The 124,953-nt window shown below is 40.0% G+C and overlaps 5 protein-coding genes and 1 pseudogene across 14 annotated transcripts; 5 read left to right on the top strand and 1 right to left on the bottom strand.

The window, feature by feature from the left end:
* On the top strand, window positions 5,546-24,681 carry LOC109819618 (sucrose nonfermenting 4-like protein). The gene is made up of 13 exons (XM_020385394.1): window positions 5,546-6,171; window positions 9,291-9,378; window positions 10,463-10,648; window positions 11,860-11,994; window positions 12,106-12,165; window positions 16,599-16,688; window positions 16,915-17,049; window positions 18,537-18,681; window positions 18,767-18,940; window positions 20,300-20,363; window positions 20,453-20,522; window positions 23,346-23,463; window positions 24,043-24,681. The coding sequence occupies exons 1-13, from the start codon at window positions 6,056-6,058 to the stop codon at window positions 24,138-24,140; spliced, it is 1,479 nt and encodes a 492-aa protein (XP_020240983.1). The 5' UTR covers window positions 5,546-6,055; the 3' UTR covers window positions 24,141-24,681.
* On the top strand, window positions 26,897-30,409 carry LOC109819919 (zinc finger CCCH domain-containing protein 6-like). Its single transcript, XM_020385902.1, has 7 exons — window positions 26,897-27,038; window positions 27,121-27,263; window positions 27,792-27,878; window positions 28,641-28,760; window positions 28,838-29,011; window positions 29,341-29,493; window positions 30,114-30,409. The coding sequence occupies exons 1-7, from the start codon at window positions 27,014-27,016 to the stop codon at window positions 30,156-30,158; spliced, it is 747 nt and encodes a 248-aa protein (XP_020241491.1). The 5' UTR covers window positions 26,897-27,013; the 3' UTR covers window positions 30,159-30,409.
* LOC109819917 (protein Rf1, mitochondrial-like) lies at window positions 31,877-53,629 on the top strand. Of its 10 annotated transcripts, none has more exons than XM_020385893.1 (6): window positions 31,878-32,594; window positions 32,660-34,862; window positions 40,027-40,080; window positions 51,545-51,627; window positions 52,837-52,928; window positions 53,038-53,629. In XM_020385893.1, the coding sequence occupies exons 1-2, from the start codon at window positions 32,225-32,227 to the stop codon at window positions 34,828-34,830; spliced, it is 2,541 nt and encodes an 846-aa protein (XP_020241482.1). In that variant the 5' UTR covers window positions 31,878-32,224; the 3' UTR covers window positions 34,831-34,862; window positions 40,027-40,080; window positions 51,545-51,627; window positions 52,837-52,928; window positions 53,038-53,629. The 10 variants fall into 10 exon arrangements, with proteins under 10 accessions (XP_020241490.1, XP_020241482.1, XP_020241485.1 ...); XM_020385892.1 differs by lacking the exon at window positions 40,027-40,080 and having other exon boundaries at window positions 32,052-32,137; window positions 32,218-32,594; XM_020385897.1 differs by lacking the exon at window positions 40,027-40,080 and having other exon boundaries at window positions 31,879-32,594; window positions 52,873-52,928; window positions 53,042-53,629.
* Window positions 55,923-56,342, top strand: LOC109821814 (protein FAR-RED ELONGATED HYPOCOTYL 3-like). Its single transcript, XM_020387969.1, has one exon. The coding sequence runs from the start codon at window positions 55,923-55,925 to the stop codon at window positions 56,340-56,342; it is 420 nt and encodes a 139-aa protein (XP_020243558.1).
* On the top strand, window positions 80,506-81,120 carry LOC109821813 (annotated as a pseudogene).
* Window positions 118,562-121,720, bottom strand: LOC109821812 (CASP-like protein 1E2). The gene is made up of 3 exons (XM_020387967.1): window positions 121,392-121,720; window positions 120,250-120,356; window positions 118,562-119,060 (listed from the first exon to the last, which is right to left on the bottom strand). Exons 1-3 carry the CDS (start codon window positions 121,559-121,561, stop codon window positions 118,717-118,719), a joined length of 621 nt encoding a protein of 206 aa, XP_020243556.1. The 5' UTR covers window positions 121,562-121,720; the 3' UTR covers window positions 118,562-118,716.

Genomic DNA, 124,953 nt, shown 5'->3' with positions numbered 1-124,953 from the left:
AAGATTTTTGTGAGCTCATTCTCTATTTACTGAGTTGGTACAATACAATAGGCTTAAACACAAGAAAAATAATATAAAAAGGCTAAGGTCACATTTACTTTTAAAATTTAAGGTATCAACATAATTCTTCTTATTAATTAAGAAGCATATTAAAAGCTTTCTAAATTAACTATAAAGTTGTTCATATTAAACTCTAAGTTCTATCATATTTTTATATTAGTACAGGATGTTTGTATTATTGTTATTATTATTATTGCTCCATTAATCTATTCTTGTAAAATAATATAATGTGGAATATGTATTTCCAATTATTTATAAATATTTACATAAATACTATAGTTGTATGCGATATCACAATAAAACTATATCAATTAATAATATATGGATTCAGAGAAAATTGTGTCAAGGCCCCAATTTTTAGAACCTCATGTGACCAACCACTTCAATCTTTTTCCCATGTGACTCAACTCTCAAAATCTAAATCTTTGTGATTCAACCCTTAGTTAGTCATTATTCCCTGACAACTAAGCACATGGAGAAAAAGAAAAACAAAAATTCCCAAAGTGTTATTATCTACTTCATTCTTTTCTCTCCAGATCTAATGGTCATGGCTCCTCCTCTCTTTCTCTCTCCTAACACATCTCCTTTCTCCTCTCTCCATCTTCCTCCTTGTTCTCTCAGACACCGATATTCCCCTCCGTCACCATCGAACTTAGATGCACGCTCCGGCCATATGTTAATCTAGGGGTTATATTACTTAGAAAAACTCAATATTATTTGCTCTTTTAATGTCTAGAACTCTTGAGAGTTGACTAGGTCTTTCTTTCCCCTAAGGTTAAGAGACAACTGTGAGAGCCTTGAGTTTATTCCTGATAAGGTGCCAAGGGCTTGTTGGGGATACCTAGGTCTTACATGACGCCTAGGTCTTTAGCCATAGTGAAGCCTTGATCCCTACGAGATCAGAGTTAATTCATATTGAATAACATTTTATCAGTTCTGTATTTTACATTATCATGAAAAATATCTTTTGCAGGCATTTGATGCTCAAAGGGGGTTGAACCACTTGTGATCTTGCTTTGGCTCTGCTTCATAGGCAATTTTGTAGTGGATGAGGCTGCCAGTATAGAACCTCTTTTAGTTGGATTTTACTTGCTTTCATAGCGGACGACTTGTTGATAAACGAAGATGAGTCAAAACTCTATTTGCCATCTCATCAGCCAAGGTTCCTTTTGAGTCTGAATATTCAGTAAGGCATTAGAGGCGGAAGGTTGGCATGCCGACTTTTGGCAAAAGGAACTACCCAGACGCCATAAATCATATTGAATAGCATTCTCCAGGTCGGGTTCACAAGGGTTGGGGCACGACCAGAAGCTACATGGTACCTTTTGTAGTGGAAACTCTCTTGGAGAGAGACCCCCCCAGCCGGTATTGTACTCCCCAAAAATGACAAACCATGGCGGTTTTCTTAAAGGAGCTTCGGGAGTACTAGGGACTGGACCATGTTGTGAATGGAGAACTCTTCCTTATGGGGATCATGCATGTCACATGCTTCGACCATCAGAGCTTAGGCAACTTTAGTGGTGAAGACGTTGGTTGAAGGGTCAAGATCATTCTTCCTGAGAATAACCAGCTGACAGGCCCTAAGTTTTTCCCGCAATCCACCCCTGGTATAGGAGAGTTTCCTTTTCGAAGAGTCCTCATGGTCCCAGGCGCCTATCATAGACTTAATCACTGCTCCTATGCTCATATGAGCTATCAGCTGTTGGAGCTTCAGTGATATTTGGCCTCATCAAATCCTATGTTCCGGCCAGATTCATCCTGTGATGGTGATTAGAAGCCAAAGCCACTTTTTAAGAAAAACAACTACCCTTATGGTAGGTCTTATACTGGAGGATTTTCTAGGGGGATTGAAGATTGCTCTACCATCTAATTGATGGTGTGCTTAGCAAACATTCCCCAGATAAGTTGCTGAGACTTTTGAGGATTACACCTATGTTGGTTCCTCTTAGCCAAAGCTAACATTCTTTAGCTTGAATGATGCAACTTCTGACTTTATTTAGCTTAGATGATGTAACTCCGATGTTGTTCTTTAGGGTGAGTAGAATCAGACCCTTGATCAGAACTTGGTATGTCTTCTTGAAAAAGAAGAGTAGCCCCACGGTGGGCGCCAAACTATTGATGCTTAATATCAAATAATAATCTAGATAGGATGGTTGCGGGATGATGAAGGATGATAGAGGGCCCGCTCTCTTTCTTCGACTTTTATGCCTGGTTCTTGAACGAGGGCTTGGTGTCCACGCTGCACATACAAGAAAAACCCGTGAGAGGGCGGGGACCGATTCCCCAGTGGTTCTTCCGATGGTCAAGTTAGTGAAATTCAAGTAGGGAAGGGGAAGGTCTAGAACCGATTTGGTTCTTAAGGTGGCAATATGCATTAGAGATGATCCTCCCCCTTTTTTGGTCAGGAGGAGGAAGTCTTTACCTCTCTTCTTCTTGGTCTTTTTTCCCCTCTTCTGGTTGGGATCAGATAGATCATCTATATCCCAGCCTTGGGAAGCAGTGTTGGAGTGCGGGCTAAGAGTCGAGTCACCCCTCGCTTTACAGGTATCGGCTGACGACTGGAGGGAAAATTATTTCATTATGGGAGAGTGTGTCTCCATATTTTTTTAGGAAGTGATTGAGAGTGTGGCAGAAGGCATACTGGCATGTTGAATCATCCCTCGCCTTACAGGTGTCGGTTGGCAACTTGAGGGAAAGTTACTTCACTATGGGAGAGTGTGTCTCCGTATTTTCTGGGAAGTGATTGAGCTAACAAGTCATGGAGACCTATCAGGCCAAAATCTAGATAAGGCTTGTCCGAGGTGGACTGAGATGTTGACATATGCTCTAGGATAGAGGCTTGGGGCTGGGACCGAGTTCTCAACTTAATCGTTAGCAGGGAATGTCCCTCCAGTCATTTCTCAGAAATACCCAGTGAGTGGTCGAGTGCCCTAAGTAGGATCGACCGACACCGCCTTTCGTGTCGACTCAGGAGTGTCGGCCTGTCCGACTGGTTGGAATATCGTCTCGTCTCAACTAATAACCATCTTTCGAGTTGATATAAAGATGTCAACTTGTTTGGGAGGTCAGGATATCTTGTGCCGACCAATATCGCCTTTGGTGTCGACACCAGAGAGTCAGCTTGATAAGTCGGTGGGGCCGAGGCCTCTGTGATTGTGCCTTTGGATTTATCCCTAATAAGGTACTAAGGTCTTGTAATTAGCATGATGGTCGAGTTGCACTAAAGGATTCGACCATATGTTGTGCCTTGAGCTTCCCTTGATAAAGAGCCAATGACTTGTTAGTAGACTGAGGAGTCGAATGTCTAGAACTCTTTAGAGTTGACTATGTCTTTCCTTCCCCTAAGGCCGAGAGACGACTGTGGGAGTCAGCCAAAGGGTTGCGTTTGTTTTGCTAGGACTCTTATCGTATCGTTTTGTAAATATCTGTATCTCGAGTGAGTGAAAACCATAACAAGTTAATTGCAAGTTGTTACATATTAAGTCCAAAGCATTCTATGTTAAGTCTAAATTCTAGTATGTTACCTTTAAGTCATTACATGTTAAGTCTAAAGTATGCTATGTTAAGTCTAATTTGTGTGTTGTCAAGTCTAAATCTATTCAATATTAACTCAAATTAGACTTAACATGTAACAAATTACATATAATATTAAATAAATTAGACTTATTATTCAGCCCAATAGACTTAACATACAATTTTTGATGTTAAGTTCAAGTCCGAGGTGGAATATTAACTCTAATGAGTTGGAAGTGAAGTCTAATGGCTTTTATGTTAAGTCTATTAGGTTAAATAATAAGTCCAATAGCTTGTATATTAAGTCTATTGGGTTGAATAACAAGTCTAATTTGTTTAATATTATGTGTATTTTGTTACATATTAAGTCTAATTTGAGTTAACATTGAACATCTTTAGACTTGACAACACACAAATTAAACATAACATACCACGTTTTAGACTTAACATGTAACGACTTGAAGTTAACATACTACAAATTAGATTTAACATACCACACTTTAGACTTAACATGTAATGACTTGCAGTTAACATATTACAAATTAGAGTTAGCATACAACGCTTTGGACTTAACATGTAATGATTTGCAGTTAATTACAAATTAGAGTTAACGTACAACACTTTAGACTTAACATGTAATGACTTGCAATTAAGATATTATAAATTAGAGTTAACATACACATGTTTGGATTTAACATGTAACGACTTGCAGTTAACATACTAGAAATTGGACTTAACATAGAACGCTTTAGACTTAACATGTTCCCATTTGCAGTTAACATACTAGAAATGAGACGTAACATATAATCAATTGCAATTAAGATTCTACCTTTAGGCTTATTATTCAACCCAAAATGACTTAACATAAAATCCCTAGATTTAAGCTGCAACTCATTAGACTTAACGTCATAAACATTGAACTTCACATCATAAAATCTGAAAACTTACTTGGACTTGAACTTAACATAAAAAATTATAAAAAATAATATATTTAGCCGATATTTCTTTAAATTTTATCTTTTCACGATGTTCAAACAGAAATTATAAATTTCTTTAAAAAAACAAATAACTTAGAGTTCTTATAGAACTTGCGACGACATCGACCTCCTCTTCGTCCTCCTCCAGCACCGCCTCCTCCGCCACATCTTCACATTTAGTGTCAGAGACTGATTTGTTGTTTGACGGATCCTTCGATGAGAACTTCGATGAATTCGAGGGTTTCACTATTACCATTGCCGGCCAAATTTGGGTTTTTTAGTTTTGAGGGGAAAAGAAAAAGAGAGTGGGGAAAATAGGTAGGAGAAAAAAAGCGAATAATATTGAGTTTTTCTAAATAATATTATTCTTAGATTAACAATATGGCCGGAGCGTACACTTAAGTTCGATGGTGACAGAGGGGGATGTTGTTGTCTGCGAGAATAAGGAGGAAGAGGGAGAGAGAGGAGGAAGGAGATGAGTTAGGAGAGAGGAGGAGAGGAGGAGTCATAATCATTAGATCTGGAGAAAAAAGAATAGAGAAGATAAAATTATTTTGAGATTTTTTGTTTTTCTTTCTCTTTCTGTGCTTAGTTGGCACAGAATAATGACCAAGGGGGTGAATCACATATATTTAAATTTTAAGGGCCGAATCACATGAGAAAAATATTAAAGGGATAATCACAGGAGATTCTAAAATTTGAGGCATTGACATAATTTTCCCATGGATTAATCTACAATAAAAATATCGAACATTTAATTTTCAATGATTAAACTCTCTGGAGATAAGCCACAAATAAAGTTAAGCATAAAGGTCTTGAAGTTTTGGATAAATCAAACCAATTTAAAATAGTAAAAAAGTCTGAAACTCTCAGGATTAAAGTGCACTTTATCCACCAAACAATTTGTTGCACGTGCATAACACGTGCCAAGACTTGAGTCGATATATAATCAAAGAATGGACCCAATTATTTGTCTTTCCCCTTTTTTTAAAAAAATTCTCTTTTTATTTAATCTCTCGTCTACTCCTATTTCCTTCGTTTATTTGCGATCCAAAAAATACCAATCGCTCAGAAAACGGCGCGCTTCCGGCGAGAAAATTTTGGTCAGTTTTATGCTGTTTTGGCGTCGAATTAGGGTATCTCATTTTCGATTTTGCAAAAGGAAATTTTAATTTTGGGGGAATTGCGGAAGTTAGCGTTTGGGCCGAGATCTATAAGAATTTGAGCTGGTTTGGGCGGAAAACTGGATTCTTAGGTTGGATTCTTGAAATTGGATGTGAATTAGGGTTTGTTTAATCTTCTGAGATTGGAATGAGCGATCAGTGAGGGAACCTCTGGTGGAAGAGGATCCCGTTGCCCGAGGAAGCTCAAATTAGGGTTAGGGTTCCTTTTGACTGCAATGGGACTTTCTGTTTTCGTTCTTCCATGAGTTATTGTGTTGAACTGAAGAATTGGGGTAGAAACTGGCTGTTTGAGTCCAAGGGTAAGTTAGAAATCTGAAAGAAATGTTTTTTCCGGGGTCGAATAATTCACAAGACACGAGTGGAGTTGTGCTAGTCCCTACGCGGTTTGTATGGCCTTACGGAGGGCGAAGAGTTTTCGTCTCTGGCACTTTTACAAGGTTGGTGTCTGATTTAGCTTCAGATATAATTTCTTTTTTTATTTCTTTTGCATTGTTCTTTTTGTGTTTTCCATTTTTTACAGCTTGAAAGTAAGAAATGTGCAGTTGCATTTGTTTGCTGCATGGGTTAGGTGGAATTGACATGGTATTTTATGCATTGTTCTATTTGAGCTTTTTAAGGTGTAGTCATGGCAGCTTTGACACACACACACACACACAGATGTGTCAATGCAACTAATCGGATTAGCAACCCTTAGTTGAATTTCACTGATTGCATTGAACATGTGCAATGCAATGTTACTCTTCAGTGATTGCTTATTTTGAAATGTTGTCCCTGTATTGTCCAATTTGCACTTCAATATGTATTCTATTATGTCAAAAATAACCTTCTCTTTTTCTCCGTTAAATATTTCACCTAACCTAGTTTTCGTGTGGTGTCTATAGTACAATCATTGTCGCGCTACCATAACTTTACATTGTTTTTTTTATTATGGAATACCATCTTACATGATAAATAATCTCCTTAAAAGCGAAGAGCTCTTGAGTTAGTTTTTCTTCAAATTTAACTAAAGGAGCATCATAAATATTTTACTTTTCAATATGCCACTGTTTTGTATTATATAATATATTAATACATGTCAACATTATATTGTACGATGCAAGTGGCTGTAAGATAACACCTCCTTAAACTGCATAATATTGTGTACTGTATCTTATTTCTTTATATACTAGTAGTTATCATAAATATCATCTACACTAGTTTTATCATCTAACCTCTTCATTTATATTAAAAGTTATCATTTAACCTCTTAATCTAGACTGGTTTTCTTCTTGAGTGGATTTAGAGGTTTGCTCATTAGATGTAAGAGCTGCTGTAAAAATCTAACCTCTTCATTTATATTAAAAGTTATCCTTTAACCTCTTAATCTAGACTGGCTCTCTTCTCGAGAGGATTTAGAGGTTTGCTCATTAGATGTAAGAGCTGTTGTAAAAATCTGACCTCAAAAGTTATCATTTAACCTCTTAATCTAGACTGGCTCTCTTCTCGGGAGGATTTAGAGGTTTGCTCATTAGACGTAAGAGCTGCTGTAAAAAAAGCTAAACAAAGACTATCCATTATCTCTGTTGTCTGTTAAGATCTTGTTGAGATTCCTCGATTGTAAAGGATTTACTTGGCGGAAGTTCAACAAGAAGTCGTAAATGGTTGAGATCATATTTGTAGGGAGTTGTAACATTTGATTAAATACATTTTGGATGGATGATGATTCGTGCTCCATAATCAATCCTTTTTGACATGAAAAGCCCTTACATGTGATTTTATCAGTTGCATATGGATGCATGTACTTCATGTCAAATCGAATATCCTGCCTTAGTCGCCTTTATGTACACTTACGCCTTGTTTGGTACGCTGGAATGAAGTCAAGTGAGAATGGAAAGAAGGTAGGAATGGAATGGAATAGACGTGGGAATGGAATGCACATTCTCATTCTCATGTTTGGATGCGTTTAGATAATGAAACGGGAATGACAATCTTATTCTTATTCTCACGTTTGGTATCATTTGTTCACAAGTGAGAATAAAATTTAGTTTTCTAATAATGCCCTTACCAAAACACAAAATTTTAAAAAAAATTAAAAATATTTTAAAAATGACTAAATAATTTATTTTTTTAGAAAAATAAGTTTTATAGAAACGATATTTTTTCCTTAGAGAAATAAATTTTCATGTAATAGTTATATTTTGGCACACCGTTTCGGCAACAATTTCGGACTATTGGCTTACAAATTAAAAAATAATTTTCATAGAAAATATTTTTAATTATAAATAATTATAATTTCACTTTTCTAACTTCTAGTGCTACATGTCTATTATTTGTACGAGCAGCTAATGTTACTAACTTTATTGTACGTTAGTGAAGAGAAGAATACCTAATAAGAGATATTGTATATAATTGGGCACTCTTCACAACATCTCCTGATAAAAGAAAATTTGAGATTTCATGTTCGGGGGGAAAAATAAAGGGAAATAAGTGCAATTTATCATCCATATGTCAAAATTAATATAAACGATAGTATCTATAGTTTAAAATTTTATATGCATAAACTATCACATTCGACAAATTATTAGAAATATCCAAATTCTAATCAAAATATGCATAAAATAGTACAAGCAAAATAATTGGACAACCATCAAAGTATCAAAATATTAAGTTTTAAAATTGCAAAATGATAAACTAGTTTGTCACTCCAAAGTATATATAGTTTATTAAAAGATATTGGAACTAAGGCAAGGTCCGCGTTAATATACTTCTTAGGAATGAATGAACGGTATCAAAGATTTGTTAAAAAATAATATCACAATATATTGGAACTACGGCAAGGTCAGTGATATAAATTTACTTAGGAACGATGTTTGTATATTGGAACTTGGGCAAGTTATATTCATGCTTATATTTTATTTATATATTTGTACTAGTAGCTTAAGATAAGTTAATTTTTTATAAAAATAATTTTCATATAGGAATTTATATCTAGTTGTATCTTTTAAGGAGGGTATAATTGGAATTTATTTGATTATTTTTATTTCCACTTAAGTGGGAATATCAATTCCTTGTTAAATGGTTGGGAATGACAATTCCCACATAAAGTGGGAATTGATAAAAAGTGAGAATTTCAATTCTAACATCTAAAAATACATCGTGTTTGGTACGCGGGAAAAAAGAGTTGGAATTGCATTCCATTCTCACTTATTCCCGCGTACCAAACGAGCCCTTAGGCCCTTCCTTATTTGTCAATCACTTACAAGGAAGTTGCTCGCTCATATATTCTCATCCAACTTGTAATTGATATTGTTTTCATATAATCATATCGGTATAGCATTCTTGTTGGGTGAACTATGTGCAATAGTTACCTCATACTGTCCAGAATGTCAGGAGTTCTGAAGACGTATTTGTATGTCGTAAATTTTCCACAAGTAATACCCATAAGGAAGTACATTAATGTATATTATTTCCAACAAATCAAACTTGTTCAACCATCTTGTCTATTTTTATTTATGTTTTTCTTGTACTTTAACATAAATTAAAATTCTAAGTTGATATGTCACATGCTTGCTTTTAGGTGGTCTGAACCTGTATTGATGTCGCCTGTGGAGGGTTGCCCTAACGTTTTTCAGGCTATATGTGGCGTGACTCCCGGTTTTCACCAGGTAAGAATATAGGTTTACTCTTAGGGCATGTTTGGCAACTGGAAAGTAAATGGAAAGTAAAATTTAATTGGAAGTTCTTTCTTGTGAAGGTACTTTCTCCTTTCTATTTGCAAGAATTTGTTTGGAGAATTGAAAGTGAAAGAATGGAAAGTTGAGGTGATGGCTGACATGACATCCACTTTCTCTATATTTATTTATTGAAATTTAAAATTTATGTTGATTTTCTTTTTCCAGGCTTTTTTTTTGGTGGAACGGCTACTAACCATTCTGAATCATAGCACAACCAGTAATCAACATAGAATAGCTTAAAAGCATGTTATACATATGTTTTGTGTCATAATTGTCTACAATCTATTGTTGAAAAGTTAAGACCAAATAAATGGGAGTAATAAACATGCTCACAAAACAGAATACTTGCACAAATTAAACTTTGAACACAATCAACCTGAAGTCTATGGCATGCTTAACTTGGCTCAAAGGTAAAAAGTTGAGTGGTGGTCACTCTGTGATTTCATCCTTGACTTTGATAATATGTTAAAAGGTGTTAGATTCTTGATTAGTGCAACTTGATTCAATTGTTTATTATGCCTTTATTGGGGTAAAGCCGAATTATAATCTTGCCAAGACTCTTGTGTCCGAAACAGCTGAAATAGGTGGGAAGTGGCCACGAGAGTCAAAATAAATAGATAAAACCAATGGATTTGGAAAATGGAGAGGATTTTAAAAATAATTAAAAGTTAATTTCTCTCTCCTCTCTCTTCATTTTCTATCCACTTTCTCAGAAATTTTTTTGAGAAGTGAAAGAGACTAAAAAGCTTCACTTTCCAAATACTTTCCAGTCATTTTCCAAGCGCCAAACATTTAGAAAAAAAAGAAACTGGTGTAACTTTCCAATTTATGTGCCCCTTTCTGTTTACTTACCATTGCCAGACATTATTGCTTCTTTTGTGACACTTTTTAACTTTGAATACTTTGTTTGTTTTTGTTTTTTTTGCTTTGGACATTTTAAATGTTTGAAAGATGCTTAAAAATTCCGTAAAACTTTTTTCTTATGGGTCCTTTTCTATCTTGCCAACTCGTGCAGTACAAGTTCTATGTTGACGGTGAGTGGAGGCATGATGAGCGTCAACCCCATGTGACCGGAAATTATGGAATAGTGAACACTTTGCTCCTAACCAGAGAGCTAGACCCTGTTCCACCAAGTTTGGGCACCGATACACATGAAAATAGGATGAACATGGATGTAGAAAATGACGTCTTTCAGTGTGCGGTAAGATAATATACATAATCTTATGTTTGTTGCTTTACTACTCCTTAAACTTGTGTGCATTACGCTAAGACTTCTGTAAATATGTGATGTGTGTTTATGTGCTTTATATATTTGGAAAAAATATATACATAATGCCTACATTTTGATTTATATTTATCTACATTTATTTTGAATTTTAATGTGGATACATGATTTGTGCTCAAGTTATTGTCAAAAAATATTAGTTAACCATAGAAGTTGGGAATGTGATACGCTATAGCGAATCACGAGCTGGGTTCAATCGTCCCAGATTCGCATGGAACAAGACCTAATTTACTCCAGCGACCCGATTTAGAATTCATACCAGTAAATTTTTTAAGAAGAATAAGTCTTTTTAAAAGAATAAAGTCAAAAAACAACAAAACGTGGGAAATTAAGCAAATAAAGTATGCATATCTTAATTGCAGTATGATTTTGAAGGTTCTTTTACCATGACTGATATCAACTAGCATTTAAGAACCAAACCTAAAGCATACCGCGTTCCCTTGTGTACCGTATAAGCCTATCCCCCTCGTACCCAATTCCTAATGAGATGCGTACCATGTTCAAGTACCCATCTAGTGAACCGGAATGAACCATGTTCCATTAACTATGAGTTAAACATCATAAGGTTTTCTCTGCTCGTTTTATGACTTTTATAATGCCTTTTTATGCTTATCCTTTAGTTTGACAGTCTATTAGTTAAATGAAAGATCTGCAGGTAAGGTGTGATGGTGAAAGAAAGAGGAATAAGTGTACGTTGTACTGTTTGGGTCTTGGGATCTATAAGAAGTAGGTTCCTTTTTCCCTTGATATTGGTCCCTCAAGTCTTTCATAACTTGATATTACTCCCTCAAATCATTGAATTGCTGCTAGGTCCCTTAACTCATATGAGTCTTGCAATTTTGTCCCTTTTGTAGTTTCTAGTGACATATCAGTCACTAAAATATCCCCAGTTAACATTCACTCCCTAAAATCCCAAAGAACCTCCATTCTCAAACAAAGATAATGTTATACAGAGCAGAAGAATTACGGGTATACTTGGATACATGGTTTTTAATGAGGAAGTCAGCAGTGGTATTTGGGTCGTCTCTATGGATAGTTTAGTTGAAGCAACTTGATTCCTTTCTTTTTGTTTGCTTTATTTATTGAATAACTATTGGCTTTTCATAGAGTTTTTTTTGTATGAACAGGTGGCATTGTCAGGTGGTGCCACACAGGAGGCAACTATGGCGATTTCAGAGGCTGATGTAGAGATCTCTTGCCACCGTATATCTGAGTTTTTGTCAACATACACTGCATATGAGTTGCTTCCAGATTCAGGAAAGGTAACAGCATTTTCTCTTAGTAGTTTTTTTTTGTCATTGTATTCTGGAGAATGTTGTGAAATTGCCATATTTTGGTTGATTCAGCTTAGCTTTATGGCTGTATGATTTTAGGTCATTGCTCTTGATGTAAATTTACCTGTGAAGCAAGCTTTTCATATCCTATATGAGCAGGTACGTATATATTCAAGGTGACAATTTCTCTGCTGAAGTTTATTTCTCATATTTAGAATGATCTACTTTGTATGTGCATTTTTTTTTCCTTTTGAGCAACATGCTGGTTCTTGTATATTGAAAGTTTTTCTTTTTTTAGTTTTTTTAATGAGTTTGAAGTGTATATATATAGCGTCCTTTGTTCGTGAACTTCAAATACTTCTTAGAATTTAGGTTAGCGCCATCTTATCTCACAACACTTGTAGACAATGGAACGCTAGCACAGTGAGGGGAAAATCCAGAGAAACTTTGCCTCCACCAAACTGCCTAGTAGAGCGTAAGAGTGCAGCACGATATTTGCTTCTACTAAAGCAAACCTATTGCAGTTATCACCTCGAGCCAGCTCTTGACCATCTTGCATAAATTGGCTTTTAGGACAAACGGGTCCTGTAACTGGTTTTCTTTGTCTGCTTTTCTAGAATGTAATCACCCAAGATACTTAAGCAATTTTTTCCTTATATAATTATTTCAGAATGCATGTTATTTGGTTTTTGCACTTACTTTGTGCTTTTTTATTAGGGGTGAGCATAGTTCGGTTCAAACCGAACAAACCGACCGAACCGGCCGAAATTTAACGGTTCGGTTCGGTTTTTATTAGAGTTCGGTTCGTGTTGGGTTGAAATTTTTTCAACCCGAACTGACCAAACCTATCGAATTGTATTACCCATTCTAATTGCTATTTACATCCGCTTAAACCCGACCCATTGTAGTTCATAGAGTTACTTCTCTGCAGCTTGATATATTTTTCTCTCACGCAACCTGATAGCGATAAAATACCCCAACAATAGTGTCCTCTTCAATTCTAGGGCTTTTCATTATCTCTAGTTCTCTATCCCTTTCTATTACATATTCGCTTCTTCTACTTTGGACCAATCCACTTTGGAGGTAAGAAACTTAAATCATAATGTTGATTCTAACATTTTCTTGATTTTTCTCCTTGATTGATACATTTTTGGATCAAACTTATAATTTTATAGAAACTATACCTAACATCCAAGTTATTAACATATTTTTATTTATTTTGTCTATCAGATTGAGATCACTTTAATTCTTTATGTAAGTTTTCTCTAAAAAAATATATGTAATCTTTGGTAGGAATAAGATTTTGATTTCTACATGTAATATTCAGTAACATTTAATAGTTTATGAATTTCAATAAATTGAAGTGTAAGAGACTTCTTTCTTCGTCAACAAATTAGAGGTGAAATTGAATTTGGACATAACATTTGTACCTAAGTGAAAACCGAACAAACCGACCCGAACCAAACCGAACCGACTTGAATCGGTTCGCTTTGGTTTTGAATGATAGGCAGTTCGGTTCGGTTTGGCCAAATTTGACCAAAAACCGAATCGACTGACCGATTGCACAACCCTACTTTTTATGTGTATTTGGGTGGGGGGATCTATGGGATACTCTGTGTTGTAGCAAATTATATCGTCTCCACGTACTGTCATTATAGGCTAGGGGGATTTAGAGGATTTTGATTGTTGTACTCAAAAGCTTATGTGACTGAAAAGGTACATGTACCTGTCTTACAGCTTCCTTTCTGGTTTCTATGGCCTTCTCTGCTTTGGTCACCAATTTTAGGAGTCTACACCAGTAAAGACTACTTTCTTGATCCAGTTTCCTCTTTGTTTTCTCATTATGAAGTTTAAATTGTACACACTCTGAAGTTTAAGTTAAATTCCCCAGAAACTTGCTTAGATACCTGTCTCTACTTGATATAACACTAACTCAATGCCCAACAGCTTTACTTCCACTTAGAGGGTATTTGGGAGAGCTTAATTTTTTGAACCTTATAAGCTATGCTAGCTTTTGGCTTTTTATGATAAAATTTTTATAAAATTTGTATGGGTAGAAATGTTATTTACTCGGACAAACTAGTTTATTTATAGATAAGCTTGTAAGCTAGTTTTTCAAAACTCGAGGAACCCCATCTGTTTTAAATTGGGCTGAAAAGCTAGCTTGTGATATGTCACCAAACATGCAAATATGCAAAAGCAATTTTGACCAACAAATAAGCTTTCCTCAAACACCTTCTTAATCTACCTAATACTTATATAGGCTTGACCCTTTTTTACGTTCAGCTGACTTGGTTCTGGTAAATCCTGCTTCCATCTTTATGAAGAGTCAGTGTTATGTTGCACGGACACGGGTGTGGGTGCGGACACGAATGCTGGTGCGAATACAGGGCACGGCAACTTTGTAAAATGTATGATACAAGGATATGGCTATATATGTACTTATTGAAAATAAAAATTTATATGAGATCGATATTATTTTTCTTATTACATGTATTGAGAACTAAAATCCCTATAACATTTTTATGTTTTTTTATTGAGTAGATTATAATTGAAAAACCGTTTATTTTTTAACTAGATATCCAAATCACCATTTAAAATCATACTTATGAACATGGTATGGGCTGAAACGAACCCGATCCGAGTCTAATGAGTTGCAGAAATTTGAGATGAAGTGAAAGCTATGCGTGTCTATGGAGTGTCCGACACAAATCCAGACACAGGAAGTGTCGGATACGGATACGGGAGCCAGGATGAAGTGTTTGGGTAACCTAAGTCAGTGCACTTGGATTAGTCTATCTTCTCTGCACTTGGATTAGTCTCTCTATCTTTGCTTGACTGACTGTCACAGAATTATTCATGCATTTGATGCTAACTTATAGTAAACCGGCAGGCATGCTTAATTATAACCATCCACCAAATCAAGGGATCACATTTCCTTTGGCATATATTGTTAACTGTTCTGAGATGAATGCAATTTCATGCATGATACAACAAACTGTCCTATTTCCAATTTCTTTACACTCGTAAAACAATGTTCTATGCTATATGTCATGTTGAATGGAAGTTGCAAGACAAAGCAGTGGAGTTCAATCACTGATCAACTGACTTTCAAGGGTCTATGGCAGGACCACTTTTTCCTGATAGGTGCTTTTGCTTGGAAACATTATATCACTGGTTGATGTCATGTTGGTGGCCCAGTACAAAATGGTTTGGGCCTTCTCAATTTAGAGTTGCTCCATAAGCAAAGTTATTTGGATGAACAGCCTGCTAGTTTAATGCATCTTACAGTATGCAATATGTAGCAGTATGTGAATTTGCTGACACATTAATCTTTACACTCAATATACTGCACATGTGCTGCTGCATGTTTTACCTGTGTCACATTGAAGTATCAGAAAAAGGACAAGCGTAATGAGGCCGACTGACAGATATCTTTGGAAGGTCTAAACACTGATAAATGAGTGTGCCATGCGAAAGAAATGATAAATGATTATAGAGGACCACTTGAAGTAAGTAAAACCATAATGAATGTCTATCCAATTAGCAACTAGGAAAATAAAACAAAAAAAATTTATCAAGTTTTCTTGTAAATATCATGTAAGCACACTAAATGAGCAAGTTAATATGCAAACAAGTGAATAACTCAAGTGTTAAATTAGAATCCTAAATTTGACATGACATGGTGATATCCATAAACCAATCCATTAGCAAACATACACACGATAATTACTAGGTAATGCAAGAAATGGATATGGGATTAAAGACTAGTAGGAAATTAATTGTCGAAGTATTTGCAGATATTCATTGTACCTAAATTGTGCATAAACACTAAGACATTGACAAATATCATATGTAAAACATAACACAAAGTATTCAAAATCAAAGAACATATTTTACATTAAACAGTTCAAGTATAGAGGCAAGAGAGAAAGGCAATGGGAACAGGAATCTAGAATAAGAGAAGAGAGATAAATATATATAACATTTCCCTAAATGGAAGAGGTGTTGGGTCAAAACTCATACCACATAGTCACCGCTGAAGGAAATGGGAAGACGAAACTAGAATAAGGAAAGAGAGAAGGAATTGGGAAGAAATAACTAGAATAAGGAAAGAGAGAGAACTATATATAGCAGTCGTGAAAGGGAATAGTTATTGAGTTGAAAGTCATACCATCAATAGTCGCCACTCTTTATGGGCCTGCATATGCAGGCACATAATGATTTTGCGACCACATATTTAATGTGTTCATTGCTAATATTTTTGATTTCATAATGTCAGTAAACAGTATGCATCCAATTTTCTGCCACATAGGCACATTGGGTCATGTATGCTGCTGTATAAATCACATTTTTGAACATTGGCTTAAACCGCTGCAGATTTTTTGGCCACTTGAGTGAATTTGTCTAGTTCTTTCCTAACATAGTTTAATTAATTCTGTTTATGTCCATCACCTTGCTTTTTTACATGCTATATGTTTGAAGCACATGGTGATTTCGTGGAATTAAACTTTGCAAGGGACTAGCTATTTGTACCTATGTTATTTTTCCTAGTACATTTTAAGCTCATTCTGAAACTGATATTTTTACAGGGAATTCCTGTGGCTCCTTTGTGGGACTCTTACAAGAAACAATTTGTTGGAGTACTCAGTCCGTTGGACTTCATATTAATTTTGAGGGAGGTAAAAAGTTTGCATCTTGTTTTTATTTATGTGAAAGCATTTTATGTTTTGACATTGATAAGATTTCTAATGAATGTTTTATATTTTAGAACACATGTTATTTTTCTATGATTGGTGTGTGTGTGGGGCGTAGAGGAGTGTGTGGGTTTAGAGGGATGTTAGTGAGTCCACATGTTGGTGTGATGGGTGCTTGATGTATAACTTAGCCAAGTTTTACCAATTGCAGCTTGGAAACCATGGATCAAATCTGACACAAGAAGAACTCGAGACGCACACAATATCTGCTTGGAAAGAAGGAAGACAACTACTTTATGGACAAGTTGACGAACACGGAAGACCAATTGAAAAGCGTCTAGTTCACGTAAGTGGTTTTGGATGATGCAGCTATGCTTCGTTAATTTGTTTATGTGCAGTTTTAAGCTTCACATTTAATCTGCAATTTACAGGTTAGATGAAAAATTACGACATCTTATGTCATAATTTATGTAGGTTGATAAAGTTTGGTGCTTGAAGTTTACATTCCCTTTTCCCCTCTTGTCATATATCAGCTTATTGTGAGTTGCTAATTTATCAGAGTGCCAGCACATGGCATGTTTGGTGGAAGCATATAAAAAATTCTATTTCTACTTAACATACGACTGAAAACTAGCGTCCTGGCCATCAAGCATGTAGGCGACACATACAGGTCCAGGCTAATTGCGAGTCCTGTCTAGGACATATGACTGAAACTGGAGCCATTTCATTTCTCAATTCTCAATCCTCAACCAGAGACATTGATCACTATTTCTGGATTGCATAGGGAAATCCCACATTTGCTGAGGGTGTTCGATCGCAAGTAGCATATATCAGATGATATGACCCCATAGGCCCCATACTGAAGGGGACCTGGTAAATAGATGAAAAAGAAACCTCTGGTACTTATATTCTGCACAAACATTTTGGTACTTAGTTAATACTCAGATATTTTTTTCCTACAAGTAAGAGCTTCTACTATGAATCTATGATCGAAACTGTTCAGATATTGTTTGTATCCACCTTTTTCTTGGACCTTCTGTACTAATTTTCTTTTTTTTTTCCATCCTGTACTTTGGCCTTTCTTTTTGTCTGGTCGTTACTCAGTTTACTGTCAAAGATCTTGTAATTGATACTCATGACACATGACACATGACACATGACAAGTAACTTTGTGGTAAATTATTTGCTCCCTGCTTTGTGTCATTTTCTTGAGCTATCTTGATAGCCTTGACTCAATATCTTCTACGCGTCTTACTATCCTCTATGTAATCATAGAGATTGTATGATTGTTTTCAAAACAGAACTTCTATTGCTATCCAAACTGTTTAGATGTTATTCTTATCCACTTTTTTATTCTCTGTAATCTAGAATTTGCCGATTATTATTGTCCTTTTTTTTGCCATCCTGCATGTAGGCCTTAAAAAAAAGTCATGACTCTATATTGTTGTCGAAGGACTTCTATATTTACACATGTTATATGCGCTGACTATGATTGCATCATATAATCCATATTAGTTAGATGAATAATTAGCTAACTACTCATTTTTCATAACTACTTGTACATAACAACATGAACTATAGGAATGAAAAACAGTACTGTCTATTAGCGCTAAAGTTGGTCAATGACATGAAGAACATTATTTAGGCAACTATCAACGAATATAACATGATTGTAAGCGCAATGATATGTAAAAAGGCTAATGCACTCCTGCATTTCTATACCTTCTTTCTTCTTTATCTTGTAAATCCATATATTAGACATGTTATCTATGTTTTATGAATCTTGAGGTGGCCGTCATATAATAGTGGCACTGAAGCTGTTATTTTCTTTAGGCTGGTGCCTATGATTCATTGAAAGATGTAGCTGTAAAGATATTGCAGAATGGTGTGGCCACAGTTCCCATTATCCATTCTCCTTTTCGAGATGGATCTTTTCCACAGCTACTCCATATTGCATCCCTCTCAGGAATACTGACATGTAAGTAATACTTGATTTGCTCCAGTTCAATTTAATTGTTAGCCATGGCCTAGAACATTTCTTCAGTCCTATTTATTTATTTCAGGTATTTGCAGGCACTTTAGACACACTTCTAATTCTTTGCCTATTCTACAACAACCAATATGCACAATCCCCTTAGGGACGTGGGTTCCTAGACTTGGGGAAACAAATGGTCGCCCACTGGCAATGTTGAGGCCGAATGCATCACTCGGGTCCGCTTTAGCTTTGCTAGTTCAAGGTGGATTCTCTGCTTTATGCTGAATGCTATAGATTCACATTATACGACTCATAATCAGTAACAATCAGCTCTGACATTTCTTTTGCTTAGCATTTTGTCTTGATGCCTGAATATTATTTTCCTCTGCAACTGTCTTTTTGACCTCAGCCACCCCATTGTGAAAATAAATACTTTAGTTGCCGATTTGCTTTTTCTTTATGAAAAAATATGCATGCGGAGTGTTTTAGAGTCTTTAGAGCTTGTTTTTTTTCCATATTTTTCTCTGCTCTCTTTTTTTGTTTGCATCGTTTGGATCTCCCTTAACTTGCTAGTCAGAGGTCGAATTCTGCTTTTGAGAAACGCTGTAAACGCTAGTGGTTCAGCTCATAATTGTTTGTTTAGCATTTAATTTATAGATAGATGTTGGAACATTACTTTTTTTGTTCATCTGTCTAATTAATCTTTCATGAAAATAGAAACTTAGCTGCTGATGGTTTCTTTTATATTTTGAGAAGTATTTATCTATGGCTGTTCTTAAATTTTTTTTCTGAACCATTCATATTAGTATCTACCTGTGCATGTTGAGGACTTGAAACATGCACGTTGAGCATGTATAAGCAGTAACCTTTGAAAGTGATGTTAAACATTGGAATGATTGTTATAGATATTTTAGATGTGTTTGTGGAGAGGGAGGGAGTGAGTCTGTGTCATGTGCATGCCTCTCTTAATACCTTAAAATGAATGATCAACTTGATTTCTTTGCTCTACTGTTTCATTCTGGGAGGTGAAGTGATTTGATTGTTCCGTAGGGGTGTTTGATCCTTTTACCCGATATTTGTCGGTTGGCAAGAGGGCTAGAATTCCCATCTGTTCTCTCCAAGCAACTACAGGATCTGTGTGCCTCATTCCATTACTTTCTCAAAATTATTGGGTATATCTTTGTTTTGCCCACATACTTAATTTTCATGTTGATTAACAGGAGAGTTTAATTTAATTCTCGATTTTGACAATGTTCCTTGCGTTTTAGATAGTGTAGGAGAATTGTTGGGATGCTGGTTTGATCTCTGAAAGAGGTGTGCTTAAGATCATTTTTCCTTGCAGTTAAAGGGACATGTTCTTTATAATGCGCGAGATAAATATTTCCTAAATTTCTACTTTCTCCTTGATTATTGCAAACTTTTTATGTACTTGTGGCAGTTATAAATTTCTTTACTATTGTTCCTGTTCATCTTCCATAATCCATTGTGAATGACAAAGATACTGATTCTTTCATAAATCTTTCCTTTTGTTGCATTTAACAGTAGATATGCTTTTTCTAATTTTATTGTGTTTTTAATTTCATTTTCTTGGCACTGATGCCATCTTTGATTACCATAACAGCTCAGGTTAGTTCGATACCAATTGTTGATGATAATGATTCTTTGCTGGATACATATTCTAGAAGGTATCTTTTTTCTTTTTGTCAACTTTCTTTCACCGATCATATTGTTGTTTTTTATTGGCGATAAGGAAGTTAATTTTCTCAATGTACAGTGACATCACAGCCTTGGCAAAAGATAGAGTGTACGCACAGATCCGCCTTGATGAGATGAGTGTCCATCAGGTAGAAAGCATTCTTCTTGCTATTATTTTGTAAAATGCCAAATACACGGTCTTGTTGCTTTTGATGATTAATAAAGGCGATCTTGTATCTTAAGGCAGTTTTTTTATGCGTATAGACTCACTAACACAGCATTGCAAAAACCTGCAAGCATGTGTGAGTGTGTATGTGTATGTGTGCATGTATGCATATGAGTACACATTATTATTGGTTAGTATTTGTGGTCTTGAAGGAGTGTGGAATCCATTTCCCTAGGCAGTGGTGCTATGTCCAGTTTTACAAGGGTGGGTAGACATCCTTAGGTGATATCATAGAAGTTTTCCTAACTTGTTATAGTTCTGGCAGTTTTAAAATGAAAAATATTTTTAGAAATTTTCATGGAACTGAACCTAAAAGTGAATGAGAGGATTCTGGAAAGAACTTCTAAGTTACTATATTTTGTGATTTATTTATTTTATAAAATTAATATTTATGATATCACCTTACTAACATTTGAATTTGATTAATAAAATGTTGTCTTTAAACTTTTTGAAACAAATAAAAATAGTGTTGATATGTTTGTAATACATCAGTGAAAACCCAGCATATGTCATTACAAAAAGTAGTCGGCACACCGTCTGTGGACAATATCAGAAAAATCCCAAAACCATCTATGAACATAAAGAAATGTTCCCAACGCTGGTCAAATCATCATCACCATCGTCATCATCATGATCAGTGCAAGGATTAAATTGAATCAACAGGGTTAAGTTTTGATTTGCATACATAATTAGACTTACTAACATTTAAATCATGCCCTGGAGCCTAGATTTCTTCCATCTTTTGGTGGAACAAGGCCATGGGCCTGACAACCGACAGTAGCTGCTAAGCTTTCAAATACCATTATAATTGGAGATTGTTTATCCGAAAGACTGAAACAGAATACACAATTATCTATCATTATAGATACATAATACCTTAGCATCTAGACCTAATGGTTATACTTTCGGTTGATTTGATAAACAATACATTCACAAAGGGAAAGTGTTCCACATACTTAAATGACATGGCGTAATGTTTGACATAGGTTAATGCTCCTGAAGGGAAAATTATATAGCATGACATAATAATCAACCACTTAGGTGAAACATACAGACATTAGGCGGACATGGTGTGAAACGAAGGACTACGTGCAAGAGGCATAACAACATGAGCAACGAAGGGCGGTGCATTCAGAGCAAGAACAATGCTGGAGAAGGGTAACAGTATTCCTACGGGTGTGATATTGCTGCAAGACTGACAAAAAGAAGTGTGCAATGGGCGAGGGATGGCAACTGTATCCATGAAATTTTAGGAAATAAATAGACAAAGGTTGAGCTGATGGAGACGGATATTATAGAGAAGGGTTGACAAGGGATTCAGCTCTTTTCCTCTAATTTCTTCTTACACCCCGCCCCCCAAAAAAAACCACCCAAAAAGAAACAATTGAATATCCTAATCGAAATTCTACTTGTCTAATACCTTAAATTTATTTTTCATGAAAGGTTTCCAACAAGTTCAAAAACATGCTTGAGCTGAAAATTATGTGGAGAAGGATTGATGGGGATTCAGATCTTTTCTTCCAATTTTCCATAAGAAACACTGCAGGTGAAGTGAAACCGAACCAAATTCCACTTCACTAACTACTCAAAAGCTTCCAAGAAGATCAAAAGCGTGCTTGAGCCGAAAATAGAATTACATGGAGAAGGATTAGCATGTGATTCAACTCTTTTTCCACAACAAACACCCAAGCGAAAAACCCCATACAGACTCTACTTCACTGATGAAGTGATGCCCTGAATTTGTTTCCATGAAAAGCTCTCAAGAAGATAGAAAACCTGATTGACTAACACCCCTTTAAATGCAATTTGTCCTTGAACCAGTTCTTATGCCCCATTCGGTTGGTATTAGTCATAGATATATGTGCATTATAAGGACATATATCCTTATAATTTTTTTTATTTTTTTAAACTTTATCTCTTTTATTATATTAAATTTAGCAACTGGTCTGTCAACTCACTAATAATTTCCAGAACTTCTGTTATAAGGAAGTTATGGACATGACAAGGGCCTATGACAACACCTAGAGGGCTAGTTTAGGATAGCAAATCCTACCTTTATCATCCTGCAATTTAAGCTCATGCAAACCAAGGCTTGCTTGTAATGGGCTTGTAACTGCTGACATGTTGTATAACTGCAAAAGTGGTGTCTCTTATTTTGGCAAAGTTCGAGAATTCTTGGCCCTCAAAGACTTTGTAATATTACAATTGTTAGAGGAATTTTATTGATTTACCTGTGAGTACCTCTATTCCTCTAAAGCATCAGTATGTGCACTTCTGCAATCCCAATATAATATCTGTAAGCAATTTGAATATGATATATGAAGCTTCTATAAATTTTAAATTGCTAATAGCTGGTGGTATTCTATCCGGTAAATTGGAAATTTCACTGGTGGAGGTGATCTATACAATGATACATAATTTTCTCCCTTGAAGGTTGCTAGGCAAGTGTTGAAACTGTGTTATGAATAGGAATAATGGAGGCAGAAAATTAAGATAAGTGTGGTAATGTTCCCATGGTGGTTATATGAAAACTTGATAGTTCTATAAAAAGACTGAAAAAAAGATCTCTATCTGTATTAGTCATGGGAACTCCATCCCCTTATCACCATGGGTGATTTTCTTCTTTTATTTTGTTTTGCCTCTATCAGTGAAATGTATTGTAAATTTCTTTATCGGCTACAATTTTGTTCTCACAGCAATTATTTCAGTTTCTGAGGTCATGTCTTCTTTATTGCTGAATTTTTAGGCTATTCAGCTTAGGCAAGATTCAAGTTCTCCAAATGGGTTTTTTGATGGGCAGAGATGCCAAATGTGTCTTCGCACCGATCACTTGCTGAAAGTTATCGAACGATTGGCAAATCCAGGTACATATATTGTAGAATTACTTACATCTAATGTACCCTAAGGTGTGATCTAATTACACAGGTGACCCTAGAGTCTGTGAATTGTGTAACCCTGAGATTAAATTACATAGGTGACCCTGGAGTCTCAATCCAGGTACATATATTCTAGGATTAGTTACATCCAATGTGCCCTGGCGCTTAGGGTATGATCTAATTACACAGATGACCCTAGAATCTGTGTACTGGATAACCTTGAGATTAAATTACACGGGTGACCATGGAGTCTCAATCTATGTACATGTATTCTACCAATGTACCCTGAGGTATGATCTAATTACACACATGACCCTAGAGTCTGTGTATTGGATGACCCTGAGATTAAATTACATGGCTGACCTGTTTTTCCTTCGTAGGGTTACCTGTGTAGATACAATTAGTAATCTCATGTTTACCCCAGTAGATATGCAGACCCGAGGTTACCTGTGTAATTACACCATAGCTCAGCGTACCTGAATGTAACTAATCCTAAATGCTACCATAGGCTGGTTTGTTCTTCCTCTAGGTGCTCTAATCTGGGCTCTAACTGGTTCTATGCTTCAGGGGTTCGTCGTGTAATCATTGTTGAAGCTGGAAGCAAGAGAGTTGAAGGCATTGTTTCTCTGAGTGATGTGTTCAGGTTCTTGCTCGGTTTGCCATGAAGTAACTTTTTGGATGCGATTGGATCTCTCTGATGTCGTTGAATCTTCTGTTTGCATAACGAGCGAATCCACAGCCTCCAATTTATTCTGTTTGGCTGATGGAATCATTTATGGATTTTCTTTCAATTGGATAGGCCTCAATTGTTAGGGCCTGGTCTTTCAAAAGAAAAGGCCACAAGAGGTCTGTAAATGTTAGGATTTTTTTGGGGGTATTTTCATGCTATCTTCTAATTGTTGTTAATTGGATACGCTTCATTGTGCTGGTGATGTTTTCTGCTGTCCTTTAAAGCTTGGTGCTTTAATTTTACCAGCTGAATGCGTGGAAGGAAGACAGAAGAAATGTCAGGTGGCGAACTGACAACCAGCTTGGTAGTTCTAAGACCAGTCACAGGCTATGATACTTTCGCTACAATAGTTGATAGGATCCAGGTCATTCTTATTGTTTTTTCATTTGTAGATTGTTACCTTTGTTACTTCATGTAGCTTACGCTTCATAGGAAAAAACACAGTATGATTGAAGTGGTTTATTTTGAATTACGTATTTGCTTTGTTTCTCTTCTCTTTTGTCCCTTTTCATTAGGATCTAGGTAGTTACGCTATTGAAAACATTTGGGGGAGTTGATCTTTCATTTCATCAAGAAGGCTGCAGGTTACTGATTGTCTCGATTAAGTATTTGACGTGTCTGTAACACATTGTTTGGATTGAGGGGAACAAGGGAGGAGGTAGAGGAGACTATACGACCAGATAACCACACCGTTTGGATATAGCACCTCCCACCCCCCACCCCCCACCCACTAACCACCACAACCACACCACCACCACAAACACAAATGATTTCACCCCCCACACACACACAAATAATAGAGTATTGATACGCACGCCGTTCGACTCCATCCAAAAAAACGTGCGGAAGGGAACTACCTTGACTTACTGTTTATTTACCCTTTAACTCCCCCCACTTCCAATATAATTCGAACATGTTCCTCGGCTCGTCACAAATTTCCATCTTCATTGCTCTCCCTTATATCAGTTTTACTCTTTTGGATCAAGCCTACCTGCCCACAACCCTTCACTAGCTTAAGCCAAAACTTTGGACAAAAAGAATGAAGGTTCGGTGGGTAGAAACAAAAGATAATGAAAGAGCACATTATTTTCTTTCCTCTTCACGCTAAGAGAAATAAATTAATTTCATCCATTTGATGTTAAAACTTTTAACAATAACAGGACAAAGTTGATTATTATCTGCAACTTTGAATGCATCATGATAATCGCTTCGACTTGGAAGATAATTTATGGAAAAAGATTTCCAAACAAGAAATTGGATCCTCTCTGCTTCTGTAAGCAGTGGGAAAGATAATTATCAATCTCTTTAAATATTACAGTTTTATTTTTAGTAGACAATTGCAATTTATGTATCTCCAACATCTCCCTTGTACTGCATGTGTTCTTATTTTTCATTGGAAGCAAATCACAACCCTCAATCATACAACAAATTATAAATTGTAATCTATCAACTAATTTTTCCATCGCTCTAAAAATGAGCACGTGTTCTGTTGACGCAGAGCGGAGGCGCAAATAGTCGTTGACGATAATACGTCAAACTTTCTTACAATTACTGATTTGTGAGGCCCGTTCTGGCTATTTTGCATATATACCCTCTCATTTTATAAAAAGTGTTTTCTTGTAACGTTTTTGCTGATAAGTGTAATTTACACCAAAATATTTGTACTTTCAAGAAAGGGTGAAGATAAGTTCTCGATAAGTGTAACTGGATTATATTATCAAGCAAACAAGCTAAAAAAAGCATTCTAGATGATAGAGGTGGAGAATGTTGTCAAGTTAGATGTAGTATAAGGTTCGATGATTGATTAATGAGTTTTCTTATTCTAATGTTGATTTAATTCATTAAAACAGTAGGTTGTGTGTAGGTTACACGTGCAAATAGATCAGAACCATGTTCAACATCTGGGGCCGTGCATGGAGCATACATGGAGCAGAGACACGTGGAAAGTTATGTGCCAGAAATGGTAGGTGGAGTCTATGCACTGCCAAAACCATAGAGCTGTCGTTTGCTTAACAAACCTTTCTTGCGTGTTAATATAAACAGTCAATCAAACAAATGAGAGTAATTGCAAGAGCTGCATTGCGACAACCTAACAAGCACCTGCTTATCTTTTTATGTAGTAAGAGAAACCGTTAGCGGTATTTTTATCTGCAGTTAACTTGGTATGAGATATGTAGTGAAGTTACCACAAGGAAGGCAATATCTTCATTTCAATATACCTTTTCGCTAAGCATATTTAGTTTGTTCATTTCATAATTCAAAGGATTTACAGTTTTAAAGGGTTGTGTATGCAAAAACACAAAAATTCTTCAGATAATACTAACATCCTGAAAAGGGACAATGATGCAATAAACCTTGACTTGGAAAATTTGAAGATATTTGCTAATTTAACTGAGTTCGAGCGTAAATCATATTATACATTTTCAGCAAATCATATTATACATTTTCAATATATACTCCAGCAAATCATATTATACATTTTCAGCCTCTAAAAATATCAAGATATTTGCTAATTTAACTGAGTTCGAGCGTAAATTAGCACATATCCAGATTTTTGGATAAATTTGCAAAAATAATTAAGTTGAGGGTACATATGTAAAACAACCATAGTTTACTCTTTCACCTCAGCTTTGGCGGGTATATAAACGACCCAACGGCAAAGCCCCCAGAAAAACATCAGCAAAAAAATAAAATAAAAAATCAAACCTTTCAAATCGGAGAACGAAAAAGAGAGAGCTTTAAGTTCTCACTTCTTCATTCTCATCTTCTCCATCGATCTCCGTCTACAAGCTTCTTTACTAACCCGCCATGGATTCAGAGACTGGACTTGAAGGTGATGAGTTTTTATTAAAAAAGAAAGAAAGAAAGAAAATTCTAGGGTTCCGAGTTACTGATTTCATTTGCATTGTTTACAGAATCAATGTGGCAGATGCGATTGGAACCGATTAGTCCAGGGTACCCGAAGCGGCCGTATGAGCCAAATTGTAGTTACTATATGCGTACAGGCTATTGTGGGTATGGCGATCGATGTCGATTCCATCATCCTCGTGATCGCTCGGTATGATCTCTGAATTTCTCTAGAATTTAGATCAATGCTGAAGTTGGGATCTTTTTTAGGCTTGTTTAATGGCTTTTTTTTGATATTGTTAATTAAATCCTTGATATTTTGAAATTAGTTCCTCGAGTCATTGAAATTGTTAATTAGTCCCAAAAGAACTATTAGCTGTTTCAAATCAGTCCGTGCAGTTTGATTTGGGGGAATATTTCATTTAGCTTAATTAAGTTTTTGTCATGGGTTTACAGTTATACCCCTTTGATTAAGTTATTCCAAACCTGAATCCGTTTAAGATCTAAATCCATTAATTCCCTTCCACCCTAACCTATTTTACAGCCAAAAGATAAAGGATTAATCAAGGGATTAAGTTGAAATAATCAATAGGACTTGAGGGATTAAAAATCAATTTAAAAGATTTGAGGGACTGATACAAAATATTACAGATTTAAGGGACCAATCTTAAAAAAAACCCTTTCGATTAGGGGTTTTTGTGATTAGGTCCTTGTGTTTACAATAATCTTTGGTGTGCAGGTTTGTGTTGATTTCCGGCAGGTATTTGGAGGTGGAAGGATGGGTAGTGGGGATTATCCGGAGCGTGTTGGTCAGCCTGCATGCAAGGTATTGATGTACATTGGTCTATTAATTCTGATAATATTTGGTTTGTTAAAGATGAAGGATTAAAGGTTGTTATTTGATCTAGTTTATGTAGATAGTTATTTCCGCTTTGTCAATTTCTTTTTCTTTTTCGTTATGATCAATTATGATGTTTACTGGACTTTCAGAGGTTTATACCTTATTAGAATCTGTCAACGAGTGGAAAAGTTACACAATATCATGAATTATTGTATAGTAGTTTTTTTTTTGTTTAAATAAGGCTAAATCTTATTGTAAAATTCTTGTCATGGAATAGTTGTCTTCTAAAGTCTAATTGTTATTTCTAAGGTGAACATGATGATTTGAAGTGTTATATTGATTTATTGTATAAGTGCCTAGGAATTAGTACTTCTGTGATTATTAGCATATATAGACTGATTGATTGTACCCATAATTCAAATTTCATACTGGTTATCATTGTTATGGTGTTTACTAAGTACTAGCATTTTTTTCGTATTAATTACTAGAACTTTGATCGCAACTCATTCAAGCTATTAGATTCCCGAAGGTTGAAAGTATGTGCTGTTTTTCCATTTTGTTGTGGTTAAAGTATTATCTGTTTGATGGTATTCCTTGTTGTGTCATGGTAGTTGACGACATTTGTTTAGACTTCTAAGAAAAATCAGTTATTTTTATTTTCATCATACATTGTTTAGACTTTAGAATGTGCCCTTGTTCTTTCTTTCCCTTCATAGTTTGATTACGTTCATTCTATGATATATGTAGTACTTCCTCAAGACTGGCATTTGCAAGTATGGTAGCTCATGCAAGTATGATCATCCAAGACAAGGAGCTGGGTCTGCTCGCACTGTCCCCTTAAATTTTTATGGATACCCTCTTCGTCTGGTTTGATCTTTTTTCTACATCACTTCTGATAATTTTTTTTCATGTTTACCAATTTTATTTTGGTTCTGAAATTGTAGGGTGAGAGGGAATGTGCTTATTATATGAGAACAGGCAAGTGTAAATTTGGCTTGACTTGCAAGTTCCATCATCCCGAGCCAACAGTGTTACCAGCTCCTTTCATCCAGCCACCTTATGGTTCAGTGCTGATATCTACTGGGGTTGTTTCAGTTCAGGGTTGGAGTCCTTATCCGGTAAGTACAATGCATTCTAGTTCTTGTAGTCTGAAAAACTTTAGGATTTGAGGTTTTAAAAGATCATTCTATATTGCTTCCTCAAATCTTTGAAATTGCTTGCAGGTTCCTCAAATTCTGAGGGGTCTTGCAAATTGATCCATCAAAGACCGACATGCCCCTCACCGTATGTTTTTTTAAAACCCATGGGTTTTGCAGGGAAAACATAAGATGAGGGCCTTTTGGTCATTAAGGGATTTTCTGGACCCCCTAGGATTTGAGGGACTTATGACAATTTCAAAGATTTGGGAGACTAATATCTAAGAACCCTCGTTTTATCTTTGATGCAGCCAACAGCAAACCCTTTATTGTCTCCTGGAGGACAGCATGGTGTTCAAACTGGATCCTTATTTAGTTCCTCAAATCCGCTGTCTCTTTCAGCTTCAGCATTTCCAAGGCCTAACACAGAAGTACCATCTTCTACTGGTCTCCCTCTTCATCCGGTAATTTCCTTCTTGTAGTAGTATTTTCACTAATCTGATTTCTGTGAAGTACTTCAGCTCATCAATCAGTCTTGCCATCCTATACTCTATAATGATTAGTCATGTTAACTTGGCCACATTCTTTAATTTCCAATTGTTAACTACTAAAAACATCAAAAATAGAACTTGCTGTTTTCACTGGAATCTAGGAGAACCGTCAATAATAATAATGAGTTTTCTTCTCACTGCCTTTTGGATTTATCATGCCAATTTCCTATGGATCATAATGGGATAGAAGAATTCTAGAGAGTTCTTACTTAGTTGCATGGGCTTCGATTGAATACAAATAAAATAGGTTATCTAATTGCCAACTTGCTTTCTAGAATTTGTGGCATAATACCTCTCACTATAATCTCATTGCTAAGAATTTAACTCTAGCTTAGATTCTTTGTTGTGGTTGGTTGGGAGTCAGTTTTCTTTTAATTTGTTCTTTTCTCTAAATTTGGAATTTTATTTTCAATCATTATGTGTGCACCTCTACCAATTTTAATGAATAATACTACTAAGTTATACTTGGGCTGAGTGCTTGTAATGACAGGGAATTTCTTAATCATTACCTTCACATATTCCTTTTTATGTAGGTGAATGAGGGGTCATCTATTGTTGGCAATGCAACTGTGGGTTAAAAGAAATCCTAAAATCGACATATGTTTTGAGTTCAATTGAATAGTCGATAGAGTGTGAAACATGTGTTAGGATGGAATGTCAAGCTTCACATTTTGGCTACATGATCTCAGTCCAGGGCCCTTAGAGCAAGGATATAATCATCAGTTGGTTTAGATAATTGTAAGTCAAGAAACAGTAGATCTTCATCATGAGTTGTACTTTTCTTTGCATGTTAAATGTCATGTATCTCCTGTCTCTAGTACTTTCTTAACAGAACATATATGTTTCCTAAATAAAATGTGTCTTCCTGGATGGAAATTGTTTTCACATGTATTATTGTTTGCCATAATTGTTGGTATTCAGCATCGTTAATGCTGATTTGCAATTTGTGAAACCAACAAAAATGGGGAAAAAAGCATTCATCTGGATTTGGGCTTCATAAAACCAAATAAATAATTGGAAATTATGCAAGGATGAGAATAAACTTATGGTTGCTGAAATTATAATCCATTTTCTTGCCCGGAGCAAGTGCTCAAGTAAGCAAAACCTTCTTCTGAAGCTTTAATTTGATGGTTTAGGTATTTCTTCCAGTGATTTGTTTGTATGATATGTCTGCTCAACTCTTAAGCAATGCCTTGTATATCTTTTATCCCTATTTTAGAAATTTAAGACAATTTTTAAATTTTTTAAATTTATTTTTGCTTAGACTAGTTCAAGGAACTAGCAGTCAGCTAGTTGAGAGGGTCAGGCTACAGTTTCCTTTTTTAGCTTATCCTATTGATTTTTACCCCTTTTTTTTACAAATTATATTGTCATTATGGTGAATGAGAGGTTTGAAAGAATTTACTAAACTCCTTTGAGCACTGACAATAATAGTTTCAGTTGCTCCCATCTTTATTCAGGTCTTTCTCTTTGCCAATTTTTTCTTGTGAAACTTTTTTAGCTGGAAATTCGCACGGGTCCCCGATCGAACCTGTCAAATTTTCCTTGTGAACCTTGTTTGACAGAAAGTCAAGATTTGCTTGGGGCATAAACTGCTTCTTATTTAATATAATCTGGGAATTTCAGAATGCCGTTTGAGTATTTTGTACAGGCAAGGATGTAAACTTGACACAAAGTAGTATTGGATACTCTACATAGCTTATTTCTCTGGGTGAACTGTACGTCTTGTTTAAGTTTGAACATTTTCAAAATGAGGGTTTTATATTCTCAACTTTTAGCGAAAACAACTTACGGTCAGTTAAACTAAGTTCATATATAGTAGGATTAGCTTTGTTGCATCATGCAATGAGTAGTGTAACCTGCTTAGCGAGTTTGCTCATGGATAAAATATATATGGGAAATTACCCATTTTATAATAAATTTATTCGAATCCTTTGGGTATCTTAGATAACACACATGAATTAAAACGCAGTCTTTGTTATTCAAGACTCAAACAGCTGCAGACAAATGGGACATGAAAGCTGATAGAAGACACGTCGCTAAAAGTTTGTCGACTCAATAGGTACTTAAACGGAAATGCATAAAAACCTGTAATTTCCAATTTAAGGTCTTTTAAGTTGACTCAATTCCTTACCATGTGCGTTCGAGTCTCCCGTTCAAGGATTTCGTAAGTAAGACACATTGAAACGACCGAACTTCTGTTGGCAGCACATTTGTGTCACCTGCGAGCCAACGGGTGTATTGAGCACCTTAAGTTGTTGCATGAGTATGTGCAAGTCGCAGCGGGTGTGAACTGAAGGATACAAAATTTCATATTGCTTCTGTTCTCGTCCGCTGCTGATATAACATTGGGATTCCAATTAGCCACGGTACTCCTACCGTCTGTTTGCATATATAAAGCATGAAACTCGGTTTTCTTTGTTGTTCTTTAGAACAAAGCATTTATGTCAAACAGGGGGCTCAACCTTTGTGCATTCTATTCTCAACATGGGGTCTGCAGCTTCGGACCAAAGATCAAATTCGATCAGCTGATGCGAATGCTTGGCTTGTCAAAAGGGTGATTTCTCTGGCCAGATATCTAAACTTCCATCCATTGTAGTCATAATAATATACCCCCACTAACTCGGAACCCCTCAGCTGAAAAATGAAGGCGACCTCCTTTGCACCCGAACTCCTCTCAAAATCCACCAGCCCTAAAATCAGTGGCAGCAGCCATGGCCCATCCCCTTCTCCTCGCAGCAACAACACGAGAAGGAGATTGCAGGACCTCGTCAAGCAACGATGCCAACCGCAGAATCATCTCGAGACCGAGGAGGCATTGGTCCTGTTCGATCAATTGCTCGAAGCCGATCCCAAACCGCCGGTTTACTCATTCAACCTCCTGCTCAATTCAATCCTCAGAAATATGAAGAAGACCCGCCATCAGAAAAACCCAGCTCTTGTAATCTCTCTACACAATAAGATGAACCGGGTCGGAGGCATTTCTCCTGATGGATACACCTACGGCGTCCTCATCGGCCGTGTCGATCTTGGTTTCGGCTTCTTGGGTTCCATGATGAAACGAGGCTGGTATGGCGATTCGGCTGTTGCAGCAGCATCAACCGTGTCGATCTTGGTTTCGGCTTCTTGGGTTCCATGATGAAACGAGGCTGGTATGGCGATGTCGTAATTTTCAGCTCTCTCATCGATGGTCTCTGTAAGCAGAACAAGGTTGATGATGCAGCCCGGCTGCTCGATAGAATGCCGCAGTGGGGATGCAAGCCCAATGTGGTTACACATAATACCATCATCAAAGGGCTGTGTAGTCTAGGAAACACGAGCTTAGCAATTGAGCTCCTTAAGAAGATGAAGATAGAAGGAGAAGTGGAGCCTAACGCGGTCACCTACAATACGATTATTGATGCACATTGCAAACAAGGGGTGATGCATAATGCGACCAAGGTTTATGAGGAAATGATTTCATCAGGAATCACTCCCAATGTTGTCACCTACAACACAATTATCGACGCCTTTTGCAAACAAGGGGCGATGGATAATGCTACCATTATTTATGAGGCGATGATTTCTGCAGGAATCACTCCCAATGTTGTCACCTACAGCACAATCATCGCCGCCCTTTGCAAACGAGGGGCGATGGATAATGCTGCTAAGATCTATGAGGAGATGATTTCTTCAGGAATCACTCCTGATGTTGTCACCTACAATTGCATCATCGGAGGTCATTCTATTCGAGGGCAATGGAAAGAAGCCATGAGAGTCTTAAAAGAGATGGTGGATCGGGGTCTCTCTCCGGATGTTATAACCTTCAGCTCCCTGATGGATTCACTTTGCAAGCAGGGAAATACTTGTGAAGCGCACAAACTGCTAAATATGATGGCTGAAAGAGGTGTAAAACCTAATACATTTTCGTACAACACTTTGTTAAATGGCTACTGTAAAGAAGGCCGCTTCGAGGAGGTATCAAGAATCCTAGACTCCATACAAAAGGATGGTTTAGCTTTCAATGTTTACACTTACAATATCATGATTGATTGCTATAAGAAGACAAATAGAATCGATGAGGCTATGCACTTATTCAGAAAAATGCAACGGGCAGGAGAGCAGCCCAACATTGTTTCATACAGCACATTGTTGGATGGGCTTTGTAAGGCTGGAAGAATGGAAGATGCGGAGATTATACTCCTTGAAATGGTTGAAAAAGGAGTCAATCCGGATGTAATCACATATAACATTTTGGTGAGTGGATTTTGCAGACTAGGGAAATGGGATGATACATTGAGACTACTTTCTGAAATGAGTGATCGAGGATTCCATCAAAATGATGTGACATACAATACAGTGATCGATGCTCTGTGTAAGGAAGGAAAGGTTATGGAAGCTCGTAGATTGTTGAATGTTATGGTTCAGAGAGGTGTAGAGCCTAACACGATTACATACAGCACTCTTATGGATGGATATTGTCTAGTAGGTGAAATGGATGAAGCATTGAAGGTTTTCAATCTCATGCTTGCAAAAGGTTATAAACCTACCGCATTCACGTATTCAATTCTGATCAACTCCTATTGTAAATCTGACAGGATTGACAGGGCTTTAAAGATCTTCGAGGAGATGCCTAAAAAGGGACTGAAGCAGACGAATGTCATCTACCACACCATGCTTACAGGATTATATCAAGCTGGAAGAGTCAGTGATGCAAGAAAAATGCATGATAAGATGATTCGTGACAAGGTAGCTCGAGATATTAGTACATACCGTGTAATCTTGAATGGGCTATGTAAAAACAAATGCATTGATGAAGCAATAGATTTATTTCAACGTATGGTCAGCCAAAAGTATACCATCGATGTTGAGGCCTTCAACATCATGATCAGTGGGATGTTCAGAGTGGGTAGAACTCAAGCGGCCAAGGATCTTTTCAGTGATATGCTGTCTAAGAAATTGGTTCCGAATGTTGTGACATATACGATTATGATGCAAGGCCTTATAAAAAAGGGCTTCTTGAACGAAGCTGATGATTTGTTTCTGTCAATGGGAAAATGTGGTTGCTCACCAAATTCTATTTTGCTTAATGTGGTTGTTCGGAGTTTGCTCGAGAGAGGTGATATAATAAAAGCCAAGGAGTTTCTACATAAGATGGAAGAGCTAAAGTTTCCCCTTGAGGCATCTACATTGTCTATGTTGGTAGATTTGCACCCAAAGGATGGACATTTTCAAAGTTTTCTTAAGTTGCTTCCTGATTTCTCAAAGTAGCATGCAGATTCAAACTTCCGTTCTGCAAGAAGGTATTTACCATGCTTGGACTATGGTTCTTTTTTTTAATTAAAATGCTGCCTTTTTATTATAAAAAGGCTATAGGCCAGGTCTTGATCAAAAAATCCACAACTAATGCTTGCAGCTTCGGTTTACCGCTGATAACCTTTACAATGTCACTATACTTTGCGAAGGGGACACGCCCAAAGCAATGCACACATCCCTAATAAAAGGATGAAGTGGTAGCCTGAGCCCATACTATAGATGGGTGATGTATAGAAGTGACTTGTTTTGACCATGGTGGTACATAGACTCATCCTCACTCGGCACCAACAGAGTAAAGTCCTTGGGTAGGTTGTAGATCTCGTAATACATCTCAAGCTCTTAGTCACACATCTTCGAGTAGATTAGCTAGAGAAGATTAATCTTTTCTCTGTTATGACCAACGATGGAAGCCTGAGCAGCCATGGAAAATCAATGGAACTTTGTGGAGTCACTAGGATTCAAGAGACGAAGAAGTCGAGATTCTAGGGCAAGAGTTATATATATATATATATATATATATATATATATATATATATATATATATAAGAGAGAGAGAGAGAGAGAGAAATAAGGGTATGCTTGGTACCAAGCACAAAATTTGTGCTTGGTAGTGAGGTGAGACAATCCCCTCCACTCATTCAAATGGGGGACCACATTCACATGGGTTGAGGAGTGCATGGGGATATGCAACCATTTGAATGAGTGAAGGAGATTATGTCACCTCACTACCAAGCATAATTTTTTTATGCTTGGTACCAAACATACCCATTTTTCTCATATACATATACATATACATATACATATACATATACATATACATACATACACGCGTGCGCGCACACACACACATGTAGTCTGTCTAAAAATTACTACAGTTTAGTCATCATGATTGCTGCTCGATATAGACAACATTGAGGGATTCTAATATCGTCGCTTCGACCTTAAGAACTCCTGCTCTTTTATCTTTCTTAAAAGCTGTTTGCTGAAATAGCTACTCCTTATAGCATAGAAAGTTTTGACCTAGTGTTGGGCCTCTAACTAAAGTTTATGCTAGTTACTATACACAAGAAGTAATGCATATACTAATTTGTGAATCCCAGACTCCAGAGCAAACTGTATGAAGGCCCGCTAAAGCAGCAGTCAATACACAAGATTCAAAAAGATCATCGCTTAGCGGAAGAATGATTAGGAATGTCCGTTGTGCTTCTAAAAGACCTATTGAAATGCTAAATAGCACACAAGAAGGAAATTAGAAGAGCCACGACAAATAATAGGCTAAGGGGGGGGTCATAACTATGACTAAGGCAAAAACGAGAGAGTCCACCCCCGCGTTCCAAAAGCTAAACGCGAGGGTCACCCCCGTGTTTCAAAAGCAAGACGCGAGGGTCCACCCGTGCTCCAAAGTAAAACGCGAGGGTCACCCCTGCGTTATAACTTCAGACGCGAGGGTCCACCCTCGTATTCCAAACATTAAACGCGAGGATCACCCCTGCGTTTCTCAATGCAAAATTAAGGAAGAGTTACAAATTAACGATTCTCACATTTCCAAGAGTCAAGTGCAAGGATAACAAGATGACGATCTTTGCAAAATTTGAAGAAGAGATTACAATTGATGACATTTTCAAGGCGAAACGCGAGGGTCCACCCTCGCATTCCAAACTTCAAACGCGAGGGTCACCCCCGCGTTTCATAGAGCCGAACGCGAGGCTCACGTCAGAACGCGAATCTCGCTCTTGACTGTTTCAACCACTATTTGAACGGTTCAAAACCATTTTTCACATAATGAGGGCCATTAAGCCCCTACTATAGAGAGATTTATGGGGTCGGTTACACCCCTAAAGTTCTATAAATAGCTGACATTTTAGCTTGACGGGGATTAGGATCTTGAATTTTATTTACTTTGAATTTTAAAGATCAAGAGATCGGCTTTTTGGCTTAAGGGATCATATTTCTTTTGTTGAAATTAACTCTTTCTAAGAGTTCCCAACTCGGCCAGAGTTCAAAACGTGATTAGCAAGTTCTTCCCGACGTCAGAATCAAAAGCGAAGACCGAAGTTTCACGAAGCAAAGTGCTCGGATCGTCAACGGGATACCAGACTCAAGCTCTCATCGACACCAAGAAGAACCCAACCTTAAACAAAGAGGGGGATCCATCCTTCTCTCTTTTGTAAATCGGGAAACCGATCAAGAAGATTATAATTTCTTTTTTCTAAGTCAGTTAGAAAGAGATTGCGAAGAAAGATATTTTCCCGCAAACAATATACATATATGTATGTATATACATATACATGTACATATACTTATGCATATCCTCATGTACTCCTCAACTAATGTGAATGTGGTCCCTCATTTGAATGAGGTGAGGGTATTATGCCACATCACTACCAAGCACAAAATTTGTGCTTGGTACCAAGCATACCCATATTTCTATACATACATACACACACACACACATACATATACATATACATATATGTATGTATATATATACATATATATACATGTGTGTTTGTGTGTGTGTATTGTTGCTCTATATATATATCTTATGTCAACTTAAGTGGACACCAAACCTTTGTCCACAAAAGTTTCTATCCACTCATTTATATATATATAAAAAGACTCTTCATATCATGCAAGGATCCCTAGGCAACATGAGTGGATAGAAACTTTGGTGGACCATCCACTTAAGTTGACATAAGAATTGCTCTATCTCTCTATGCATGTATATGTATATGTATATGTATATGTATATGTATATATATCTATATATATACATATATGTGTGTGTGTGTGTATATATACACATATGTGTATATATATATCATATGTATGTATGTATATATATATACACACATATATACATATATGTATAGTATGTATGTATATATATATGTGTGTGTGTGCGCGCGCGCGCGTGTGTGCGTGCGTGCGTGTAAATAGAATTTTTTTTGTCTAGGCCTAAAAAAAAACTTGATGTGCCCCAGTCCCCCGCATTATTTCTAATGTATATTAGCCCCAAATATTGTATTTTACCTTAGTTTTCAATTTTACCCTCTCTACCTACTAAAAATCTCATCTGCTCCTCCCTCCTCTTCTCCTTTCTCTCCTTACCCACTTCATTGCTACTCCTACCTCATCTCCTCCTCTTCTTCTCTTTCTCCTAACCTAATTCATGGATGTTTCTCCTTCCTCTCCTCTTCTCCTACTCTCTCCATCATCAAAGTCTCTCGTCCTCTCCTTCTCTTTCTCCTAACCCAATTCATGGATGCTTCTCTTTCATCTGCTCCTCTCCTCTCCTCCTGCTCTCTCCATCATAAAAAAACACGTCCTCCTGCCCTAGCTTAATTACCCGTGTCGACGTTGCTCCTTCTTCTCCTTCCTATCCTCCTTCCCCTTGCTAAAACCTAACATCGACATTTCCTTAGCACCCTTGTTGTTAGTAGTGCCGGCGATAAGGGAGGTGAAGCCTGTTGAGGGAGAATGGGTTCGTTGGAAAAGAGGGAGGAGAATGAGGAAGATGAGGCTTTGACGAGAAGCTATTGGATTAGGTTTGAGTTTGAGTTTGAAGCATGAAGTAGTAGAGTGAGAAGGCTTTCAATTTGTGTATTGATTTGATTGAGGATTTAGGCATGGATTTGATTAAAATGTTTGGGAAAGAGCTTGTGAAGACAATTGTGTATTCAAAATCAGAACTTTGTAATCTCATTATGAAATCATAATGAAATTGTTTATATCTATACAAATGAAAGAAAATTAAAGTAGAACACAATTGAGATGATTGTCCATTGACCTCATTTGCTATGTTTTGGGTCGTCGTAACTAGTACATGTTAACTACATTCGATACTTGTTAGCTTCAGTTATTATCTGTTAACTATAACCAGTACATGTTAACTTTAGCCAGTACATATTACTATGTCAAGCACATGTTTACTTTAGTCAGTATCTATTAACTATATCCAGTACATATTAACTTTAACCAGTACATGTTAACTACACTTTACTTGTTAACTATACCCAGTACCTGTTAACTATATCCACTACTTATTAACTTTAGCTAGTACATGTTAACTAGTTCTCGTACAATATGATTGTAATAGCCAGAAAAAAATACAAATAAATAAATAAATAAATAAATAAATAAATAAATAAATAAAATATTATAAAATTTTATGGCGGAGATTTTCTCCACCGCTTACTGGGTCGGTAAAATCTTACCGCCTCCCAACTGTATTTAAGGGAGGAAGAGAGGGTGAGAAATTCGGGTAAAAAAAAAGAAGAGAAGAAGAAGAAGAAGAACAGGAAGGAGACAGTGAAGGAAAAAGAAAAAATCTAAGGTAGTTTAAATTGCTATTTTCTTTTATCTAATTAGTTTTTAATAGGATAGTGATTATGATGAACAAGTTTAATTTTTAAAATTCCTATTAAGATTGTATGGAAAGAGAGAATACTAACCCTAGTTTCGTCGGGGATCTGACCGCCGACCACTTCTGTTCGCCGGTGATCCCTTGCTGCAATCTTGGGGCTTTGGCGAGACAGGGAGAGGAAGAAAGAGAGAGAGAGAGGGGAGATGAGAAGGAAACCAGAAGGAAAAAAACCGAAAAGGGAAAAAAAGGGAAACCGAAAAAAAACAGAGGAGGAAGATGAAGAAGTCGGGAATCAGGAGGTTTAGATAAGGGGAGAGGGAAAATTGTCATTACACCCTTGGTTTACAGAATAATTTCACATAAGCCCACCTAACTCATTTAATAAAGATATGACTAAGAAAAAAATTCCCTTAAGTCCCTGAGCCATGTGAGAATTTCTAACAGACCTTAATAAATGAGTTTTGGTTGAAAAATGACTGGAAAAATGTTTATTAGGCCCCTGTCTTTTGTTCAGTTGTAAACAAGTCCAATCTGAGGAACAAACAATAACTTTTAGACTTGATAAATTCCCTATAACCCCCTGTCTTATCGTAAATTATTAGGAAGTCCAGAAGCTAGTATATGAGTTATAAAATTTTGATAAATTACTAAAAATAGCAATAAACTCATATGTACTGCAGAATTTAATTATTATTGATTATATCGAGACTCTAGATTATGAATTGATTTACCTATAATATATGTTTGTCCTGAATTAATAATTAGTCCTATATCTTACATTATAGGTTCTGGTTGATATTCAGGAAAATAATAGTTTGAGAAAGTCGTGACCACCAGAGGTGAGTTCATTTCTCACTAGTATTTTATAATATGAAGAGTTCATTTCTCACTAGTATTTTATAATATGAAATTGCATGAGTTTTATATTTGATTTATCTTGTGATTAAAAAAATAGTAAATAAATAATGTCTTTTCATATATGTAAAGATTTGACCTATTTCTGTTGTGGTCTATCCTATAATACGATGTTAGTCTTGTACAATATATGAAAAGCAAATTTGATTTTTATATAAAATGTAAAAAAGAAAAGAATTTGGCTCTCATGCAATTATCAAATAATCGTGGACATTGTTTTATCTGAATGTTTTGATGAGGTATTTGGAACGTATTTCAACAGTTTAACGGATTCAAAGATTTTTTGTGACTTAGTATCTGATAAAAGAAAAAATAAACATCCGTAAACTGTTTTAACAGAAATGAGGAGCTTTACCTTGTCAATTTCATTTGAAATATCTGCAAATTCTGATATGCAAAGTAGTTCTCATTTGACATGTGATCTTGATGTTTTCAAACCCTCAAATAGTCCACTATGGATTAGTTCTGCCTGCCATATGGTAAATGCACCTTTATTTGGCCCTTCTGTATTGGCCCTTCCTGAAATCTGTTTTGGCCCCTCTGTATTTGGTCAGTAGCCTATGGCAGTGTTAGGTGCATTCGATTCCCAGGAATTATCTGTTATCTGATGTGGTTTACGCATTCCCTTGCTACCGGGCTAAAATTCGTAGCCTTAGTGTGACATATGAGGTGATTATTGTGTTTCATGAATTACTAGCTGGAAATGTGGAGCTAAGTGTTATACGGAGCTAAGTGCTACACCATATAAACGTGGTGGGAGCCACCTCTAGAGCCTGTAGAAGCTACCACTGAAGTCCACATCGCCTGGCAATAATAGATTTATGATTTTGAGATTTGAACGTGAATTCGAAGAACACGACTCATTAGATTTAAGATTTTGACAATTGACTGCGAAATTGAGAAAATAATAGTCATATGGTTTTGTACCCAATTTAGTAATTTCTTTTCTTTATTAATGTTTACATTGATTCAAGATTCTGATAATTGACTGTGAAATTGAGAAAACAATAATTCTCTGATTTTGTATAAATTAGTAGTTCTTTTTCTTCTTAATGTTTACCTTGATTCAACAAAAAAAAAAGATTTGATTCCAAGTAATTTCACAGTTTATTCAGTTACAATTGAGAAAAAAAAATATAATTGTTGCATTATTTCTTAAAGACGACAATATTATGATATTTGAATCGTATTCTGTCATCTTTGAATTTCTCATGCAAAACTTAAAATTTGTTATTTCTGAGTATTATTCTTATTACTATTTTGTTAGTTATCTAGGAACTCTAGTGGAGAATGTTCTTACTGAGCGCTAGCTCACCCGTTGTTTTTAATTTTTTTCAGATCCGGCGTAGCTTCATACTAGCCGACTTTTGGTTTGAACTTTTGACTGAGAGGCGTTATATGGAAAGCCTCTTCATGTTGATGTTACCTCAGCACAAATTGTTTTGTTTTAATGCTTATAACGGCGAGCTTGTGGGCTGTAAGTACCGATTATATATATAGTTGCTCTGACTTCTATCATCAGCAGGTTTATGAATATTTTGAAATAAACTATGTGATATGAAGTGCCAGGCTTGACCCATGCATAAGACTTATCTTAGACATTGGTCGCTACTGTCGCGCACCCCGTATTTTATGATTTTCCGCTGTAGTTTCGGGGCGTGACAGTAAGGTGGTATCAGAGCTTAGGTTTCGACGTTACAAACCTTATAGGACATGTTATCATAGTATATATGCGGTAGATGAGTGTTAGTGTATGGATCAATTATGTGATATATATGTCTGTATACATATGTATATATATGTATGCATATAAATATTTTATGATAGAAAGATATGACTTCAGGTAATGGGCAAACCCCTCCTAACGGAGATAGAGATCTAAATCAGACGATAGGTGATATGATGAGATCTAGAATTGCTCGTACGTCCGTCTCCGGAAACTCAATAGATAGCAATGCATTGATGGACCTGTTTCAAGCGGTGACATCTGTAGTCACCAGACAGCAAGATCAAATTGATCACAATCGGACAAATGGTCAAAAGGAGAAGCACCCAAAATTAAGAAGTGGCATGGGAGAATTCAATAAACTATCTTCACCCAGTTTTGAGGGAACAACTGATCCTATGATTGCTGAGCATTGGATCACAGAAATGGAGAAGGTTTTCACATACATGAAATGCCATGAAGAGGAGAAGGTTGATTATGCAGTATACATGTTAAAGGACCGTGCTTATGGGTGGTGGCAGATGCAGGTCAGGACGTTGGGTGAGAATGCATACAAGATATCACGGGAGGAATTTAAAAAGATTTTTTATGTAACTGTTCACAAGCAAAAAGAACAAGAATTTTGAAAATTGGAGCAATGTGACAAGACGGTAGTTGAATATGAAGAAGAGTTCACTTATTTATCAAAGTTTGCCATTCACTTGTTGGGTAATGAGGAAGATAGAGCTCGTCGCTTCAAGGAATGGCTTCGACCGGACCTGCGAAAGACGGTCAGTGCATTTGAACTCCCTACATATGGAGAAGTGTTAAAGAAGACCTTGTTAATTGAGAAAAATAAAATTGATATAAAACCAAAAAATGAGGCGAGCAACTCCTACCCTAAGAGGCGGTTATGGCAAGATAATCGTGGTGGAAGAAATAAAAATTGGAGAAATAAAAAACAAAATTTTGGACGCAGAGAGGAGCAATTTCCTAACTAGAAAACTTTGAGATGTGATGCTTGTCATAAGCTGGGGCATGAAGCGAAAAACTGTTGGAGAAATACTGGAGTTTGTTTGAGATGTGGTCAGAAAGATCACAAAATAGCAAATTATCCCCTACAACAATCATCTCGGAATACCTTTTAGACTGGCCAGTCCAGTGGTGGGAACCGGTATCCTTAAGCCAAGGCCCGAGTTTATTCCTTGACTGAGAAGGAAGCAGAAGCAAACCAGGATGTGGTGAGAGGTACGCTAATTTTTGCGTCGGTTCAGGCTCGAGTACTATTTGATTCTGGTGCATCACATTTCTTTATTGCTGCACAGTTTGTTAAGAGAAACAAATTATCCTGTGATACCCTACAACAAGAATTTCTTGTTAGTACACCTGGAGGTGGCATATTAGTAACAAATCAAGGTTGTAGGGGTAAAATTTATATTCTCGACAAGGAACTCCCCGTAGAATTGATGATGCTAGAAATGCATGATTTCGATATCATATTGGAGATGGATTGGTTATCCTTAAATCATGCTTCTATTTTATGTCGAGAAAAGAAAGTAGTGTTTAGATTTCCTGGCTAACCCGAATTTTGTTTTGAGGGCGGAAAGATTCAAGAACCCTTAAAAATCATCTTAGCCCTTAAAGCATATCAAGCACTGAGAAGTGGATGTATGGGTTATTTGGCATCAGTTGAAATGATTGATGATGGAAAACCAAGCTTGGAAGAAATACCAATTGTCCGAGAATTTCCAGAAATATTTCCAGATGAACTTCCAGGAATGCCCCCAGATAGAGAAATTGAATTTTCAATTGACCTAGTACCTGGTACGAGTCCTATTTTTCTAAGGCTCCTTATCGAATGGCACCTGCTGAATTGAGAGAACTCAAGATACAACTGCAAGAACTTTTAGATAAAGGCTTCATTGCGGCCGAGTGTGTCACCCTGGGGTGCACCGGTGTTATTTGTGAAGAAGAAAGATGGAAGTATGAGATTGTGTATTGACTTCCGTGAATTGAATAAGGTAACCATTCGAAACAAGTATCCATTACCAAGAATTGATGATCTATTTGATCAACTGCAAGGAGCTCAAGTATTTTCCAAAATTGATCACCGTTCTGGTTACTATCAATTAAAAATCAAGCCAGAAGATGTGCCAAAGACTGCATTTCGAACCCGTTATGGTCATTATGAATTTTTAGTTTTACCATTCGGGCTCACAAATGCACCTGTGGCATTTATCGATCTTATGAACAGGGTATTTGAACCTTTCTTGGATCATTTTGTTGTGGTATTTATTGATGATATTCTGATATACTCAAGAAGCAAAGAAGAACATGAAGAACACTTGAGACAGGTGTTGCACACATTAAAGAGAGAACAACTGTATGCGAAACTTAAGAAATGTGAATTCTGGTTGGAGGAGGTAGCATTTCTTAGGCATGTAATCTCTAAGGAAGGGATTTCTGTGAACCCTGGAAAGGTAAAAGCTATTGTTAAAGGGGATAGACCGACTACGGTGACGGAGATACGTAGCTTTCTTGGTATGGCTAGTTACTATAGAAAATTTGTGGAAGGATTCTCTCGCATTGCTTCACCTCTAACACGTCTTACTCAGAAAGGAGTTAAATTCATTTGGTCAGATGAATGTGAGAAAAGCTTTCAAGAGCTAAAAAGTAGATTAGTGTCTGCTCCAATACTTACATTACCCAGTAGAGACACAGAGTTTGCTATTTATAGTGATGCATCTAGTAGAGGATTGGGATGTGTACTTATGCAAAATGGAAAAGTCATAGCATATGCTTCAAGACAGTTAAAGCCTTATGAGCAAAACTATCCCACTCATGATCTTGAGCTAGCAGCAGTAGTGTTTGCTCTCAAGATTTGAAGACATTATTTATATGGAGTACATTGTGAAATATATACTGACCACAAGAGTTTGAAATATATATTTACCCAGAAGGAGTTGAATCTATGATAAAGAAGATGGTTGGAGCTTCTGAAAGATTATGATATGACCATCAATTATCACCCTGGTAAGGCAAATATTATTGCTGATGCCTTGACCCGCAAGAATTCATGCAATTTAGCTTGCCTAATTACTTCTCAAAGAGAAATATTGGATGACTTGGATCGTACTGGAATTGAAATTAGAGTCCACCAATTGGAGTTAAATTAGCAAATATGATAATACAACCTTTTTTGCTAGATGAAGTTAAAGCAAACCAGCAGAATGATCCTCAACTGTAGAAGATAAAGAAAGATGTGAAAGAAGGCACTCGAGGAGAATTTAAGATACATAAAGATGGATCATTGAGGTTTGGAACGAGAGTTTGTGTGCCTAACATACCAGAGATAAAGAAAAAGATTCTAAATGAAGCACATCACTCTTTGTATGCTATGCATCCTGGATCAACAAAATGTATAAAGACCTGAAGCAAATATATTGGTGGAATAATATGAAGAAGGAAATTGCCACATATGTTGCAAGTGTTTCACTTGCCAACAAGTAAAGGCTGAGCACCAAAGACCAGCTGGATTAGTCCATAACTTGAACATACCAATGTGGAAATGAAAAAAGATCACCATGGATTTTGTCATTGGTCTTCCAAATTCTTTGAGAAAGAATGATGCAATATGGGTAATTATGGACCGGTTGACAAAGTCAGCACATTTTTTACCTATCAATATGAAATTTTCATTAGAAAAGCTGACTAAAATGTACATTAATGAGATAGTGAGATTGCATGGTGTACCAATATCAATAATTTCTGATCGAGATCCTCGGTTCACATCAGAATAATGGAAAAGTGTGCATAGAGCTCTGCAGACTAAACTAAATTTTAGCTCAGCTTACCATCCACAGATAGATGGCCAATCAAAACGGACAATTCAGACACTAGAAGATATGTTGAGATGTTGTGTACTGAAAATGAAAGGGTCGTGGGAAGATTATCTGTCTTTGGCCGAGTTTGCATATAATAATAGCTACCAAGCTAGCATTCAGATGACACCATATGAACTTCTTTAGTTTGCATATAATAATAGCTACCAAGCTAGCATTCAGATGACACCATATGAACTTCTTTATGGAAGGAAGTGTAGGTCTCCTATTCATGTACCAAGCTAGCATTCAGATGACACCATATGAACTTCTTTATGGAAGGAAGTGTAGGTCTCCTATTCATGGGGATGATGTTGGAGAAAGGAAACTTCTTGGACTAGAATTGGTACAACAAGTAATTGATAAAGTTCAATTAGTTCAGGAACGGCTTCGCACTGCATAAAGTCATCAGAAGAGTTATGCTGATCAAAGAAGAAGAGAATTGGAATTTCAAGTAGACGATCATGTTTTCTTAAAGGTTTCGCCTACCCGAGGAGTGAAAAGATTTGGAATCCAAGGGAAGTTAAGCCTGAGATTCATTGGTCCTTTTGAAATTCTAGAGCGTATTTGTCCAGTGACGTACAGATTAGCATTACCACCAGCCCTGTTTGGAGTACACGATGTATTTCACATATCAATGCTTCGAAAGTTCATCCGAGATCCAATTGAGATCGTTGAGTTGTCTCCAGTGGAGCTTAAGCCAGATTTGACCTATGAGGAAAGACCAGAACGTATTGTGGATTTTAAAGAACAAGTACTTAGACACCGAATAATCAAATATGTGAAAGTTCAGTGGAAGCATCACTCTGAAAGAGAAGCTACTTGGGAAAACTGAAGATTCTATGCGAGAGAGATATCCAGAGCTCTTCGAGATATAGGTATGTTAAGTTTCGAGGACGAAACTTTTTATTAGGTGGAGAGTGTAATAGCCAAAAAAAAAAATACAAATAAATAAATAAATAAAATATTATAAAATTTTATGGTGGAGATTTTCTCCACCGCTTACTGGGTCGGTAAAATCTCACCGCCTCCCAACTGTATTTAAGGGAGGAAGAGAGGGTGAGAAATTCGGGTAAAAAAAAAGAAAAGAAGAAGAAGAAGAACAGGAAGGAGATAGTGAAGGAAAAAGAAAAAAAAATCTAAGGTAATTTAAATTGCTATTTTCTTTTATCTAATTAGTTTCTAATAGGATAGTGATTATGATGAACAAGTTTAATTTTTGAAATGCCTATTAAGATTGTATGGAAAGAGAGAATACTAACCCTAGTCTCGTCGGGGATCTGACCGCCGGCCACTTCTGTTCGCCGGTGATCCCTTTCCGCAATCTTGGGGCTTTGGCGAGACAGGGAGAGGAAGAAAGAGAGAGAGAGAGAGAGAGAGAGAGAGAGAGAGAGAGAGAGAGAGAGAGAGAGGGGGGAGGAAAATAGAGAGGAGGAAAAGAGAGGAAAAGAGGGAGAGGATTTTGGTTTTTGAAGATCAGGAACGGATAGAGTCAGGGGGTTTAGATAAGGGGAGAGGGAAAATTGTCATTACACCCTTGGTTTACAGAATAATTTCACATAAGCCCACCTAACTCATTTAATAAAGATATGACTAAGAAAAAAATTCCCTTAAGTCCCTGAGCCATGTGAGAATTTCTAACAGACCTTAATAAATGAGTTATGGTTGAAAAATGACTGGAAAAATGTTTATTAGACCCCTGTCTTTTGTTCAGTTGTAAACAAGTCCAATCTGAGGAACAAACAATAACTTTTAGACTTGATAAATTCCCTATAACCCCCTGTCTTATCGTAAATTATTAGGAAGTCCAGAAGCTAGAATATGAGTTATAAAATTTTGATAAATTGTTAAAGATAGCAATAAACTCATATGTACTGCAGAATTTAATTATTATTGATTATATCTAGACTCTAGATTATGAATTGATTTACCTATAATATATATTTGTCCTGAATTAATAATTAGTCCTATATCTTACATTATAGGTTCTGGTTGATATTCAGGAAAATAATAGTTTGAGAAAGTTATGACCACCAGAGGTGAGTTCATTTCTCACTAGTATTTTATAATATGAAATTGCATGAGTTTTATATTTGATTTATCTTGTGATTAAAAAAATAGTAAATAAATAATGTCTTTTCATATATGTAAAGATTTGACCTATTTCTGTTGTGGTCTATCCTATAATACGATGTTAGCCTCGTACAATATATGAAAAGCAAATTTGATTTTTATATAAAATGTGAAAAAGAAAAGAATTTGGTTCTCATGCAATTATCAAATAATCATAGACATTGTTTTATCTGAATGTTTTGATGAGGTATTTGGAACGTATTTTAACAATTTAACGGATTCAAAGATTTTTTGTAACTTAGTATCTGATAAAAGAAAAATAAACATCCGTAAACTGTTTTAACAGAAATGAGGAGCTTTATCTTGTCAATTTCATTTGAAATATCTGCAAATTCTGATATGCAAAGTAGTTCTCATTTGACATGTGATCTTGATGTTTTCAAACCCTCAAATAGTCCACTATGGATTAGTTCTGCCTGCCATATGGTGAATGCACATTTATTTGGCCCTTCTGTATTGGCCTTGACCCTTCTGTATTCACCCTTCTGAAATCTGTTCTGACCCCTCTGTATTTGGCCAGTAGCCTATGACAGTGTTAGGTGCATTCGATTCCCGGAAAATATCTGTTATCTGATGCGGTTTACGCATTCCCTTGCTACTGGGCTAAAATTCGTAGCCTTAGTGTGACATATGAGGTGATTATTGTGTTTCATGAATTACTAGCTGGAAATGTAGAGCTAAGTGTTATACAGGGCTAAGTGCTACACCATATGAACACGGTGAGAGCCACCTCTAGAGCCCGTAGAAGCTACCACTAAAGTCCACATCGCCTGACAGTAATAGATTTATGATTTTGAGATTTGAACGTGAAATCGAAGAACACGACTCATTAGATTTAAGATTTTGACAATTGACTGCGAAATTGAGAAAATAATAGTCATCTGGTTTTGTACCCAATTTAGTAATTTCTTTTCTTTATTAATGTTTACATTGATTCAAGATTCTGATAATTGGTTTTGTACCCAATTTAGTAATTTCTTTTCTTTATTAATGTTTACATTGATTCAAGATTCTGATAATTGACTGTGAAATTGAGAAAACAATAATTCTCTGATTTTGTACAAATTAGTAGTTATTTTCCTTCTTAATGTTTACCTTGATTCAACAAAAAAAAAGGTTTGATTCCAAGTAATTTCAGAGTTTATTCAGTTGCAATTGAGAAAAAAAAATATAATTGTTGCATTCTTTCTTAAAGACGACAATATTATGATATTTGAATCTTATTCTGCCATCTTTGAATTTCTCATGCAAAACTTGAAATTCATTATTTCTGAGTATTATTCTTATTACTATTTTGTTAGTTATCTAGGAACTCTAGTAGGGAATGTTCTCACTGAGCGCTAGCTCACCCATTGTTTTTAATTTTTTTCAGATCCGGCGTAGCTTCATACTAGCCGACTTTTGGTTTAAACTTTTGACTGAGAGGCGTTATATGGAAAGCCTCTTCATGTTGATGTTACCTTCAGCACAAATTTTTTTGTTTTAATGCTCTATAACGGCGAGCTTGTAGGCTGTAAGTACCGATCATATATATAGTTGCTCTGACTTCTATCATCAGCAGGTTTATGAATATTTTGAAATAAACTATGTGATATGAAGTGCCAGGCTTGACCCGTGCATAAGATTTGTCTTAGGCATTGGTCGCTGCTGTCGCGCACCCCGTATTTTATGATTTTCCGCTGTAGTTTCGGGGCGTGACAATGATTATACAAGCAGATTTTACTCATCTTTAAGCAAAAGAAGACAAGATATGTCACAATCAGAATTGAAACTTTGCACTCTGTACCTGTTAATTATAATTGGTTCTTGTTAAATATCACATGTATATGTTAATTATTACAGGTGCATATTAACTATACACTATTCTAGTTAAGTGTCATATGTAACTATTAATTGTAATCCATACATGTTAAAAGCAACTTATAATCTATACAAAATGAGGTCAATGGATAGTCATTCAATTGAGTTCTACTTTAATTTTGTTTCATTTGTATAGATATGAACAATTCTATGATTTTCATTTGGGATCATTGTAGGTGAGGTTCACTATCATCATATTCTTTTTCAATATTTCTGAGCGAACTTGATTGCTGTATGATTATTTCATGTAACTTCAAACTTTGTGGCTCATGATAAATCAAAGACATTAAACAATTCATATGTGTATGCAGAATGCGAGTTCCATGAAAGTATGACAAGTGCATGTTAAATGTATCATGTACGTGTTAATTATAACTGGTTCTTGTTAATTATCACAAGTATATGTTAATTATTACATGTACATGTTAACTATAAACTATTCTAGTTAAGTATCACATATAGCTGTTACCTGTAAGCCGTCCATGTTAAAAGTAACTTATAATTCATATATTGAATACTTTCTCATCACTTGCTAAATTAATAAGCAAATAGATATTAGAGCTAACATGAACATATATAAAAATATTGAACATTTACTGTATACAACTAACAGATACTGGCTAAAGTTAACAGGTACTGGATATATTTAACAGTTACTGGCTAAAGTTAATATGTACTAGATATAGTTAATATGTGATAGCTAAAGTTAAGAGGTACTGGTCATAATTAACAGATAATGGCTAAAGTTAACAGGTATAGAATATAGTTAACAGATACTGGTTAAATTTAAGATGTAATGGATACGACGACCTAAAACATAACAAAATGTGGTCAATGGACAATCATCTCAATTGAGTTCTGCTTCAATTTTGTTTGATTTGTATAGATATAAACAATTTCATGATTTTCTAAATGAGACTAATCTATTTTTTAACCATTGAATTCAATATGCGCCAAGTTCTCTGGTTGAAGCTCGACCTCTCTGTGGCTCTATCTCCCTTTACCTCCTCACAATGGACCTCTCTGTGGCTCGATGATCTCGATCTCTCCTACTTTTTGTCCTACTTCTTCAGTCCTTCTCCATATTCCTCTTTGTCTATCTTGCTGACCACTTCTCCTCCTCTCATCTAAGTCTTCTCAACGCTTGCCTAAGACGATGGGGTCGGAAGGTGCTCGGTGGTGGTGGAGGGGGAGGCGGGAGAGGGAGACCCGGGGGGTCAGAGGGGAAAAGGAGTAAAGGGAGAGAAGAGGAAGACTAGGCATTGAAGGGGGGAGAAAAAATAGGCACAAAAGAAGAAGAAGGGTATTGATGGAATTTTTTTTGTATTTTTTCTATTGGGAAGTGCAAATAGGGGCTGAATCATATAAAATCAATGTACTTAGGGCTAATACACATGAGTTTTGGATTAAGTGCTACACCGTGTTAGTGTAGTGAGAGTCACCTCTAGAGTACACATTGCCTAGTGGTGATATTGGGATGTGCTACTTGTTATCTCGCGACGAGGATGTCGCCCATATAAGGTGAGGTGATTGTGCTGTCCCAAGATTTAGTCCCGCATTGAATACTTAGAAGATAATTTGAGTGTTTATATAGTGATGTTTAAGGCTCAAGTGTAGCATCGGCTAGTCAATTTTGGCAGTAGTTTGAGCTAAACAACGCGCTGCATTGAGGGGGTTCACGGCTTACACCGCACTGATGGTCTCATGGGCCAGGAGTGTGACAACAACTGGCTTTATTTCTTTTCCTCTACTTTTGGTGCCTGTTGCATGTTCGTTTTTCACTACTGTTGACAATCTTTTCTAATACAGGTCCCGTTGCCCAAAATGAGTTTTGCCGCAACACCAGCTTATACTTGAAAGAAGCCAAAGAATTCATGGACTTTACTCGAAAGGTTAGAAGCTGGAAACTATTCTACACTAGCCTAACTTGTTACCATAAGATATATTATTTTTTAGGAATAGTTATATCCAGTTAGCCAGTGAGGAGCCTGCTGCTGCTGGATTGTAGTATAGGTGTTATTAGTGATTTTTCTTGCGTGTGGTCCGTTTGCTACTGGATTTGTTGTCTGTTTCCATGTATATCTGAGGATTTAATTTACTGATGAAGCTTTTCCTTTTAATGGCTTCAAGTTGCTTAGGAAGGAATCTCCTGAAGACTACCTACTTGATGATGGCTTAGAATTAAAACAATTCTAGAAGCAATATGTAGGAGAAAGATGGGGGTGGCATGATTCAAAAGAGTCTCAGTTGACTAAACAGTAGCTAGAGGTTCATACTAGAAAGGCAAGAGTGATGTTTGAAGTATTGTAGAAATAGCAAAATCAAAAGAGCTGCCTTATCTGCTTGCGTGCATTCGTTATGGCAAGCTAGAAATGCTCTAGTATTTGGAAATCATATTTAGAAATCAGCGACCTGATGTTGAAGTTTTAACGTCACAAAATTTTGTAAACTCGGAGTAATAGGTTATCGTGTGCTGTAGGGTTTGTGTTCAACCTGAGTTTTGTTGCCAAGGCAACTGGAGCTAGTATATAGCCAAATTTTTTGCGAGCTTTGGTTTCATTTGTTGGAGTCTACACTACACCTGTATAGATGTATAGGACCATAGGTATTTTGCTTTGAGCCTTTGTTCTGGAGTCTACTGAACATTCTTTAATTTGGTAATCAAAAGCTAATGTTCATACGAAAATTTACGGAAAAAATGGCGATGATAAATTTCCTCATTATCTCATAAAAGATTTTGTATTAAAAAAAAAGAAAAAGAAAAGAAAGAAAGGTGCTTTTGATACTAGCTGTTAGTAATATCCCCCCTCCTCCTTCATTAGCTAGACATGCTTCTCGTACATTCAGAGAGTTCTTAATATTGTATGTACAGCTTTGTATTCTATAGATGGCCGATGCTCTTCAGACTATTGTGTAACTCCTGGCTTAGGTTTGTTGTAATTGTTGCCGACCAGCAAATCAGCAAGAAAATACAAATATAAATATTTGTATACTATTTCAGAATTATATTTCTATTGTGATGGAGATTACAAAAAACGATCAGACTAAAATGTGTATTCTAGTCCCCCTTTTTTTCCCCCTAATACAAGTTCCTGGTTTAGGTCATATCATTTGAAATGAATTTGGTCACACAACAGGCGAATGTTTGGAAGAAACCAAAAGATTTGGTCCTCAATTAGATTTTTCTCGAAAGGTTAGTATTCTACATCTGTCAAACTTGTAAAACTGATATATATGTTACCCATAAACTATTTTACACAAGCCTAACCTGTTACCATTTGGACATATTATGTTTCATGAAGCTAGGAATATCCTGTAAGCAAGTGGGGAGGTCTGCTGAAGCTCACATACAAAACCAAAATCACTATCTTTATGACAAAAAACTAGTATTTAATGCGCAAGACAATTATCTGCAACAAAAGTGTCCCCAAATGGGCAACTGATGCTGATATTGATAACACTACCGCAGCGACAATATGCGAACAAAAACTGCTGACTGCATCACATATCTTTATCCACCCCAAGTGTACATTTCCATGTTCGATCATTATGGTGGTTGTGATCGCTGCTCCATTGGTAGAGAAGAGAAGAATCAAAAAGGGATTGTCGGAGATGGTGAGGGCCAACTCGAGGTTCTTTGAGATGTCTTTGATAAGAAAGGTTACTGCAAGCGAGGAAGCTGAGTAAACGAATATGAGCACGTTTGTTATTATGAAGTATCTGCAATTTTTCAGAAAGGAAAATTAGTAATCAGTATATTTCTTTTTCTTCTTGGACGTCATCAATGGATAAGCTCTCATTGAGTATATTTGGTAATTGTAATAGACATATACTGCAGGAGTCAATCTGGATTTTACAGTATATACTTATTAAAAGTAATTGTATACTTGTTAACTGTCTCAATCTAAATTCATTTACATTTATAAATCTTGTTGCTTCATTATAGCAAAAACCATGTACTTGTAACCGTAAATTTATTTGTGTGTGCGTGTTTATCCATGTCATTTCTATCTTGTTTTCTCACTCTGAGATCCTCTTTCTTCTTCTGCTTGAATCAAATATGTCTGAACTCACACCAAATACTATACATAGTTTCAATTGGATCAAACATCCAAGCCCAAAACTGCTATTCCGTTACTACTCAAATCAAATACATCCAAACTTACCATAGAATTATATATGATACCACATACTGCCCTAGTTGAGTAAAACGTATTCAAGTTATTAATATGGGACTAAATCTTAATAGAAGAAGATGATAACTTACACTAGGGGAGAGGAGTATCTCGTTCGGAATGTTTTCACGAAATTTGTAGTCTTCATGGAGGTAGGATCAGTGATGGATACTCTGGTAGTATACCTGTGCTCATAACAATTGTCGCAGTTAATGTTAATGCCATGGCAATTGCTCTGAGGATGCATCTTGTTAGTTCTATCTTTGAGCTTGATAGATTTGATGATAATGATGATGATCTCAAGTTGTGTCTATTGCTTGTGACACTTTGTGATTTTGTTATATCAAGAGCACTAGTGAGGGATTTTTTGTTGTGTCCTTTGAAGCGTAATTTGAGTTGAGGCCCCATATAAGAGAGAGATTTTTTGTTGTGTCATTTGAAGCGTAATTTGAGTTGAGGCCCCATATGAGAGAGAGAGAGAGAGAGTATTTTTTTTGCTGGCAAGGGAAACCTGGTCACCCCAGCTCAGTTTTAACTCCTTTGGAGTCTGCCAGCGGCCCTGGTTCGATTCCTCTTGGTCCCCTCTTTTTTTCTGCAAGGTACACATAGTACCAGTAGCTCATCTCACGACAGGTGGGTCCACAGCCAGGTGGGGATCACTAGACACGAACTGCTAGTGAGCCGATACTATATATATATAATATATATTATATACTATATTAGTATTTATATATATTATATTATATATATACTATATATATATATATAATATATGAGCATCATTGACATGGAGGGAGTTTCCTCATGGCTGTGATGCCTGACTAGATCTCAGTCCCACAAGATCTTGGTTTCCAATGGTATAATAAATTCTAAGGCATTTTGAAAAAAACTGGTTTAGCAATCAGCGTGGACCAGCTCATCAATGAGCTTGATTAACCCACCCCAATTTCTGAAATTAATCTCTCTCTCTCTACTTTCTCTTTTTTTTATCTCTCCCCAAATTCCCATCGCCATTGAAACCAGATCCTCCCCCACGTCTCGACGACGACGGCCACTTCTACCTCTTCCTCCTCCGCTCCCCGCCTCCCGGCTTGTCTGTCGACGACACCGTGAATTCCACCTGCCGCACGCCACCCTACCCACCCTCCTCATCCCGCGTTCTCGACCACGACGCCAATCCCACGCCTCTCGACCGACGAATGACCCACCCTCCTCCTCCGCCGCTCTCGATGACGACGCCAATAATTTCTCCGCCAAACCCACCCCCCCCCCCCTCTCGACTCGACGACGACGACCCACCCTCCTCCTCCCGCCTCCCGCCTCCCGCTGTCAAGACGACGACACCCTCCCTCCTCCCTATGTCGACGCCGACACCGATCTCCCCCGTCGAAGGCCCATCACTTCTTCCTCTCTCGCGACCGACGCCGATGCAGGTATTTTTGGTACAGTCTCAATTTTGGTATTTTTGGAGTGATTTCTGGTCTCAATGCGACATAATCTATTCAGATTTCAATTCCGTCTGGGTCTGTTCAGATTTCAATTCCATTGGTTGGCCCCTTTCTTGCGTTATTATGCTAATGCTTTACTGCTGTGAATTGGGGTGGACTTGAATTTTTATGCTAACTGCGTTATTATGCTAATGCTTTTCTGGGTTATTATGCTAATTGCGTTATTATGCTAATGCTTTCTTACGTTATTATGCTAATTGCGTTATTATGCTAATGCTTTTCTGGGTCAAGTGCAAAATCTCATTTTATTGGGTTGTTGCAGTCTGTAACACATTGATAATTGTTTCAGGGCTACGAGATGACAATGAATGTTGAAACAGATGATGTGCTATCCATTGGACTAAGTGAAAATGTTGTAAGGCATAATATTATGGATGATGGTGAATTGCATACAACTCTTGTAGGATCAAATGAGATGACTTTCATAGGAGAGGCGCCATACGAGGGAACAAATTTTGCTACATTGGAGGAGGCATACAACTATTACAATTCTTATGCAAAAAAATGGATTTTGGAATCCGCAAGAAATCTGCCGATAAGTCAAGAAAGACAAGAGAAATTATTTCTCAAGTTTTTGTTTGCAACAAGACAGGGAGAAAAAGGTTATCAGATAAGAGAGAGTGTGGGAAACTTGTCAATCGTCATCCAGATACTAGAGTGGATTGTCCCGCAAGAATGAAGATTAAGTTGACTTCCTCCAAGACATGGATTGTCACGAAGTTTGAGGCAGAGCACCCAACCCATCTATTATCGAGCCCTGATAAAGTGTTTAATCATTATTCCCACAGGCAAAGCCATCGCTCGAAGACTTGCAAGAGAATTATTGACAATTTGAGTGAAGAAGGAATGGCTCCTTCTACTATTGCTCGAGTGTATAATGTTGTGTCTAAGAGTATTGATGAAGAATATATTACTGCACAATAATGTATTGATCACATCAGAACTAGGAGGAAGAACAACATTGGCAATGAATGCATATCCATCATAAAGAATGTTCAAGATAGGAAGGAAATTGATCCAGAATTTTACTTTTCCATAGAGCTGGATTAGGCGGGGACTATGAGGAGCGTGTTTTGGGCTGATGGGAGATCAATATCTTCTTACTTAAGTTTTGGAGATGTAGTGGTGTTCGACGTCACATATAAAACCAATCATTTGAGCCTACCGTTTGCTCCATTCACAGGTGTAAATCATCATCGGCAGTCCATTCTCTTTGGTTATGCGTTACTTGCAGATGAGCAAGAGGATACCTTTATTTGGTTGTTCACCCAATGGCTAAAATGCATGCGGGTTGCACCAAAAGCAATTATCACCGATCAAGATGCACAAATAGGAGGAGCTGTCAAACAAGTTTTTCCTAATACCCGACACTGTTTTTGTTCTTGGCATATTGGCAGACATATTGCTAAGTAGTAACTTCCAATGAAAGCACAATATGAAGATGAGATTTCTACATATTTTGATAAGTGGTATCGAGCTAGCACTATTCACAAATGTGAGGAACGTTGGAAGATTTTGAAGGAGAATTTTAATATAGATGAGAGCGTAGATAGTTGGCTGACGAGGACTGATTATGTAGTGTTCGAAGGACTGATTATATAGTTGTATTTGTTACTGATATGAATATCTATGTAGTTGTATTTGTTACTGATTATGTAGTGTTCGAAGGACTGAGCAGTGCGACATTGATATAGTTGCTATTTATATATTGTTTGAAGGACTGATTATGTTGTAATTGTTACTGGTATTTGTTACTGATTATGTTGTTTGAAGGACTGCTTTTGTTCATTAACCTTTGTTGCTTTTTATATATTGGTCGAAGGACTGATTATTTCTTGCATTTCTTGCATCTGTTTGAATATCCGGGTGATTTTCCTCAGTGCATCCACAACTGCAGCTCTTCATTGATTTGTGAGCCCAATATATTCACAAGAAAAAAATGACTGGCTTTGGTAATGTCATGGTAGTTTACAAAATGACCCAAGTTATACAAGCTTATCCTCCCAATTATAAATGCTTCTCCTACTAAAAGCTCAATAACCACCAATAGCTCATTTGTGCTCAGTAGAATTAGTGGACACCATAAAACTCAATCATTGTTGAAACCCATATCAACAAATCTTCAGTTCACAATTATTTATGAACATGTGTGCAACTTTATTTATGTTTACACGAGTGTTTTGTTGTTACGTGTATTTAAAGAACCATGAAGAGTGAAAGAATTAAACATGCGAGTGATTGAAATGATCCAATAGTCCTGAGCCTCCTGGCATCAAATTCTTAAGAACTTGAGTAGTGAACATGGTATGTTCAAATTATGACCTATTATCCTCGTTATGCCTAGGCATCATTTTAGAGTTTTTATTACTCTATGGTCTCAACTTCTGCTATTTCATTGATAATTTGATACTGGGGCATTGGAAAACTGTGATACTGGACATAAATTTCAGTAAAAACAGTATGCTAATGCTCTTATAATCAGTAAAAACTGTGATACTGGGGCATTGGAAAACTGTGAAACCTGACCAGTATGTATAGGTCAATAAAAATAGAAAAGTCATGATGCATTCATCAATATAATCATCATTCATCAATATAATCAGTATGCTAATGCTCTTATAACAAGAATATAACCTTACTCCAGGAAAACATGCATTGAACTCTTGATAAATTTAGCTGCTACTTTCTGGTAGCTGTTGATTACCCAGCTGCACAATCGTACTCAAATGCAAATCACAACTCAGAATGAAATACGAGTTTTCATTTATAATAGAGTGCCAGACAAGTTTAAAGACACGAGCCATATATGCTCCAATACAACCCCACAAGGTACAAATTCAAGCATGAAATAGGAAAGCAACTATATAAAAAGCTAAGTAGATAAAACGTAGTCTTCAAGCACTAATCAGTCCTTCGATGAGAGGCTTCTCAGCTACCATGGATTTTGATGTTCTCCTTCTTCACAATGCCCGCCTGCACAACAAATGAAACCAAAGTTTCAGTGCCCAATGAACCAAAAGCAAGTAATCAGTCCATAGCTTACTATAGCTTACTGATAGTATGTTTTCTCAGGACCAACTCATCCAATTCAATTACAATACAAAAATGATGCGGAGAAAACATATGCACAGTACTGCTGGTAAGAAGAAAACTGATATCTTCATCAAAAATGTGGAAATCTATTTTCTAGTTCACAATTGGAAGATGAGTACTGCTGGTAAGAATCTTACCTCGTCAAATTAACAATATATTATTGAATTTTCTCAAGGATGATGAAGAAATATCAAGATTTAAAGAATTGGGCAAATTTATGGTAGCAGAATCCATCAATTCCATTAAGAATTCAAATTGTAGACTAAATTGCCTGGATCCAAAATCGCGCCCTACCAATCGATTCAATATCTCGATCAGAATCTCATATTTCCATCAGATCGCTGGGTATACACAATATTCCCAATCTGATGAACAGATACTCATCTATACGAACAGTATATTGGAAACAAAATCTAGGGTTTCTAATCACTTTTTCAGACATTACCTTATCTCGGCGTCGGCGTCGTCGACGATAGCGAGAGGCAGGGGGCGGGAGGAGTAAGAGGCAGAATCACGGCGTCTTCGTCAACAGCGGGAGGCGGAGGGAGGGTGTTTGGTGGTGGGAATTTGGGGAGAGAGAGATCACGAGGGGGGTGGGTAGTGTGGATTGGACGGTGGAATCCGTGTCATCGCGACAGCGGGAGGCGGAGCGGGAGGAGGAAGAGAGGCAGAAGTCGGCCATCGTCGTCACACTGAGACGGGGAAGGAGTTTGGCCTTCAATCGGCGGGGTGGGAATGTGGTGAGGAGAGAGATATTCACGATTGCGGGGGTGGGTTAATCTACAGCTCATGATGAGCTGGTCCACGCTATGCTAAACGGGCAGCGTTTTTTTTGCAAAAATGCCCTCACGAATTGATCATGACCCATTGAAACCAGATCTCGTGGCTGAGGACTCCCTGCCACATCGCATCATACGCGAGAAACTCCTCCCCTATGTCAATACCTCTTAATACTATATATATATATAATATTATATATATATATATATACTACTCACCTATCAGCTATCATAATTATACTACCATATATATATATATATATATATATATATATATATATAGTACCTATATTATTCGCATATATATATATATATAGATATAACTATACTATATTATCACTCATAATACTGTCTTTTTAGAGGGAAAATGCTTGAAAAGGACACTAATGTGGTAACCTACTCACGTGGGCATTTGTTGTTTAGAATCTCTAGATAGGACTTTGGTCCACGAGGAGACAATGGAGAAGACTACTTTTGTGAATGCTAGTAAAAAGAAGTGTTTCCATCAATATAACAAGACAAGTATTGTTGATGTTTGATATCATACAGCCAATTGGATCCAAACTGGGATTGGTTCTGATTCGGAACTGGATCGGTCCCTCATGAGTCCTCATCAGGACGTGGTAGGGGAGAGTGATGGAGGGGCCGCTTCCTTCTTCGACTTCATGCCTAATTCTTGAACGGGGGATTGATGCCCCTGCTGCATAGACAAGAATAACCCGTGAGAGGGCGGAGACCGGTTCCCCTGTGGTTCCTTCGACGGTCAAGTTAGTAAAACTCGAGTAGGGAAGAGGAAGGTCAGGAACCAATATGGTTCTTGAAATGACAATGTCTCTGCCCAGAGGATCTATGTGAGCTCCTCTGTCTAGACCAAGAACTGTCTGTTCTTGTTTTTGTGCCCATGTATGCTTTTTGGGGTTTCAGATTGCAAACCATTTTTTAGATGGCCCTTCCCCTCCCCTGGCTATGGTGAATAGCATCTGTGTATAAAGAGGACGTTAATGGCAGATTGGTCACTTTGGCCATGAAAATAGCGGTGACAAAGTGTGAGCTGGAAGGTGAGTCATCCTTTGCTCTACATGTGTCGGCTGGAGACTGGAGGGGAAGTCACTTCATCATGGGAGAGGGTGTCTCTGTATTTTCTAGAAAGTGATTAATAGCGTAGCAGAAGGCACGTGGGCATACTGAATCATTCCTCGCTCTACAGGTGTCAACTGGCAATTGGAGGGGAAGTCACTTCGGCATGGAAGAGATATCTCCGCATTTCCCGAGAAGTGATTGCTAAGTCATGGAGGCACGTAAGTAGCTGACAAGTCACGGAGATCATTAGACTAAAATCTGGATAAGGTTTATCCGATATGGACTGAAATGTTGACATATGTCCTGAGGGAGAGGCTTGAGGCCTGGGCTGAGTTCTTAACTTAGCCGACAGCAGGGAATATCCCTCACGTCGTCTCTGAGAATTGCCCAGTGAGTGGTCGAGTGCCCTAAGTGGGTCATCCTCGGCGATAGGGTCGACTGATCCCGCCTTTCGTGTCGGCATGAAAGAAGGTCGACTTGATGAGTCGGTAGGGTCGATGCCTCTGTTGGGCTTGGCCCATTCAAGTGAGTTTGATGTTATTTTGCTAGGACTCTTATTATATCATTTTACAAATACCCGTATCTTAGGTGAGTGAACACCATAACAGTTGACCCCTTTCACTTGGAGTCGACTTTTAGTCGGCTCCGAGAGAAATAAGATATGCTCTGATCAATACAAGTCTGCTGGGGATGAAAAAATGTGAAGTCTTTATCAGGCATCCATTGTTGACTCTGCTTCTTAGGGCTAACGTTATCAAAGATCTGAACCGTCTTTTTGGGAGATGAAGTGTCATGGACATAATGGACGATCTTTCACTTTTCGAATATTGGGACATCGGGCATTAAATGAGGGTGGCGCTTTGTGTTTCAAGTGAATCGCTTCAGGTTCCGAAGTGGATCGAGCTTGGTCGCCTCAAAATTCACCGCGTCCTTTGAAATTCTTCTATACTCTTCCTTGAAAGCTTATAAACAGCCTCTGTATGTTAAGATAATTCTCTTACAAACCTTCGCTTTGACAAATTCCTGATATTCCTCCAAGCTTTTTTTAAGAAAAAGTCTTCCATGGCCTCTCAAGTTCAAATTCTGGCCGTAATGAGGAGATACTCACTATTCTCCTCCTTATCCGCTCGAAGGTTCATATGGATAATCTGGTGGAGTTGTATGATCAATACAATATCCCTTGGACTCTCACATTGGCGACACCAGAGATGAGCAAGCCAGTATATTGCCTTGACGAGGGTCGAGTGCTGCTGTACCTGGCCCACTTAGAGCATGTCTTACGGCTACCCTTGCACCCTTTTATTAAGGAGGTTCACGCTGCTCTAAGAGTCTCCCCTTCACAGTTCTATCCGAACGCAGTGGGGATTCTGGTGGCTTTCATCATCATTTGCCACCGTGTTGGAGTCCAACCAAGCTTGAGATTACTTGGGCATTTGATCAGCGTGGGGTCGGATGAGAAGGACCAACATTACTCTTTTCACTATCGTGGTGAGTTCCAACTTGTCTCAGATTCTTTGGAGTTGGATGAGGACTGGAGGAGGCGATTCGTGTGGGTCTATAGTGGCGACAACGTCTTTGCCTGCTCAGGATGGCCGGAGGTGAATGAAGATGCTTTGAGACTAGTCACCCTTAGTGATTTCGAGATGATGGATCTGGAAAAGGTCCGTTCTTATGCCAGGCTACGAGAGAGCGATGCTCTATTTGATGATGTGTCTCTCCAAACGACGGGCATATCCATGATCTTGTCTTCCACTGGCTTCCAAGCAAGGACGAGCCCTGTTCCTCTGTTGGCGAAAAGTCGTAAGAGAAATGCAGAGGCCGAGGGGTTGAGTTCCACTGCTAGGCACCATAAAAAGCTGAGGGGGGCCTTCAGTGTCGAGGAGGTGGCTATCTTGATACCTCAAGCCGCTAACATTGTCTCTGAATTGAGGGGGAGGACAATAGTCGAGAGACGACGTCCAATCGGATCGGTTAGGGGGCCCCAACCAACTAGGATGGGTCCGCTGGTAAATCATCTTAACCGCTTGGAAAATATGGGGTGGATAGACGAGTCTTCTCCTGGCAGGGAGACAACCACCTTGGCAGTAGGGGAGGATGTTGTCGGCCCCAGTACTATTCCTAAGGTGTCTCGTCGTCCTGACAAGGAGCCGATTAGGGTGGATGATGACGTCGAGGGGAGAGCTGAAACTCTATTAGACCAGATGGAGAATGGTGCTGACGGGAGGATTTTGGAGGATATGCCAAGTGTTGGCATACACCAAGCTCTCCAGGCTTGTTTGGCTTGGGGGAATTTGCTAGAGCACACCCTATTCAATCGAGTTGAGCGTTCCTAAGAATGCCAAGTAAGACTGGCTAAAGAGAAGTCAACCAAGAAAGAAGTAGAGAATAGGATCACTGTCTTGGAGGCCGAGTTAGCTCACAAAGAAGGTGCTTGGTGCCGGAGTTTGGATGAGAAGGAAGAGATCCTCAAGAGCTTACAAATCCAGTTCTTCAAGCAGGTGGGGAACATCGAGGACCTTCAAAGAGAGATGATTCATCTACATGCGGAGGTCAAGTCCGAGAAGCATCGCAGGATGACAGCTGAGACAAAGGCTCGATCAAGTCACCTATCTCTCGAGAAAACGAGAAGGGACTTTGAAGAGGTGTAATCAAAGCTTCGGGCATTCACGGTCCTTGTCCAAAAACTGGAGAACAAACTCGTTCATCTGGATTCGGAGCAGCATAAATAGAAGGTGGTCGACGACTGGCGTCATGGTCCTATAGGAAAGCCGAGGTGGCCTTAGCATGTAAGGCCGGGGTCGACTACTTTGCTTCTCTAGTGCTTCGCAACTCTCATCCTACTCTAGATCACTTCTAACCTCCCTGCGTCTCCTGTTGTCTTGATTTGTTGAAAGATGTCAAGAAAAGTGGAGGCGGGTTAGATTTATCAGCGAGTGATGATGAGGTTGAGCCTATTGCTGGGGCTCCTGGGGAATCTTCTGCAAGTGCTACCACCCGGAGACCGCCAAGTCCAACTCCCAAATCTGGTCGAGAGCTTTGAAGACATGCATATCTCTTTTTTGTTGTAGAGAAGTTTATAATGAAGTTTATTTCTATTGAATGAAAATTAACTTTTGTCTCCATTCTTGAGCTTGCCTTCATTGTTTATATTCTTTTAGCTTTGTAGCTTTGTTCTTGTTTGAAATGTTGGCTGAAGTGAGTTATAATGTGTCAACCTGTACTAGGGACTTATGACAACTAGTTCACCTGATGCCTTAGTTTGAGTGAGCGTTTTAATTGACCAGAACTTGACAGATGACTGTTTAAGTTTTTAGATCAATTAAGTATTGGCCATACACTTAATATTCATACATTAGGCTTTTGAATATCTTTTTTGGTAGAATGACAACTCTGAGGTTGGGTGCCTAGGTATTACGTAGGTGTCTAGGTCTTCATAGTCCCTGTATGGCCGAGAGACGACTGTAGGAGTCAGCCAAAGGGTTGTGCCTTGAGTTTATTCCTGATAAGGTACCAATGGCTTGAAAATCCGACTCGAAATTCGAACGCCTAGGCTCGAGAGAGTCGACTAGGTCATTCCTTCCCCTAAGGCCGAGAGACGACTGTGAGATTCGGCCAAATGGTTGTGCCTTGGGTTTATTTCTGATAAGGTACCAAGGGCTTAAAATTCCGACTCGGAAGTCGAACGCCTAGGCTCGAGAGAGTCGACTAGCTCTTTCCTTCCCCTAAGGCTGGGAGACGACTGTGGGAATCAACCAAAGGGTTGTGCCTTGGGTTTATTCCTGATAAGTTACCAAAGTCTTAAAAATCCAACTCGGAAGTCGAACGCCTAGGCTCGAGAGAGTCGACTAGGTCTTTTCTTCCCCTAAGGCCGAGAGTCGACCGTGGGAGTCGGCCAAATGGTTGTGCTTTGAGTTTATTCTTGATAAGGTACCAAGGGCTTGGAAATCCAACTCGAAAGTCGAACGCCTAGGCTCAAGAGAGTCGACTAGGTATTTCCTTCCCCTAAGGTCAAGAGACGACTGTGGGAGTCGGCCAAAGGGTTGTGCCTTGGGTTTATTCATGATAATATACCAAGGGCATAAAAATCTGACTCGAAAGTCAAACGCCTAGGCTCGAGAGAGTCGACTAGGTCTTTCCTTCCCCTAAGGTCGAGAGACGATTGTAGGAGTCAGCGAAAGGGTTGTGCCTTGGGTTCATTCCTGATAAGGTACCAAGGGCTTGGAAATCCGACTCAGAAGTTGAATGCTTAGGCTCGAGAGAGTCGACTAGGTCTTTCCTTCCCCTAAGGCCGAGAGACGACTGTGGGAGTCGGCCAAAGGGTTGTGCCTTAGGTTTATTCCTGATAAGGTACCACGGGCTTGTTAGGAGTGCTTAGGTCTTCAGGCATAGTGAAGCCTTGATCCCTACGAGATATGAGTTAATTCATATTTAATAAGATTTCACCAGTTCTGAAATTTACATGATCATGAAGATATCCATTGTAGGCATCTGGTGCTCAAAAAAGGGGGTTGAACCATTTATGATCTTGTTTTGTCTCTGTTTCAAAGGTAGTTTTGTAACGGATGAGGCTAACAGTATATAGCTTGTTTAGTTGGATTTTTCTTGCTTGCTTCTCTCCTTTCTTTTTATATATAGCGGGCTGCTCAATGATAGATGAAGATGAGTTGAAAATCTATTTGCCATCTCATCAGCCAAGGTTCCTTTTGAGACTGAATCTTTAGTAAGGCCTTGAAGGCGGATGGTTGGCATGCTGACTTTTAGCAAAAGGAACTGCCCGGATGCCACAAATCATGTTGAATAGCGTTTTCTAAGTCGGGTTCGCGAGGGTTGGGGGCATGACTAGAAGCTACATGGTACCTTTTATGGTAGAAATTCTTTTGGAAAGAGAATCCACCAGCTAGTATTATACTCCCTGAAAATGACAAACCATAGCAGTTTCCTTGAATGAGCTTCGGGAGCACTGAGGGCTGGACCATGCTGTGAATGAAGAACTCTCCTTCATGGAGATCATGAGGGTCGCATGCTTTGACCACCAGAGCTTAGACAACTTTAGTGGTGCATGCATCAATTGAAGGGCCAAGGTCATTCTTCTTGAGAAGACAATTAGCTGATAGGCCCTAAGCTTTTCCCGCAATTTTATCCCTGATGTATAAGAGTTTCCTTCAAAAAAGTCCTCATGGTCTAAGGTGCCTATCACAGACTTAATCACTGCTCCTATGCTCATATGAGCCATCACCAGTTGGAGCTTAAGTGATATTTTGCCTGATCAGATCTAATGTTTTGGCCAGAGTTATTCTGTGATGGCGATTAGAAGCCATGGTTGCTTTTCAAGAAAGACAACCACCCTTATGGTGTGTCTTCTTCTGGAGGGTTTCTAGGTTACTTTACATTGGCACCTTGGCTAGGTAGATCCGTCCCACTCTCTGGACCTCACCTCCGCTTTTTTGGAGTACGGGTTGAGGTCCTCAGATGGGCTGATAGAACAGAGAGGGTCTGAAGGTCATTCTACCATCTAGCAGATAGTGTTCTTGGCAGACACTCCCCAGATAAGTCGCCGAGGCCTTTGAGGACTAACTATGTTAGTTCCTCTTAGCCAAATCTAACCCTCTTTAGCTTAAATGATACAACTCTTGACTTTATTTAGCTTGGATGATGCAACTTTGATGTTGTTCTTCAGGATGGGTAGAATCGGACCCTTGTTCAGAACTTGATATGTCTTCTCGAAAAAGAAAAGGGGGCCCCATGGTGGGTGCCAAACTATTAATGCTTGATATCACACAGCTAATTAGATCCAAACTGGGATTGGTTCTAATCTGGAACTGGATCGGTCCCCCTTGAGTCCTCATCGGGACATGGTAGGGGAGAGTGATGGAGGGTCCATTTCCTTTTTTGACTTTATGCCTAGTTCTTGAACGAGGGATTGATGTCCATGCTGTACAGACAGAATAACCCGTGAGAGGATGGGGACCGGTTCCCTCGTGGTTCCTCCGACGGTCAAGTTAGTGAAACTCGAGTGGGGAAGGGGAAGGTCAGGAACCAATATGGTTCTTAAAATGACAATGTCTCTGCCTAAAGGATCTACGTGAGCTCCTCTGTCTAGACCAAGAACTGTCTGTTCTTGTTTTTGTGCCATGTATGCTTTTTAGGGTTTTAGATTGCGAACATTTTTTAGATGGCCCTTCCCCTCCTCTGGCTATGGTGAATAGCATCTGTATATAAAGAGGACGTCAATGACAGATTGGTCACTTTGGCCATAAAAATGGTGATGACAAAGTGTGAGCTGGAAGGTGAGTCATCCTTTTCTCTACATGTGTCGGCTGGAGACTGGAGGGAAAGTCACTTCACCATAGGAGAGAGTGTCTTCACATTTTCCAGGAAGTGATTGATAGCGTGGCAGAAGGCACATGGGCATACTGAATCATCCATCGCTCTATAGGTGTCTGCTGGTGATTAGAGGGGAAGTCACTTCGGCATGGGAGATGGTGTCTTCGTATTTTCTGGGAAGTGATTGATAGTGTGGCGGAATGCACGTGGGCATACTGAATCATCCCTCGCTTTACAGGTATCGGCTAGCGACTGGAGGGGAAGCCACTTCGGCATGGGAGAGGATGTCTCCGCATTTCCTGGGAAGTGATTGATAAGTCATAGAGGCACGTGGGCAGCTGACAAGTCATGGAGATCATTAGGCTAAAATCTGGATAATGTTTGTTCGATATGAACTGAAGTGTTGAAATATGCTCTGGGGGAGAGGCTTGAGGCCTGGGCCGAGTTCTCAACTTAGTCAACAGCAGGGAATATCCCTCAAGTCATCTTCGAGAATTGCCCAGTGAGTGGTTGAGTGCCCTAAGTGGGTCGTTCTCGGCGATAGGGTTGACTGATCCTGCCATTCGTGTCGGCATGAAAGAAGATCGACTTGATGAGTCGGCGGGGTCAAGGCCTTTGTTGGGCTTGGCCCACTCAAGTGGGTTTGAGGTTATTTTGCTAGGATTCTTATTGTATCATTTTATAAATGCCTGTATCTTGGGTGAGTGAACACCATAACAAGTATGAAAGGGAGAAATGATTTTAGGGTTACATAGACCTCCTTTGGTATCACTATTTGATAATTCACTTATATGTGTAATTTGATATTGACAGATAAAATATTGATGAACTTTTCTTAACCATTTTACCCTCAATAGACTTATTAATTTTAGGGGATTTTCTCTTTTAACCCAAAGTGTTATCCCTAACTTATTAAAAAACCCTCTCACTTATATAAATATTCATATACCCAAAGTATCTCATCCCACTAATTTTAAAGCCCAACATGTATAATACACTCATTGTTTATATTGTATTTCCTCAATGTTGATAGCTAATATCAAATAGTTAGTGAAAGAAGTGATTAAGTTGACAGAGGTCCTCTAACCCTCCAAATGTCTGGTTCTGAAAGTAGAAAATCGTAAGGGGACGGGGTTGGGTTTCTCGGTTGTTCATCCGACGATCAAGTCAGTAATAAGCTTGAGTGGAGAAGTAACTAAACTATAAAATTTCTTAAGCACAGTGAGTGAAGAAAAAGATCCTATTATTAAAAATATTTGCCCTATTTATAGTGGTGGTAGAAGGGTAGAATGGTAACTTCGACTAAGTATAGGATGACGGCGATGTTAGCCTCTGTTTTACAGGTATCGGTCGATGAGTGGAGGAGAGGTCACCTTGATATTTAATGTGAAGTAATTGGGGGTGTGCGGTGCTAATATGGTCCGATGTTGTTGGGGAGTAAAAGTTGGAGTCTCGATGCGAGATTTGTATTGATTGAATGTTTGTTACAAATCAATAAAATCCAAGATTTATAACAGAAGCAGAGAGAAGGCTCTCCTTGTTTAACGTGAGTTCTTCGGTAGTGATAGGACGCCTCCCTTGATGCCTATGTCGAGTTTGCTTCCCTTAGACGATCTGATCAAAGTTGCGGTTGAGCTTCAGTACATAGTATAAGTTCTTGTGTGATTGAGTTTGATAATACCCGAGCTTGATGAGTATAAAGACCGAATTCTTAGAGAAGGCTAATATGCAAGAGTTTGCAAAGAGCTAAGAGTCTCAAATCTGAGAGTTCAGATTGAGTCTACTTCAACAATCCAAGAAAAAATCTAGGAGAGTTCTACCAAACAAGACTGCCCAACCTTCCTAGATGCTGAACCTTCTGGACCTCTTTCATGTTGGCAAAGAGGTCCTATAAATAGGCAATGGATGACATGGGTCATCGCTTGATTTGTAGGATATGACCACTAATAGAAGTAAGGAGTAGCATACTCCCCCTATAGCTATGGGATGTGACCACTATAGGGGTGAGGAGAGCCATGCCTCATTACCAAGTATGTGGGAAGTGGGTAGGCCGACTCCTACAAGCAAGAAACCACTTGCATTGTTCAGGCGAGACTGACAGGCTTGTAGGCGAGCTTGAAAGCTGCTTGAATGTTCAAGCAAGCTTGCAGGCAAACTTGGCGAATAGGCGGGGTCGGTTGGCGGGCCCCTCGAGCGTGTGAATTGGCATTCTTTGGCAAGCTAGGTTCATGTAGGCAAACTCACTGCAGGCGAACTTCACTTGTGCGGGCGAGCAAGATGTTCAAGCGAGGCCGAACCCGTGTTGGTGAGCTCGATAATCAGGCGAGCTTGACTCGTGCTAGCGAGTCAAGTAAACAGACGAGGTTGGCGAGGTTTGGCACGTGCATGCGAGCCAAACAAACAAGGGAGCTTTGGCTTGCTGGCGAGCTTGACTTGGCCTATTGAGTGCAGACGAATTTTTCTTGTGCTGGCAAGCTAAGCACTGCAGGCGAGCTTTGGCTTGCAGGTGAGCAAAGAGTGTTGGCGAGCTTGGCTTGGCCTCTTGCTTGCTTTGAGCACACAGGTGAGCCCTGCTTGCTTTGAGCATGCAGGCGAGCTCGAATGGGCGAGGTTTGACCTCTCTTGTGTAAAGGAAATTTTTATTGCCTACAAAACCCACTTCAAAGTTTTCAGACTTAAATCAGGTTGTATGTGGTCTGGAACACTTTGAATGAAGAGGATCACTGCTCATTGGTTTGGGCCAATTTGAGCCCCTTGGTTGAGTTGAGCTCTTCAAGCGAGCTTGACGATGTGTAGGCGAGCTCGAGTTTTTAGGTGAGCTCAAGCTATTGACAGGTGAGCTCCAAATGTGCGGGCAAGCTCCAAATATGCAAGCGAGTTCTTGCTAGCAGGTAAGGTCCAAGTCGGTGGTGGGCGAGCCACGTGTCTGTAGGTGAACTCTTGCACTTGCCAGCTAAGGCGACGCATTGTATTCACGCGCTCGATCTGAGCTATAGATTTAGTGGCGTTCTTGATCTCAACCGTCAATTCGATGAGAGATCATGCTCGAACCGCCAGATCTCGGCCGTTCACGTAGAATTATGAACGTCCCGCCTGACTCATGGTCGTTCGATTCAAACTGTCGAATTGAACCGTCTACAGGCGATATGAGCCGCTCACTTCGACTGAGTTGGTGAATCTCAGCCATTGAGATTCGCCTATATGAAGCACTCATCTCCCTCGTTGGGAGGTTACTATGCTATTGAAAAACTTCCGCTCGAGTTCTCATAGAAAACCAGAGCCCCATCCTCATTCTTCCTCAAACTCAAAATGGCCCCCAAGAAGATTGCTTCTAAGAGGAGGAGAACAACCTCTTCTTCAGCCGTTGCTACTACAACCACCTCCAGCATGACTTGACCTCACTATGGTAAGTTAAGGACTACGTGATAAAAAATGGAGGAGATGAATAGACTCCTGTTCATCTTCTGGTGAACTTCGCCTACTCAGGTGAGGTTCGACTATTCTGGCGAGCTTAGCTATCAGGCGAGATCCTACCTTGTCAGGCGAGCTCAGCTGTCAGGTGAGCTTGGTTAGATCGCCTGTTAAAATGAACCTCGCCTGGACATTGTAGGCCGCCTTTCAATGACTTAGAGAATTCTTCAACTTTTGAGTCAAAGTTTCTAATTTCCTCTCGTCATATTTCGTAGCTCGAGAGGAGACCCTGGTTGTTAGGCCTCACAATATAAGATCCTCTGGGAAGAGACCTCTCTTGAGAGAGGAAGTGGACCGATATGAGGAGATTGCCTAAAAGAGGAGGCTAGCGAGATTAGAGCCTAAGCCCATTCTGATATCTGATGACGAGGAGGAGTTTCCCACTCCGACGTCCGCTCGGACATATTCCCCACAACCCAAGTGTAAGTCTGGCTTTTCTGACCCATCCAACATAGAGGGTTCTTGATGGAGGCCACCCGTTGATGATGATAGGTCTCTCCCCCAGGTATAGCCTATTGCTGTGATAGTCTCAGGTTAAGAATCTGCTTCTCTGGACCCTGAGATCCGTGTAGGGCCTCATCCAATGGTTAGAAAATGCTATGAAACAAGCAATCTCTATCGTTAGTGTAGGCATCGAAAATTGCCTATAGGTCTCCACGAACGGCTCAGTGCTAAGAAAACATGATGAACGTCACTATCTAGTTTACAAAAGCTCAATTAACATCGACGAACACTTGAAGTGAATCGACGAACTACGTGAAGCAACAGAGTTTCAGAATAACGAGAATACGAACTGAGCGGGAGCCCCGCGTCACTTACAAAAGGGCAAAATACCCTTCGTGTATCATTTATTCCACAGATGATCTAATCATTGGATATTATATAACTCCTCATTGGCTTTTCAACGCACTTTGAATCGTTCAAATCTGAGTTCGGATGAAGAAGTTACGGCGAAAACAAACGAACAGGCATAACGGAGCGTCTCAGGCTGAACTGGGACACCCGAGGTGTCTCGGCACGAGCGAGACACCCTAAGGTGTCTTGGCTAAGGCTGAGACACCCAAGGGTGTCTCGGCCCTGGTTGAGACACCCAAGGGTGTCTCCAACCTGATTTCGTCCTGTGCCTATAAATACAAGCCCCGGAGCCTTATTTTTTCGGATCTGGAATTTTGGAAATTAGGCGAAGCCCTGCCGGATTGAAGATTGAAGGTGCACGGATTTCAGAGAGGAGGAGGAGAGATCGGATCGAGTTTTTCAACGTAAGAGAGAGAGATTCTTCAGATCTCCAGCTCCCCGGGTTCGTTCCTTAAGATTATCCCGTCGCGATAATCTTAAGAAGAGCAATTATCTCGCCGTTGCCGAGATAAGCGCTATGGTTTCTTGATTCCTTTGCGAATCAACGAAGATCTGCCCGATTTTTCAGTAATCAGATCTGATTGACGGTGGTCCACGGATAAACCCCGGCACAAGCAAAGACACCCATGCAAGCAGAAGACCGATAAACGATCTCTGCGTTTGTTTGATAAAGTTGTAAACTTTTTTTTATTTTTATTGTGTAAGGAGATCTTATAAAAAGATCAACTTTTTATTTCATTCGAGTTTATTATAACGACTAAAGTTGTAATAGATTTGGTAGTAATGAAAACATCAACTTTCACCGCAAATAAACTGGCGACCACAGTGGGAGCCAACAGCTTCGCTGCCGAAGCTGTCGTGCCGCAGCCGACGATCAAGATCCCGGTGCTCGAAGAGGTCGAATACGAGTTCGACCAGCAGAAGTTCGAGGAGTATGTCTCCTCCTCCTCCTCCAGATCTGCCTCTCCTTGCAGCTCCCAGAAGATCCGTCGGTCTCCAGATCTGAAGACCCGAGAAGTTGATATCCCCGTAATCGATGCTACAGTTGCGATTTGCAACGACCCGCCAGCATCCGATGAGACCAGATCTGCAGATCTGAACTCCTTCGCGATCAAGGAGCCGACTGCTGAAGGCGCGCCAACTCTATCAAAGAGAGCACGTCAAAGGAAACGCCAACGCCTCACGTGCCAATTCGCCAAGGCTTTGGATCAGGTGGATGGACTCCATTACCAAGCAGATTTGGAATTCAAAAAGCGCCAAGTGGCTAATCTATCGCCACGACCAGCATCGGGATCCTCCTCCCAACCTCCGATTAACGAATGGGTTCGTGTCAAACGAACCCACTCTACTCTCGAGGAGAGAATCCAGAAGCACCGCGCCTTGCTTGCGCATGCCCGGATCCTTGCGTGAAAAGCACAGGAAATGCAAAAGGACGAGGCAGTTAAGAGATCGCCGAGATCCAAACAAGTTTGGATGCCAAAAGCTAAATCAGCACCTAGGGCAAAAGCAGGCGACGTTGCTCTCCGGCCTTCGTCAACTCCAGATCCTGCTCCCGCACTTCTGGTGAAGCCCTATGATAGCGTGGGTCTCTCCAAATCTAGAATCCCATTGAAGGATCGCATTGGCTCTCTACCCGAGGATCGAGGCAAAGCACCTATTAAGGAACGCTTGGGACCATTGAAGGAGCTTCGAACAAACATCCGGACTGGGGGTCGTACGCGACCTCCAAACAAATTAATTTCTACAACAGTCCGCTTGGGGGTGCGTGCAGAAAACCAGGAGCACGTTAAGGTTTCACCCTCACAAAGGTGTGATTCCAAGCATGTGACTCCCGTCGGCGCCAACAAGGCGATGTTTACTCAGATGAAAATGCGTCAGATAGAAGAATACGTTATACCTGAGAATTTATGTAAATAGCCGATAGGTTGCTCTGACCGTAACATTGATGAGTTGTACTATCGAGCTGGGGGTACGAATAAATCTCGAAAGAGAAGTACCCGAGAAACGGACTCTCACTGTCCGTGTACCAAAATTATCAGGACAGTATTATCAGCGTGTAGCTACCCCAAGACCGCTCCACGGAGGGTCTCGATATTCGAGAGTATCTCCGTAGAAGCATTGAAACCCAAATCAAGGCATTTTAGCAAGAGGCAATCAGCCAATCGAGAAGACGAACTCCCAGCATTCACCATCAATATGGTCGATAAGGGGAAGTCTCCGATTACTTCTAACCCCGATTTCTCCTCAGGAAAGAGAGTCAATTCGGGGATAGTCCAACTAATGTCTCGGCTTTAATTAGAAGCCGTCGGTTCTGAACAATCCGTAGTCATCGCCAACGTGACTGATAAGAGGAAATCTACCCGACCTTCTGATTCAGACCCCCTCATATCACATCGTTTAACTCGGCTACGTGCAGGGACTACTAGACGTAGAGATTATTTGAGGATGACCAGAGGACTATCCTCGGACGATGAAGCGTCAGACGCTTGCTCGGCAGTCGCTTCAGAGGCTACCGTATCCAGTCCCGGACAATCTCGTGAGGTGTTTATGATCAACACCAAGGAAGTAGCCAAAATGGTTGAGGATGCTTTAGCTAAGCAGAAAGAAGCATTCAAGATCGAAGTGGAAATGGCTATGCAGGAGATGAGACAAATGCACGACCAACAAATTCGAGCTTTATCGAATCATCTAGGTGAGTCCATCCGTCGCAGCACTGCTAACCAAGCAGGTAGCGATTCAGATGTGGATGAACACAACACTGGGGGTGGTCCCACTAAAAATAATAACGATGGGGGTGGACCCACCAATGATGATAACACTGGGGGTGGCCGCATTATTCCTCTCGAAAATTGTCCAAAACAAGATATAGATGAGGACGAAAAGATGAAGGACCTCGAGAGCAAAATTAATGCTTTAATGTCTGCTCAAGAGGTAAAGAAGACCGGCATTCCATGTCCTTACTCGAAAGAGTGGGATTCGATCCCGTATCCGGCGAAGTTCAACCTGATCAACTTCACGCCGTTCGACGGGAGTGGGATTCGATCCCGTATCCGGCGAAGTTCAACCTGATCAACTTCACGCCGTTCGACGGGAAGGGCTCACCACTCAGCATCTAATCTACTTTAAGTCTCACTTGGGCATGATTTCTAGCAACGAGCCCTTGATGGTGCGGTCATTCGTTGGCACCCTTCGCGGGCCTGCCTTCGATTGGTACCGCCGTCTCAAGCCCGGAAGCATCAAAAGCTAGGAGGACCTGGAGAGCATGTTCCTCGCTCATTTCTTCGATGATGATGCCGAAGTGTCGATCAGGACACTCTTCGATGAGAAACAAAAAGACGGAGAGTCGGTGGATACCTTCATCAAACGCTTCCGCAATCAGGCAATGAACTGCAAGGATCCCGTCATGGAGGAATTCATCTTGCAGACCTGTCATAACAACTTGTCCATTAATATCTTGGACGTTATGGGAGTCGAGCCGCTCAATACCTGGAAAGAGTTGAAGGTGCGTGGAGAGCAGGCCGAACGCTTTCTCAGAAGGAGGAAGGTCGAAAGAAGCCAACCGATGGCTAACCCTCTGAATCCGAGTCTCATTTCCCATGAGGAAGGGAAGGCACCTACAATGGTTGTTGATGTTAATCAGACGTCGCAACAGCAACCCTGAAGATAGCAGAAGACTTCAGATTCGAGGCTCCAAAAAGAGTACTCATTCAAGGATGAAGACGTTCCAACCATCTTCGAGACCCTTCTTGAAAACAACAAGATTAAACTGCCACCCATCACAAATCAGGAGGAAGCTGACAATACTATGGATCTGAAGTACTGCGCGTACCATAGGAGGATCCTCCATCCCACCAAGACTTGCTTTACTTTAAAGAATATCATCCAAACCTTGGTTGAAGCCGGCGTCATAGCGCTAGGATAAGCCAAATGAGAACGACAACACTCCGATAAGTATAAGAGTATAAACTGCTCCTTCCTAGACTCCGACAAGTATAAGAATATAAACTGCTTCTCAATCCTCCAACCGGTATAAGAGGTTAAACTGCTTCCTGATACTCCAATTGGTATATGAGTCTAAACTGTTTCCTACCGTTGACGGGAAGTTCCTGGAGAATTTTTATATGTAATATTCTTAAGGATAACCCGATCATGTAACCGAATGCAATGATAAACCCAGTTTCGTGAAGAAGCTGGGGGTGGATGATTCATGTAACGGGAAGTTCCCGGAAGAATACTATATGTAATTTTCTTAGGGATAACCCGATCATTACAAACAAAGTGATAAACACTAAACCCCCGCTGTGATTTTCGAACACTCTTTTGCTGAGACGAGATTCGATCACTTCGTTGGATCAATCTTTCCTCACGAAATTCCCATTGGTGTTTGAAAACTCACAGTGAGATTCGATCACTTCGTTGGATCAATCTTTCCTCACGAAATTCCCATTGGTGTTTGAAAACTCACAGTCTTCCACCACAAAATCCCCCACCGATCAGACTAATTGACGGTGGGACCACTAAAATTCCTTTTGGTTGAAACCACTCAAACTTCTATGTGTTTCTGCATTCAACATTCCCATTATTAAATTCCGGACATAATACTTGGAATTTTGATCTGTCAATCTTTGACGAATTGTCAAACCCCTTCGTGTTAAGTCCTTATCACTTGACACTAAGAACCCCTACTGAGTGATTTGTATGAGTCATCACTCCTACTATGATTTGTACTCCCACTCCCAGTGTTTACCTGGTCAAACCTTCTTACAGTTAGGACCACAACCAAAATCTCCTCTCGATTCCTCCAATGAACGAGAGATCCACAAATCGAGCGATCAAACCTTCTTACAGTTAGGATCGTCTCAAACATCCCACTCGGTCAAACCTTCCTAGAGTTAGGGCCAAAACCAAAATTCTCTCTCGATTTCTCCAATGAACGAGAGGTCTATTTTCAAATCGAGTGATCAAACCTTCCTACAGTTAGGGTCATCTCAAACTCCCGCTTGGTCAAACCTTCCTACAGTTAGGACCAAAACCACAATTCACTCTCGATAAACGAGAAATTCATCTTTAGTTTGGTAATCAAACCTTCCGACAGTTAGGGTTATCTGAATCTTTTTGATTCTCGGAGTGGAGATCCCACTCTTAGTTTCACCTTTCCGGATTCTGGGGGTGGAAATCCCACCTCGAGTCTCTTTTCTAGCTGAAGATAGAATATAAAATTCTTCTTCTTCAGTGTCAGGAGATAGAATATAAAATTCTTTCTCTTCCATTTCGGGTTCGTCTTTGCCCCAAGAGAAGACACCACTTTTTTCAACTCCCAAAATCCGTGCTTCACAGGTATGGGGAATTTTATCTCGAATCCTAAGTAGGGATAAGTCAACGCCTAACACGCTTTGCCGGTTTAGTCTTTCACCGATTGAAGAAGACACCAGAATTCCAGTCTGGGGAATTTTATCCTGAAGCCTAAGTAGGGATAAGTCAACGCCTAACACGCGTTGCCGGTTAGTCTTTGACCGTAAAAAGGACAGAAGATCACATATTCAACATTGTGGCATGTTGTTATTAATAACACCATAATCCATACCTCACACGCATGGGTAATTTTATCCCAAAGCCTAAGCAGGGATAAGCCAACACCTAACATGCGTCGTCGGTTTAGTCTTTTACCGATTGAAGAAGACACCAGAATCCGAGTCTGGGGACTTTTATCCTGAATCCTAAGTAAGGATAAGTTAGCGCCTAACACACGTTGTCGGGTAGCCTATTCCTGTAATAATGGCGAAGTCTACGTATTCGAAGTCGTAGCATCAAGTCTAAGGGAGTTCATTCCTTTCGCACAACGTCATATGCGGAACGGGCTTAAAACAATCCGCATGTAAGCCCGATTCAAACGGTAATCAGTAAGAGCACGTCAAATCTGTTGAGGGCTGAGGATTTGCCAAAAATCCTAAGTCAACATCTGATGCACATCGCTGTTTAGTCTTTTCACAGGAGAAAGACGAAGTCTACGTATTCAATATCGTAGCACTAAAAGGGTTAACTCTTTTAGCTTAACGTCACATACGGAATGGACTTAAACAATCTGCATGCTAGCCCGACTCAAACGGTAGTCGGTAAAGGCCCATCAAACCCGTTGATGGCTAAGGATTTACCAAAAATTCTATAAATGTGAGTCATTGACGCATCAGCTCCGTTAGTTGGTCTCGTGACTTGATTATCCAACAATATTAAGATAAGATCCACACATGCAGATGAATTAGCTTTAACAGTTGATCCTACAGCCTCGACACTTGGGACCACCATGCTCCAATACCTTAAGAGCTTAAACTGTGTATACTCCAATAAACGTACGAGTATAAACTGTATCAACGTATGACAATTTAAACCCTATGGTTAACGCCGGTCAACGCGTAACCCTAGGTCAACATCAGTCAACGCGTTGCGATTAAAAAGTCAACGTACGACGTCCAAAACCCTAGGGTCAACACCGGTTAACACGTAACCCTAGGTCAATGCCAGTCAACGTGTTGCGATCAAAAAGTCAACATACAACGTTCAAAACCCTAAGGTCAACGCCGGTCAACGCGTAACCCTAGGTCAACGCCAGTCAACGCGTTGCGATCAAAAAGTCAACGTATGACGTTCAAAACCCTAAGGTCAATGCCGATCAATGCGTAACCCTAGGTCAACGCCAGTCAACGTGTTGCGGTCAAAAAGTCAACGTACGACGTTTAAAACCCTAGGTCAACGTCAGTCAACGCGTTGCGATCAAAAAGTCAACGTACGATGTTCAAAACCCTAAGATCAATGCCGGTCAACGCGTAACCCTAGGTCAACACTAGTCAACGCGTTGCGGTCAAAAAGTCAAAGCACGATGTTCAAAACCCTAAGGTCAACGCCGGTCAACGCGTAACCCTAGGTCAACGGTAGTCAACGCGTTACGATCAAAAAGTCAACGCGAGTCAATATATCATGACGGAGGTAGTCAGTTCAAGGTTAACTCGATGACACGAGCCAAACTCAACTCATCAGTTTTAGATTTGAGACTTTGACGACGGCCAGACGATAAACGCAGCGCCGGAAGGACTTCAGCTATTCGTCAAAGCATTGAATAGACTGAAAATCGAAGGAGTCAAGAATCGAAGCTAACTATAGGTCCTTCACACCGACTGAAGGTTGGACCAATCACATCCAAAGTATTCCAGCCTTTTTTACAAAAGAAACGAGTCTGGAACGCTTTGAAGGGGGTATCTGTAGGCATCGAAAATTGCCTATAGGTCTCCACGAACGGCTCAGTGCTAAGAAAACACGATGAACGTCACTATCCAGTTTACAAAAGCTCGATTAACGTCGACGAACACTTGAAGTGAATCGACGAACTACGTGAAGCAACGGAGTTTCAGAATAACGAGAATACGAACTGAGCGGGAGCCCCGCGTCGCTTACAAAAGGGCGAAATACCCTTCGTGTCTCATTTATTCCACAGATGATCTAATCATTGAGCTTATAGAACTCCTCATCGGATTTCCAACACACTTTGAATCGTTCAAATCCGAGTTCGGATGAAGAAGTTACGGCGAAAATAAACGAACAGGCATAACGGAGCGTCTCAGGCTGAACTGGGACACCCGAGGTGTCTCGGCACGAGCGAGACACCCAAGGGTGTCTCGGCCCTGGTTGAGACACCCAAGGGTGTCTCCAACCTGATTTCGTCCCGTGCCTATAAATACAAGCACTGGAGCCTTATTTTTTCGGATCTAGAATTTTGGAGATTAGGCGAAGCCCTGCCGGATTGAAGACTGAAGGTGCACGGATTTCAGAGAGGAGGAGGAGAGATCGGATCGAGTTCTTTAACACAAGAGAGAGAGATTCTTCAGATCTGCAGCTCCCCGGGTTTGTTCCTTAAGATTATTCCGTCGCGATAATCTTAAGAAGAGCAATTATCTCGCCGTTGCCGAGATAAGCGGTACGGTTTCTTGATTCCTTCGCGAATCAACGAAGCTCTGCCTAATTTTTTAGTAATCAGATCTGATCGACGGTGGTCCACGGATAAACCCCAACACAGGCAAAGACACCCACGCAAGAAGAAGACCGATAAATGATCTCTGCGTTTGTTTGATAAAGTTATAAACTTTTTTTATTTTTATTATGTAAGGAGATCTTATAAAAAGGTCAACTTTTTATTTCATTCGAGTTTATTGTAACGACTAAAGTTATAATAGATTCGGTAGCAATGAAAACATCAACTTTTACCGCAAACAGTTAGCATTGGGTGGGCACCTTCTTTTACTTCTACCCCTTCATAGCTGATAGCCTGAATGACATCCAGTGCATAGGTGGTATTGGGCTGGCTAGGCGTTGTGAGGAAAAGGTCATTCGCCTGGAGGAAGCCATGCATCGCTTGGAGGGATTGGTGTTCATCGACCTACATGATGAGGTAGCACCACTCATAATCGAAGCTCGGATCAAAGTTTTTCGTGAGTGTAAAGCTTGAGAGAAGAGGATATCGGAGCAGGAGGTTATTGTCACAAACTTCTGTGAGCGAAAATGTCATTTGTAGACCAAGATGGATGCTTACAACAACATTGTTGAGCGTAGCGGGGTCGGGACCGCACAGGGAGAGGCGATCCTGAAGGACTTTAAGCTCGAGAGCACCAGAGTTCATGGTGCTTATAGAGAAGTGATGGAAGCTCTCCATGCGCTGCATTGAGAAGACACGGCTGCTACTGATGCTGATGCTCTTGCTGAGGCCGAGCTCCAGAAGGAAGCTGAGGAGCAGCTCCATGCCGACCGGGCGAAGAGGCTGGCTGCTGTTAAGGCTGAGCTTGCATCCTTCAGTTTGCTAGATTAAGCTCGACAGGGTTGATTTTGAGACGTCTTTATTTTCTTTATTTGAATGTATTGTCATGACTTTGTTTGAATGTATTGTCATAACTTTGTTTGAATGTATTATCTCAAAATCAGCTTATGAATGAAGTTTTGAATTTGTTATCCGATCATCACATCTCAAATAACTTGTGCACTCTCCTCTCTTGTTGACCGACACTTAAGATTTTTATCAAATCCCCAGCTACCAACGGGTTTGATTTGCCTTTAATGGTTACCGTTAGGGGTGTACACGGTTCGGTCCAAACCAAAAAAACCGACCGAACCGACCGAAAATTAGCAGTTCGGTTCGGTTTTAGTTCTAAATCGGTTTGGGTTGGGTTGAAAATCTTTCAACCCGAACCACCCAAACCGATCGCCCATAACCCATACCCATTTTCTATTACCCGACCCGTGTTCTTCACTTACTATAAAATCCCAAACTCCACCAGCCCTAAACCTAACTCTCCTCTTCTCCAACCTCAGATCCAGTCGCCGCCGCCTCCAACCTTGGCTCCGACCATCCTTGTCCTTGCAATAATTTTTGGTGCATGTTTATGCCGCATCAATACATCTCTCCCTCGTCCAAATCTGGCCATCCCTGCGCCGAATCTGTCTAAGTCGGCCATGGCTGCAGCCGCCTCCAGATCTGCCATGGCTCCGCCCTCGGCTCCAAGCTCGTCGCCGACTACACCAAGTCCGTCAAGCAAATCCCCTACAACATCTCTATTCTTGAGATCTCCGATCCCATTACTTTCCCCGGTCTTCTTGACGCTCCCTCCACTGCCACCACCAACATCACCACTCTTCTTGACAAAGCCGGGTGCAATACTTTTGCTGGTCTCGTCGAGAGCTCGGGAGGTCTGAAGATGTTCGAGGCTGTTGAGGACAAGGGGCTGACACTGTTTGCGCCTAGCGATGAGGCTTTCAAGGCTAAGGGGGTTTCGAATCTGAACAAGCTCAGTAGCACTGAGCTTGTGACATTGCTGCAGTACCATGCGCTGCCGAGTTATTCTTCGAAGGCGTCGTTAAAGGGAACCGATCATCCCATCGCCACCAGTGGAGCTGGCAAGTTTGATCTGACTGTGAGTTCTCATGGCGATGATGTGAGCTTGAAGACTGGAATGAGGAGTTCTCGCATTGCGGAGACGGTTCTTGATGATACTCTGGTCTGTAGTCTGACTGTGGATAGTATCTTACTGCCGTCATAGTTGTTCGATGGGGCTAGTTTATAAGTAAGTCCCTCATTGACTTCTCTTTTCAATTTCAAGTCCTTTTCAATTTATCATGAATATGAATTGCCACTGGTTAATCTATTGTTTGGAACATATTCAAGTTTTGCATATAGTTTCCTGCTAGACTATTGAAAGTCTGATGAAGTTACAACTGAACAAACCGAACCGAACCGCACCGAACCGACATGCAATGGTTCGGTTCAGTTTTGAATAGTGGGCAGTTCGGTTCGGTTGTTTAAAATTTGATAAAAACTGAGCCGAACCGAACCGTGCTTAGCCCTAGTTACTGTTTGAATCGGGCTAGCCATACTATTCCCCTCAGTATGACGAGCTATCAAAAAGTTTCTTTTAGACTTAATGCTAAAATTTCTTTCCTACCCTTAGCCGTTCAAGGCATTGGGTTAGGTTAATCATAGCCGTTAAGTCGTAATTAAGTTGGGTTGTGTCGTTAAGTGTAACAACTTAGCCCGAAATGGCCGATTACTTGCGTGAGCGATCGGGAGAGGGTCCGAATAATGACTCATCGCTTGGTAGGTCGCTATTCGTGAATCGATAAGGCATATCGCTTGGTAGGATGTTATCGACAAATAACGCCATTTGCGGGAATGATAGTGTTGGGATAATCAAATCGTTCATGGACATAGAAGTGTGACGATTGATTGATATAGTAGCACATCGCATGGTAGGCTACTACCCATCAATTGTTCTAAGAATATTCGAACGTACAGAATGGATCAGATCGTTCAGGGACGTATAAGTGTGACGACTGATCGGACAATGTCATTTGCAGGAATGACGAAGTTGGCTATCATAGGTTATCGTTAATGTGATAGTTTTATGGACCCACCATCCTATCAGAGAGGATTGGTGGGGGATTTTGTCAGAGGTTTAATGTTAACATGATGGGATTGTCATGATAGAAGCGATTTTGAGAACTTACCATCCTATTGAATAAGATTGGTAAGAAAATTGGATTGTCGCGACCGAAGCGACTTTGAGGACTTACCATCCTATTGAAGAGGATTAGTAAGAAAATTGGATTGCCATGATCAGAGCGACTTTGAGGACTTATCATCTTATTGAAGAGGATTGGTAAGGAAATTAGATTGTTATGATCGGAGTGACTTTGAGGACTTACCATCGTATTAAAGAGGATTGATAAGAAAATTAGATTGTCATGATCGGAGCGACTTTGAGGACTTATCATCCTATTGAAGAGGATTGGTAAGTTGATTATCAGATGTGTAGTGTTAACTTGACAGAATTTGGGTACTTGTGATTTGAACACTATTTTGGGGATCCATCGCTCTATTAAAGACAGACGATAAGTTATTTTTGTCAGATATGATTGTTAACGTGATAGTCGGAGTGGGCTCGTCATCCTGTTGAAGAGGATCAGTAGGGGAAATTTGGCTTTAGCTCTAACTATCTGGAGGTTTTACTAAGTGGGGGTTTGAGACGATCCTAACTGTTTAAAGGTCTGATCATTCCATTTGGTAGACCTCTTGTTCATGGAATGAATCGAGTGAGGATTTCGGCTTTAGTCCTAACTGTAGGAAGGTTTGGTCAAAGTGGAAGTGTAGGGCACAGTTTAACCTCGTATATCAGTCGGAGGTAAGGAGTAGTTTACCCTCATGCACTAGTGGGAGAGAAGGAGCAGTTTAGCCACGCTAGTTGGAGGAAATGAAGTAGCATTTTATATTCGTGCACTTGTCAGAGTAAATGAAGAAGAAGTTTATACTCGTATACTTGTCGGAGTAAATGAAGAAGTAGTTTATACTCGTATACTTGTCGGAGTATATGAAGAAGCAGTTTATACTCATATATTTGTCAGAGTAAATGAAGGATTGAAGGAAGATTATGGGTAGTACTTCTTTGGGAATTTGTCGTTGATAGGCATCATGATCTTATCGCCATTCGGTTAGATGAGGCGTTAAGCTCTATTAGAATAGACTGTCTCTATCACGAATGACCCTTCCCATTTAGGTTAGAATTTTCCTTTCTTTTTGGAGTTAAGTATCATAGGTCGTCGAACAACAAGGACCAACTCTCCTTCCTTGAAAGATCTGTGCTTGACTTTCTTGTCGAAAGCCTTGGAGATTCGGCCTTGATAGAACTTATTGTATTATTGAGCTTCGAGCCGCTTCTTATCTAATGCCTCCAATTCCACAAGACGTCATCGATGACTTTCTTCAGTCGTCATCCCTGTTACGAGTGCGACGCATAGGGACAGAATCTGAATCTCTAGCAGTAGCACGACTTCGCAACCGTATACCAGAGAGTAAGTTGTGGTACTGGTTGGTATACGAACCGTGGTACGACACACCCATAAGCTTTCACGAAGCTTTTCATTCTAGTCGTGCTTGCTGTTAGATGTCAGCTTGGTCATGATCTTGATGATCGTCTTGTTGAAAGCCTTGACTAGTCTATTTGCTGATGGATTATAAGCCATGGATGTCAGGTTATGTATTCTGAACTTGTCACAGAATCAAGTGAATGCATGACTAACAAATTATGATCCGTTATCATGAATGATACGTCTTGGGACACTATATCGTTAGACAACGTGATATTTGATGAACTTGATTACATCACCGACTTTGACTTCTCTTAAGAGAACGGCTTCGGTCCACTTAGAGAACTAGTCGGTTATCGCAAGGATGAAGCGATGACCTTTGGCTGATGGTGGAGATATCGGTCCGATGACATCCATCCCCCATGTATCAAATGACCACGAAGTTGCTGTCGGATGCATGTCTTCTGTGGGTTGTGAATGTAGTTAATATGGATTTGACATGCATGACAACGCTTGGCATAAGTGACAACGTCGTGGATCATCCTGGGCTAATAATAGCCCATCCTTCACAAGTAATCCTAGAGCTTAGGTCCGGATTGGTGAGCGTCGCAGGTACCGTCATGGGCTTCCCGTAGGGCTTCCTGTGTTTCTGTCATGGAGAGACATCGAAGCAACATACCGTTGTAGGTCTTACGATACAACACCTTTGTTGTCGAATCATAGTAGAATCTTGGAGCGTGTCTGCGAACAGAATCTTGATCCTTTACGTCTTCGGGTAGTATGTCATATAAGACGTAGTCGATTATTGGAAAATACCAATCTCTCAGCTCGAGCTGACCCGTAGCCTGGTGAGTTGCACTCGCTTACAGAATATGCTCCAGTCGAAAGAGTTGCCAGCTTGCGACGGTGACGCGCTGACTGGTTCCTAGTGGTTGAGCTAGGTTAGATGCTAATGATGCTAGGGCATCTGCGTGCATGTTCTTAGAATGAATCATGTGCTCAATGCGGAAGCTTTCGAATGATTCGACTAGTTTGATAACGGCTTCATAACATGAGATTAAGTCATCATTTCTGACCTCGTATCCCCCTGTCATCTGTCTAACAATGAGCTGAGAGTCACCGTAAGCTTCGAGATGATTCACCCCCAACTCCTTGGCGAAGCCTAGTCCAATGAGTAGTATGTTTTACTCAGCCACGTTGTTAGTACATAGCTCAGTTAAGGAGAAACCTCGAGGTAATATGTGGTTTCACGGAGAAACCAAGACCACCCTCACTCCAGCGATGATAGACCCGCTTGTGCCTACGTGAGATGCTCTGTCGAAGTACAATCGCCAAACTTCTTCCTGCGAGGTTGCATTAACCTCGTGGGTTTCATCCGGCATTGCTTCGAATAGGCCAATCTTTGACACAAGCGGATGACTGGCCATGAGATCGTAAATTACTTGTACTTTGACGGATTTCGGTGGCATAAAGTGTATGTCGTATTGAGACAACAGGAGTGCCCATCTTGTCGGCAGCTAATTTAAGGATCCAAGCTGGGTCATGACGACTCTGATAGGATTCATTCGAGAGATGACGTGTATGGTTTGACCAACCAGATAGTGTTGTATTTTCTGGATGGAAAACAGCAAGGCCAAACACTCCTTTTTGACCATGAGGTATCGTCGTTCAGCTCCCTGCAAGGTTCTACATTGGTAATAGATGTCTTGTTCATGGTCGGCATCGTCATTCTATATTAAGAGGATGCCAAGAGAATGCTCCATTGCTCGCTGTTTGTTGGAAAATTGCAGTAAAAAGACAATGAAAGAAAATTTGACTTGTATTCCTCTCAAAATCAATTACAATTTGGATTCCGATTACAAAAGAGAGGAGAATGAATTTGATTCTCCCCTTTGTTTAATTCTGGGTTCTTCACGGTGGCGATGAGATGCCTCCCTCGAATGCTCGCGTCGAGTTTGCTTCTCGTTGACGATCCGCACGTCTTGATTCACTGGAACGTAGTTTTCTCCTCACGATTTGACGCTGTGGAGCACTTGCGTGGCAAGTCTTAAAAATAACTCTTGACGAGTTAATAACTCAGAGTGAGTTTTAGAAGAACTTGCAGAGCAAGTTTTGAACTCTGATCGAGTTGATAACTCTGAATGAGTTGATAACTCTGAACGAGTTTGAAACTCTATGGAAGAGTTGATTTAACCGAAAGTCGGTTAATAAGCCAAGGCCGAATGATTTCAAAGGCTTCAATCAAAGCCTTCCAAAATGATTCAAGAGCTCCTTCAAGTCGCTGATCTCCAAAGCTCTCTGTTGCTGCAGAAAGCTCAAAGATGCCCGATCAAGGATCCCCAAAATGTCAGCCAAAAAAGAGCCCCTGAACTCAGTTGAGTTTCCCCCTATTTATAGGGGATTTAGGGGTGTAACCGCCCCCTTAAATCTCTCCTTAATGAGGGTTTAATGGGGTGTAACTGCCCCCCATAAATCTCTCCATGATAGGGTAGTGATCCCCTAAAATCTTGGGGAGAAAACGGTTCTGGAACCGTTCAAATCGTGCTTGAACGAGTCAAACGCTGAAAACAGCGTTCTGGGCCCGAACTGTGCGTTTCTGGACCTGAAACGCACAGTTGAGGCTGAAAACGCACAGCTGGGGCTGAAAACGCACAGCTAGAGCTGAAAAACGCACAGCTGGGCTGAAAACGCACAGTTGAGGCTGAAAACGCACAGCTGGGGCTGAAAACGCACAGCTAGAGCTGAAAAACGCACAGCTGGGCTGAAAACGCACAGTTGAGGCTGAAAACGCACAGCTGGGGCTGAAAACGCACAGCTAGAGCTGAAAAACGCACAGCTGGGCTGAAAACGCACAGTTGAGGCTGAAAACGCACAGCTGGGCCCGTAAACGCACAGTTAAGGCTGAAAACGCACAGCTGGAGCTGAAAACGCACAGTTGAGGCTGAAAACGCACAGCTGGGCCCGTAAACGCACAGTTAAGGCTGAAAACGCACAGCTGGAGCTGAAAACGCACAGTTGAGGCTGAAAACGCACAGCTGGGCCCGTAAACGCACAGTTGGCCTGTTTCAGGCTGGCTAAGTCCAATGTTCTGACGAAGTCCAGTCTTGCAGACGGACCTCAGAACATAACTTGCTACGAAGAACAAGTCATAACTTTCAAACCGTAAGTCGGAATTGGACGAATTATATATGAAAATCGGCTATCTCGACGAGACGGGGCCATCCGAACCTAGCCTAAGGCTTTGGTTCGCTTCCTCCGTTTCGCCAAATTCCTCACGGTTAGAGAGATATTTGCATTCTAATATGAAGAGACCGTCAATTTGTAGTCTCTTTTGCTAGAGCTTTGCACAAATCGTCCTCTTGTAATCTTTGTCTTGGCTCTTTGAAAATATGAGAGTCGTCAGATTGTAACTCCCGATGTTGATTGTGAATGCTGTTGAATTAGAGCTTTCATCAGTTGTCGTGAATGTCGTCAGATTGTAACCTTCTACGTGAAAGTCCTCAAATTGTAGCCTTCTGGAAGTCGTCAGATTGTAACTTCCATCATCGGTGTTTGATGGGGGATCAACTATCTATTGTGATTTTTAGACAGCCTACAGAACCCCCTCCAAAGTTTTCGAAAGTTCGCGGTTGACTGGGACGAATTTTCGGAATACTTTGGATCTCAACTCCGATTTTGGAGCTGTTGATTTCTTGTCACAAAGGAGTTGTTCTCTGCACTCGCTTCGAAGGCAGCTTGGTTGAAGGGATTTTCTACGCAGGACCTGTGTGAAGGTATGCGCCATAATCCTGCTTCTGGAATGTGGGGGTGGACCCTCGGCGTTCGGTTTTTGCATCGCGGGTCTGATCTCAACGTTTTGACTTAAGACATGGAAGTGGCTTCCGTGCATTTTTGACTAAGTCTTTGAGACTTGTCTTTGGCGCATCTGTTTTAAGTCTCGACTCACATCCATTAAGCTGATGGCCCTGCAAACATACGTAGAATTTTTGGCAAACCCTCAGCCATCAACGGATTTGATAAGCCTTTACCGACTACCGTCTGAGTCGGGCTAGCATGCGGATTGTCTAAGTCCGTTCCACATGTAACGTTGTGCTAAGAGAATGAACTCTCTTAGTCTTGATGCTATGATTTTGAATACATAGTCTTTTTCATTTTGACGGGAAAAGACTAACCGACAACGCGTGTTAGGCGTAGGCTTATCTCTAATTAGGGATCGAGATAAAGTCCACAATGCGTGTGAGGCATGGATTTTGATGTCCTTTTCACGGTAAAAGACTAACCGGCAACGTGTGTTAGACATTGACTTATCCCTACTTAGGATTCAGGATAAAATTCCCCATGCGTGTAAGGCATGGATTTTGGCGTTATTAATAACGACCTGCTACGATATTGAATACGTAGGCTTTGCTATTATTACGAGAATAGGCTACCCGACAGCATGTGTTAGATGCAGACTTATCTCTAATTAGGGATCGAGATAAAGTCCCCCATGCGTGTGAGGCATGGATTTTGATGTCCTTTTCACGGTAAAAGACTAACCGGCAACGTGTGTTAGACATTGACTTATCCCTACTTAGGATTCAGGATAAAATTCCCCATGCGTGTAAGGCATGGATTTTGGTGCTACGATATTGAATACGTAGGCTTTTGCTATTATTACGGGAATAGGCTACCCGGCAACATGTGTTAGACATTGACTTATCCTTACTTAGGATTCAGGATAAAATTCCCCATGCGTGTAAGGCATGGATTTTGGCGTTATTAATAACGACCTGCTACGATATTGAATACGTAGGCTTTGCTATTATTACGGGAATAGGCTACCCGGCAACATGTGTTAGACATTGACTTATCCTTACTTAGGATTCAGGATAAAATTCCCCATGCGTGTAAGGCATGGATTTTGGCGTTATTAATAACGACCTGCTACGATATTGAATACGTAGGCTTTGCTATTATTACGGGAATAGGCTACCCGGCAACATGTGTTAGACATTGACTTATCCTTACTTAGGATTCAGGATAAAATTCCCCATGCGTGTAAGGCATGGATTTTGGCGTTATTAATAACGACCTACTACGATATTGAATACGTAGGCTTTGCTATTATTACGGGAATAGGCTACCCGGCAGCATGTGTTAGATGCAGACTTATCTCTAATTAGGGATCGAGATAAAGTCCCCCATGCGTGTGAGGCATGGATTTTGATGTCCTTTTCACGGTAAAAGACTAACCGGCAACGTGTGTTAGACATTGACTTATCCCTACTTAGGATTCAGGATAAAATTCCCCATGCGTGTAAGGCATGGATTTTGGTGCTACGATATTGAATACGTAGGCTTTTGCTATTATTACGGGAATAGGCTACCCGGCAACATGTGTTAGACATTGACTTATCCTTACTTAGGATTCAGGATAAAATTCCCCATGCGTGTAAGGCATGGATTTTGGCGTTATTAATAACGACCTGCTACGATATTGAATACGTAGGCTTTGCTATTATTACGGGAATAGGCTACCCGGCAACATGTGTTAGACATTGACTTATCCTTACTTAGGATTCAGGATAAAATTCCCCATGCGTGTAAGGCATGGATTTTGGCGTTATTAATAACGACCTGCTACGATATTGAATACGTAGGCTTTGCTATTATTACGGGAATAGGCTACCCGGCAACATGTGTTAGACATTGAATTATCCTTACTTAGGATTCAGGATAAAATTCCCCATGCGTGTAAGGCATGGATTTTGGCGTTATTAATAACGACCTGCTACGATGTTGAATACGTAGGCTTTGCTATTATTACGGGAATAGGCTACCCGGCAACATGTGTTAGACATTGACTTATCCTTACTTAGGATTCAGGATAAAATTCCCCATGCGTGTAAGGCATGGATTTTGGCGTTATTAATAACGACCTGCTACGATATTGAATACGTAGGCTTTGCTATTATTACGGGAATAGGCTACCCGGCAGCATGTGTTAGATGCAGACTTATCTCTAATTAGGGATCGAGATAAAGTCCCCCATGCGTGTAAGGCATGGATTTTGGCGTTATTAATAACGACCTGCTACGATATTGAATACGTAGGCTTTGCTATTATTACGGGAATAGGCTACCCGGCAGCATGTGTTAGATGCAGACTTATCTCTAATTAGGGATCGAGATAAAGTCCCCCATGCGTGAAGGCATGGATTTTTGGTGTCATTTCTTCCTGTGTAGCTTGAAACACCGAAAGAATTAACAAGTTCATTGGGGGGTTGACTGTTAGAGGTGTTATGTTAACATAACAGTATTTTATGGACCTATCGCTCTATTGAAGAGAGTCGATAAGTTGATTTGGTCGTCAGAGGTGTGGTGTTAACTTGACGAGTTTGTGGACCTATCGCTCCATTGAAGAGAGTCGATAAGCGGATTTTGTCAGAGGTGTAGTGTTAACGTGACAAGAAAGATATTGCTATGGAAGCAATTTTGAGAACTTATCGCTCTATTGGAGAGAGTCGATAAGTGGATTTTTGTCAGAGGTGTAGTGTTAACGTGACAAGAAAGATATTGCTATGGAAGCAATTTTGAGAACTTATCGCTCTATTGGAGAGAGTCGATAAGTTGATTTTGTCAGAGGTGTAGTGTTAACGTGACAAGAAAGATATTGCTATGGAAGCAATTTTGAGAACTTATCGCTCTATTGGAAAGAGTCGATAAGTTGATTTGGTCGTCAGAGGTGTGGTGTTAACTTGACGAGTTTGTGGACCTATCGCTCCATTGAAGAGAGTCGATAAGCGGATTTTGTCAGAGGTGTAGTGTTAACGTGACAAGAAAGATATTGCTATGGAAGCAATTTTGAGAACTTATCGCTCAATTGGAGAGAGTCGATAAGTTGATTTGGTCGTCAGAGGTGTGGTGTTAACTTGACGAGTTTGTGGACCTATCGCTCCATTGAAGAGAGTCGATAAGCGGATTTTGTCAGAGGTGTAGTGTTAACGTGACAAGAAAGATATTGCTATGGAAGCAATTTTGAGAACTTATCGCTCAATTGGAGAGAGTCGATAAGTTGATTTGGTCGTCAGAGGTGTGGTGTTAACTTGACGAGTTTGTGGACCTATCGCTCCATTGAAGAGAGTCGATAAGCGGATTTTGTCAGAGGTGTAGTGTTAACGTGACAAGAAAGATATTGCTATGGAAGCAATTTTGAGAACTTATCGCTCAATTGGAGAGAGTCGATAAGTTGATTTGGTCGTCAGAGGTGTGGTGTTAACTTGACGAGTTTGTGGACCTATCGCTCTATTGAAGAGAGTCGATAAGTTGATTTGGTCGTCAGAGGTGTGGTGTTAACTTGACGAGTTTGTGGACCTATCGCTCCATTGAAGAGAGTCGATAAGCGGATTTTGTCAGAGGTGTAGTGTTAACGTGACAAGAAAGATATTGCTATGGAAGCAATTTTGAGAACTTATCGCTCAATTGGAGAGAGTCGATAAGTTGATTTGGTCGTCAGAGGTGTGGTGTTAACTTGACGAGTTTGTGGACCTATCGCTCTATTGAAGAGAGTCGATAAGTTGAGCGGTCTTAGGAATATCCATCTCCCGGACCCACAACTGATGATAATCAGAACGAAGATCAATCTTTGAGAAATACCGCACTCCCCATAGTTGATCGAACAAGTCATAAATCCTATCTAATCTGGATAATGAATTTATTCAACTCACAAAAATATATACAAAATCATAAGATATTGTCCCTCTTCATGATATCTTAACAGGTGTCGTACGATAACTCTAAAATAATAACTCATTTGTCTAAATCCGTAGCTTCCTCATCTCAACAGGTGTCGTACGATAGGGTGCTTAGGATATCGGTATTGTGCTTTGCTGCAACTCGATGCAGGACTTAACCTCTCTCACCGAAGGTAACCTACGTATGTCCTGAAAGACATCCTGATAAACTGAGACAACTTTAGTCTCGCACAAATCAACACTCTGATTCCTAAGCATCACCTCCTTGACGTATGCCAGAAATGACTCCACATTCTAGTTACCCTATGAGGTTGCTACTATCTATACAAACCCAACGGATGCTCACAAGTTGACTGTTTTAGTAAAACAGTCGATATTAATATGATATGATGATAGCTAATCTATACCAAAAATGACGTCGAAATCCAACATCCGCAACACGATCAGATCTATGAGAAACTCGAACTCATCTAGACTGATGACACATCTCCTACAGATACTCTCTAATAGGGACACCTCTCCTAGAGGAGTAGAGACTGATAACGGAATACTTAAAGAATGTGCCATAATCTGAAGCCTATCCACGAAGGCATGAAAGATAAAAGAAAGCAAAATTCCTGAGTAAAACAAGGTCTGAGTTTGAAAGAAAATCACGAAGAAAGCTCCGCTCACACCATGACCACACGGTACTGCTGAATAAAATCTGGAAAACGCACACCTGAGGGTTGCGTTTAGCTTGGCATATGCAGAGCTCATGTTGAGGCTCACAAACGCGGAGTTCGCGTTGATTGGAGGATCGGCTTTTTTGGCGTTGTGCCGAAGTCGAGTCCTCTGAAGGCTGCGTTCCATCTGGAAAACGCACACCTGAGGGTTGCGTTTAGCTTGGCATATGCAGAGCTCATGTTGAGGCTCACAAACGCGGAGTTCGCGTTGATTGGAGGATCGGCTTTTTTGGCGTTGTGCCGAAGTCGAGTCTTCTCCTTTAGAGAGAGATCCCACGCAAGCAGAAGACCGATAAACGATCTCTGCGTTTGTTTTGACGAGAGTTGTAAACTTTTGTTTTCATTGTGTAAAAGTCTTATAAAAAGACAATCTTTTTTTGTTTTCATTGTAACGATTGAAGTTGTAATGAATACCGCAATGAATACATCAATTTTCGACGCAAACAGTTTTGTCTTCACTATGGGTGGAGCTGTCGTCTCATGGAAGTCTAAGAAGAACTAGATGAGTCGCCATCTTTTGTTTGTTGGAAATTTGCAGTAAAAGAAATAATGAAAGAAAATTTGACTTGTATTCCTCTCAAAATCAATTACAATTTGGATTCCGATTACAAAAGAGAGGAGAATGAATTTGATTCTCCCCTTTGTTTAATTCTGGGTTCTTCACGGTGGCGATGAGATGCCTCCCTCGAATGCTCGCGTCGAGTTTGCTTCTCGTTGACGATCCGCACGTCTTGATTCACTGGAACGTAGTCTTCTCCTCACGATTTGACGCTGTGGAGAACTTGCGTGGCAAGTCTTAAAAATAACTCTTGACGAGTTAATAACTCAGAGTGAGTTTTAGAAGAACTTGCAGAGCAAGTTTTAAACTCTGATCGAGTTGATAACTCTGAATGAGTTGATAACTCTGAATGAGTTTGAAACTCTATGGAAGAGTTGATTTAACCGAAAGTCGGTTAATAAGCCAAGGCCGAATGATTTCAAAGGCTTCAATCAAAGCCTTCCAAAATGATTCAAGAGCTCCTTCAAGTCGCTGATCTCCAAAGCTCTCTGTTGCTGCAGAAAGCTCAAAGATGCCCGATCAAGGATCCCCAAAAAGTCAGCCAAAAAAGAGCCCCTGAACTCAGTTAAAACGCACAGTTGGCCTGTTTCAGGCTGAAAACGCACAGTTGAGCCTGTTTTAGGCTAAAAACGCACAGTCGGCCTGTTTCAGGCTGAAAAACGCACAGTTCGCCTGTTTCAGGCTGAAAACGCACAGTTGGCCTGTTTCAGGCTGAAAAATGCACAGTTCGCCTGTTTCAGGCTGAAAACGCACAGTTGGCCTGTTTCAGGCTGAAAACGCACAGTTGAGCCTGTAAACGCACAGTTGGCCTGTTTCAGGCTGAAAAATGCACAGTTCGCCTGTTTCAGGCTGAAAACGCACAGTTGGCCTGTTTCAGGCTACAGTTGGCCTGAAAACGCACAGTTGGCCTGAAAACGCACAGTTGGCCTGTTTCAGGCTGAAAACGCACGGTTGAGGTTGAAAAAGCACAGTTGGCCTGAAAACGCACAGTTGGCTTGTTTCAGGCTGAAAACGCACGGTTGAGCCTGTAAACGCACAGTTGGCCTGAAAACGCACAGTTGGCCTGTTTCAGGCTGAAAACGCACGGTTGAGCCTGTAAACGCACAGTTGGCCTGAAAACGCACAGTTGGCCTGAAAACGCACAGTTGGCCTGAAAACGCACAGTTGGCCTGAAAACACACAGTTGGCCTGTTTCAGGCTGAAAACGCACAGTTGAGCCTGTGATGTTGAAAACGCAGAGTTGAGCCTGTTTTAAGCTAAAAACGCACAGTTCGTGCTGTTTTAGAGATTAACTCTGCGTTTTGATATTGAAAACGCAGAGTTAAGCCTGTTCTAGGCTGAAAACGCACAGTTGGTGCTGTTTTAGAGATTAACTCTGCGTTTTGATGTTGAAAACGCAGAGTTAAGCCTGTGCGCTTTGACTCTGTAATGCAGAGGCGAACCTTAGGCGGGCTTGCCGAGCTTCAGGCTAAGTCCAATGTTCTGACGAAGTCCAGTCTTGCAGACGGACCTCAGAACATAACTTGCTACGAAGAACAGGTCATAACTTTCAAACCGTAAGTCGGAATTGGACGAATTATATATGAAAATCAGCTATCTCGACGAGACAGGGCCATCCGAACCTAGCCAAAGGCTTCGGTTCGCTTCCTCCGTTTCACCAAATTCCTCACGGTTTGAGAGATATTTGCATTCTAATATGAAGAGACCGTCAATTTGTAGTCTCTTTTGCTAGAGCTTTGCACAAATCGTCCTCTTGTAATCTTTGTCTTGGCTCTTTGAAAATATGAGAGTCGTTAGATTGTAACTCCCGATGTTGATTGTGAAGGTTGTTGAATCGGGGCTTTCATTAGTTGTTGTGAAGGTCGTCAGATTGTAACCTTCTACGTGAAAGTCCTCAAATTGTAGCCTTCTGGAAGTCGTCAGATTGTAACTTCCATCATTGGTGTTTGAGATGGGGGATATTATCTATTGTGATTTTTAGACAGCCTACAGAACCCCCTCCAAAGTTTTCGAAAGTTCGCGGTTGACTGGGACGAATTTTTGGAATACTTTGGATCTCAACTCTGATCTTGGAGCTGTTGATTTCTTGTCACAAAGGAGTTGTTCTCTGCACTCGCTTCGAAAGCAGCTTGGTTGAACGGATTTTCCATGCAGGACCTGTGTGAAGGTATGCGCCATAATCCTGCTTCTAGAATGTGGGGGTGGACCCTGCATTTTGAACTTGAGATGCGGGTTTCACCCTTGCATGTTGAATTTGGAATACGGGTGGACCCTCGGCGTTCGGTTTTTGCATCGCGGGTCTGATCTCAATGTTTTGACTTAAGACATGGAAGTGGCTTCCGTGCATTTTTGACTAAGTCTTTGAGACTTGTCTTTTGCGCATCTGTTTTAAGTCTCGACTCACATCCATTAAGCTGATGGCCCTGCAAACATACGTAGAATTTTTGGCAAACCCTCAGCCATCAACGGATTTGATAAGCCTTTACCGACTACCGTTTGAGTCGGGCTAGCATGTGAATCATCTAGGTCCGTTCCACATGTAACGTTGTGCTAAGAGAATGAACTCTCTTAGTCTTGATGCTATGATTTTGAATACATAGACTTTGTCATTTTGACGGGAAAAGACTAACCGACAACGCGTGTTAGGCGTAGACTTATCTCTATTTAGGGATCGAGATAAAGTCCCCCATGCGTGTGAGGCATGGATTTTGATGTCCTTTTCACGGTAAAAGACTAACCGGCAACGTGTGTTAGACATTGACTTATCCCTACTTAGGATTCAGGATAAAATTCCCCATGCGTGTAAGGCATGGATTTTGGCGTTATTAATAACGACCTGCTACGATATTGAATACGTAGGCTTTGCTATTATTACGGGAATAGGCTACCCAGCAGCATGTTTTAGATGCAGACTTATCTCTAATTAGGGATCGAGATAAAGTCCCCCATGCGTGAAGGCATGGATTTTTGGTGTCATTTCTTCCTGTGTAGCTTGAAACACCGTAGACTTGGTCATTTTCGCGGGAACGAACCACCCGGCGGCATGTGTTAGATGCAGGCTTATCTCTGTTTAGGGGTCGAGATAGATTCCCCCAGGCATGAATCCTGGTGTCTTTTTCACGGCGAAAGATTAACCGGCAACGCGTGTTAGGCGTAGACTTATCTCTAATTAGGGATCGAGATAAAGTCCCCCATGCGTGAAGGCATGGATTTTTGGTGTCGTTTCTTCCTGTGTGGCTTGAAACACCGAAAGAAAGTTGGAAGTGCCAGAGGTATAGTATTAACTTGGCATGAATTTTCACCTAAAGTGAAATTCAAAAATTTTCTTTATTATCACTAGGATAATTCTAGAAAATCTTTAATCCGCTAGGGATTTTATAATGAAAACTTGCTATTCTTGTTGGAAAAAAGGATTAACAAGTTCATTAGGGGGGTTGACTGTTAGAGGTGTGATGTTAACCTAACAGTATTTTATAGACCTATCGCTCTATTGAAGAGAGTCGATAAGTTGATTTGGTCGTCAGAGGTGTGGTGTTAACTTGACGGGTTTGTGGACCTATCGCTCCATTGAAGAGAGTCGATAAGCGGATTTTGTCAGAGGTGTAGTGTTAACGTGACAAGAAAGATATTGCTATGGAAGCAATTTTGAGAACTTATCGCTCTATTGGAAAGAGTCGATAAGTTGATTTTTGTCAGAGGTGTAGTGTTAACGTGACAAGAAAGATATTGCTATGGAAGCAATTTTGAGAACTTATCGCTCAATTGGAGAGAGTCGATAAGTTGATTTGGTCGTCAGAGGTGTGGTGTTAACTTGACGAGTTTGTGGACCTATCGCTCTATTGAAGAGAGTCGATAAGTTGATTTGGTCGTCAGAGGTGTGGTGTTAACTTGACGAGTTTGTGGACCTATCGCTCCATTGAAGAGAGTCGATAAGCGGATTTTGTCAGAGGTGTAGTGTTAACGTGACAAGAAAGATATTGCTATGGAAGCAATTTTGAGAACTTATCGCTCAATTGGAGAGAGTCGATAAGTTGATTTGGTCGTCAGAGGTGTGGTGTTAACTTGACGAGTTTGTGGACCTATCGCTCTATTGAAGAGAGTCGATAAGTTGATTTGGTCGTCAGAGGTGTGGTGTTAACTTGACGAGTTTGTGGACCTATCGCTCCATTGAAGAGAGTCGATAAGCGGATTTTGTCAGAGGTGTAGTGTTAACGTGACAAGAAAGATATTGCTATGGAAGCAATTTTGAGAACTTATCGCTCAATTGGAGAGAGTCGATAAGTTGATTTGGTCGTCAGAGGTGTGGTGTTAACTTGACGAGTTTGTGGACCTATCGCTCTATTGAAGAGAGTCGATAAGTTGATTTGGTCGTCAGAGGTGTGGTGTTAACTTGACGAGTTTGTGGACCTATCGCTCCATTGAAGAGAGTCGATAAGCGGATTTTGTCAGAGGTGTAGTGTTAACGTGACAAGAAAGATATTGCTATGGAAGCAATTTTGAGAACTTATCGCTCAATTGGAGAGAGTCGATAAGTTGATTTGGTCGTCAGAGGTGTGGTGTTAACTTGACGAGTTTGTGGACCTATCGCTCTATTGAAGAGAGTCGATAAGTTGATTTGGTCGTCAGAGGTGTGGTGTTAACTTGACGAGTTTGTGGACCTATCGCTCCATTGAAGAGAGTCGATAAGCGGATTTTGTCAGAGGTGTAGTGTTAACGTGACAAGAAAGATATTGCTATGGAAGCAATTTTGAGAACTTATCGCTCAATTGGAGAGAGTCGATAAGTTGATTTGGTCGTCAGAGGTGTGGTGTTAACTTGACGAGTTTGTGGACCTATCGCTCTATTGAAGAGAGTCGATAAGTTGATTTGGTCGTCAGAGGTGTGGTGTTAACTTGACGAGTTTGTGGACCTATCGCTCCATTGAAGAGAGTCGATAAGCGGATTTTGTCAGAGGTGTAGTGTTAACGTGACAAGAAAGATATTGCTATGGAAGCAATTTTGAGAACTTATCGCTCAATTGGAGAGAGTCGATAAGTTGATTTGGTCGTCAGAGGTGTGGTGTTAACTTGACGAGTTTGTGGACCTATCGCTCTATTGAAGAGAGTCGATAAGTTGATTTGGTCGTCAGAGGTGTGGTGTTAACTTGACGAGTTTGTGGACCTATCGCTCCATTGAAGAGAGTCGATAAGCGGATTTTGTCAGAGGTGTAGTGTTAACGTGACAAGAAAGATATTGCTATGGAAGCAATTTTGAGAACTTATCGCTCAATTGGAGAGAGTCGATAAGTTGATTTGGTCGTCAGAGGTGTGGTGTTAACTTGACGAGTTTGTGGACCTATCGCTCTATTGAAGAGAGTCGATAAGTTGATTTGGTCGTCAGAGGTGTGGTGTTAACTTGACGAGTTTGTGGACCTATCGCTCCATTGAAGAGAGTCGATAAGCGGATTTTGTCAGAGGTGTAGTGTTAACGTGACAAGAAAGATATTGCTATGGAAGCAATTTTGAGAACTTATCGCTCAATTGGAGAGAGTCGATAAGTTGATTTGGTCGTCAGAGGTGTGGTGTTAACTTGACGAGTTTGTGGACCTATCGCTCTATTGAAGAGAGTCGATAAGTTGATTTGGTCGTCAGAGGTGTGGTGTTAACTTGACGAGTTTGTGGACCTATCGCTCCATTGAAGAGAGTCGATAAGCGGATTTTGTCAGAGGTGTAGTGTTAACGTGACAAGAAAGATATTGCTATGGAAGCAATTTTGAGAACTTATCGCTCAATTGGAGAGAGTCGATAAGTTGATTTGGTCGTCAGAGGTGTGGTGTTAACTTGACGAGTTTGTGGACCTATCGCTCTATTGAAGAGAGTCGATAAGTTGATTTGGTCGTCAGAGGTGTGGTGTTAACTTGACGAGTTTGTGGACCTATCGCTCCATTGAAGAGAGTCGATAAGCGGATTTTGTCAGAGGTGTAGTGTTAACGTGACAAGAAAGATATTGCTATGGAAGCAATTTTGAGAACTTATCGCTCAATTGGAGAGAGTCGATAAGTTGATTTGGTCGTCAGAGGTGTGGTGTTAACTTGACGAGTTTGTGGACCTATCGCTCTATTGAAGAGAGTCGATAAGTTGATTTGGTCGTCAGAGGTGTGGTGTTAACTTGACGAGTTTGTGGACCTATCGCTCCATTGAAGAGAGTCGATAAGCGGATTTTGTCAGAGGTGTAGTGTTAACGTGACAAGAAAGATATTGCTATGGAAGCAATTTTGAGAACTTATCGCTCAATTGGAGAGAGTCGATAAGTTGATTTGGTCGTCAGAGGTGTGGTGTTAACTTGACGAGTTTGTGGACCTATCGCTCTATTGAAGAGAGTCGATAAGTTGATTTGGTCGTCAGAGGTGTGGTGTTAACTTGACGAGTTTGTGGACCTATCGCTCCATTGAAGAGAGTCGATAAGCGGATTTTGTCAGAGGTGTAGTGTTAACGTGACAAGAAAGATATTGCTATGGAAGCAATTTTGAGAACTTATCGCTCAATTGGAGAGAGTCGATAAGTTGATTTGGTCGTCAGAGGTGTGGTGTTAACTTGACGAGTTTGTGGACCTATCGCTCTATTGAAGAGAGTCGATAAGTTGATTTGGTCGTCAGAGGTGTGGTGTTAACTTGACGAGTTTGTGGACCTATCGCTCCATTGAAGAGAGTCGATAAGCGGATTTTGTCAGAGGTGTAGTGTTAACGTGACAAGAAAGATATTGCTATGGAAGCAATTTTGAGAACTTATCGCTCAATTGGAGAGAGTCGATAAGTTGATTTGGTCGTCAGAGGTGTGGTGTTAACTTGACGAGTTTGTGGACCTATCGCTCTATTGAAGAGAGTCGATAAGTTGATTTGGTCGTCAGAGGTGTGGTGTTAACTTGACGAGTTTGTGGACCTATCGCTCCATTGAAGAGAGTCGATAAGCGGATTTTGTCAGAGGTGTAGTGTTAACGTGACAAGAAAGATATTGCTATGGAAGCAATTTTGAGAACTTATCGCTCAATTGGAGAGAGTCGATAAGTTGATTTGGTCGTCAGAGGTGTGGTGTTAACTTGACGAGTTTGTGGACCTATCGCTCTATTGAAGAGAGTCGATAAGTTGATTTGGTCGTCAGAGGTGTGGTGTTAACTTGACGAGTTTGTGGACCTATCGCTCCATTGAAGAGAGTCGATAAGCGGATTTTGTCAGAGGTGTAGTGTTAACGTGACAAGAAAGATATTGCTATGGAAGCAATTTTGAGAACTTATCGCTCAATTGGAGAGAGTCGATAAGTTGATTTGGTCGTCAGAGGTGTGGTGTTAACTTGACGAGTTTGTGGACCTATCGCTCTATTGAAGAGAGTCGATAAGTTGATTTGGTCGTCAGAGGTGTGGTGTTAACTTGACGAGTTTGTGGACCTATCGCTCCATTGAAGAGAGTCGATAAGCGGATTTTGTCAGAGGTGTAGTGTTAACGTGACAAGAAAGATATTGCTATGGAAGCAATTTTGAGAACTTATCGCTCAATTGGAGAGAGTCGATAAGTTGATTTGGTCGTCAGAGGTGTGGTGTTAACTTGACGAGTTTGTGGACCTATCGCTCTATTGAAGAGAGTCGATAAGTTGATTTGGTCGTCAGAGGTGTGGTGTTAACTTGACGAGTTTGTGGACCTATCGCTCCATTGAAGAGAGTCGATAAGCGGATTTTGTCAGAGGTGTAGTGTTAACGTGACAAGAAAGATATTGCTATGGAAGCAATTTTGAGAACTTATCGCTCAATTGGAGAGAGTCGATAAGTTGATTTGGTCGTCAGAGGTGTGGTGTTAACTTGACGAGTTTGTGGACCTATCGCTCTATTGAAGAGAGTCGATAAGTTGATTTGGTCGTCAGAGGTGTGGTGTTAACTTGACGAGTTTGTGGACCTATCGCTCCATTGAAGAGAGTCGATAAGCGGATTTTGTCAGAGGTGTAGTGTTAACGTGACAAGAAAGATATTGCTATGGAAGCAATTTTGAGAACTTATCGCTCAATTGGAGAGAGTCGATAAGTTGATTTGGTCGTCAGAGGTGTGGTGTTAACTTGACGAGTTTGTGGACCTATCGCTCTATTGAAGAGAGTCGATAAGTTGATTTGGTCGTCAGAGGTGTGGTGTTAACTTGACGAGTTTGTGGACCTATCGCTCCATTGAAGAGAGTCGATAAGCGGATTTTGTCAGAGGTGTAGTGTTAACGTGACAAGAAAGATATTGCTATGGAAGCAATTTTGAGAACTTATCGCTCAATTGGAGAGAGTCGATAAGTTGATTTGGTCGTCAGAGGTGTGGTGTTAACTTGACGAGTTTGTGGACCTATCGCTCTATTGAAGAGAGTCGATAAGTTGATTTGGTCGTCAGAGGTGTGGTGTTCTCTATTCCGACTTTATGGATAGTGCCCCACTAGGCTATGTGCCTTGTCTACCTCTTTTTTATTCCCCTGCTAAGTCTTCATCAAGACTGGGGGTTGGTTACTTGGAATCCACTGGATTAAGAGTAACGAATCTTTCACATCGTCGAGTTAACATTACACTTCTGACGATCATCATCCCCACAGAGTATGCATTCAGTTTGCATCACTCCAAATTCTTGTCACGTTAACAATACACCTCTGACAAAACCCACTTATCAATCCTCGTCAATAGGATGATAAGTCCCCAAAGTTGCTCCAATTGCAACACAAATCCTGTCACGTTAACACTACACCTCTGACAAAATCAACTTATCGACTCTTTCCAATAGAGCGATAAGTTCTCAAAATTGCTTCCATAGCAATATCTTTCTTGTCACGTTAACACTACACCTCTGACAAAATCCACTTATCGACTCTCTTCAATAGAGCGATAGGTCCACAAACTCGTCAAGTTAACACCACACCTCTGACGACCAAATCAACTTATCGACTCTCTCCAATTGAGCGATAAGTTCTCAAAATTGCTTCCATAGCAATATCTTTCTTGTCACGTTAACACTACACCTCTGACAAAATCCGCTTATCGACTCTCTTCAATGGAGCGATAGGTCCACAAACTCGTCAAGTTAACACCACACCTCTGACGACCAAATCAACTTATCGACTCTCTTCAATAGAGCGATAGGTCCGTAAAATACTGTTATGTTAACATAACACCTCTAACAGTCAACCCCCCAATGAACTTGTTAATTCTTTCGGTGTTTCAAGCTACACAGGAAGAAATGACACCAAAAATCCATGCCTTCACGCATGGGGGACTTTATCTCGATCCCTAATTAGAGATAAGTCTGCATCTAACACATGCTGCCGGGTAGCCTATTCCCGCAATAATAGCAAAGCCTACGTATTCAATATCGTAGCAGGTCGTTATTAATAACGCCAAAATCCATGCCTTACACGCATGGGGAATTTTATCCTGAATCCTAAGTAGGGATAAGTCAATGTCTAACACACGTTGCCGGTTAGTCTTTTACCGTGAAAAGGACATCAAAATCCATGCCTCACACGCATGGGGGACTTTATCTTGATCCCTAAATAGAGATAAGTCTACGCCTAACACGCGTTGCCGGTTAGTCTTTTACCGTGAAAAGGACATCAAAATCCATGCCTCACACGCATGGGGGACTTTATCTCGATCCCTAATAAGAGATAAGTCTACGCCTAACACGCGTTGCCGGTTAGTCTTTTCCCGTCAAAATGACAAAGTCTATGTATTCAAAATCATAGCATCAAGACTAAGAGAGTTCATTCTCTTAGCACAACGTTACATGTGGAACGGACCTAGATAATTCACATGCTAGCCCGACTCAAACGGTAGTCGGTAAAGGCTTATCAAATCCGTTGATGGCTGAGGGTTTGCCAAAAATCCTACGCACATTTGCAGGCCCATCGGCTTAATAGATGTGAGTCGAGACTTAAAACAGATGCGCCAAAGACAAGTCTCAAAGACTTAGTCAAAAATGCACGGAAGCCACTTCCATGTCTTAAGTCAAAATGTTGACCCGCGATGCAAAAAACCAAACGCCGAGGTCACACCTGTGTTCCAAATTCAACATGCAACGGTGAAACCCGCATCTCAAGTTCAAAATGCAGGGTCCACCCCCACATTCCAGAAGCAGGATTATGGCACATACCTTCACACAGGTCCTGCATGGAAAATCCGTTCAACCAAGCTGCTTTCGAAGCGAGTGCAGAGAACAACTCCTTTGTGACAAGGAATCAACAGCTCCAAGATCAGAGTTGAGATCCAAAGTATTCCGAAAATTCGTCCCAGTCAACCGCGAACTTTCGAAAACTTTGGAGGGGGTTCTGTAGGCTGTCTAAAAATCACAATAGATAGTTAATCCCTCATCAAACACCGATGATGGAAGTTATAATCTGACGACTTCCAGAAGGCTACAATTTGAGGACTTTCACGTAGAAGGTTACAATCTGACGACCTTCACAACAACTAATGAAGGCCCCAATTCAACAGCATTCACAATCAACATCGGGAGTTACAACCTGACGACTCTCATATTTTCAAGGAGCCAAGACGAAGATTACAAGAGGACGATCTGTGCAAAGCTCTAGCAAAAGAGACTACAAATTGACGGTCTCTTCATATTAGAATGCAGATATCTCTCAAACCGTGAGGAATTTGGCAAAACGGAGAAAGCGAACCGAAGCCTTTGGCTTGGTTCGGATGGCCCCGTCTCGTCGAGATAGCCGATTTTCATATATAATTCGTCTAATTCCGACTTACGGTTTGAAAGTTATGACCTGTTCTTCGCAGCAAATTATGTTCTGAGGTCCGTCTGCAAGACTGGACTTCATCAGAACATTGGACTTAGCCTGAAGCCCGCCAAGCCCGCCTAAGGTTCGCCTCTGCATTACAGAGTCAAAGCGCACATGCTCAACTCTGCGTTTTCAACATCAAAACGCAGAGTTAATCGCTAAAACAGCACAACTGTGCGTTTTCAGCCTTTAAACAGGCTCAACTCTGCGTTTTCAATCTAGAAACGCAGAGTTAATCTTTAAAACAGCACAACTGTGCGTTTTCAGCCTTTAAACAGGCTCAACTCTGCGTTTTCAATCTAGAAACGCAGAGTTAATCTTTAAAACAGCACAACTGTGCGTTTATGGGCTCAACTGTGCGTTTTTAGCCTGAAACAGGCCAACTGTGTGTTTACAGGTCAACTGTGCGTTTATGGGCTCAACTGTGCGTTTTTAGCCTGAAACAGGCCAACTGTGCGTTTACAGGCCCAGCTGTGCGTTTTCAGCCTCAGCTGTGCGTTTTCAGCCTCAACTGTGCGTTTTCAGCCCAGCTGTGCGTTTTTCAGCTCCAGCTGTGCGTTTTCAGCCCCAGCTGTGCGTTTTTCAACCTCAACTGTGCGTTTCAGGTCCAGAAACGCACAGTTCGAGCCCAGAACGCTGTTTTCAGCGTTTAACTCGTTCAAGCACGATTTGAACGGTTCCAGAACCGTTTTCTCCCCAAGATTTTAGGGGATCACTACCCTATCATGGAGAGATTTATGGGGAGCAGTTAGACCCCATTAAACCCTCATTAAGGAGATATTTAAGGGGGCGGTTATACCCTTAACCCCCTATAAATACCTCAAAACTCAACTGAGTTCGGATCCTCTTTTTTTGGAGGGGGGGAGCTGACTTTTTGGGGATCCTTGATCGAGCATCTTGCCGCGTTCTGCAGCAACAAGGAGTTTTGGAGACCAGCAACAGGAGCTTCTTCCTTGGCTTATTAACCGAACTTTCGGTTCAAATCAACTCTTTTTCAAGAGTTCAAACTCGTTCAGAGTTATCAACTCGATCAGAGTTCAAAACCTACTCTACGAGTTCTTCTAAAATTCGTTCAGAGTTATCAACTCGTCAAGAGTTATTTCAAAACTTGCTACGCAAGTTCTCCACAGCGTCAAATCGTGAGGAGAAGACATCGTTCCAGTGAATCAAGACGTTCGGATCGTCAACGAGAAGCAAACTCGACGCGAGCATTCGAGGGAGGCATCTCATCGCCACCGTGAAGAACCCAGAATTAAACAAAGGGGAGAATCGAATTCATTCTCCTCTCTTTTGTAATCGGAATCCAAATTGTAATTGATTTTGAGAGGAATACAAGTCAAATTTTTCTTTCATTGTCTTTTTACATCAAATTTCCACCAAACAAAAGATTATCTTTTGTTTGTTGGAAATTTGTAGTAAAAGAAATAATGAAAGAAAAATTTGACTTGTATTCCTCTCAAAATCAATTACAATTTGGATTCCGATTACAAAAGAGAGGAGAATGAATTTGATTCTCCCCTTTGTTTAATTCTGGGTTCTTCACGGTGGCGATGAGATGCCTCCCTCGAATGCTCGCGTCGAGTTTGCTTCTCGTTGACGATCCGAACGTCTTGATTCACTGGAACGATGTCTTCTCCTCACGATTTGACGCTGTGGAGAACTTGCGTGGCAAGTTTTGAAATAACTCTTGACGAGTTGATAACTCTGAACGAGTTTTAGAAGAACTTGCAGAGCAAGTTTTGAACTCTGATCGAGTTGATAACTCTGAACGAGTTTGAACTCTTGAAAAAGAGTTGATTTGAACCGAAAGTTCGGTTAATAAGCCAAGGAAGAAGCTCCTGTTGCTGGTCTCCAAAACTCCTTGTTGCTGCAGAACGCGGCAAGATGCTCGATCAAGGATCCCCAAAAAGTCAGCTCCCCCCCTCCAAAAAAAAGGATCCGAACTCAGTTGAGTTTTGAGGTATTTATAGGGGGTTAAGGGTATAACCGCCCCCTTAAATATCTCCTTAATGAGGGTTTAATGGGGTCTAACTGCTCCCCATAAATCTCTCCATGATAGGGTAGTGATCCCCTAAAATCTTGGGGAGAAAACGGTTCTGGAACCGTTCAAATCGTGCTTGAACGAGTTAAACGCTGAAAACAGCGTTCTGGGCTCGAACTGTGCGTTTCTGGACCTGAAACGCACAGTTGAGGTTGAAAAACGCACAGCTGGGGCTGAAAACGCACAGCTGGAGCTGAAAAACGCACAGTGAGGCTGAAAACGCACAGCTGAGGCTGAAAACGCACAGCTGAGGCTGAAAACGCACAGCTGAGGCTGAAAACGCACAGCTGAGGCTGAAAACGCACAGCTGAGGCTGAAAACGCACAGCTGAGGCTGAAAACGCACAGCTGAGGCTGAAAACGCACAGCTGAGGCTGAAAACGCACAGCTGAGGCTGAAAACGCACAGCTGAGGCTGAAAACGCACAGCTGAGGCTGAAAACGCACAGCTGAGGCTGAAAACGCACAGCTGAGGCTGAAAACGCACAGCTGGGCCTGTAAACGCACAGTTGGCCTGTTTCAGGCTAAAAACGCACAGTTGTGCTGTTTTAAAGATTAACTCTGCGTTTCTAGATTGAAAACGCAGAGTTGAGCCTGTTTAAAGGCTGAAAACGCACAGTTGTGCTGTTTTAGCGATTAACTCTGCGTTTTGATGTTGAAAACGCAGAGTTGAGCATGTGCGCTTTGACTCTGTAATGCAGAGGCGAACCTTAGGCGGGCTTGGCGGGCTTCAGGCTAAGTCCAATGTTCTGATGAAGTCCAGTCTTGCAGACGGACCTCAGAACATAATTTGCTGCGAAGAACAGGTCATAACTTTCAAACCGTAAGTCGGAATTAGACGAATTATATATGAAAATCGGCTATCTCGACGAGACGGGGCCATCCGAACCAAGCCGAAGGCTTTGGTTCGCTTCCTCCGTTTCGCCAAATTCCTCACGGTTTGAGAGATATTTGCATTCTAATATGAAGAGACCGTCAATTTGTAGTCTCTTTTGCTAGAGCTTTGCACAAATCGTCCTCTTGTAATCTTTGTCTTGGCTCTTTGAAAATATGAGAGTCGTCAGATTGTAACTCCCGATGTTGATTGTGAAGGTTGTTGAATCGGGGCTTTCATTAGTTGTTGTGAAGGTCGTCAGATTGTAACCTTCTACGTGAAAGTCCTCAAATTGTAGCCTTCTGGAAGTCGTCAGATTGTAACTTACAATATCGGTGTTTGATGGGGGATCAATTATCTATTGTGATTTTTAGACAGCCTACACTCGCACATAAATCAGGAAGGGGTTTCACAAAACTGGGGCTGCCAAGACCGGTGGATTCGAGAGATAAGTCTTGATCTCATCGAACGCTTGTTGGCAAGGCTTATCCCATACGAAGGAAACACCTTTCTTCATCATATTATTGAAGGGTTGGCATTTACTCCAGAGATTTGAGATGAATCTTTGGATGTAAGTCAAACATCCTTGTAGTCCTCTCAATTCCTTGAGATTTCTGGGTGGTTGAAGCTCTTGAATAGCTTGCACCTTGTCGGGGTCTATGTGGATTCCCTTCGTCGTAACGACAAATCCGAGGAATTTGCCACTCGACATCCCCAATAATGACTTCGTGGGGTTCATCTTTAGTTGATGGAATTGCATCAGCTCGAACATCATCCTCGGATCTTGAAGATGATCGTCTATGCTACGACTCTTCATAACTAAGTCATATAGGTAGCATTCGACTGTCTTTCGTAGATAATCTCGAAAAATTTTGCTCATAGCATGCTGATAGGGCATAACTAAGTCCAAAGGGCATAAATGTGTAATAGTATACCCCTATCGAAGTTCTGAACGAAGTGTGATTCTTATCTTTGGGGTGCATCTTGATTTGATTATACCTTAAAAACCCGTCCATATAGGACATCCTTTCGAAACCACACGTGTTGTCAATAATGACATCCGTGATGGGTAGAGGGAACTCGTCCATGGGACAAGCGACATTGAGGTCTCTAAAGTCGATGTAGATGCGTATCTTCCCATTCTTTTTTAGGACCGGAACAATGTTAGCCACCCAATCGGGGTGTAGTTCATCTCTGATGAAGCCTGATTCGATCAGTTTCTTCACTTCGGCTTCGATCGCTTTCATGATTTGTGGACGAAACCATATTTGCTGTTGTTTGATAGGTTTGGCATCCAAGTTGATGTTGAGGCAATGCATGACGATCTGAGGATCAAGACCGGGCATGTCCTCATAATTCCATGCGAAGATGTCGATGTATTCCCAGATGAGGGATATGAGGTCTTCCTTCTCCCGGGGAGGTGAGCTATCGTTAATAAATATAGGTTTAGGGTTATCCTTGTCCTCCATATTTATTTAGAGTACATTGTCCTCTGTGGGTGGCTCATGTTGTTCGAAGTGACCACTCCACTGGGCACTGACATGACGATCCCATGCTTCATTGTAAAGTGGGATATGCTCATCCTCTTTGATTTCGGCTAGATCAACTGTGGTCATGTTGATTGTGAGGTTCTTGAACAAGTTTCCCACACTAACGTCTAAATCTCATGTTGAGGACGTCGACAATTAATCATCTGAACGCGTGTCGTCGGATATCTCATCAGGTTTTGCTGTAGTAATTGTCAGGCTTTCCCTTAGGAACATAGGCAGGTCGGATGAGTGTTTTTCGACCCTTGCCATAATTCAAGCCTTCTTTGTGGGTGAAGTCATAACCCATGTCCTCCATCATGCACTTTGTAATTTGACCGTAGCATGAGAATTGGGTGGTGGGCTCGTCATTTTCCGATTTGTCCCATACTGTACATGTAGGCTGGTCTATCCTTCCAAAGATAATTTCTTGTTGGGAATTATTTTGGGAAGGTATGACAAAGACATCTTGCGATGATTTGATCATCTGTTTGTTTATGACAAATGATGAATACACAGACAAGTGTAGAGAAGAGTTGTTAGACAACCCTGAAACAAGATTTCTAAACTCATCCTACTCTAAACTAGACGACGAGTAAGCAATTTCAAGATCCTCATTCAGGATAAGTCTGTCCACTTAATCAGCGTTGGTTACAACAAAGCCTTCGTAGCCGATTACAATGGGCTCAATGTCATTAAAGACAAGACCCTTGCTGCTCTCAGGCTCACTGTCAATCTCACTGCCACTATCAGGTTCCTCGACCGGGGTTTTGTTGTGACCCGATTCAGAGTCTTGATAGAGCAAAGAGTCTGTGAAGTAGTTCTCAACCCCTTTGAAGGGTTGTTTATCAACAATCACCGTCTTTACTTGATTGTAGTCATCCATATATTTTAGACATTGATACAGTGTGGACGGGACTATGCGGTTACTATGGATCCATGGTCGACCCAATAGCATGTTGTAGGAGGGTTCTGCATCGATGACGTAGCAGGTCACCTCCGTTTTCATGTCACCCAGACGGCATTTGAGGCGAATCTTCCTAAGTAGCCGGGTCCCAGTGGCATTGAAGCTAAAGATGGTAGTAGTTGTCCCGGATAGCCACTTTTGAGGCACCCCCATGTGTTTGATGAGCTTCAGGGGGACAATGCTTAGTGCAGACCTTGGGTCTACTTGGATACGGTTCACTCGAGAAGAACTAACATATCCTGTGAACTACAGGGGTCGGTCATGAGACATGCTTTTGATGAGCATATCCTCGGGAGTGAAGGTGATGTAGGGAATCTGTTGTCTAGATGTATGACAGCATTGTGGACATCCTATTTTTGCATCTCCTTTCGGAACGGGTGAGAAATGCGTGGCAAAGGCCTTTGAGTCGGTCAGTGCTTCTCATAGAGCTTCCCGAGTAGATTTGGATAACCACATGAGTTTATACAGGGTGATCCTGGTAGGAATATTCTTCAGCTATATGAGCAAGTCGAACCGAAAGGGTTGGCCGCTCGAAATTAGCTGATCGGGGTTCGGTTGGACCATTAGTGATGGTCCCACTGGTTTCCGTACCGGACTTTCCGCTGTCAACGGGTAGTTCTTAGGAAAGTCCTTTCTAGCTTGGGTGATCAATGTGTCTACCTCATTGTTGGAGTCGGTGAGGACCGCTATATTTGCTTTGTCGTCGTCCAAAATTGCTGAAATGACATTACAGAGCTTAAGATTGCCTTTGGGCTTCTTAGAAGTCCAATGCTCGTCGTCGAGGAGATCTGGATGAACCCACATCACCTGTCCTGATGGCAAGATCTGTAGCACCAAGCCTTTCTCTCGTTGATTATGAGGATCGACATTGGTAATCTTCAATACTGCTTTGGGGATGGGTACTAGCCCTGCTGGTGCATGGACTCCAGGAAGATCTATCCCGAATTTTAGAGTGACCATGTTTGCAGTCATATTCTTTTGCACCTTCTCCCTTTTTAGGACTCCCACGTCGTAAAGTGCTTGAAGCTTGTCTTTAAGGACATAGCACTTGGAAGTATGATGACCGACGAATCTGTGAAATTTACAGTAGTTTGAGTCATCTGTTTTGCTCACATCTTCAGGCTTTATGATCTCTGAAAGCTTGATTTTGTTGCTCTGAAGGAGAGTGTCGAAGGTAGGCACTACCCAATCCCTCCTTGAAGTCATAGTGCCTTGGAGGGCGCTGCTCAAAAGACTTGGTCTTCTGGCGCTGCGCCGTCTTGGGAACTAGATTTGCATCAACATCCATGATCTATTTCCCTTTTGATCGAGGGTTCCGGGAGGTGTTTGGTTCCAGAGTTCCTCTCTTGGGTTAAGGCTCTTCGGCTTCCAGTCGTTTGATCATGTTTTTCACTTGCTCGCCCTAGCGAACAAGCTCTTTCCAGGTTCGGGTTTCCACCGTGCCGATCCTGGATAGAATATCAATTGAGAGGTTGTTACGACACATCTTAATCAAGGTGCCTGAAGAGACTTGGTCCCGGCATTATAGTGACCGATTCCTAAATCTCTTGACAAAGTCGTTGACTCGTTGATCGACTCCATCTTCTTCTGCTTGTCAGCAAGCATGGTGGCCATCGACACTTCCATATTGTCATCGAAGAAACAGGCCAAGAAGAGCTTCTCCACGTTAGTCCATGTTGTGATGGAGCCTGGTTTCAGCTTGCGAAACCATTCTAAGACCACTCCTCTCAGGGTATCGATGAACAGTCGGGTTAGGATAACATTATTCCCCATGAGAAATCCTGTTTGGGATAGGAAGTATTAGATGTGCTATGAGGGGGAGCCCTTGCCATTGAAGTGTACTAAACTCATTGGTTTGAATTTTGTCGGGTAGACAATCGTGTCCCATTCAACTGGATATAGTTGAACCACCCCCAGCTCTTTCATGTTCCTCTGGAGCTTCAGGGCGTTGAGTTGACTTTGGAATTTGTATGTGACACTTTTTTTGAAGACTTGGATGAACAATCCGAATGCGATATGTGATTATCTTCCTCTTCAGATGTGTTAGGGGGAGTAGGCTCCCATTCCCTGTTCTTCAAGGATCTTCGCTGATTTCGTGAATTCCTCTTCTTCTTCTTCAGAAGTTGTTCCATTATTCCCTTTAGGGAGTTGATGGTTGCTTATTTCTCTTTGACTTTTCTGACAATGTCACTAGAGCCATATGGCATGTGCATCTTTGTGTGCTTGCCATAAACTGAGCTTGAGGTCTGAGACGTTGCCATTGCTGAGCACACCTCATCCTCGTTGTCATAGATAGGTGACAAGAGGGCATAATCAAATGGGATGGCTACTCCCATTTGAGTATGGGTGTGTAGGTAGACACCCTCACTCTCAACAGGGAGGTATTTGAATCCCGAGAAAAATTCTGGATTTAACGAATCTGAATACTTGGCCTTTCCTTTCTCCGCCATGTTAACTGTAGTAGCTGGGAGATCCAAATCATCTATAGCCTATCTCCTCTGGTGATTGCATCTCTAGCGAGGAAGTCTTGACTCTAGAGGTTACTGAGAAAGCCTTTCGAACACCGAAGGTTTCGGTGCCTCAGTACACTTGCAATCAGCAAGCACTGCTTTGATGAGCCTCTCACAGTGCCACTAAGGATTAGCCTCGTGAATAGTGTGCTTGTGAGTCAGATGGTCCCTGAGATCTCTCGTGGGTTGATGGTGACAACCCCCGGTGTCAGAAGAACCAAACACACAATCATGCGAAGAAGGTTCGATAGAAAAATTGTGGGAATACTTAGAAAATTCTCCAAGTGTTGAAATTAGGTGAGCATGCCTTGACGGGCGAGGTCTCATGTTCTTGTGAGCTTCAGCCGAGCTCTAGCTACTTGTTCATTCAGGCGAAGTACGCTCGCTTGAAATGTACGGGCTTTGCCTTTTTTACCAAGGCATGTTTTTAGGCGGGCCTGCTGGGGTTCGCCTGTATGATGGTTTCTGTGTGCGAGATGAAGCTCGCATGATATGCAAAGCTAGCCTGCTTGAGGGTGCAGCTCGCTTGAATCATAAGGCTCACCTAATTTAGGCAGCTCACCTGATCTGGGAAAATGGCTTGAAGAGCGAAGCCCTCCTAATTTAGGGGGCTCGCATGTCTTGCTAAGCTCGCCCAAATGAGAAACTTTGCTGCTAGAGTGAGGCTCGCCTAAAACGGTAAGTTCGCCAGTTTTAGGAACTTTGCTATCAAAGCAAAGCCCGCCTGAGTAGGTGGGCTCACCTGATTGACGTAGTTCGCCAAAACTAGGAGCTTTACGTTCCTTCTTGGCTCTTCTTAAGCCTGAATAATAATTCAGATCATCATAGGAAGAGAAGGCTTGTGTTTCTTGGCGGGCGAGAGCTTGTCATCGTCGCCATTAGGCTCTCTTAGAGAGAGGAGTGCTCATGTTGTTGACGAAAGCATGGTCCGCGCCGATACGAATAGTTGTCTCCTCTCCCATTAGGGACTATGTAGATTGCTTGGAAAACCAACAAGCAGCCACTTAGATGACTTTCTTAACCTTTGGCTCGGCCCTGATTGGCTTGGGGGAGATAGAAACCCTTGTTGTTGCTCAGGTAGAGCTCTCGGGCATGGTTTCTTTGGCCGCTTGGGGCTGGGCCACGTGCACAACTCCACGGTATCGACGAGAAGCTTTACCAGTAGAGGATGAAGAAAATAAGTACTCCTTGTACTTAGCTTGGTCGAACTCGATCACAAGGAACTTAACTGTCGTCCCCTCTGCAACTTCGTCGAATTGCGCCACCACCATTTTGGTTGAAGAAACATTCTCTCCCATTATGGTCGTCATCTTCTGTTGGGGAGTAAAAGTTAGAGTCTCAATGTGATATTTGTATTGATTGAATGTTTGCTATAAATCAATAAAATCCAAGATTTACAACAAAAGCAGAGAGAAGGCTCACCTTGTTTAACGTGGGTTCTTCGGTAGAGATAGGACACCTCCCTCGATGCTTGTGTCGAGTTTGCTTCCCTTGGACGATCCAATTAAAGTTATAGTTGAGCTTCAGTACATAGTATAAGTTCTTGTGTGATTGAGTTCGATAATACCCGAGCTTGATGAGTATAAAGACCAAATACTTGGAGAAGGCTAACATGTAAGAGTTTGCAAAGAGCTAAGAGTCTCAAATCCGAGAGTTTAGATTGAGTCTACTTTAACAATCCAAGAAAAAAATCTAGGAGAGTTCTACCAAGCAAGCCAATGAGAGAGCCTCTGTTTGAAGAGCCTTGGAGATACCAAGCTTTCTTGAAGAATATTGCCAGCAACAAGACTGCCCAACCTTCCTAGATGCTGAACCTTCTGGACCTCTTTCATGTTGACAAAGAGGTCCTATAAATAGGCAATGAATGACATGAGTCATCCCTTGATTTATGGGATATGACCACTAATAGGAGTAAGGAGTAGCATACTCCTCCTATGGCTATGGGATGTGACCAATATAGGGGTGATGGGAGTCATGCCTCATTTCCCAGGATGTGGGGAGTGGGTAGGCCTACTCCCACAAGCAAGCAACCACTTGCACTTTTTTAGGCGAGACTGGCAAGCATGTAGGCGAGCTTGAAAGCTGCTTGAACGTTCAAGCAAGCTTGCAGGCGAGCTTGGCGAACAGGCGGGGTCGGCTAGCGGGCCCCTCAAACATGTGAGCTAGCATTCGTTGGCAAACTGGGTTCGTGCATGCAAACTCACTGCAGGTGAACTTGACTCATGCGGGCAAGCAAGATGTTCAAGCAAGGTCAAACTTGTGCTGGTGAGCTCGATAAACAGGCGAGCTTGACTCGTGCTAGTGAGTCAAGCAAATAGGCGAGGTTGGCGATGTTTGGCATGTGCAGGCGAGCCAAACAAACAAGGGAGCTTTGGCTTGCAGGTGAGCTTAGCTTGACCTCTTGAGTGTAGGCGAACTTCGCTTGTGCTGGCAAGCCAAGCACTGCAGGCGAGCTTTGGCTTGTAGGTGAGCAAAGCATGTTGGCGAGCTTGGCTTGACCTCTTGCTTGCTTTGAGCATGTAGACAAGCCCTACTTGCTTTGAGCATGTAGGCGAGCTCTAATGGGTGAGGTTTGAGCTCTCTTGTGTAGAGGCAATTTTTATTGCCTACAGATGTATCATAAAAACTATTGGGGGCAGAGGAATGATGTCGTTCATAATGTATTTAATGATATTTATTGTAAGGTGATTGGTCGCCAGTGCACAGGAGGGGGCTCGAGGCTCGAGGCATTTCGTCGCCTTTATACTTGTTTGGTGGTTGATACGTATTACCTTTTGAGTCTCCTTCACAAGATGTTAGCCAATTAGTCGATCGAGTGGGATGATTAAGCAGTCGACTCAGCCAGGGGTCGACACGTAACGCCTTTTGAGTCGTACTCGCAAGATGTTGGCATGTCAAGTCTACCGAATTGGACCTTTGGTTATCTTGAAGCGCTGAATCGATTACGCATTATGTGAGACACTTGTCCCCCATTGATTGGAGATTATTTTTATCACTAAAATTACTATAACACTCAATAAATTAAAAATTCCTAGACTACCCTTCATCCCTAAATACAACAGCTCTCTCACTCCCCCCCAGCTCGCATCTCTCCACTTCATTTCACTTTTCCAAATAGAGCCGATCTTCATAACCCTAAGAGGCAATTCTCAATTTGAAGAGGAAGGAAAAACAACATCAACGTGAGTGTGAGCCTGATCAAGTGCGTCACTGGCAAGGATTAGGATAGCCACGAGTGCCACAAGCACCACAAGCGCACCGCCCACAACATGTTATTGTTGTCACTGAGAAAGAAGTCGGATTTCACCCTCGTATCCAAGGTTTGATGCGGACTCCTCAAGTATTTCATAGCCAACCTGCAGGCTGTCTTCCTCAACACTAAGCTCTTAATCCTTTTCCCTACTATTCTCCTCGCTGTTGTTGCTTACTCCTTCAACTTCTGTGCAAAGTGTAGCACTTGTTTCCAAAGCGTGTCATTTTATTTATAAAATTTAGCTCTTTATGCCTGAAGTGAAGCTCTTTATGCCTGAAGTGAAGCTCTTTAATACTAAAGTATAGCTCTTTATTATCTCTAGAAATTCTAAAACTAAAAAAATCAATCAGTATTTTCTGAGCAACATAAATGTATGATGATGTATACAATATTATGTTTGATCAATTCTTTCTATAATTGACATGTCCCCTCTAGGTTATACAATTTCTAGGAAAAGTATAGCTCGCTATGCTGAAGTGTAGCTTGTTATGCTAAAACTGTAGCTCTTTATTCAATAGTATAACACTTTATACCTAAAGTGTAGCTCTTTAATGCTAAACTATAGCTCTTTATTGCCTCTGAAAATTCTAAAACTAAAAATAAACCGAATCAGTTTTTTTCGAACAATGTAAATGTATGATGGTGTATATAATGTGTTGTCTGATCAATTCTTTATATAATTGACAGGTCAACTCTCATTTATACAATTTATGGAAAAAGTGTAGCTCTTTATACTGAAGGATAGCACCTTATTATAAACATGTAGCTCTTTATATAATAATATAGCTCTTTATACCTAAAGTGTAGCTCGTTAATGCTAAAGTATAGTTCTTTATTGTCTCTTAAGATTCTCAAACTTAAAATAAATCTAATTATTTTTTTAACAATATATGATGATGTATACAATGTGTTGTTTGAGTAAAAATAAATCGAGTTGGTTTTTTTTATAAACAATGTAAATGTGTAATGATGTGTTGTTCGATCAATTCTTTATATAACTGACAAAACCATTCTCGATTATACAATTTCTAGGAAAAGTATAGTCATTTATACTGAAGCATAAAATCTTATAATAAAAGTGTAGCTCTTTATGCAATGCTATAGCTCTTTATTCGAAAAGTGTAGCTCTTTAATGCTAAAGCATAGCTCTTTATTATCTTTAAAAATACAAAAAATACATCGAGTTAGTAATTTTTTTGATCAATGAAAATGAATGACCATACATATAGTGTGTTGATTCTTCAATTCTTTATAACCAACATGTTTGGTCTCGTTTATATAATTTCTGAGTAAAGCATGGAACTTTATGCCAAAATAACACCTTATTTGTAAAACATAGCTCCTTGTATAGTTGTATAGCTTTTTATAGCAGAAGTGTAGCTTTTTATTGCTAAAATATAACTCTTTATTATCTCTAGATATTCAAAAAATAAATTGAGCCACTAATATTTTACTGCAGGAAATCGGTACATTTATTATAGTGTATAATTTGTATACATTCCTACTAGATGCACTGATAAATTTCTAATAAAAATTTTGATACAACACAATACATTGGATACTACTTGGTGCATTTGATACAATGCACACACAAATCATCTATACATACATAATATAGAAAATTTCATACAACACAATACATTGGATACTACTTGGTACATCATATTGTAGGCTGTAGTCAATCTGCCATTTGGGCTGCAATGTGAGAGCAATGTGAAGATCTGATAGAATGCCAATAGTGGGGGATTCTCTCAAGCATTTTGTCAAAAAGTTAATGTGCATTAACGAAAGGTTTCTGATTGAGGGTTAGTTGTGCATTTTGTTGGATGTTGGCGGCAATAGAGCACGACAAGGAACAACCAGAGGGTATAGGAAGGCATAGCAATAGGCTAAGGTCGTAAGCGGTGTACAAAACCTAACTTCTCTTGAATATTTCATCAAACGTCTCCATTGCCTCCTCAACCAACAGCAATATCGCAAAACCGCTAATCATTGTGGTCCAAATAACTATATCACTTTTGTCATTCCATCAAACACGTTCTATGCATCAACCTAGTCACCGAAACTTAGATATACATAAGCAAAATTGTTATGCACATGCCCTAGAAGCACAAGCTTGACAAAAACCCCTCAATTTATAACAACGAGACATCTTCGACAAGCTATTACCAAAAAACCCAAAATTTCAGAATGTTAACATATAGAATCTATGAATTTCCCATCACAAAACTCAAGTTTTCTCAAATCACATAAATTATCGCTTAAATCTCAATAACAAAAAGAAATCTACTGTACTAAATACCAAGAATGTCACTTTATTATTACTAAACAAAAAAAAAAAAAATTGTAGACATAACCAGCCTCAAAATTCATTGAGGTTCTCAAACTCAAAGCAATGAACTACTTCCCACTGGCCGGCTTCGAGAGGACCGGAGTGGGTTCCCGCGCCCTCTCCCAACCCCCCACCCCCAATGGAGGGCATCTGCAAAGAGAAGTGTGCGAGTTGGCATTGGACGCCATTGCAAGAGATCAAAACCTTAGAAATTTTAGGGGTTTTTTTTTATAGAGAGAGGATAATTAGAAAGAAGAGGCTAATTAAAAATAGAGAAATCGAGGCCTAGGTAATTATTAGGGAAGAAGAAGAAGAAGGGCAATTTCGAGATTTATTTTTTATTTTTTGTATATAGACATAGTGTATTTGATACTTTGGGTTTATAAATAAATGAGAGTTGTACTTTGGGTGTACGAATTGTACTAAAAGTAAGTGAGTTTAAAAATAAGTTGGAGTAAAACTTTGGGGTAAAAGACAAAAGCCACTTAATTTTATTTAGCGGTAATAGTTGTCAAAATTTCATCTAGGCCAAAAGAGCCAAAGAAAAAAAAAATGCAAAACAACGTTATATAGAGAAACAGCGCAATTTGGGCAAAGATAAAAAGAAAATTGGAGGTTTGTTTCATAACTTTTTTTTCTCCTTTGATATCACAATTTGATATCTTACTACTTAAATGTAATTTGACACTGACTGATAGAGTATTGATGAACTGTTTTATTATTATTTTAACATCAAGAGACTTACTACTTTTATTCAATGGTATAATATCTGTGAAAATTTCACCAAGGGCAAAAGAGCCAAAAAAGTCAAAACAATGTTCAATCGGATATGAGATATTTATTATTTAATCTTTTTTTACCGATTAATGGTCTTATTATTTGGTCCAATAAGAGACAATGAGCGAAGGTTATCTGTAAATAAATAGTCTAAAGATGTGATTGGGAGGAGTGATTATGTGCAATCTACAGTGGTACTCCTTCGTTCAAGTATTTAAAAAATGAAAATAAATGGGGAAACCTTTCATATTTGTTTATTGTAAATTTCTAATACCAAAATAGTACCTGATTCATAACGCAATTAGCATTTTGTTATCTTTAAAGCGTTAGCAAAAAAGCTATCCATCTTACGTACATCGTTATAAGCAAATAAATAGTTAGTAATTAAACATATAAAACTGTCTTGACATCTTGAGGGTGATTATTAATCTGATTAATAATCTTTTCTTTTAAGCAACAACCACATTAAAACTGTCAATGCTTTCAGTTCCCAAATTCACTTTAACCCTGCTCATTTAAAACTTTTTAGTGTAAATTTCACAAACAACCAATAAAGATTGGTATTTTTTCTAAGCCCAATAAAGTTGAAAATTTCACTTGATTTTAAATAAGTTCAGAAATTTCCACTTAACCCCCACGATGTTACATAAAATAGCGCAAACTTAGAATTTTGATAGAAGAAATCACCAAAAACAAACTTTCAAGATTAGGAGCTCGGAACTTGGAGTGAACGCAAGCAGAAAGAAGAGGAAAAATAATTTTAGGATGAAAATATAAAAGAGAATATACAGGATTTTTCAAAAAGTATGGGTATTTTCATCTTTTGACAGCATGTGATTAAAAGTTAAAACTAATAATTGACGTTAGCTTTGAGGGTTTTCGGATAGAACTTATTGGGGGCTTGGTGAAATTTTCAAATTGTTTGGGCGTTAACTTGAGGGATGGGTGAAAAGTTTTCAAACTTTATTGGGGTTCAAGTAAAAACGTCTACATGGGGTCGTGAAATTTACCCTTTTAGGTGAAGACGCTCGTACCTAAATATCATGAATAATAAATAATAATACTTACCGCTACTCAAAAGCTCATTATCTTCTTCATAATACAAAACAATACTCATATTACACCAACATTTGAAAAGCTAATCATCTTCAAACCCATTCATTCAATAAAAAAGAAACTTTTGGCTCAATTATTGTCACACAATAGTAAAGTCACACAACCACACTCTATCCTTTATGTCCTCTCTTATGTAGACCAACAAGTGCAAGCAGCAAAAGCACAACATAAGCAACACCAGCAACAAAAGATACAGCAACGGAGACCGTGACTTTAGCACAAAACTTGGTGTACACATTGCACACTTTTTTCCACCCAACATTCGATATTCCCCTCTCTCCGAAGCCAGAGAAGAGGAGGGCGAGCGCCGCTATGTCGGCGATGGAGATCAGAAGGCCTAGTCTGGTCTTTTGGCTCTTGGTTGATATTGATAATATGAGCGATAATAAAGAGTAGAAGGATACGATGGCGTTAGCGACGACGAAGTATCTGTGGAGGAAGAAGGGACATGAGAGAAATTAGATGGGATTTAATTAGTAGGTTATAGTTTCTAAAAAGTTCTAAGTTAAAAATGTATTTTTGCACGTACTAAGACATAATAATCTATACTATTAGTCGTTGTGCGCCATATCTTTAGAATACTGAAAATACCATTGCATCAGAAAAAATAATTGCAAATACTCTCACATTTAAAAACCTCAACAAAAATGCCCCCAAACTTAATAAAATGAAAAGAAATATCCTCACCCTCAGGGGAAAAAAAAATCATAGACCACATGCGTTTGGAAAAATGAAAAAAAATTCGACAAAAGTATACTCAAAAGCATGTGTATATGTTTTCTTTGACAATTTGATTACAATACTATTCTTGCTTTTTGTATCATGCACGTATCATATGCACCGGTGTATTAATGTTTATTTATTGTGAGAAGCTGTGACCTCTGATGGGTGTAATTTAATCACAGTGAGCCTAAGATTAACCCTGTAAGCCTTTTGTTGTCTCTTTTACGGCTTTACAGTTAGGCCCGTCATGTTTTGGGCCTGGACCCCGAACCGAGAGAGTCTGAGAAAATAAAGAGATTTCTTGACAACACACTGTTTTAAGTAAAACTGGGGTTCTCAATCCAGTATTAGTAGATAGTTTTAAAAGTAAATCCCTCTCTTCTAGCTTTGTTTACTGCCCACAAAATTTGACCCACACCTTTTAATTAAGAAAATAAAAGTGCAAGAACTAAGCACAAACTAAATCAGGATTTACATTTCATTCATGGAAATAAAAAACGATATAGTTTCTTGCTTGTGCTATTGAAGTTACTTCCACCGTGAAACATTATATCATATTCCTTAATTTGCAATCTATATACTTCACCAGACTCTCTTTGCTCATCTTTAGTTTACTACGAGTGCATATTCTATCAGAACACCCCGTAGAAAGGGGTAATCTATATCATTTTCAAGTTGCCGGGAGGTTAGATTGGTAACTATATATCTTTTCTATCTAAGATGATGCAAACCGCTCCATTCCTATACGTACATTTTCTCGATATTAGTCCCTTAAATCTTTCATATTTTGTATTAGTCCCTCAAATTGCCTGTTCTTAAATTAGTTGATAGTCCATCAGAGTTATTGAAATTATTAATTAAGTTTTTCAAATATCGTGAGTTGTTTCAAATTAATCCCACTAGCTAACTGCTAAGTTTACCTTCTGAAAGTGACTTATTAGACCATCTCCAACTGGCCTCTATATCTCCAAAATCTCCAAATTTGGAGAGTGGAACCTCGATCCAACCACTCTCCAAATTTGGAGATCTGCAAATTTGACCCTCTAAATTTGGAGGGTGGGGAGAAAAAAATGGAGGGTCTCTCCATAACACTATTCATGATTTATTAATTACAATTTTGTTATTTTTAACTATTTAATTTTTTAAAAATTACCACTTTGCCATCCTTCTTAGTAATTTAAATTAGATGTTTAATTTCAAATAAATATAGTTAAACAATTATTAATCTAATATTTGAAATCATTATATATTTGGAAAGGGCTTGTTGAGATATTTAAAATGAAACTAAGATTAATTTATTTTAGTATTATTATAAAATTATTAATTTTTAAATTAAATAAATAAGTATGAGACATAAAATTTTAAATACGGGGATCTATTTAACTAGCTCCATAAGAGGAGCTGTAGGACGACAAAATGAATATGAATTTCCCACTGGAAATCAAGGAGGATTTTCTCAATTTGCGGGAGAAGCTGGTTCTGTAGGAAGAAATGAATATGGGGGTTCATCGAGAGATCGGGATGGAACCGGTAGTTATAACGATAATGATCTGCCAGAATTTTAATTATCTCTTATCATATTTTATGTTTGAGACCTATGGTATGTTGTATTAGAGGTTAATATTTGCTTTCTTGTTCTATCGATGTATGCTTTCACTGTTATTTCAGAATTTCTTCTTTTTTAATATGTTGTATTGCAGTATTAATATTGGATTCATTTTAAAGCTCTCATCGACACCTTTATAATGTTATTAATTTTTTTCCAAATAAATTATTAACAATAAAATTATTAACAATAAAATTATTAACGTAAACTATATCCAACATTATTTAATTTATATGATTTTTTTGATAAAAAAAATTAAAAAAAAATATTTGGAGAGTGTAGGTTAGAGCAACCCTCCAAATTTCACCCTACAAATAGAATATTCCAATTTGGAGGGTGAAATTTGGAGGGTATGGTTGGAGATGCGGGGGAGGGAAAACACTTAAGACAAAAACTTTGGGATACTTTACACAAACGCAGAGCGGAGTTAGCCTAACTTAGGCCAGGGATCGCGACCTGCAACGGCCGCAGGCAGTCGGGCTATGGTGATGCCTAATGGTCTTGGTCTCCTCATCGATGCCCATCACTACGGCTGCAGTCACTGTGGCTGCAATTGCCAAAACTCTAAGGACCAAATTGCATTTATTCGACGACCCTTTCTCATTATCATTCTGTTGAGACTCCATCGTATATACTACGGAGAGAAATTAAGGGAGGGAGGTTTTGCTTTTTGATAGAACGAGACTTGGCTTATAAAGTTGTAGAGGATCGACATATTGTGATGAATACAGCCGGTCCTCATCTCACCAACATTTAGGTGAGGGATTTGCTTGTGGGATGAGTAGTTGTCGTTAGAGCCTGGCAGGGAAAAAGGCTTCTTTTGGTTTTTAAAGCTTATATTTTTACATTTAAACCCACATATTGGTTTAATTTGCTTAGGTTGTGCATGAAAATTGCAAGGATATTGCTGTTTGTTCTAGTCGTTTATGTGAGATGACGATAGAAGCTTCTTTTATATCAATTCTTTGGTAACCATCAAGAAAACCCTTCAAGTTTCATGACTTGTTAGAAAACTTCTTAACGTTATTTTTAAATTATAAGATTCTTACTGTTAAAATTGTTTAAATTAGAATATCAAAATATATATATCATGCACTTTGTTGATTTATTAAAAAGTTTAAATGCATTTGGAACTTATTCACAACCCGACTAGATCAATGAACAATTTCTTTACGTCAAAATAAGTAACGTATATTAACAATATCTTGTTATCATCAACTATCTCTTTAATTTATTTCCATTATTGACTGTAATACTTTGAGACTCTCCACATCAAAATGTCGCACTGCATATCCTTATTGATTTTGTACTCGGAATAAACAGAATGATAGTGTATTTCAGAATAAATAATGTACAAATGAAAATGCGCTTCGCCATCGAATTATATGATCATCGATCTTCTCTTTGGTGTAACAATAGAGATCTATATTAGTGTAGATGAGTCAGAGTGGTGGAGGGGCACCCTAACCCTGAAAATCTAAATTTGGTTGTTTTGTCTTGTATTTCTTCTTGTTAACTATTGCTATTGTATTTCTTTTGTTCATCTCCTTTCTCTTTTAGGTAATAATTTTTTTGGACGAAGAAACATATATATTCTAAATATGAAATATATAAAAAACATTACTTTGAATACTCTTGTAGTGCTTACTTTGCGGGTGGATAACTGCAAATATGCACATCTACGTAAGTTTGTGAGGTTTAATTAATTGCTAGAGGAATTAGTTGGCTGCTGAACGTTGGCATTAATGATTTTCTGGGAGAGTTTCAGTGGGCACGGCTTGTAGGGTGCAGAATTGAATGTGTACAAGGCAAGTGTTGGCTCGTGTCGGCCCCCTAGCTAGCCACATGTGAACCCAACTCTTAAGACTTGTCCAATAATTTGACATAAAATGTTTCTAGCCCCAAAAACGAAAGAAAATGTATCTTCCACCTCTAAAACTTCTTCAGCGGGAGTTTTGCCCCCAAAAATAAACTTTTTGTTCTCTGAGCCCCAAAAACACAAAGCCCAATAATTTTACACAAGTAAAGACTATAATATCCATTCTCACTCTCTCTAAGCCTACAATCCTTCTGCTCTCCCTCCTCCCTCCCCCACCTCTCCACCCGCCGCCACCACCCTCCTCCTGCCATCCTCGCCTTCTCTGCCACCGTCGCTGCGGCCATCCATAGCATCCTCAAGATCCACAACACAGAGAAAACCTGGCGCGGTTCGAGGAGTACAGAGAGATCGTCCGCTCGAGGGCCAAGCGAAACTCCGACGATGGAGGAGCTGGAGACGGAGTTCGCTTTCCTGCACGTGTTGAGTGACTGCTAGGTTTAAATCAGGTTTTCTTGGAAGGAAACATAAATGAGTAATTAGGTCTAGCGTGACAAAAAATTAAGTGGGTTGAATTTGTTAAAAACGACCATATGTTTACGTGGTGTAATTATGCTGTTAAAGATATGAGCTAGATGAGTTTAGGTGGCGTAAATGGATACACATGTTTCTGATCTGGGTGTATTTATTAGTTAACTTCATGTTCTTTTAAGTGTTTGAGTTGAGATTTTCAACCCTTCCGCCTATTCATTTTCGTGCACTTTGTCACTTTGTTACTTACCAACGCTAAAACTATTACCACCAAAAAAATTTTTAAATTAACCCAAATAAAAATATACGGGTTGATTGTTAAAATTACTCCCATTAGAATGTCCTACATTAGTTGTTAAGGTTACATGTTGGTTGTTAATGTTATACGGGTTGCTTGTTAAGGTTACGCGTTTGTTGTTAAGGTTACGGATTGGTTGTTAAGCTTATACAGGTTGTTTGTTAAGGTTACGGGTTGGTTGTTAAGGTTACGCGTTTGTTGTTAAGGTTTATGGGTTGCTTGTTATATTACACGTTGGTTGTTAAGATTACGAGTTACTTGTTAATATTACGGGTTGGTTGTTAAGGTTTGTACGTGTAAAATTTGGTTCCCGAAACAAGGATTTCGTTTGTATTGATAAGAATAGCTTATTACAAACTAATGAATCAAAATCACAATAGAAGCAGAGGGGAATGCCCTCCTTGTTTAACGTGGGGTCTTTGGTAGCGATAGGACGCTTCCCTTGGCTCTCGCACCGAGTTTGCTTCCCTTGAACGATCCGATCGAAGTTGCTGGTGAGTTTAAGTACGCAGTAGAAGCTCGTGTTGATCGAGTTCAAGTCTTTAAGCTTGATGGCGATCAAGGCCGAAAGCTAGAAGAAGGTGCTACAGTGCAGGGACTATGCAAAGAGCGGATCGCCAATCAACTGAGAAGTGAGCTAGTCAGTCGAAGAGCGAACTTCTTTCATGTAGCCAGGAGTGTCTCTTAAATAGGGAAGAGACAGCATGTCAACTCCCTTGAATCATGGTATGTGACTATGCACTGTTGAAAGATGTCATGCCTCTCACTTGTACTGTGAGCGGCTACTTGATGGGCTCGGAGTAGTGTACTCCTCCTCTTCATGTCGCGGGAAATGGGAAGGCCCATCCATGTACGTGACATCATAGCCGTCTAGTACTCTGGCGAGTTTGACGAATTTGTTGATCGCCTGGCTGATTGCTTGGATGTGCAAGCGAACTCAGCGCTCGAATGGACTTGACTTGTGCAGACGAGTCAATTATTAAAGCGAGTTTTTGATCGTCTGGTCGTGCAGGCGAATTTGGCGTTTGCGTGGACTTGACCCATGCTGGTGGGTCAAGAATGCGGACGAGTCTTGTTCGTGCTAGCGAACTCAACTCTTGAGTGGGCTTGACTCGTGCTGACGAGAGTCAAGCATGTAGGTGGAATCGAGTTCCTGATGGCGGGCTCGGCGATTAAAGCGAGCTTGTCCAGCTCCTCCGGGTGCGGGCGTACTCATACAGGCGGATTTCTATATCTTCCTATTGTCAAGGTAATTTTTATAGCCTACAAGACCCCCTTCAATGTTTTCAGACCTAAATCAAGTGACAGACGAACTTTGTAGGCGAGACTGTGCAGGCGAGTCCGCTTCATTTGGGCGAGCTTGACCAGCAGGC

The sequence above is a fragment of the Asparagus officinalis genome, chromosome 8, assembly GCF_001876935.1.
Source record: "Asparagus officinalis chromosome 8, Aspof.V1, whole genome shotgun sequence".
NCBI lineage: Eukaryota > Viridiplantae > Streptophyta > Magnoliopsida > Asparagales > Asparagaceae > Asparagus > Asparagus officinalis.
This window is presented reverse-complemented; position numbering and strand designations above follow the sequence as displayed.

Excerpts from the sequence above, each read along its gene's own strand:
- LOC109819618 (XM_020385394.1), top strand. The coding sequence starts at position 6,056 with ATGTTTTTTCCGGGGTCGAATAATTCACAAGACACGAGTGGAGTTGTG. Across the intron at positions 6,172-9,290 it reads GTCTCTGGCACTTTTACAAG|GTGGTCTGAACCTGTATTGA; the intron begins GTTGGTGTCTGA and ends GCTTGCTTTTAG. Across the intron at positions 20,523-23,345 it reads ATGAGATGAGTGTCCATCAG|GCTATTCAGCTTAGGCAAGA; the intron begins GTAGAAAGCATT and ends CTGAATTTTTAG.
- LOC109819917 (XM_020385896.1), top strand. The coding sequence starts at position 32,225 with ATGAAGGCGACCTCCTTTGCACCCGAACTCCTCTCAAAATCCACCAGC. Across the intron at positions 32,595-32,659 it reads ATACACCTACGGCGTCCTCA|TCGGCTGTTGCAGCAGCATC; the intron begins TCGGCCGTGTCG and ends TGGTATGGCGAT.
- LOC109821814 (XM_020387969.1), top strand. The coding sequence starts at position 55,923 with ATGGATTTTGGAATCCGCAAGAAATCTGCCGATAAGTCAAGAAAGACA.
- LOC109819919 (XM_020385902.1), top strand. The coding sequence starts at position 27,014 with ATGGATTCAGAGACTGGACTTGAAG. Across the intron at positions 28,761-28,837 it reads ATGGATACCCTCTTCGTCTG|GGTGAGAGGGAATGTGCTTA; the intron begins GTTTGATCTTTT and ends CTGAAATTGTAG. Across the intron at positions 29,494-30,113 it reads CTGGTCTCCCTCTTCATCCG|GTGAATGAGGGGTCATCTAT; the intron begins GTAATTTCCTTC and ends CTTTTTATGTAG.
- LOC109821812 (XM_020387967.1), bottom strand. The coding sequence starts at position 121,561 with ATGGAGTCTCAACAGAATGATAATGAGAAAGGGTCGTCGAATAAATGC. Across the intron at positions 120,357-121,391 it reads ACTGCCTGCGGCCGTTGCAG|ATCTCCAAATTTGGAGAGTG; the intron begins GTCGCGATCCCT and ends TCAAATTTGCAG. Across the intron at positions 119,061-120,249 it reads TAATAAGTCACTTTCAGAAG|TCTCATGTCCCTTCTTCCTC; the intron begins GTAAACTTAGCA and ends CCATCTAATTTC.